The sequence below is a fragment of the Enoplosus armatus genome, chromosome 12 (assembly GCF_043641665.1).
Source record: "Enoplosus armatus isolate fEnoArm2 chromosome 12, fEnoArm2.hap1, whole genome shotgun sequence".
Taxonomy (NCBI): domain Eukaryota; kingdom Metazoa; phylum Chordata; class Actinopteri; order Centrarchiformes; family Enoplosidae; genus Enoplosus; species Enoplosus armatus.
In genome coordinates, this window is record NC_092191.1 from 9092407 (window position 1) to 9219382 (window position 126976).

The 126976-nt window shown below is 41.8% G+C and overlaps 5 protein-coding genes across 7 annotated transcripts; 2 read left to right on the plus strand and 3 right to left on the minus strand.

Moving 5' to 3' along the window:
* Positions 1 to 1055: 1055 nt before the first annotated feature.
* Positions 1056 to 25889, minus strand: LOC139294443 (protein FAM53B-like). Of its 2 annotated transcripts, none has more exons than XM_070916342.1 (5): positions 25751 to 25889; positions 14934 to 15153; positions 12789 to 12843; positions 9465 to 10339; positions 1056 to 2300 (listed from the first exon to the last, which is right to left on the minus strand). In XM_070916342.1, exons 2-5 carry the CDS (start codon positions 14934 to 14936, stop codon positions 1947 to 1949), a joined length of 1287 nt encoding a protein of 428 aa, XP_070772443.1. In that variant the 5' UTR covers positions 14937 to 15153; positions 25751 to 25889; the 3' UTR covers positions 1056 to 1946. The 2 variants fall into 2 exon arrangements, with proteins under 2 accessions (XP_070772443.1, XP_070772442.1); XM_070916341.1 differs by having other exon boundaries at positions 14856 to 15153.
* Positions 25890 to 28585: 2696 nt separating this feature from the next.
* On the minus strand, positions 28586 to 33869 carry eef1akmt2 (EEF1A lysine methyltransferase 2). Its single transcript, XM_070916285.1, has 6 exons — positions 33758 to 33869; positions 33257 to 33322; positions 32924 to 33038; positions 32448 to 32555; positions 30686 to 30902; positions 28586 to 28881 (listed from the first exon to the last, which is right to left on the minus strand). Exons 1-6 carry the CDS (start codon positions 33865 to 33867, stop codon positions 28784 to 28786), a joined length of 714 nt encoding a protein of 237 aa, XP_070772386.1. The 5' UTR covers positions 33868 to 33869; the 3' UTR covers positions 28586 to 28783.
* A 108-nt stretch (positions 33870 to 33977) lies between these two features.
* On the plus strand, positions 33978 to 40537 carry abraxas2 (abraxas 2, BRISC complex subunit). The gene is made up of 9 exons (XM_070916250.1): positions 33978 to 34049; positions 35465 to 35555; positions 36377 to 36413; positions 36799 to 36865; positions 37374 to 37564; positions 38060 to 38182; positions 38961 to 39045; positions 39162 to 39279; positions 39525 to 40537. Exons 1-9 carry the CDS (start codon positions 33978 to 33980, stop codon positions 40094 to 40096), a joined length of 1356 nt encoding a protein of 451 aa, XP_070772351.1. The 3' UTR covers positions 40097 to 40537.
* A 3479-nt stretch (positions 40538 to 44016) lies between these two features.
* zranb1b (zinc finger, RAN-binding domain containing 1b) lies at positions 44017 to 59518 on the plus strand. Its single transcript, XM_070916091.1, has 11 exons — positions 44017 to 44101; positions 45347 to 46158; positions 46192 to 46413; positions 51279 to 51466; positions 53390 to 53543; positions 54455 to 54526; positions 55698 to 55896; positions 56781 to 56901; positions 57304 to 57433; positions 58312 to 58541; positions 58766 to 59518. The coding sequence occupies exons 2-11, from the start codon at positions 45441 to 45443 to the stop codon at positions 58982 to 58984; spliced, it is 2253 nt and encodes a 750-aa protein (XP_070772192.1). The 5' UTR covers positions 44017 to 44101; positions 45347 to 45440; the 3' UTR covers positions 58985 to 59518.
* A 4420-nt stretch (positions 59519 to 63938) lies between these two features.
* Positions 63939 to 104647, minus strand: ctbp2a (C-terminal binding protein 2a). Of its 2 annotated transcripts, none has more exons than XM_070915853.1 (9): positions 104590 to 104647; positions 74429 to 74583; positions 70313 to 70457; positions 69336 to 69542; positions 68008 to 68222; positions 66324 to 66454; positions 65961 to 66088; positions 65756 to 65879; positions 63939 to 64110 (listed from the first exon to the last, which is right to left on the minus strand). In XM_070915853.1, the coding sequence occupies exons 1-9, from the start codon at positions 104645 to 104647 to the stop codon at positions 63939 to 63941; spliced, it is 1335 nt and encodes a 444-aa protein (XP_070771954.1). The 2 variants fall into 2 exon arrangements, with proteins under 2 accessions (XP_070771954.1, XP_070771953.1); XM_070915852.1 differs by lacking the exons at positions 63939 to 64110; positions 104590 to 104647 and adding exons at positions 65389 to 65455; positions 93564 to 95841.
* Positions 104648 to 126976: the final 22329 nt, after the last annotated feature.

Below are 126976 nucleotides of genomic sequence, written 5' to 3' on the forward strand. Positions count from 1 at the left end.
CCTCTGAATTTGAGCCCTCTGTCCTTCTTTTCATCAACTCATCCCTATTCTCACAACATCTAGAGACAGAGAGACAATCTCTCACCCATTGGGAATGAAAAAGGAGGAAAAGAAGTGACAGCTAATACAGTTTTCCAGGCCAGGTAACAGGTTTTCTGCGTAGACAAGCCTCGCACACTCAGTATCCATTTCAGGGCCTTTGAATGAGTGTGTGTGTGTTGTACGTGTTTGGGTGTGTTTGTGTAAGCCAACACCTCAGGGTTGAGATGTCGGAGTTCACCTTTCTTCAAGGCCATGATCGAAGGAAAAGCTGCGTCTGGCTGGAACATCCTGTTTTGGACGTAAACACCGTTCTGCAGCCAGGGCTTTCTTCCCAGTGTTGGAAAAACAATCTGCCCTATCACTTTATTTTAGTAATCAGCCTCCCGGGTGGCCAATAATAATGACAACCCAAGCCTTTAATGCAGTTTAAAGAGAGAGACGCCGATTAGAAGTAAGGCTTATAAAATGTGGCAGGTGCTTTGAGTTTGTTTCAGCTACTTGGACAGACATAAGAGAGACATGATAGGAAATCCCAGGGAAAAATGAACTTGCCGACGTGTCGGTCTGTCTGTCTCGCAGGTCCCAGGACATTTTCTCCTGACATCACCTCCTCCGGTCACTGCTGGGTTACCGGCCAGGGATATTCCAGGTCTGGACTTCCTGCCATTTTGTTTGGGGCTGGTGGGCAACATAAGGGCATTACACACATTTACCTAACTGGCTGTATTCATCAAGAGCTCTAAATGGCTTAGGTAGCCACTGTGAAAAGAAACTAATTTGCTCCATAAAAGGACATCAGAAATGCATCTGAGGTTATTCAAAACAATGAAGTTTGAATAAGATTCAATAAAATGGTTCTGAAATGTGATGCAGGAAGTGAGTGTGGGGGAGCGAGTATAACTGCTAAAAGAGTATCTGGAAACTTTGCAGCATATTCAGACCTTTGATGTGTCAAATCTTTCCACAGCAATCTTGCTTAAAGTACAAAGCTGATTAAACCAGACATACGAGTGCAGGTTGTAAATTTATTTCATGTCCATTCTGTTAGAAGAAAGGCCTTGTTTTCTTTCTCCTTCACGAACAGCTCATAAAAAAACAGTTACTTAGAAAAATATACATTGATGTTAGAACTGAAAACTTGAGATTCAGTGTTGAATTCAAATATACAATTTGCATATTAAGAACCTACAAAAAAGGTCAGAAAAGGTGGCTTCGATTGAGGCTTGTTTCTTGAAGAAAACAGAGAGAGCAAGCATCCAAAAGAAGGCACTGTCATTTTTCCAAACTCCTCATAAAGCTTATTGAGCCTACATTCAGCAAAAAAGAAAATCAGATTTCCATGTGTGCACAAAAGTTGAAGGTCAAAGGTAAGTCTGTGAGAAGATACTTCTTCCTGTTGTTTACCCCTCCCTGTTTCTCCCCATCCTTGACACCCCCACTCTCTCTGAAAAACAAAAACTCAAGCTTAATACAGGAGAGCCCAGCTACTGCTATAGTAGCCTAATCTAAGGTTAGCTGACTTTGGAAAGGTCATCAGGTTGAAAAGACAGTAGGGGCTGTTTTTTTTTTTTTTTTTTTTTTTTTTTTTTTAAGACTAACCCTCACTTTCCTACTCCTGAGTTAAGCTGAATACCAAATAAAAAAAAAACTAAGGTCACTGCTTTTTGATTCAAACAGTAAGAATGTTCAAGGCAAATGTGTCATTAAGAAGCCAGCCGTTAACAACATACTTAATCCTTTATCATCTACATCACTTTCCTTGTCTTTCCCTTTCAAAGTTGACAAAAACATCCACCACTCTTTTCCTCACAGCCATTCCTAATAATCATCCCTTGGTACATCATCAATGTCCAACAACTTTCTACAAACAGTCTACAGACAGTCTTTTAAAATCTATAAAATGTTCAGTTTCTCTCAATCTGGTCAAGATCCAGCTCTCCCCCCAGCTGGAAAATGTCCCTCTGTGTCCCACAATCACCCTTCCAGAGGGTGCATTTACCGTCCACCATGCCTACAGGAGACTCGGGCCGCGAGTCCACGCTACAAGCCGAATCGCTATCCAGCTCCTCATAGGATGAATCCTCTTCCTCGTCATCTCCTGCCACTTCCTTCCGGGATTCAAGTCCCAGCTCGGACACAGCGGTGAAGTCTGAATCTTGTTGGCTGGAGGGTTCAAAGATGGGAGGGGCCAGGCTTGATGGGCAGCCGTCGGTGGCCGAGAATCCGGGGCAGCTCAAGCTCTGAAAAGTCTTAAGTTTCTGTATAGAGGAGACAAAGAGGAAAAATACATGTTGGTTTGTGCACCTTAGCTCGTGTTCACATTCTGGCTTCAGTCTAATGAGCCTATAAAAGTAGAAGCGTCTGTCAGGGGGGAATTCGAGCTCAGGGTTTTCCAGGATGTCAGTTTGAGATTGGGTTTCAGTTAGCTTCACTTTCATCAACGGCATGTGAACATGTAAACACGAGTACACACACGAGCCATCGAAGAACGTACACAAATTCCAAACCTTCTAGGTTGTTTGAGAAAAACACAAAACACTGGGATGAGTTGCAAACCACACAGGTATCTCGTTTCAAACTGTGCTCTAGGCTTATTTATCACCGTGGACGCCACAGTGAAACACATAAGGCATGACTGGGAACCCAAACCTGTACAAAGGAGGACATTTCTTGTTCAAGCCATTGTTATTCACAGTTGTCACGATGTTTTGTAGTTCTGCACTCTAGGGAGAATCCTGAACAACTGCCTGTGTTTTCACTCTAAAACACTTGACCTCGAGAGATTTAATTCACTGAGAATGTGTCTCCTAGTTTGCTTTCATGCTCTCTGTCCACCCTGAATTCCTCTCTGCAACAAAGAAAGGCAGCCGTGCAGCGCAGTGAAGGGGTTAATGATCTCTGGAGTGCCCCAGCAGCAGATGTTGGAGGCATGGAGGTGAATAGAGATGAGGTTTTCTCTATAGAGCCTCAGCTTACATGACGGACACCTCTAATGTTCCCTAGTGTGTCAGGACATTGCTTTTCCTGTTACAATGAGCTGGGAGTCTCCCACCCTTAAGTCTCACTCTAGCAGGCTCACTTTTTTCCGCTGCCTGATTTAGCACGGTCCAAAGGAAAACTATAACGCAGGATTTTGGCTGTCTGAGTTAAAGGTTCGCTCACTTTTGCTGGATTAACCTTACATGTAAGCTGCTCAAAACACAGGATGCTTCATCTGCAAACGCTTGAGGTGAGGAGTGGGAGGCCTTTGCTGTAGTTACCCCACTGGAGTGGAAAAGGGGATTTCTGAGCCCTCGCTCTCTGTTCAAGGCCCGGTAATACCCCACTACTAATTATCACAGCAGAGGAGGAGGAGAAGAAAGGAAGAGAGAAAGGAGGGGGAGAGGCAGCATCTTCACAATATGCTTTCTATAAAATCTACCGAGGCTGGCTGGGATTTGGGTGGGTGTGGCGGTAGGTTGGGGAGAAGGGTTGGATTTCTGCTGTGTACCCAGCTTTGCCTGTGTGTGTGGTTTTTTTCTCTTTCACTTGAGAATACCCCCAACCAGATGGAAAACATCCAAACCATGTTCACTATTACCACACAGACGTGTATGCTCTCTAACATCATGCCGTCATGTCCCACTTAACCCACTGCCATAACCAGGAGATGGGTAGGTTACTCTCTTAATGTGATCATTTACTGACTAAAAAATAGGGGTACTCCAGTGATTTAGTAAAACACCTCCATAAAAGTTGAGGGACTCATAATAAACATTTTAATTGAATTAACATTCTGACACATTTAGTCATTAATACCAGGTATACTAAAAAAACAAAGTGATCCTTTCAGTTCAGTTATACTTGATTTTGCAACACAGCTAAACTGTTTTAATAAACAAGACAGAAGAAGTCATCAATGTCGACCAACATGGTGACACTAAACTCATGACCGAATCTTGTCTTCCACATTACGTGGAACGCACACATGCACCGGCTTTTGTCTCACACTTCGCATCCAGTACACGCATGTATTATGCAACATTTCCAGGGAATCGGGTCTACATAGTTTGCATCTCTTTTAATCTTCGGTGGGAAAGGTGGAATCTGCTAGTAACAATGGAACAAAGACAGAATGCAAATATATTGAGAGGCTGTCACTGAAAAAAATGTAGGCCATAAATAGTATCAAAAATGGGGTATGATACAATCAAAATCTAGATTACAAGTTTATTCCAATCACAAGATATTTTGGATTACTCTGTAACAGCTAGCCTACTTTTTACACTGTTTTCATAAGTGACATTCTGGTAGAGATTATCCATTATACCAAACCATGATCAACATGACATGATAACATTTCGATCGAAAGGCAGCTGCTTTGGGAGCAGCACAAACACAAGCCAAGAGGCTAGGCAAATACCCTCCTGATAATTAGGACAAACAACAAACAACACCCTGCTAAGTACTATGGCAAACGACCTGCTGTGAACTTGACTAGAAACATACACACAAATAAGCACACATATAAAGAGAGGTGTAACCACACACACACAAAAAAACATGCAGGTACTTTACTAAGTACAGATTCTAAATATGAATGTATTTCTTTGGATTCGCTCCATGCTGAAAATTAGGTCAGACAACATCAAACAACACTGCTCTGAGGAAGACGGGCAAACAGACCTCCAACAGCAAACAACCGTAAAACAAAAGACAGGAGGACTTAACTCATTCCTGACAGCCAGACTACATATTTGCACACCTCCGTATTAATTATCTGTGTTGCTGTCTGTGTATGACTGCCTTTGCTTTGGTCTGTGTATTTGTCTGGTATTCACTGTACCGCAGAGGGAACGCATGACAGATAACGTGCAAATGCCTAGAGGTCAGATGACAAAAGATAAATATGTCAAGTTCAAGCAAAGTTTTTATTTACTTATTTTTATTTTATTGGTTATTTTTGCAGGGACAGCGCACAATTAAAAAATGTATTTTCATTAAATTAATAGCACCAGAGTTAGCTAGCAGCTAATTGACATCTGTTGTCCCTGGGCAGTTAAGACAAAGAACAACCACAGAACAGCAAATACATACAAGCCCATCAGTGTGAGATAATAAATAGAATCAGTAAGATAAATACAATAAATACAAGGCAACCATTGGGGGTGACACTTTTGTGCTGACTTTAGCCAAAGCTTGAGGGTGGTTTCAAACACTGCAAAGCTTCTTGAGTCTCTAATGTTTGTGGGTATGGAATTCCACTTCCCCACCACTTAAACCAGGAAAGCAGATTGACCATTGTCTTTCTGGACTGCGGTACCCAGTCACCCCTAATAGATGCTGTAGTCCTACTGGCACTGCCACTGCTGGGATAGGCCAGGCATCCTCTAAGAGGAGGAGGGGCAAAATTATGAATCACTTTATAAATCAGGGATGCATAAGAGTAAAATAAGAAGGTATCAAAATTGAGGACATTACATTTTTTTCATTTTACAGTGACGATGATCCCTTTTCATCTAGTACTTTCAGGATTTGTTTATAGAGTGAGTACACAGGCTTGAGTGTAGTCATACCTGCCTGTGACCAGGTTGTTATGCAGGAAGACAGATTGGGAAAAATCATAGTGCGTAGAAAAAGCTTTGCAGTGGACAGAGACAACTGATGCCTCATGCTCTTAAAATTGTTCAGATTAAACTCAACATTGCTGATGACCCTACAAACTTGTGTTTTGAAAGACAGGTTTGTGTCAGTTATAATGCCTTGATATTTAACATGTGTGACAGATGTGATGCCTTCACCATTAATTAAAATGTCAGGATTAACTGAATTATTGATAAATACATGCAAACTGTTCTGTTTACATTAAGGGTCAAGCAAGAATTGGCTGGCCAATCCAACACCTTGCTCATTACAGCTGTCAGTTTAGATCTTGGGGTAAAAACAGTGTCATCAGCATACATTTGGATGCTAACATCTGGACATACTTGAGATGAACAAGCAGATATGTGTGACTGCACACTGGCTTTCAGTAATGCTCTACAGAGTACCTTTGGGACAAGTCACAACATGTCATTATACGTGGCGAGCATCGCACCTCAAGGTGCCCACCTAGGTGTTCCTATGAGCCTGCAGGGCTTGACGCTCAACTATGATCACCATGTCTGCCATCCCAGGAATGGAGAGGGATTGAGAGAGGAGGGGACGAGCAGCAGAGGAGCTCGAACTTGGGCCAGCGAGAAGATATTAATAGAGAGGAGTGAGGAGTTTGTCTGCCAGCTTCCCTGCAGAAATAATACCCCCTTTCTTCACCCTGCTATTTCCCTCCTGAACACACACACACACACTCACACTCACACTCACACTCACACTCACGCTCAACACGCCCCCTTTTACCACCTCTACTGCTAACACAGCTGGGCCAAAGATAGTCTGTAATTTTTCTTCAAAATGTACAATGACCCAACTGAAGTTGTCAACTGGGGCTACAAAGACGGCACAGACATAAACCGAAGGAAAGCTGGCCAGGCTGGCCTCACACAGGCCATTTCCTCTGAAGCAAAAGTGTGAGCTGCGTCAACAATCATTCAGTCAGTGACCTAGAATCAAGAGATAACATTCCCCGTCTGACAGCTCACTACACCCACTACGCCGAGGAAAAAACAATGAAGGGCCAAATGGAAGGGCAGCCAGGGATAAAAATGAGGCAGTGGACAGAGGAGTGAGCTGATATATACGGCTGACAGGGAGGATATTCAAGGAATTATGGGGGTGGTCGCACATAAATCCCTACGGTAGTCGAGCTATAGATGATTAGCATGACATGCATCCCCATAATTCACACCCGCCCTCATTGACGTGGTTGAGGAATCTAGAGGCCAAATTACACCATGTTCCACTGACAACTTGTTACATGTTGACCCTCACAATCCTTAACCCCCCAAACCTCAAAACAGACTTTAAAACACACTGGATAGTCCAGTCCTGTACTGAGAAGAGATAAATATCAAATGGTAATTACAATTTGTGGTGACAAATATGCACTGACTACTTTTGTTTTTCGTTATCTGGATTCTGGAGCGTATTACTCATCCACACATACCTATAAAATGGAGGAGGTATGGTGGCAAGTGTGTGTAGGTGTGAGAAGTAGTAATAATCTGTAAATCATACCCTAAGGCAGAACCGCGTGGGATGCCCTTTCAGCCTGAGAGTGACCCACCCTCTTCGAGTGGGAGAAAGTGTGTGCACAGCCAGGGAAAAAGGAGGAAGAGCGTCACTTGTATCACACAGACAGTCAGCTGTCAGTTCACACATCAAGTTTGCCCAGAAACAGCTGAAGAAAAATGAACAAATGCCAGAAATGTGATGTTATTCTGATATTTATGGCCGTAGGTAAAAATCCCGTCCACATATCACACAAAGAACCGAATTCTCATGGAAATCTCATCTGTTCCCAAAACTGATGGTGATTCTTATGTTCTGTCCTCAATAGAACAGATGCAGGTTGTAACCAGCCACGTGTTTGCACATTATCACATCTTTTTCCAGACCGTTTGCCAGCCACTAGCTTTCCCTTGGCTCTCACTGAGACGAACCACCTTCTTAACCAATGACAACTACGTGAATCTTCAATGGGTGCTTCTGGCAGTTTTGAGTTATTTAATTTAGCTTGTTTAGGTTCCTGAGCACAACTAGACGCAGCCTTTGACCTGGACTGGTTATTGACAAATAAACTACCATCAAGTTAAGTCTGAGTAGTGTAGGAAGAGAAAGAGGAGTGAGAGAGTAAATGTGTTCTAAAGGATATTGTATGTGCTGTGTTAATGCTTACTTTCCTCACTCCATGCATGCAAGTGAGGGTCAAAGCAAACAGTAATTTGAAGTGACCCATCTAACCTGCCATACCTGACTCCTTTCAACAGTGCTGAGTACATGCAATCATGCAGGTCGGTTCAGAAACGAAAAAATAAAAGATTGAAAATTGAGGGAGAGAAACAATGGCTCTGCCTGTTAACCACTGAGAACAGATAATACGTCTGCAATCATCTGCAGAGGTCTGCTCCTGCATTCAAGCATGGCTGCAACCAAAGGTAACGTAAAACTGTGTTTGTGTATCTCTGCGCATTTGTGCGATCATCGCGCTCGATTTTCCCCTCTTAGCAGCTGGCATGACTAGAGGAAACACGCTCACTAGTCTCCATTACCAAAGCCTTGTTTATCCAACCCTGGCTAGGTCCTGAGGGTGACTGGCTGGGAACACAAATCTTTGGGAAGAGGAAGGGAGGGTAGAGGGATAAATTGATGGTACGTTCTAATATAAGTACAGGAAAAGGACAATATTTCCGTGACGGGAGGTATGATGAAGGAAGATTTAGCGGCATCAGATTAATGATACAAGTGCAGGAAAGCAGTGGCATACAGGACATGGTCTACAATCCGAGTTCGGAGTCATTACATCGTGTCTGAGTGTCAGGTTGGCTTTGGTATCAGTGGCTGTTGCTGGTGCTATAGCCTCTGTGTAGAATTTCAAGAGTATTCAAATGAATAATGAAGCAGGATGAGATGTCAAGAATCAAATCAAGATCTTTCTGGGATCTGTAAAAACATCGGAGCACTGCCAAGCATCAAAACAGCACATGTCATTAAAATACTTCTCCGGTTCTATTTTGGGTTTGGGTTTGTCCAGGGGTCATTTATACACTGGCTGTTCCGCTGCTTCCTCTGACCTTACAAAAGAACAAACAAACTCTTGTCGTGGGGAAAGCAATTTTGAGTTCTGTACATCCAAATATCCCCCCTATTAATCACCCTCGTCGCTCTAACCGCCTGATAGTAGACAGAGGCCAAAAGAAAATGGATGAAGCAGTACAGGGAATGAAATATGGAAATACAAGGCAGAAGTTGCAAAGAGGAAGCAACCTTTGGATGGGCTGTTTACCCAACAGAGTAAATGAAATGATAAACTGGAGCCGGGCCCGCTAGAGCGTGGCACTAGGCAGCGTGACCGAACATGAGGAATGCTTCTTTAGTGAGCACCGCTCCCTGAGCTGGAAGGAGGGAGGCCTGAGATCACTTAGCCCTGAAGCCCCGGACCGTCGACCCAGAAAACTTAATTCAGCTTGATTTTATCCAGTCCCTGATCAGATTCACTGAGAGAGAGGCCCAGTTATCTTTGAGGATCCCTTGAACTTCTACTTGGTCTTTGAACAAAAAGATATTTGTCTGTGGGGTGAGTGCGTTTGGACCAGGATTTAACTAAATGTAATAGAGGCCATTTAGCAGCATTAAAGCACGATTAGAAATAAACTGATGCTGATTTATGTTTAATCAGTGAACGACAGTGATACTAAACTCTGTGAAATGAGTGAATGAATGAATGTATGTGAGTGAGTGTGTGCTTGTCTGTGCCTGTCAACATGTGTTGAACATTTTCAGCTAACCTGAGTCATCTTTGCCAGGTCCAGGGAGGGCCGCTGCTCCTGGGCATCTTCTGGTCTCCTGCGCTTCATACCAATCTTTTTGTCGTTTAGCACGCAGGGCTGGGACCTGCTCCGAGACAGACACCCTGTGCCCCCAGCTCTCTGCACAGCTCGCCTCCCCAATTCTGGGGTGGAGTCTGGAGAGCTAGCCTCTGACGCCTCCTCCCTCTGGAGCTCTGGCAGGCTGATCTGCTCGTGGGAGAGGGAGAGAGGCCTGAGGAAGTGGTGATGGTGGGAGTGGTGATGATGCGAGGAAGGAGAGGTAGGGGAGACTGGAGAGGCAGTGAATTGAGGGTGGAGAGGCAGTCGCTGGTTGAAGAATGGCAGGTCCAGGGCTCCATCTGAAGGGATGCTGGAGCGGGAGGGCAAACTGAAGCTGGAGCTACGCTGCATCGTGGGAAACGGACCGCTGGAGAAACCCCCTCCTCCTCGAACACTTCCGCCACTGTGGCACCTTCGTTTCTCCACCGTTGTCCATACTCGGGAGCCTTGGGGCCTCCAAGATGAGCGGGACCCACTGAATTCATCAGAGAACGACAGGGAGCGACACTGGCGTTTGCTCGGGGGTGCAGTGGGAGCTTGGCTGGTAGCTGTAGTGGTGTAGTGTGCAGTGGTGGACGTGGTGTGGGAGTGTGGGCTGGTCACACTGCCATCACCGAGGCTGAGATCTCTTATCAGACTGGTGATTGCTGTGGCGTTGCCTGGCTCCTTGGCCCAGTGCCAGCTCCCCGGCTCAGGCATCACATCCCACAGGCTCTCAAGACTGGCACCAGACTGGCAGGGAGCTCTCTGCTGGATGGCACAGCTCTGACCCAGGTCCAGCCACCTATCTGCCTCTGCAATGTTCAAAACACACAAACTCTCACCAACCTTGATAGCAGCCCTTTTTATATGTGCAACAAGTAACAAAGAGCAAAACTTGCATTATGTTAATTACTTCATGATTCTAGCTTAAAATGAAGACAATAATATCTGAAAGCTTAAACCTACTGCTCCAACTTCTCTGTTTTTGTTTTGTTTATTTATTGATCTAATTATTGATTTATTCCATTTATTTTTTTATTTTTTTCCTTTTAAATTTTCTCTAATTTCATGCCTTATTGTTATTTAGCAATTTATATGTGTATTCATTACAAAAGAATTGTTAACAAGGACCCAAAAAAAACAAAAACAAAAAGGAACATTTGATCTTTAACCACACAGACACAAAGGCACAAGCAAACAGAAATAAGCTGAAGGCAAGAGGGGTTGCTGTCAGGACAAACTGTTTGGAAGAAAAAAGAGAGATTATTGTCTGGTAACTACAGTAGGAAAGAAACTGAACATACAGTTAAGGTCATTTAGAGCTGCTAAACACCGCTAAGCACAAAAAGTCATGAGCTTTGGTACATTAAAGAAAATAAAAAAAATAAGTCATTTGTTTTAAGATGAATGACAGGCGTAAGCCTACAGGAAATAACACTGCAGCTGCACAGTTCAAAGCAGTGCTGCTCATGTGTAACTGTACTGGAAGCTGAAAAACAAAACTGACAGAAAAATGTAATTTTCTGAAAGCATAGCATTTTAAATTTTCTCAATGCATTTTAAGAAATCAATGTTTTGCAAATCTGCAGAAGTTGGTTGTTTTTTTTTTTTTAGGAAGAATATGGTTGTGCTCACAATGATATAATATATGGTTTAGTGGCTCAACGAGGTCATCATGTGCTATGTCTGATTATTTTTCACATAAACAACATGCAGCGAAACCTCAGCCTTAAGTTGTGAGGGCACCAGGGCGCCCCATTAGCTCACTGGGTAGAGCAAGTACCATTTATGCTGAGTCCTCACCGCAGCGGCCCGGGTTCGATTCTAGCCCGGGCCCTTTGCTGCATGTCATCCCCTGTCTGTCTGTCTGTCTGTCTGTCTCTCTCTCTCTCTCTCTCTCTCTCCTATTTCCTGTCACTCTACAATAAAGGCAAAAATGGCCAAAAAAGTTGTGATGGCACCATACTCTTAGTATTAGAATCTAGTCTCTGTTCTCTATTGTACTTTCATAGTAATGGCCAAAAAACTAAAATTGTCTATGGTAGAAATCCTACAGTAGATCACCGATGAAATCTGACTGTGTGAGACATGTCAGTTCACCAAATGTTATGGATGTTGTTTTTGAGGCTGCAGACAAACAATCAACATCCACATTCCTGAATATTTAAAACCTGGACCTGCAAGAATTCTGATTCCAAACACATGAAAAACTACATATTACGATAAGAATCAGCCAGCGAAACAGTTGGCAAGTCACTCCCAGTAGTCTAACGGTTAGCAAGATATGCTTCGTAAAGCAGTGTGACTTGCCAGCTGTCTCACACTCCACACAAAAGAGTCACACAGCTGTGGGAGATAATACACCTACAGTGAAGTGCCATAGTGGCTCGAGCTACTAAGCCAAGTGGTTAAGTCGTGAATCTATTGAAGCTTTTGGCAATAAGGGCCCCTTGCTGATCCAAATCCCGTCCTTTTGGATGCTTGTCTCTAATTTTGGCATGCTCTCTCTCAGACTGGTGGACGGAAATCATTGTTTTGGGCGGACAAACAATGTACGGGGGCTACAGTGACGACCTGACAGGAATGTTAGGAAAACAACTTGACAAAGGGAGAAAGGGATGAACTTCAAAAGGCCACCCTTTGAAAGCAAGAGACAAAGTGCTGGTTGAACTAACAAGACATGCTAAACAATGTTAATGTCAACATTAACAGTGGAAACAGTAAGCCACGCTCAACCCTGTGACGTCACTGCATCTCCCCACAAACAGACAAGGAGGATAGTGAGTGATAGCCGGTGTATGTATTAACAGTCGCATGTCTTTTATCACAGGGGGTAATTACTGCAACACTGACAGAGCCAAAGGGAAATTGTTGACATAGGCAACAGCATATTCAATTACAGTTCACTCCCATGAGAGAGTGGTGTGCAACGTTGTGTGGAGGCAGGTGCACCCTGATCATGAGAGGGGGATGAGTGACAGACAGAGAAAGGGAGAAGTGAGAGACAGAGTGCGACGGAGGGGATAAACAATGAGGCGGTTATAGTGGAGGTTGTTGACCTTGATGGTTTAACTTATCAAGGGATTAAAAAGGGTCAATTCTATTATGCTATTACATTATTAGAGAAGGATCCCACTCAACCATAGTTACTGTCCAGATCTTGAGTGCAAGCAGAGGGAAGAAAGATGAGAATTTTTATTGCATGAAAGAGGAAGCAAAGCAGGAAAAACAAACCGAAAGACAAAAACGGAGATAACTCACCCACAGTTCCACAGGAGAAGAGGGTGGTCCCTCTGCTCATGGTGTGGAGGTCACGCTGTGGAGGATAGGCACACAGAGGGACAGACAGTCAGAAAGATACAAAATGAACGAATGAATGAAGGGGAACTAAAGTCCAAAATGTTTGCCCTCAAACCACAATCAAATAAGAGGATTGATAACAATTTAATCTCTACGGGTACCCCTGTAGGTTCAGAACATACTTAACCAGTGGTGCAAAGTAACTAAGTACTTGCGTTTTAGTTGAGTATTTCCATTGTATGCTACTTTATAAATCCACTCCACTGTACTTGAAAGGGAAATATAATATATACTTAAAGCTGCACCAATCTATATCTTTATATAAACAATAGATAAATGACTGAACTGTTGGGGTAGTAAGTTCACTAAAAAAAATCTGTTATTGCAGATTTAAGTTAAAATTTTGAGTTTTTTGTTAAAGAGTATTTTCATATTGTGGTATTGCCACTTTTACTGAACGCTTCCTCCACCACTGGGCTAAGCCTGGCTTAGCAAAAGGTTAAACGCAGAAAGGAACTGCTACCCTATGCTAGCTATGTCAAAAATGAAAAAAACAACTGTTTAAACTCCAAACCTGTCTTTCGATGTGTCATACAAAGCACATTTCATAACTAATGCCATATTATTCATATAAGCTTGTAAGTCGAGACTCAAATAAAAGTCATAACACAGTTGGCTCAAAATTAACTTTACTTTTTAAGATGATACTGAGACGATTTTATGCTGTTGAGAGCCATATTAACAAACTTCACACCACGCCTGTTTATTACTCTATACTTTTTTTATAAAGAACAAATGTCATTTAGGGAGTATAAAACAGTTTTGTCCACACACGCCTGTCTTCTAATCAGACACCTATCCTCTCACGGTTCACTTCTTACAACAGGGTGGTGGCTGTCTGCACAAAGGACAAAAAGGAAAATGCCATGATACATTGCTCTGACTCACTCTTGTTGGGGATATCACCACAACAACAAATGTTTTCTAAGATACAAGGCACACAATCCCAAATAAAGGCTGTTAAGTTGTAGAAGACGATTAAATGAAACAATTAGGTAAGGTAATATTAAGCTTGGTATACAAACAACCAAACTGTCCAAAAGCCTTCATATATTGACTGAGAAAAAGACAAAAGATGTAGGGAAAATAAGAGAAACCCATGTGCAAGGCTTGTTGGCCTACATGCTAAAAATGAACAACTAAATGGCTCCTGGACATACTGACATTAATCTGTGTAAAAGATTCTTCTCTGATACATGCCCACTTGAGAGGTTAAAGGATTGCTTCGATTTTATAGACTAAATCATTACAAAATCTTAGCTTTTATAGGGGCCCCTGCCCATAGATAAAAGCAGGACGAGTGAAAGCTTAAATTTAAAATCGGGAGAAAACAAGTTTGCTTGATTTAAAAAAAAAAGAAGAAAAAATGCCTTCCAAATACTCCCACAACTGTCAAATGTGCATGTTAACATACAATATTTACAACATTGTCAATCGTATCATCCCCACGGGACAAGACTTCTGAGGTGTTAACGTTACTAGCAGTTAGCGAAATACTAATGTGTAAGCTAACTCCTTTGTTAAACCACAATATCTTTTTTAATTTTTTGTTTTACAAATGTTAAATACACAACATACAAAAAAAACAAACTGTAATTTTTAAACTTTGGACTGACTAGTAAGGCTAGCTTCTACTCACTGCTTTAAATCTTTGTGTTAAGCTAGGCTAAACACATCCAATAAAAAGAAATGGCTCAGTCTTGGTTTCACTGTGACATTGACGACAGATGAAGATAAAATTACTCACTCCTTTGTGAGCAGGTTAATAGATTGTGGTCTGGCGTGCTTACTCGCATTGTGCAAGTGAGTATATGTGACTAGAGGTGGCATCTGTGGCATGTGGTTACGCACGGATGTAATACAATCACTGACCTACTCATTTTGCTGACGACTGCATAACATGTGAAACACCGTGCAGATCCTTAACTGCAACAATAGTTAACAACCGGTTGACTTAGTTTCTCTCACCAGCCGTCTCTCGGTGTTCTTGCACCTTACATCATTGACACCCTTCTTCTTTTCCAGTGTTTTCAAGAAAATGATCACCATGGTAACACGCAGCTCCGCTCCAGTCTGTTCTGATGCAGAAGAAAGCCACGGGCAGCCATCTTAGATGAGGGTGGAGGGCAGATAGTGCATCTGGGCAAAACAGACGACCGGTTGGTGACCTCCCATCTGCAGTGCTGCCCTCAAGTGCTGATGATGGTGGCGGTGGAGGAGGAGGAGGTAGGAGGTAGGAGGGTGTCTCCCACACTTCAGCCGATCCCTGTGTTGAAGAAAAATATAAATACTCATTTAAATACTGACATGCTGGTATATATTTGGGACACAGTGTTATCTCATCACACAGATATTTTCCACTTTTTGACAAAAAATAAATAAAATCCAGCTGTTGGGTGTGTCTGGCTGGCAGACAAGATGGCCTTAACACAGCCCAAAACAAATTATAGGCAAATAGCGGCCAGTGGGCCAAATACAGCCCCCTGACTCAATTAAAAATATACATTAACTAATGATTAACTTAATAATTTTACATATTTTTTTTCAGAAATCTACTGAAGATAACAGTCTAATATGAATATGACTTTGTATCATCCAATACTGCCCCTCCGTGAAGAGTACATGGTGCTGGAAGGAAGTCTAATAAGACCAGATACATAATGCACATAAATAATATAATCCACCACATTTTAAGTCCCCCCTCTACACAAAACATATGTTTTGCTTATTGGTACTTCACTTGGATGTTTGAGCTTCAATCATACATTCTGGGATTCTTCCCAGCGGGAGACAGAATTTCTGACTAGGCAATTTAGCCCTTTTGTGGAAAAAACACATCAGACACAAATTATTATTCCAAGCAGGTATTTTTTATGTCTTAGATCATGTCTGGAGGGGATCTTTAAATGAAGCTACTTGAATTCAAACACCATTTTAATTTTACAGCTTTAGCCGATTTGCCCCCCCAAAAAGATTTGTTTCTCACAAACACAAATACAGCAGTACTTTCATTTAATCATAAGTGAAGTAGGCCACTGTTTATCGCGTGTGTATGATCAGTTACATCTCTAGTCTTGTAGTGCAATACAGAACGTATTCATGTATGTGAATCTTATTAGCCCACACTTAAACTAATGGGGGAAAAAATGACATCTGCCCTTGGATTCAATCCTAAAACAAACAATTTTATAAATCAATTACATTTTTTATAGAAAACATATAGGTCTGTGGCCCATGGTTGAATCTAATTCCCGACTCCTGGCTTAAAGCAATGGTTTACAATTAAGGTCCACCCTAAGGATCAGTTTTTACCAACAAAAATGAGATGAATAGCATCATTTCACTGCTGATATAGTGGAGAAAAAGGAGTGCTGACTTATGTTTTTCCATTCAACACCCTGACACTTATAGTAACTAAAGCACTCAGTTCTCCATACAGCTAAACGCCTATAAAGCTACTGTCTTTGTAAACACAACATGCGGTCATATGCTAAATTGTTTCCTTGTCCCTGAGACTAATGGAACATTTAACTCCACATAATCCACAGAACATATGGGAACCTAAACATGCTGTAACAGAAAGCAAAGTTTAGCTAATCCGGGAAAAGACATCACTCACGCCACACGACTACAGATGTGGCTAAAAAACATGAATAGAAAAGGAACATATATGGAGCTGTGGTTGCCGCATTGACTGCATGCACCCGCAGATGGTAAAGCACAGACAGTAGCTGCTGCAGTAAACAAACTCTTAAAATGCTTGGAGGGAGTTATATGCATGGCAGATGGTCCATACACCTTTCTTTTTTTTGACAAACATGCCTCCTCATGTCTGCTCTACTCAGCCTTTCTGACACTACTAAATGCACAGGGAAGATCTAACTAAATGATGGGCAGGTTCAGTTACGCTTTCTTTATCCTTAGTACAGGGAAAAAAAGAAAGTAGGAAGAGCTGCAGTGACCTTTGACTTGAGCTTCTCTCCTTCATTAGCCAACCACCAAACACACTAACAGCATCCAATTAGAGAGTACCAGCATGGTTCAGATCCCACAATCAACTGTTGGCTAATGACAGCTTTCTGCTGTGGAGCAACACACGAGGCTAATGGATCTTCCAGGCCTACTATGTTATTCTGCCCGCGTAACATGTGGTTTCATGTTAAGTTGGGGTTGTTGCACTTATACAACATGCTTTAGAGAGAAGCATGCAAGTGTTCACTGGGTATTAAATGTGTTTTGTGGGACAGTAACTTGTGCAGAGAAGAAAAAAGGGACACATAAAAGAAGAGATGGAAAGGTGGTCCACAAAGGGATTTGATAAAGCAATTTTAAACCAGTCTAGTCGGGTCTTGTTGCTTCACTATGTCATCTCTATCTCTTCTTCCCTCTTCTGCAGCCCCATGACTACATGAAGACTATAAATGTTTCATGTAGGCCTGCCCCAAACCAACTGCTAGCATATGACTCCCATTATCTCCATTTATCCCGGAGAGTCAGTGGAGCACAACTGGGCCTCCGCAGGCAAGAGGGGCTGGTGGAGGTGGTGGGACTCTGAGGAGAAGGGAATGTTCTTCTTGATCAGTTTTGCAGATTACTTTACTGATTAGGACTGACACTGAGTAATGGGCGCGGCAATGTAGCAGGGTTTGTGTGTGTGCGTGTGTGTAAGTGGGAGTTGAGGAGCATGACGGTCATGTGTAAATGTTGTTGCAGTGTGCCGTTTGACCGATGCAGTTAGGAAGTGTGACATGTTCCATCGGGGAAGAAACAGCTCCTCGAACAGTGAGAACGAGAGAGTGTATGTGTGTCTGTACATGCATGTCTGTTTGTGCTAACCTGCACTCGTGTGCGTGTGTATGGAGTGAAGTGACTGGCAAGTAGGGTCATGGGAGAGGGCAGACCGAGTGTGAATTCAAACCTGGAGCCATGCTTACTTAATGAACCGACTCCTCATGATGGGGAAACCAGAGCTTAATGGAGAGAGAACTGTAGGGCACTTGTGTTCAGCCTCTACTGATCAGATCAGATTTTCTTAAAGTGAGTCTTGGCTACATCTCACTGTTTGAAAAACCTCCATTGTTTGACTTGCTGTCTCACTATAGAAAATCTAGGAAGAGATCGGTTTAAGACACCTCTCCTACAAGTTTGATGACTGTTTTCATTGTGTTGTGTTAAATATCGTCTCATAAAGCCAGTCAAAATCTCACAAGCTCATTTTTACATCCTTCTCTGAGAATTGATGCTGGCATCTTAAAGCCGAACCAATCAGCAAACAAGGGGGAGTGGCTTAAATGATGACTTGACTCGCCCCCTCTTGATACTCCCCAGTATCGTACACAATAATTTAAACAAGGTACTGTAGATATGATATTAAGCATGACCCTGCAACTGGATGTGCTAATTAGTTTAATTACAAGATATTAGACATTTTCAGGACAGCTGCCATGTTTTTCCAGTTTGAAAAACAGCCCTCCAGCAAGTTGTGAACAGGAGTAAGACAGGCTCATCTACTTATTATACATCCTACTTGCAAGAACGCCTGTCCCGAACAAATGTCTACTGAGCCTTGCCAGTAGGGAAGGAGCGACATCTGGCTTTGCTATTTTATGTCAAATCTAGTCTCTGTAAGTGTGCAGTTGTCATATTGCATTTAATTAGAACTAAACTAAAGGAACTCTTCATCACTAAATGGAAACTATGATATTGTTTGGGCTTGTAAAACATTTAAAACTAAATTTGACCTCCATTGTGGCTTAAAATCTGACAGCAATTCTAGTCAGATTTGTGTACGCTGGGGTGCAGACAGCAGCTCTTGGCTCACAATAACCAATGACTCAGGAGGGCACTAGAAAGGGCAGCTAAGATAATATGGCTCCTTGCCCAGGCTGTGATTTGTACAGGCAGATGAATAGAAGCCTATTTGGGGCCCCCTAAAGTTCTGTGACGGGGTGTTTGGTGTCCATCACCAATTGGCTTTGGTTACTGCATACTTGTGCGGAGCGCGTCTGGTGTCAAGACTTTGATCGGTGGCTGCAGCCGAAAGACACCAACTCATTTCATACTAATGAAACAATGAGGACCAAACAAACAAACAAACAAAACACATAAGAATTTGACATGGACAAGGTTTTTCACCCATGCAAAAAACCTTGTGCATGTCAAATTCTTATTTTTAAAAAAGGTTAAATGTTAGTTTTAGTGTCAGTTTTCTCTAATCAGACTGGCATTGCTAGAACATATTTGGTGCAAGACGCTGGATGTTGACATCTGTTTTACGGCGTCGATATGTTCATGGGAAACAAAATTAAAGCATCAAAAAGAATAGTTTGGCACACAGGTTTTTTGCAGTCTGGGGTGAATAAAAGTAAGAGCGATTCTTTTGTGAAAGTCTGCAGTGTGAATTGTTAATTCAGGGTGAACACGCAGCCACCCCTCTCTCATATAATGAGGCCGAGGTCGTAAAAATGGTCCTAAGGAGGTCAAGACATACCACTGAATGCTCTGGCCATCTCCCTAGTACCCACTGGCACGGGAACGCTGGCCAAAAACAACACGCCATCACACCACCAGATCTTCAGAAGTGCATAAACAATGAAGATCTCATTCAGTCAAACTTTATGCGTACTTTAATCCGTCATTTTGCGGATTCCCCTGAACGTTTCTCTAACGACAGAGACCATCAACCTCTGCATAAATACAGCCAGCACTTAAAGCCCCTATATAATGAGCAAATTAAAAAGATAATTTGCTTTATTTTTACTTTGGAATAGGAGCGGTTACCTATAACAACAGCTCTGCAATGAAAACAGAGGAATCATAAATCAAATCAAAGAACTTCTTGAGAATTGAGAATTTCTCAATACTCAACCTGAAATTCTAGTTAAAGCTGGCGTTCTTCTCACTGCTTATTGGCATGAAGACACACTAGCGTGTTATACATATGCAAGTACACTTCCCTTTGCAGTATGCGGGTTGTGCTTCCCTTGTGGTCACATGCTGCCGCTGAATTGGGTGTGGAACGCACTGACTTCATTACCAAATACATGAAGAGAGACAACCCCAAATGATAGTCACAAAGCATTGTGACACATTAAATGCCTTGTTGACCACTCCTGCTTTCAAAAAAAGAACACAAGAAGAACACAATAAATTAGTGCAACAAACATCACATTCCACCATAATTTATAGTTACCACTATGTTTACTTATATGTGATAGCTTTACGTTAAGCCTAACTTAACATATCTGCTATTGTTATCTTTATTGAGTGCAGATAAGTAATGTGTAACATGTCTCATCTATTGTTACCTTTATTGAGTGCAGATAAGTAATGTGTAACATGTCTCATCATCTTGTTACACCACCAAGAATAGAAATATCTCAAAAAAAAATTGAGATATTTCTAGGGGCCAGTTTCTCTTACTTACTTCATAAAACAGTTGCTAAGTAGTACACTGTTTCTTGGAATTTAATAGGTAGCCATGGAAACCAAAACACAAAACAGTGACAACTGGTGATGTGAAAAAGGCGGACATCACCCAGCCAGTAAAGAATAATATGTGAACAGCTCATCGTTTCTTTATCAGTGTGTGTGTGTGTTTGTTATAGGAAACTGGACTATTGAACAAGCCCAGTTTACCAAGCTGCAGCACGGTGACTTGCAACCTGCAAACGCAACACAGCTTCTCTGCTTAGGCAACCAGAAATATATTTGGGGTCGAGCCCCGCGTCTCAGACTAAAACTTAGTTAACTGAAATCTTAAGAAGCTTGACAGGCGTAGGATCAGGTGTTTCAGTTTGAGTAAAGGAAGGCATGGGGCCTCTTGCCCCCTGAAGTGACCCTCGCATGCCAAGAGTCTCCATACATCAGGTACCCCACTAATTACACTACCCCCCCCCCACCCCCACCCCATCATCAACCCATGCCTTTCCATCTGTGGTTTCTTCCATTATCCACAAGTGCCTGTTCTGTTCTGTGCACACACTAACCAGAGCCCTAATCCATCAGGGATACATTACATGGGAGCCTCCAGCGCTGCTAGCAATCCCCTGCAATTGCTCAGCTCTATATGGGCAACTACTCCTATGTTGTGTAAGCAAGTGATGTTATACAGATTGTCACTACCAATCAACTAATAAAGTGACATTACTGCTGTTACATAATGCCATTCTCACATTGTGGGGGTGTATTATGGGTGAGTTGAGTTGGGTGTGTGTATTGGTGGGAGAATGTCAGAAAGAAAACTATGAGCAGCATTCCATCGGACCATTCATTCATTCATTCATTCATTCATGAGGGGGCTCAGCTCACCATATGGACCCTCTGACTGCTCAGCATAGTGTGGAGTAGGGGTGTAAAACAGATGCATCGAAAGCATCAACTTAAGACTTGAAAGTCAACTGAGGTGTGTCATTTTGGATGTTTTCACTTAAACACCACCTACAGACCACTGTTTACACAGTCCATTCTACAGGGCATAACATCAATTTTAACTTATCCAATACATGTTTTATAAAGCTGTTATATTCGTGGGAATGACTCAACTTAATCAAATCATATCAAATGAAATTGTAGGCAGAATGTGTGATTTGATCTAATCTTTGATGAGACTCTGAAGAAAATGTAATTGTTGTTGGATTGAATTGTTACACCCCTACTGTACAGTGATAAGGTCCAGCTGTGCAACTAGTAGCGACAGCAGAACCTTTTTTGAAATCAATCTTTTACTTAACTGGAATAAAAGTGAAAATGTGCTCACTAACACACAAACAAAAGATTGGCTTGAACTTCTCTATTGCAATGCTTCTGTTAGATCTCCGTCTGCACCATCTTAAATCTACTTCCTGACATTCTGCAGTGAATCACCTGATCTGCTGCCAGTAAGCTAATTGGTTGCAAATCTTGCTGCTTGCTGGTGTTCAGTCTTTGTGCTATTGTTTGGAATGACCTGCAGGTGTATGTAAAACATGCTGACAGACTCAAACCCAACTACTGAGAACCATTAGAATATAGCGTAGAGGCCTACAGCCAGGAGTTATGACACATGTCGCCATGATAATTGACCTTCTTTGTGCAAGCAGGATTGTCACATTGGCTCTGTTCTCAAGCTAGACTTGCACAAAGAGCCACTTTTGGAGGATGTGACACATTAAGTGTCATGCTTGTATGAGAAATAGCTCTAGGAGTTAACTCTAAAAGTCCTATTCCTTGGAAGGGGTGCTTATGTTTTGTCACAACTGTAGAAAACAGGTTCTAAAAATACATCAAATTAGGCTGTCTGTGCCAAACACTAACAGAGGCTTTCATTTCTCTTTTTTCAAGGGATGCAATTGGGGGATTGTTTCACCACACTGGATCTACAGAAAAGCTATCTCACCACCGCATGATTCAGACAGGAGCTATGCGACGGCTGACATTTTGAGAAGAAACCAATACAAAGCAACAGAGGAAAATAAACATGACAATGCCAACAACTGTCATTCATAACAGGGGTGTTATGACACAAGAAAACTCAAAACATTCGCTCATATGGACTCTTGGTTTATAGTCCAGACAACCAGACAAGTTATACACATGCGTACACACACACACCTTTTGCATGAAACACCTTGATACCATCAGACACTGGGAATGCAAACAAACTGACTAACAAATCTCTGCGAGTGAAGTCCTTTCTTTTTTTTCCGATGGAGATACAACTAAGACCCCGAGGGTATAAAGTCACTCATTTGAGAGTCAAAAAGCCAAGAGACAACTTTTTTTTTTTGTTTTACTTATGATTCTTCACTATCACCACATAGAAACACCACAGTGGGATGTGTTGATGGGAGTATTCCTATTGCATCCCAGAATGCTTTTCATCTCTAAGTAGAGTCTGGTGCCTGTCTTTGGGGGTTGGGGGAGTGCTTCTCTGGTGTATGTGAGAATGCCTCTTTTCTTTTCAGCTGCAGGTCTTTGGCTCTGTGGGCGTCGAGACGCCAGACTTACAAATCTATCATGTTAATGAGGAGGGAATATACAAAATGAGGAATAAAGCATTGAAACTAATATACTGACAAAAAGATATACACAAGGTATTTGTTTTTAACTGAAGCCAGTTGAGTTTCACTGTGTCTGAAGCAGCAGCAGTTATGACTGCAGGTCACAGAGAAGAAAGGGAAGCTTCTGAAATGAATAGAGAGTAGCATGGAGGCACAGACAAGCATGGCTAACAATCCTTTTCTGGTAGCTTTGCATAATGCCTCGGGCCATAGAACAAGCGAAAGAAAGAGAGCCACAGTATTAGTCGAACAGAAAGACAAATAACAGCCAAAAAACAGGCAAAAAAGTAAAGTGAGATTGAAATATACAGAAAATTAAAAAGGAGATCGACTGACAGAGGGTGCAAAGTGGCTGAATGTGTGTCAGCGTGTGGACTGAGGGAGAGTTGTACACACAGACGGAGAATGGACCAGTGGCTTGCTCAGCACACAGGCACACAGCTGCCCACTGACAGAATGGGGCTCTAATAGGGCCTTTCGCCTGCAACACAAAGACGCTGCAAATGTGTGCGTCTTAAGCACACACTGGAGTGCAGAGTGATCCCCTTTAAAAACCCACGGCCTTAATTGCTTCCATAAATTATGTCTATAGTATGTCCAAAACAAGTCTACAGACTGACAATGCCAGAGCTGTTGTCGATAACAACTACACTGCATCCAGTTGTGTTTCACTAAAAATGTTAAAAAAGTGATGACAAGTAACTGTGGTGACAATGTGTTACTTGCTTCTTCCTCTTTAGTCAGATATTGGGCCGGGTATTGAACCTATTTTGAGTTGAGCTAATTTCAGAATGTCGTTCTTGTATGGCTGGTTTGGGTTATGACAGTATTAAGCACTAATGCATAATGCATTTGAAGTTTGGTTCATTTTATTCAATAAAAAAAGGTTTTGTAGAAAAAAAACATGTTTGTATATTTGTCTAAGTAAGGTATCAAAATAAACATACTGTTTTAGTACAGGCCCTGAAACGCAGGTATTTGCACTAGTATAGAACATTTGTCAGAATCAACAGGTAAACAACACATTTGCAGGTTCACATGAAAGAATTTGTTGTTAGATAAAAAATGGTTGTTGACACCAAGCTGTAACATTCCAGCAGTGATTTATTTTGGAAATCAGAGCAAGGTATAATTATCATAATCATCCCACAACTGGAAAGGCAGATCAGAAATACTCACAACAGGTTTCATCTGAGCCTAACCAGTATCTGTGAGGCACCCTTATCAACATCCTCTTTGTAATTAGACACTAGAGCGGACATGTGATTAAATCTTAGCTCAGCTCTCTGCTTCACTTCCAACCTGAACTTCAGATACACCTTGAATTTCTGAGAGCATTTTCTGAGCAGGATTCTTGAGACGACTGCTGAAATTTCCTGTTTAACCAAGCTAGCCAGCCATCCCTGCAAGTCATGGACAACCACCGCTATGGTGGACAGTAAGAAACATTTCCAGGTATTCTCAATTAGGGTACCCTGGTACCAAACCAGTTCTTCGTGGTATTGTGTTTATGGTGTCCACAAAGATCAACCAACTGCCGTGCAATATTAGAGAGGGCAAAACATAAGCACCAACAGTAACTTCCTAACACACACAGAGGAAAGGAAACAACACGACATATAAGCAGTTTAGTGCTTTGCTGCCACTGTGTAATTGCCTTTCATTTTGAACTAAGAAGGTGATAAAGTAGTTTCGAAATGAGTGTGAACCCTGTCCTGTGATTAAGACACGTAGCCACCAATACATCCACACATAAATTATTATTATAATTATAATTAATAATTTATAATTAGAAGACTATCGACTTCATTCACTTGACAATAAACATTTTTAGAGACTTGGATGGGCAGACTCTTCTGTATGTTCTTATTACCATGAGCACGCTCAGTTTCACAAATGTGTATAAAATAAATTTAGCATATGACTCTCTGTCATGTAGTCATAACAACAGACTATAACACAGTGTATATTTGGATTGGACTCCAAGGATGCAGCCTTATGTCTTTGCTCTGAAAACAGAAACGAAATTGAGGAAGAAGAAAGTGGCTCATAGTTTCAAACTCTTTAGAAATTAGTAATTTCAGCTCACTATCCAGTGGGGAAACAAAAACTTAAATGTGTGGTGGAGATTGGTGAGAGATATGCAACCAGGCCTTGTGACTCAAAGCACTCATGCTTCTCTCAATCTCTTCTCACAGGTTGTGGTGAGGAGATCTGTGTCAATATGAGCTGCAGAGCAACCACACTGCCTCTCCACCTCTGGGTGCTGTATTTAACAACAGCCTGTGTTTTATTACCACAGTTGATAGATGGAGGGGAGTTTTCTGGCTCAAAGAGCTTGGTTAATGTGTGCACCCCCACTAAAAGCAGGTTATTAAGCAGCCACTTTCAATGCCAGCAACAGGTTGGTCAGGCATGGAAAGCAAACGCAGCAGATTTTCTCATTCAGATGCTGAGACTCACTTGTAAAACCCTTAACAGCTGATATAGACACGTAAACTGGAGTGATATAATATGACATCCACAGAGTGCTTCTCATGCCACAAGCTGTACTTTCTTGTGCCTAATCCGGTTTAAAAGGTAGAGATTGGTTGAAAATTGAAAATGCCATTATTTAGTAATTCAACAAAAAAAAGAGACATTTCTGTTTTCTGATTTGTGCCTGAAAATAACCAAACAAGGTTGTCATCTAACGTTTCAGTCACGAGAGGAAACCCAGCATGAGCAGACAAAGTAAACTCCACAGCAGTGCAAGAAGAAACGTGACGATGCGTGCGGGAACACAGTTATAATGATCATGTAACTGAACAAATGCCCTACTACCTGGCCAGCAGAGGCTCTTTCGAAGTTAGGTCATCTTCAACAAATGGAAAGTAGAAAAATCACACACAAAAAAAGTTGCAGCCGCCAGTTCAGCGTTGCCAGCGCAGGACTGAGCAGGACTGCGAGCAGCTGAGGGCTCGCTGCTGCTTTCAGCCTTCAGCACTGATTGTAACAATATCCGCGTAGGGACAAACCATGTTGACGGGGGGAGAACCGGCTTCTGGCCGACTAGCAAACTTGTTTATCGATACGGGTACAAGGTTACTGCACACTTAAATCTTGGAGATATATATATTGATTGATAACATCAAAAGTCTTTAATGTGTGATCACACACGGATCAAAGTTTTGTTTACAGCAAACGCAGTCCACCCCTTTCAAGTTGGTATGTTCCACTGTGGTCCTCCTTCTGGCAATACTCATGTGCTACTTTGTGTTACTATGCTTTTCATTGATGTTAAAAACGCAAATATGTGTCGGCATCACAATGCTACAAGGAAAGCTACATTTACACTAATTAGCTAAAAAGTTGTTAACATACCTCTTGGTAGTTCACTTGTTTGTTGTACCCGTAATCAGCCTAAAACAATGGCCCGTAGTAAGTTGACAATCGATAAAAATGAACTTTAAGGTCTTAATGGGCTATATCATACTGAAATGAAGCCATTAGTCAAAAGACAGAGTAAGTGTGAAAAGGTTTGAAATGCCGTGAAAGGGAAATCTTTCCCACTTCCACATTGGCTCTCCTGCTGTGGAAAACTTCACTGCTACGAGGTGGAGTAATTCAATCAATCCACGAAAATCCTATTAGGAGACCTTCAAACGTGTTTCCAGGGAGATGGAGTGAAAAAACATAAATATTTGCTGTATCACACTTGAGAGGTTAAAATGAAAGCATGGCATTCATGCTGGTAGGGCAGCCAGTGGGCTATGGCATCAAGTCTGAAAGCTTATAGGTTAACATTATGAGTGGAATAAAAGTGTAGCTTCAAACATGTGCCAACCCAAAAAAGCCATGGAAGTGCTGACGGTGGTAAATAGACTGTACAGCTTAGTTCAACCCAGCAAGATCCTGTTTTATGTTTTATTTTACTTCATGGTGGATGGTAATAAAATTATTTTCAAAGATGGCAGAAAGAAATGGTTCCAACGTCCCTTTTGATTAAAATGGGACCTTTAAACAAGAAAGTGAGTTTCACTTCCTGAATGAATCTACAGTCCACAGTGGGGCATGTCTCAGACACACAGTCAAGACATATCCACAGTTTCAAAATAACACTGTTAACACACTGTCAGGAGCACCTTACTCTCTGCAGGACTCCATCAGTACTTAATGACTTTGTAAGTTTTAGGCAACTTCTCTAAAAGTAAAGATTTTTCTGACTTTAATTACGGTAGCAGTGAAACATGTGACTTTACTACGACAAACAGGATTGTGGTGTAGTCTGTTTCTTAGCAACAGCACCTGTGGAAGGGAAATGAGTGGGCTACAGTATATTCAAGGAGGTAGGTTCAATACATATTAAGCTCTAATGACACTGTTACACACTGAAAAACAGAATGAAGAGGTAATGGAGAGGATTTTCAATTGAGGTGGAGCTCAGTGGAGGAGGTTTCACTTCATGGGAAAATCTCTGAGTTGTGAGTGTGGGCATAATATCCACATCCAGGCAGGATATCCAGAGCCTTGTAAAATTCCAGGCAGTAATTCTTGTAAAGCTTCCATGTGTTTACTCAACAGCGTGCCTCAACATCGACGGCTCCCATTGGACCACTGGACCGGGTTGCAATTAGGATCCAGAGTTTGGCAGTTATTAATGATACCATTGAGAAAGGAAATGGCAGACAGGCTTCTCTTCCACCGAAGCCATGGCCTTGTGTTTATTCATTATGTCAGAAGTTTTTAATCATGGTTCTCGGGACCAAATGCTCTGCTGGTTTCCAGTTTAGCCAATTAGGTACGGGCTATTTTTAACATGACATGAAAGATGGATGCAATTAACTACCTGGTAAGACAGAACAGTGGTTTTCAAACTGTGGGTCAGGACTCTCAACAGGGTCCTTGCAATGTAATTTGAGGGGCAATAAGATGATTTATGGATTAGGGGAAAATGCTCAGTAAAAATGATCATGTAATCGTTTTCTCTTTAAAGGAATACAGAATACATTTAAGCCCCAAGGGCTGTGATAACTACTCAAATAAACAGAATGAATCGTTGTCTGACTGAACTACAGTATTAGTACAAGTAGCCTCAGGAAAGTAATATTAAAGTCAAATGAGTGTCAGTGGGTGCAAGAGGGTGAAGGGTTCACATAGGAAAGGCTCTTGATGCCACAACACACGGGGACCTACATCACATCAAAGGCCAGAGAGAACTCATGTTAATCAGAGCTAAACGGTCTCATGTGAAATATTATCCTAAATCTAATTGTATGTTGCCCGTGTATGAGCCTTTTAAACTACTTCACATTATCCTATTTTAAAACACCTCCAATGTTAGATTAATAATCTTCAGCGAGAGTTTATGGCTTTGTTTGGGAATCCACAGAAAAGACAAGAGTTAACAGATATTCCTGTGTATGCATTGAAACAGTTTTGAAAGCAAAGGTAATTGGATAGAATATTACTTCAATACCATTTATGAAATGCTACACAAGATCCTGCTCAGGACATTCCTACATTTTAAATGTATGAAACAACCTTGAAACAGAAATTAAAGAATCCTGTTAATTATCTGTGTAAATGTATTACAAATATTTCAGAACAATTTCATATAAATATATTCACAGGTGCCTGTAGCACTGTAGATCAATATGAAGCTAATATGACAGCAACAAAACAAAAAATGATTTATTTATTTCAACAGAACTGTACCACTCAATTACACTGTGAAGCCGTTTCATTACACAGTTTTTAAAAAAAACAAATGAATAGTATATAAAAAAGGTTAAAATGGCACAGGTAGTATGATTTCTGAACAGCAGCAGAATTGATGGGACAAAATAAGACAAATATCCTCTGGGAACATGTGAATCAATGTACTCGCTTGAAGATGAGTGCTGTCACACTGTTGCCTTTCTTGCCTCCAAATTGGAAATTGGGTGTAGGCAACTCCTGTACAAACTGAAATCCTGTGAGGCAACACAGAGAGAATGTGCAGGTTAAGAAATAAGCATTATGCAAACTACCAGAACATCAACAAGCTGTTTTAAACACAAATGCAAAGAATCTTTCCCTGCTGACTATGGCTAAAGAGGGGTTAGGAGAAGCACTGTGAGTAAAGAACTATCCATCTACCATCTGTGGTGCTTCCTGGGGCCTAGTAAAGACGGGCTGTCAGTGTGACAGATGAGATCTCAAGGCCCTTTGGCCCCCTGCAGGCTCTCCAGAGTGACTGCACTGAGAGGAGTGACAGCTACTGGAAGCTTGCCGAAATTCTGACTTTACAGGGCTGTTGTTGCCTGCAGCTTAACAACCTGCCAGGTAACTGTCGCAGTTGTGGAACTGTGTCTGTGTTTTGACTGAGGGTCAGACAACAAAACACCCAAATGTAAAGATGTGACATGCCAGAGAGACACTCACACGATCACACTGATCTAAAGGATCAACATGTTTTAACCCATTTACAACAATGCACACATGCATTTCAAAGCGCCCTGTGGAGTTTTCTTGTAAACAAACGTTACTCACCAAAACTCATGGTGTGTATCTTTGAGCTCAAACAAACACGTTGAATGTATTTCCTTCCTTATAAAACATTAGGGAGGCCAATCTTTTCAATATTTTAAATCCAGCTTTGTTTACATCCACGTTTACTATTCAGGAGTCTTCTTCTTCTTCCCTGTCATTGTGGACACATTGCATTATATCTTGGTGTGTCACTACCACCTGTTGATCAGTGGAATAGTGTGACACCATAGGCAGGACTGTGTATCGCACCACCCAAGTGCACGTGTGTGTGTGCATGTACATCCTCTCCCTGCAAAACGGGGACCCACTCATAGAAAAACAGCTCCATAGCACTACTAGAGGAAAAAAAAATTACAAGCAAACAGGTTATATATTTTTAGATTTTTATGTTGTCCCCTCTAGGCAGCTACTCATTTGGTAATAAGAGAAAAATCAAGTTAATCCACCACAGAAATAACTTGAAATTACTTCATTACTACTTGTTACATGGGTTATTTAGTCAAATGCACATATTTAAAATATGTCATTGACACCATGGAAAATATTATATGGATTAGGCTGCCTTTGTTTATATTAAAGGTTTCATCTGGTTAGCTACCAAATAACATGTTAACAGCAGCCATTAGGTTTATATGCATATTTAAGGGCTTTTTAATTCAATGAAATATAAAGCCTGTATCCATTGGCAAACCCTATTTTCTCAGAATTTGCATCATAGACTGATTCTGACCAAAACCTCATCTGTTGCTTTAATTGCTTGCCAAGGTGTGTGGCTCCTTCATCAAATACTAATAGACACTCCAAAACACCCAAATCATGTGCATTTCTTAATATATATTGCTGCTATTGCTACACAATAATAAGTGCATAACTGCTGTAATTTTTATATTGGCCAAGACCAAAGCCCTGACCTTCTGCAATACTTTAAAACAAGATGACAAAACTGCTGCAGGCAGCCAGAAAATAATAAACCAGGAAATGCTTGAGTAATGGCAAGATAGAACCAACACTGTATAAGGAATGACTTGACATAACTTAACTTAGATTTTTAAAATGTCTGATCAAAGGTCTGGTTTACAGGGAATTGACTGTCTGATTGTGTTGGTTTTTAGAGAGTCAATCTGCCTTGTATGACTGTTGGAGAGCTGCATATCCTGACAAGCAGGTCCTAAGCAGCGCTCTCATGAAGAAATGAACAAGCAAAATGAGATAGACATACAATAATTAATTTAAGTTTTTCCTCACCTTCACTGAATCTGTCAAGCAGCTGCTCTTTTGTCCAGTTACAGGAAGTGATAGCGAAGAGTCCCTTGTCTTTAAGAGCATCTTTTAGGGCTTGGACATAGAGTTTTTTGCCTTCCCTGGTGTTGTCTGGGTTTAAACTTATTGCATCGAATGTTCCTTTGTCGATGCAGACATCAAAACCCTTTAGCTCCCCTTGACAGTTTAAGAAATCCATCTCCTAAAATAAAAAAAGTGAGAAGTTAAATTAAAGTGTCTGTTGATCAGCCCTACAACAAATATACAATATGGTGCCTAGTGTTTAGTCTATGCCTCTTTAGATGCAGGATAAACTATAAAGTGATCTGCAGAAGAAATCTTTCAGCACCAACCAAGATGAAATGTGTTATACCTCACCGGTAAAAACTAAATTCCAACTGCTGACATGACAGCAGTTAATTCTGCGGAGGTTGCTGACCTATCATACCACCAGTGAAAGGAGCCCTTTATCTGGACACAGGGCAGAACACCAGATCTCTGAGGAGAGCTCAAGAGCCACAAACCATGGGTCACAAAATGTGTGATTTATGAAAGAGGATCAACAGTGATTCACTGGGGACAGAAAGGTCTATATATTGTTGCAAAAGACCGGAGTTAAATCTGAGTGTGAGCCTGTAAAATGGAAAAAGTGGGATGATTTTGAAGGAATGTGTGAAGGTGACGTGTCAAAGCAGCAGTGGGCAGTGACTAATGTAAAAGGAGACGGGGGCTTGACATAGATTTAGGTCTAAGAATGACCTTTGAGGTAAGACCTGACGAAGAAGCTTTTTCTATCATGTGGCTGAAACTCCTCACACTCCACTCAAAGCTATACATGCACACAAACACAAGCACGTTCATACAAATTATTTTGGCATTCTGCAGTATTGAAAAAAGATGCCAACATACCATTTCACACACACACACACACACACACACGCACGCACGCAGTCCTGCTAAGGTCAATATTGACTTCAGTGGAAAGCTTTCTGCCTAGGCAAAGCACACATCGTCATAGCTGTGTGATGCATACAACACATATGCAACTGTATTATGCACACAGAAGAGGAAACCCACTCATCACATCCCTTATAGAGCGTCCAGCATTTATAACTTGTTTTTCTTGCATATATACGTTAGATGTGTTAAATCCTGCCAATTCATTGGGGTTTGAGGTGGTTTAATCTGAATGGTCGGCAGACTTCCAACACTTTCAATGCCTTCTTCCTATCCAACTCTCCCACATGGTAAACACAGGAGAGTTTCCTCTAATGTACCCAGGTCCAGGATGGCTCACGGTATGCTGAAAGCTATACTGTTTCATTGGCATTTGGGAAAGAAGGGGATTCATTTTGTATCAGTGGGTGATTTGTGCATGGCATAAGAGCCACCAGACACGCTAAAATATGACATTGCAGCAAGTGGAGTGAATTAATGCCATCGTCATCAGTGTCTTGTTGGGCACTTTAACACCTGGGTACATAAATACTGTGCAAAGATATACATTTCAGTCTGCCATAATGTGAATGCTCCAGTGGTACCACCACAGTCTCATTTGCTGCAAAACCTATAAAGTTTTCAAATCCCAATTAGAAAGCATGTCGGGTACCAATTTTTCCAACTACTTATCACAATAAACATGTGAATTTGAACAGAATGTAATCCCTGTGGCTACCAAATGTGATACTACTGTAGGTTAACTGAACAGTAATACTACAGTTTAATGACAAAAAATAACCAAACCCACCTTTACAGTGATATCCGTCAAGTCCTGTGCCTGCAGGACATTTCTGGCCAAGTCTACAGATGCTGGAGAATAATCTATACCAGTCAGATTCCTGTATCCGTGTTTAGCCTTGACACACAGCAAATGAAGAACAAGTTTGTTAGCAAGGTCATCGCAGTAAACCTAAACCATTTACAAACTTATCAATTAAAAGCTCAGACCACCTAAATCACAAATATATTTTCTACTTGACCCCTAGTGGTATTTAGTCTTGCAGATAGTGTTTGGTGAGGTTTAGAGATGGCTGAGACTTCTGCCTTCATCCTAACACAATGGAGGTGAAAGGCAACAATATCCCTGTTACACTGGACAATCCACAGATGTCGCTATATTTGTGATTTGTTGTGATTTTGGTGAACTGACCCAACACTCAAAATGAAATGCCCGTGAAAAATGAATTGTAATAGTGTCAAAATGTATTTTTACTCTGTTCACACCAGTTCAACTAAAAAGGCTCCATTTCCAGTGCCAATGTCAAGAATGGCAGCATTTTCTGGAATCTTTGCTTTGTCCATCCATCGCAGCACACGGCTCATGCTCTCCTCACCAAACCTTACAAGAAGACGGAATCACACAGACTTTTAGTTATGAGACAGATTATTGTCAGAAACCAAAAATACTGCATTAAACACATCTCTTATTAGGAATCATCACATTTTGGCATGACAAATAATCATGACAAAGTGGCCAGGCCACTGTAATAACCAGTGTAAATGTTGGGTTAGTTCTGGCAATGGCCATGCAAGCATGTCAACACTATGTATGATTACCATATCTCACCAACATCCCCAATGTCTTTGAATGTCTCAAGTTCTTTTTGGTATGCATCTTCCCAACTGCAGAAAAAGGAGTCACTCACAATTAGTTGTAGGGATACTATAAGCACAGATGACACGTTGCTATATTAGAAAATGAACTGCTGATAAATTGCTATTCGCGAGCCACACATTCTCCATTTAACTGTCTGACAGCACTCATTTTATAGCTAGCTAACAATTCAACTTTCTTCTTGCTCTCAACACCAGTACATGCTAGACGTGTCAATTGTGAGTTGAGCACTTGTTGTGGTACCACATGGTGGTTTAAATGCCTAATGTTACAAAAGTGGTAGCTCCTAGCGATTTAGAGAAAAAAACCTTAAAACATATGTTGACAGGGTAAACGTTGTGTCAGTTAGCTCTGTTGTTGTTTGATGCAGCTGTGGAGTCTGACGAGAATAACTAACAACCAAGTTAACGTTAGCAACGGAGCTAACGGAGCACAACACTTACTATTCTTTCGTTCCGAGTTGTGAAGGTTCAAAATCGGTATCCGAGCCTCTGTCTTCCTCCGTATCCGAGGTATTTCCAGAGCCATGTGGGCTTTCGGCAGCGACTTCCATGCTGGAGAGGAGACTGTCTAGTCGTCGCCTACAGTTCCCACAAGACGCTGCCTTTGAGGCGCGTGCTTGCAACCGCAGGGGGCATCGGGATTGATAGGGATGTTTCCATCATGGCGGCATCCATTTCAGGTTACACTTTTAGTTCTGTGTGTTATCACAGCGCCAACAGCAACTCAGATCATGTAAGTATTCAAAATTATATTGACAAACTATTATGCAATGGTTGCTAACGTGTGCGTAGCTCGGCGACGTGTATGATCGTTCATCAGCGCCATTAGTTTGTGTTGTTTTCCAGTGTCATCATCCTGTTGCTGGCTAGCTAGTATTGGTTCCGTCTATTTACCGGCTAGTATGGTGTAATCCGACTGTGTAGCTACAGCAACATGAAGACATTACTAGTAATTTTAAGATGATCTCGTGTGTTACTGTTCCACAAGTGTTAAATATCTTGTCATAACATTTGCTACAAAGAGCCATACACATGAATACCTGCTATATCGACATGGGAAATGCTGTCAGGAAAGTTTGAGTTCCAGGAAATACTCAGTTGTTAGCTACTTAGCATGTTAGCTAAGATACCAAGTCAAGTGACTTCCGTGTGTCGGTCCTGCTAATATCTACACTTGTCACTTCAACCTGTTATCTGATAGCAGTTTATTGAGTCATCAAAAATAACAAGCGAACGCTGTATATTTCTAACTAGGGAACATTAACCCTTTTTGTTTTTCTTGTTTCCGCATAGCTAGATTAGCTCCTTACCAACCTAGCTAATGTTGTTACAGTTAAGTCAATACCGTATAAGAGAGTGACTGACATACGTAAAAATATCTTTCTTTTTGGGGGGGGCTTTGGCTTGCGCGTTGTAGAAACGCAATCGTGGAGAAATGCATTGCGATCAGCATATGAGAAAGATACATTTCACTCAAGCATTAGAGCAAGCTAAGCTAACGTCAGCACTGTTTACATGCCTTTTCCTCACGTCAAGACTTCAGAAGTCGGCCTGGGCAGGTGGATAATAGCTATATACAAGTTTGTCTGCATTCCTGACATAAGCAGAAAGAGTAATGTTTACCAGCTGCTGCCACTTCTCATGTTAGTTGCCAGAACTAAATGACTTAATTTACTCCCAGAACAAAAAGTTGATTTGTTATTTCATGTTACATGAAGGGATGTCTTGATTATGATTCAGTGATTCTGATATGTATATTGTTCTGTATGCACTCAATCATGTTCAAAACATTTACACAAAAAGATTATCAATCTGTCTAATTTGTATTCTGTATCTATCCCATATTGCATTACTTCAGGGCTGCGGTAAATTATTTTTTTAATAAGTAAAAAAACTCATTTTTAAAATTTATCAATACATTCTTTAGTCTCCAAAATATCCAAAAATAGAGAAAAATGTCCATGACAATTTCCAAGAGCCCAAGGTGGTGTCTTCAAAGAGCATGTTTTCTGTAACAGTTCAAAGCCCAAAGAAAAATGTTGAAATTGAACAATTTCTGTTGAGTAATTTTCTGTTGATTAATGGACTACTTGTTCCAGGTCTACATTGATGTCCTAACCACACTTTTCTCAACATGTATTTGCACAGGAGGGCTTCCTATTAGGAGACGTAAGGCAAGAAGAGACTGTCAGCATCAGTGATGCACAGATTAGCAGCGCAGAATTGCTCCAGGTAGTAGGTAAGCCCTGAAACTGACAAAATGGCATCTGATTAATATTAATATATTGATGATAGCAACTTCACAGGATCACAATTTCATAGGCCCTTTTCACAGAAGACATTATGTCACAGTAGAAAAAGCACAGATGTAAATAATAAAATCACTGATAGCTGAATTCCATTTGGCTACAGTTGCTACAAAGCATACCTTTCAACATGAGTCAAACAGACTAATGACAACGGGACATTTAAAGAACTGTCAGATTAACTCACTATGACATTTCAATTTATAATGGGTGATCGTCAGTCAGGAGAGCCACATTTTAATCTGCCAAAATATGGAAATATATTAAAGCATTTTAACAATGGGTTGCACGTTTTTTCGGTCATGTATTTCTTGGTTTTACTGCTTCCTAAATGTCTCCTCTGCCCCTTCAGTCCTATTAAGAGAAGCATGCTTTTTTTGCTTCAGAATGTGAAATGTAACTGGGAAAGACATGTTGCCAATAAGCAGCTTTTTGCTGAGCACTTATCTCTCTGCTTCAGTTTACTCTGCCGCAGAAGTGTGCAGAGTTATGCTAATGAGGTCTTTATAAAGTGGTTGGAATAAGAGTCTGCTTGGTACATGATTTTGTATTGTAAATTAAGACAGCTGAAACTAAAAGCCAAACAGTAACAGAAGCATTACTGCTTTGTGAGTTCAGGTTTACTATTTGTGTGGCCTTAGATGCCAAAACAGTAACCTTTTGGTGATATAAATTACAGGTATCTTCATGAATATAATAAATATTTGGATTATGCTATATAACTGAAACATCTGTCACTATTTGTTCCCAACAGAAATCCATAACCATGATCCTTGTACACAGTTGTTTAGGTAAGATATAAGCTTTTTATTCTCAAGTATCTACTACTATTATCAGTTATCAATGCACATGGTGTAATGTGCCAAAATGACTGTAGAACAGACACTGCTTTAGGGAGACAAAATGGTGAGCCAACAAGTTTGGCCATGATCATTTAATTTAGGAAAACCTGACATAAAACTTTGTTGTAACACATGCATAAGTAGGTTGAATTGGCATTTTACAAGAGCTATTGTTGCAACACATTTTAGCACATGCTGAATTAATTTGACATTGGACAGTAGATGGCCCCATCTGACAAGATTGGGTAATAGAAGTAGGCCGACGCAGGGGAGGAGTAGGAACATGATGAATCAGGTTGAACTTGCTTGTGTTTCCCCCCCCCCCCCCCATCAGCTTCTATGACTACGCAGGCAAAATCAATGAAGAAAATCTCAACAGCATTCTTAAAGATAGGCGGAAAGTGAGTGAACTTCTTTTTATTGTCATTTCAACATACATTGCGACTGATGTCCTGTAAAATGTCAGTGTTGCCCTCTTGCTACCATTAAACCAATGCTAAACTAATGCTAAGAAATCAGACGTAAAATTTTATTTTTTAATTTAAGTTTTATTGTAAACTAATGACTGATTGCAAAATAAAATGTGTGTATGTCGAAAAATATAATTTGAGTTTAGCCATGTGGAAATGAACTTCAAAGTCCTGATTTCAACGGTTTTGGTTTAAAATGTAACATTATACAACAAAATGCACCATTGTATTGAAATTAATTATGTTACCGTTCCTCATTTAAGCTTTTCAAGAAGTGACTGTACAGGTTTCATAATGATTTGGACATGTCCAGATACTGTATATTGTGATTTGGTTGCCCATGTACTTGTTATTACTTTGTCTTAAATGGGGTTGGATTAGCGAGACTTTATTGGACTAAAAAATACATTTTAAAAGATTGGTTTCTTCGGTCATGTAGAACGTCATTGGTTGGTACCGGTTCCGGAGGAACACGCAGCAGCAGATGTCGTTCAGGGAACAGATCATCCACAAACAGCTGACTCAGCTGCTTGGTGTGCCCGACCTCGTCTTCCTTCTATTCAGCTTCATCTCCACCGCCAACAGCTCCACACACGCACTGGAGTATGTGCTGTTTAGACCTAACCGCAGGTAGTAACTACATGTTGACCAACATGAGCAAACACACACACACTCACAGTATTTTTTTCTATGTTTGGTCAGGGTTGCTCCGATCTGATAGGTATCTGGGCCAATAATGGCCTTATTAACAGGATTGGGTGAAAGTCATGTCGCGACCAATCCACAATTAGATACAGTTTCTTCGTCAATACATTGTTTCTACCATCAGTTTCAGCCCCTGGCCTCATATTACCTTGCATAAAAAAACTTTCCCATGCATTGAGGTATACAGATTTAAAATTTGGGAAAAATAGAGCACTGGTACTGGATTGGGAATTGGTATTGGATGATAACCTGAAATGAGGTGTCGGGAGACGACAACTTTTGCATAATATTATGTTGATGAAAAACATGAAATAGTTAGTGCATACATTTTTTTAATGTGTAAATTACACATTATCAACTCTTTACACAGTCAGCAATTATGCCCTGTTTTAACAGTGCTAACTGGTCATCTTCATCCAGCAGGTACAACCAGAGAATCACCCTCACAATCCCAAACCTCGGCAACACAAGCCAGCAGGAATACAAAGTATCCTCAGTGCCCAACACCTCACTCAACTACACCCAAGTCATCAAAGAGCATGGGTAAGGTTCTGACTCCAAACTTTTCTTTTGCACTGCACTCATGTCTCTGCTTAACTCCCATCTCTGTCTCAGGGAGGGCTTAGTCAGTCATGCATGTGTCTCCTTTGATATGCGTGGAGTTGCAGCAGCCACCTATTTTCTCCTGACAGCATGCTACAGCTTCACCTTGAGGGCATAACATATACAACATAGCAACTCCCTCCCATCCCCATGCTGGTGCCTCATCTAATCAGGTTGCTTCGCCTTCTCCAACACTTTTCTGCTTGATGGGGTAACCCTCTGTGGTGGTGTGCAACCCCAGCACCCAGGACATCCAACATTTGTGTGTGTGCTAGTTCTAGTTCACACTGTGTATAAGTGGTAACGGCATACATTTGCATGTGACTGACTGCAATGGAAAGCTGGTATGTGGCAGGCTGCACATGCTTCTGCTTGTATTTCTATGTCTTTGTGTCTAAACTGTTTCCGTCGTAGAAGGGTTGAATGCTGTGTCAGTGTCATCTAGACTGCAGGGGGTTTAGCCAGGCCTGTCTATCCAGCTTCTGATAAATCAATCTATTCAGCTCATACTCATTCAGCTTCATTCATTTCTGTGTGACAGCCAGTGGAATATGTTTGATTTAGCTTTGATCTAGAAGACACTATGTACTTTCACTGGTCCAATGCCTTTGTAATGTTAGATGTTGATGAACAAACTGGGTGAACTTGTTCTGTGTGATGTTATTTATTATGTCTTAAATGATGTAATAGATATATCTATTGGTAAATATCTTTCCAGGGCTGAATTCTTTGACAAAGATGGTGTGATGAAGGATATCCGAACAATATTCCAAGTCTACAGCGCACTACAAGATAAAGTGCAGGTGAGTTGGATAACAGATTGTTGTAGATGTGGCTCACTTGATGACTCATAGAAAGTTTTCAACTTTGTTTTTTCCCTTTTTTGTGTGAGTTTTTCACCCGTTTATCTTGTTTTCAGGCTGTATGTGGGGAGGTAGAACAAAGCGAACGCGTGAAGGAGAAAATTCAAGAGGATGTGAACAAACTCAAACAACAAATTGCTCTCAGGAAACGTAAGACGGCAGAAGAGGAGAGAAGTACGTACCTGTTTTGGATGCTATAAACTGGAATTATGTCTTTCAATTTCAAATGTGTGCTGGTTTAAAATTTTGAAACATCAACTGGCTTAAGATCAATAGCAAACGGCAATAACAAGCATTTCAGTTCTTCCCTTTCCCTCAGGCCTTTTTTAAATATTTGATCAGTCAACCAGTCAAACTTGATTTCCTCTGATTTTATGTGCTTTGCCTTTTTTTTTTTCATCTTTCTCTCGGTTCCACAGAGCTCCGTGAGGCCCAAAATGCAGACTCCCATTCCACTCCAGAGGAGAACACAGAACCTTCTGAGGCTTCCCCCCTGTCCAGGATAACTTTCCACACACCATCGGCCCCGGAGCGGCCCAGTACCTCACCTAACCCACCATCTTATGCTGACCTCATGTCCCAGGATGACTCTCTGCTCTCCTCTTCCTCCCCACCTACCAGTGCTGCTCTACTGCCCCGGCCTCAAGCTGTGGGCTCTCCGGGACACCCTACCCCTGGCCCACTGGGGATGGGCCTGGGCCTCGGGCTGGGACTGGGCCTCGGCGCCAGCTCTAATCCTGTTACCAATCCTAGCACCCCATACCTTGGCAATGGTGACGGATCAAGCTCTGACTCGTTAGACAGACAAGCCGCAGGGCAGGAGGATGATGAAGATGACGAGGATGATGACGAAGATGAGGACAGTAGCGAATATGAGAACTTAGTGAGTGAAGCCGCTCATCCGTCAATGGTCTCTGCCAGCGTTTTAGCGCAAGGCCGACCAGCTGCCCTTAGTCCTGACGGGGACGCTCGTGGCTCACAGACCACATAGAGACATGCCACAGGGTGTGTATGGGACACAAATAAGTGACGCACCTTGAGAGCGAGCATCTCAAGCAATCAAAGATAGACAAGTATAGACAAAAGAAGTGCCAGTCCTGAAAGTGAAAGGCATGTGCAGGTGGTGCCCCGCTGTGAGTATTTCTTCTCGTCTTAGTCTGATCTCCATTTTAAGGGGAAACTTTCCTAGGCTTTGCAGGCTTAACAGGTGTGTCTCACTGGTGGGAAAAGATGTCTGTTTTCATTTTTTCTTTTTGGAATGGGGTAGGTCTGGGTATTCAGTGTGGATGTGTCTGGATTCAGGGTTAGAAGTGGACATTACAACGCAATTTATGCGGACAAGCCGGCTCCCTAAAAGAAAGGCCCTACTCCACACTTTCTTTATCTTTTTGTTTCACATTCACCAACTCTGAGCACCCACTCTTGCGTTACCTCTTGCACTATTTTTGCCTCTTTTTTTTTTAAACAAAACATCTAAAAAAAAGTCTTGGGAAAATATTCTGCGGCCTTCAAACAATTTAAAAAAATAAATAGGCAAATGGTTAACTTTTAATTTTTTTTATTTGAAGAAAGAGATATATATGTAACTAGAATTTCTTTAACATGCACATTTCCTCATTTGATTTTGGATTTATTACATTTTTTTTTCCATGTTCCACAGTCTTTAATCAAACAGTTGCCTATTTAAATTATGAAGAAAAGATTTCAAACTAAATTTAATCTGCCACTTCTATAATAGGTGCTTTATATATACATATATTTTGTCAGATTAACAGTTAATCTAATTTGATTGACAAGAATGTCAATGTCTCTTTCCTCTTGGATAACACTGAAATTGTATGCGCTTTGCTGCACTTAACAAAATTTAAGATTTCTTTATTATTGTGCTATACCAATGCTGTCTTGTTGTGCCACTTGAGTAGTCCTCTTTGACCGTCCTGAGCCAAACTCAGCTCAGCTTGTGTGTGTTATACGGGGTTCACAGGGCAAACACAATGTACTGTAGCTTTACTAACCAGATGCTTAAGGTTCCCTTTCTGCTGCTGCAACACAGAGAGCTACCGCAAAAAAAAAAAACTGCATCTGTCTGTTCTTCTTCACATAAAAACCTGGCTGCTACTTCCACTTCACAGTGCTGGTTGTCTCCAATACTACTGACCGTGATCATATAACCACTTCAAGCTCATTTCTCACTGACTTGTTCTCTATTAAAGTCATAATGGAAGGCTGATACCCCCTGTAGTGTGTGAATTGTAACCTTGGGAACAGAGAGCGATCACCTTCCTGTCTTGGCATAGTTGACAGCAGACCTCATGTATTCTGACCTGGTTGGGTCAACGTTACGTGCATGGACCTGGATAATGTGATGAAAACATCATGACCTTGCTTCAGTCTACAGTGCCTTCCACTCAGGGCAGTTTCTATCTGCACACAGAACATATTCACAGATCTCTTTTGAGGGGTAACATGATAACAAATTGTGTTGTGTTTGCAATAATCGACTTCCAGCTTCTTTTTTTTATTCGTCCTGCAGTTATATGCCTCCCTTTCCATGATGTGGTGTTTTGTCCCCCTGAAACAACTTCACTGCTTCCTAAAGCTGTTTTCCCTTTTTACTTTCACTGATGACTTGTAAGTGGACCTGCATCTCATGGTTGCAGCTGTGACTTTGCTTGCTTTATTATTTGAAACTGGAATTCTGACTGTAAAGTCGGAGGGAATCTGCTTAGTAACTGATACTTCCTGCAAGGCAGAGTTGGTATGATGAGCATGACTGACATGCAGATGAATTTTTTTAAACATCTGGCCCATTTGAAGACGACTGAGTAATGAGGTGTGGATTGATTGGGAGCTGGATGTAGGACACCCTCCTTGCACGAACCCTGCAATCCTAGACACTGTTATATTCAGCATGGACAGACATTTGCGCTGCACATGGAGGACATCTAACATAGTGTTCAGCAGGTTGCACTCCATTTGGAAATGAAGACATTTTGTGTGGGGAGAAGCTTTGCCTTGTGAACAAGCTCTGCTTTATTTACACAGCCTGTTTGTATGTCATGTTTTTTGCCTTAGGGTAATTTAATTTGCCCTGATGTGTAATGCCAATGCATCACTTATCGGGAACTGGCACTCAAAATGTTACTTAATAATCACCCAGAGTAACACAATCACACAATGTTAAAAGAAATGACAAAATAAATTTGTTAGGAGTATGGTTTCCTTTGAGTACTGGAATATAATAAGGAAATATATAATGAATGTATAGTAGACAAGGGAGGGGGGGGTTAGCATTTAAACAGCACTTACTGTATAAGCTTGTCTCAGTTGAGTGTTGTGGTGGTATAGAGCAGCAGTTCTCAATGTTGGTCCTCACTCTTAATCCTGGTCCTCAGTCCCTAGATGATTGCTTTTTAAGTCTTTCTTTCTGGCATCCTCAGGTGTAACCCTGACTTGATGACCAGAATGGAAACCAGCTCTGGTGCTGAGGGCCACTGGCATACAACTTGAGAGGACTTAACATTGTTAGGATCCTATACCTTTCAAGTTCCAACATAACACAAATATATTGCACACTCATGTACTCTTACTGTATGGAGTGACCCTTCCCTTCCTTCCCCAAGTGGGCCATTGCAACATCAACACCTCCCTGAAAGCACAAAGTCCAGTGCACAGCTTAGATCTTTTCTGCTTTTACGGATATGTGTACTTGACGAAAGTAGACCAAGGACTTGCTTGGACGAGCACAGAGAATATGGTTCTTTAACTGGGGGATAATAAATGAGACATGCATATGTGATATGATGTGCCTTTGTTTTCTTATTGCGGTGAATGGAGTAGCACCTTAAATGTGCAAGTGGTTTTTTTCATGCTTTAAAATGTATATGGTTACATTCATGCTCTTATTTTTTTTTGTGTGTTATAGGTTCATTAGAGAGCATAAAACCTGTACAATTACTACAAATGTTTAGCTTCTTCCAAAGACTTCACTCACACATTTATGTTGGATGTGCATTTTTATGCACCAAACCTACTGGTGCTTGTGTCAATGACATCACATTGGAGGGGGACGGGCTTTCCTGTAAACAAAAGTTGCATCCATGCATAAATGTTCCTTTGGTGAACAAATTACGTGGTGAAGTATTCATTGTGGTGCAAATTAAAATTCGGCTTCGCAGTGTGCAGATGCCCGTCAACAATAATAACTCGGCGCTGAGAACTGTTGATCAAGCTGTCATGCATTACTGCAGACTGCTTGCTGCAGTATTTTTACGATGACATCATCCTCTTATTCCTTTTGAGGTGATACCACGTGGTTGCATGGTAGGGATGCAACAAATTACGATGCACGAATTAAAAAATAAACATGTTTTTACTGTAAGTAACATGGTCCATCGACTAAAAATGATTCAAACCGAATTGCCGTAGTTATTACTGTGACATTCGATCCTGTTTTGCTTCCACGGAGCCTTTTAACAGTTGGAATGAGAGACGTAGAATCCGATTGGTCAGTGTCAAGGGATACACAAAAACCAACCAATCAGCTTGGTTGGCAGATTCAGGTGGTAAATCCTGAGCCTGCCTCTGACTGTAACACGGCCCAGAGCTCTCTGCTCTCCCTAGTAGTGTATTTTTTAGCCCTGCCTCGGTTGCTTCCCTTCCCCTGTGCCGCCATTGAAGTCCGACTACTCGGTGTGTGGAAATCGGGATAAAAATGATTTAAAGCGTCAAGGCAGACTGCCGAGGGACGGGACTGGGGGGGGGGGTTCTTGCTCCGCGGTATGTATGGACCTTGAACAGCCAACTAAACGGCGCCCCAAAGAAGTAAATATGCGGTTAGTGTCGGTCAAGTGAGAGAAGCCTGAGTTCGGATTGGAGTGGGTTCCTCTGGTCTTGGGGGAGGGGGGGGGGGGGGGGGACTCGGGGAAGCTCCGGGAAGCTCCATTTGTTTTGGCTGCAGTGGGAAACTGAGGAGTGTAAACACAGCAAAGCAAAGGTAAGGGTCTCAACGTTAGCCGACCTTCTTGTAGAGTTAACAAGGGCCTCTCAAACGGCCACAGGCAGAGAGGCAAAACATAATCCCATAATGTTAGCGAGCAGCCAGCTAGCTTGGCTGGCAACCAAACAAACGTAGCCTAGTTGTCATGTAACGTCAAGATAACAAACAGCTCGTTAACTCGCTCAGTGGGTCTCTTAACAAGCGATATAGCGATAGTTATATAGTTTGGAAGTTAAGTAATGCTAGCTGTAAACTACACCAGTCAACTGCTCATTTGAATTAAACTCTAAACTTCGTTTATTTATTTCTGCTGAGTGTATTCATTTTATGCACGAAACACTTTACCAGTAACGAGTAAACCGGTTGAACGTGACTACCTCAGCTGTTACTGTGCGGATATCTGTTTCTGTTGGCTTTGCTCACAAAACATGCAGCTCAGGGGAATCGTATCTCGCAAATGTGTTGAATATCTCACGGTGTGTTGGTAAACTTGGAGGCGTGGTGCAAACACAGTGCAACCAGCTTCTCTGTCTGGGCTGCCCCAGCAAGGTAACGTTAACTCTATCTTATTAACTTTTGCCTCATAAATAATGTTCAGAATGTAACACGGGCACATGTGGTTTGGATCAGTCAGTTTCATGTGTAGGTTAAAAAGGCTTTGGGGCACATTCAATTTCAGTGCATCAGTAAGTGTCACGCGCCTCCCGACTGGGTGTCTGGTTTCATATGTCCTTGTCTCTTGTTACCCAGCTCGGTTGTAGGGCACATTTGCCTGGTGTATGTAACTTACTGTATGTGTTTAAAGCCAGTGTCAGGTTTTAATTGAAGCGCGGAGGTTCAGTGTTGCACTCCAGGCTGCATCTTGATCCTGGCACTTTGCTTTGTGGGTCTCCAAACATTGCTCCCTTTTGATTTTTTTCCCACAAATTAGTGTCAGATCACGAGCAGACAGTACTGTAGATTTGACAGCAAATGTCCCAACGGCTGAAATAAACCATGCTTTGTCTTGGTTTTGTGTAACTGTGCATACTGGAGAGATTTACCACTGAAAACCTGGGAAGTGAAGTACCATATTTTGCCAGTTTGAATGCAGAAACATTCTAGTGTATTGTTAATCCTTTTATCTTTGCCTTCGAGTTATAAAATATTTTTGTTTCTTTTCATCTTGTAGTGTAGTCAAGTTCAATATATTTATTTAGTCAAAGCGTTTTGCTAAAATGCCTTTTTTCCTTTGCATCCTAGTGTACTGCTTGCTGTGTGATCTCCTTAAGAGTGGATCTGCCGAGCTGAGAACGCCTCTGAACGGCAGGAAGCCTCCCTCAGCGGCGGTGCGACGATGACCGAGCTGGTTGCCAAGTGGGCCTGTGAATACTGCACATACGAGAACTGGCCGTCAGCCATCAAGTGCACCATGTGCCGCGCTCAGAGGCCCAGCGGGGGTGCCATCATTACTGAGGAGCCCTTCAAGAGCAGCCCTGCTCTGGACGCCAGTCTGCACCAGTGGGACCCTGCAGGCCTCAGCAACAGCCCCTCTCAGGGGGGCTCCAGTTTACTCATTTGTCCGGACTCCAGTGCCCGACCCCGCGTCCGCATTGCCGATGTACCTGAGACTAGTAGCAAATGGTCGTGCCACATGTGCACATACCTTAACTGGCCTCGAGCCATCCGTTGCACCCAGTGCCTGTGCCAGAGACAACAGGCTCAACAGCAACAGCATGGGCAACATGCAACCCATCAAGGACATCATACCCAGCATCCACGCAGCCCCACAGAATCACCCCAGACCTCAGGCTCTGGATGCCGCCCTGCTCCCCCGGTCACCACTACAGACCCCTGTGAGGAATATAATGACCGTAACAGGCTCAACACTCATGCACAGCACTGGACATGCACTGCCTGCACTTACGAGAACTGGGCCAAGGCACTTAAGTGTGTGGTTTGCGACCACCCCAGGCCGAACAGTCTGCTAGCTGAACCCATCGAACTGGCATCAGAGCCTGAGAGCCAACAACCTTCCTCAAAACTTAATGAACAGGACAGGGACAACAGGAGGGGTGTTGTTGGGCATGTGGTTGGGCAAGGAGTAGGGAGTGTGGTGGGTGGGATGGTGGGTTGTAGCAGCAGCCAAAGGAGGTCACCCCCAATCTCAAAACGGGAGTCAGAGGTGAACATGGAATTTCAGAGGATTGAACTGGCGTCAGGGGCTGGGATTGGGAGCAAAGAGGAGCTAGAGGTGGATTTCAAAAAACTGAAGCAGATTAAGAACAGGATGAGAAGGACTGATTGGCTGTTCCTCAATGCCTGTGTTGGTGAGTCTCAAGAATATATGATTTTATTGAAGTATATTCAACTCGTTCTCCCTGTGTTTTGTTATGTTATGTGTTGTGCAATGAGTCAACTGAATGATGTAAGGCAGGCCAACAGAGAAATGGGTGGCTGTGAAATGGGATTTCCCCGAATTTGTGTCAATGATTAATATGGTTTTACCATCTGCAAGGTAATAAGTTGCAATACAGTTTACATAGACAAGTCCAGATGATTCGGATATGCGTCCTACTGATGCTGACATACTGTATATGCTTAGAAATCCCCTTCAGTTAGTGTAAAACTTCCCTACACAAACAGCAAGTGTCCGGCCACCCACACTGTAGACTGGTGAATGTGGAGTGGGAGGGAGGGAGGGAGGATGGATGAACATTTTAAGAACAACTAGTGATTGCTGTTTTTCCCTCTCTCACAACACTATCTCACTCTTTCTCCTGCCTTCGCCATGGCTACGTAGAGTTTGTTCTGTACACCCACTCAACCTCCAGTCCTTTTTCCCTAGCTTTCTCTTTGACAGACAATTCTTCTGTGTTACACTGACAGCACACATTTGACAGCCACGCATGTATTTTATACTCCAATAAAACCCTTGCAGTGATTTCATAGTTATACAGGTTTTCATGGTGCTGCGTTCCTCAAAGCAAAGGAATCATCGGGTCTGAATGTCAGAGACAAATCACTGTAGTTAGTTTGCTTCTGGTACTACACCGGGTCTCTTACTGCATGTGACATGGTGAATTCCCTCATGTCAGTGTGGCTTGTCCCCTTGGGACTAAGTCTCGTCTGGTGAGACAGTCTGATGTGAGTGGGTGTTATTTCTTTTAGCATATTCAAGTGTTGGCTCTCCTTATCTGACTGGAAAGGTCCCTTAAATTATCCACTGTCCCTTGAAGGAAATGAAATCCTAGCCGTATCTGAAATCACTCCCTATTTGCCACCAAATTTATTACATGTACTTTGGAAAATTTTAGATCTGCCACAAACTATTATTTTCATGAGCAATTAATCATTTGGTCTTGAACAAAAAGGCCCATTTTCCAGAGTGCAAGTAGACATAGCTGCAAATATTCATGTTTGAGGACATTTTTGGCATTTTAGCTTGAACAATTAACAATTAATTATTATTATTATTATTATTAAAATTGATGCATATTGCCTAACGACTTAATTGACTAATTGTTTCAGCTGTAGAAATTTTATTTGAGTGTCTGAATTCTTTGCTGTCAAATATTGCCACAATGGAACAAAATGTAGTGTCCATAGTTGGTGCACACATTTGCCAATAAACCCACAATGCAATGTTTCTTCTTTGCTCCTGAGATGTCTCACCACATCTGTCAGCTGTGACACAAGATGATGATGATATCGCAATTAAATGCTTTTGCAAACTACCTCGTATTAATCATGTAGGGAATAGTGAGTGAGTGAGTGAGTGAGTGACGTGTGACCCAGCTACAGTCTCAAAGGACGTAGAGGGAGTGCATAACCCAGTTGTGATGAGGAGAGGCAAGTGAGTCTGTCTTGTGTTGCTAGGGAAGTTTCCCTGTCATTGATGTATAGACGTCAGAGTATGTAAACAGTGTCCTCAAAGTTGTGATCGATGCTCTAGTTTCCAAAGGGACCTGCTGCACTAAAAATAGCATGACCCATGCAGCAGAAGTAAAAAATAAACAAGTCTTGGGCAACAGCAATAACTTTCGCCCCTGTAATGTGGATGACCCTAAACCAACTCCCTCAACTCAACTGACTGCTTACATGTGTGTTACATGTGTGCTTACACACAGCAGGAAAAGCACTATTAATGCATTATTAATAGCTCTGATTCATTCAGATTTCTCAGCAAGAAATGTCAGTGAGCCAACACACACAATACCAAGGAACATGCATTTAATTGGGAAATCCCTGAAGATTGTTTCTTCAGCTATCTGTCAAATAGGGATTGGGACTGGATTCACTGCGTATAACATCCATCTTCACAGCTAATAATGTGTCAGATTCAGCTTTTTCCTTATATAGTTCTGCCAATTGGGTGAGATGCAGGTGTCCAGGGCAGGTTTCCTTGTTCCAGTACGTCACTATAAATGAGTGTCAGTATCTTGAAACACGAATAAATGAGGTAGATTGCTATAACATTAAATATATTAAAAAAATTATTCTGACAAAACATTTACATTTGTTCATTTGGCAGACGCTTCTGTTGAAAGCATCGCTCAAATGAGGTGCAATCCACAGCACAGTAGAAACAAAACAATTTGTATGTAAAACTGGTGAAATAATCTCACTTTATTTGCACACTATTTTGCTTGTTTTAAGAAGATGAAGGTCAAATGACTTGGTAAAAAAAGCTGACTTTTTCAGTCTGGGGAAAAATAAAGAGGTAGAGGAAGGAGATTTTGTTGTGAGCAAGAAATAGTAATCAGTGTTAAATCCTAACTGTGGTCGACAAGCTTAGTTGGACAAACTTTTTCAGGCTACTACCAGATAATTCACATGGAGCAGCAAAGAAATTAAGTTGTACATCCCAAAATCTGTCCACCTTATTCATTTATTTACACCACCATGTCAGGTTCAACCTGATGATGGTGTATTACCCATTGATGTGGCTAATTGAGTAGGTAAACGTACCAGTGACATATAAATTTTAAAGTACCAACATTTGTCTGATGGCTGGTGTTCATATTCCTATGATAGAGGTGACCACTCTCCACATTTTGGAAAGAAAAGAACATTCACTGTGTGGAGGGAAAAGAACAGCATCACTTAGCCTGATCCATTCGGTCTCATCAGTCTGTCTCAGCGTACGCCTCTTTGCGTATGTGCGCCTTTTGTGTTCTCTAAAGGATCTGTGGGTACAGTACTGACTGCAGGGCTACAGGCACACCCACACTAATGGAGTATTTTGTGGAAAGTGGTTGTGATCCCTCTCTATCACACTGCGCTGCTATTGTGCAGTTTCTCTCCTCATCTCTCACAGTGCTAGCCAGCTCCACATGGCACAGCGAGTTCTTCCACCCACTCCATGTCTCTCTCGCTCTCTGTCTCACTCACACACAGATTATGCAGCTGAGCATTGTGTGTGGTCCTTTGACGTGAGAACAAAAGCTCAGCAGTGTTTAATGCTGTCAAACGTACGAGAGAATACTACATGGGCATTTACTGTATATGCCAGAAATGGAAAGAGAAATGTAGCATTGAAGTTCATTTACACTTTGAGGTTTGATTTGGTTTTATTCTGTCATAATAACCCACTTGTCCAAATGAGTTTGTCTTTATTTCACTGTGTTGTTGGTTTGATCACAGTAACCGAGGCTGGCATTGATGCTGACAACTTTTCTTTCTGATTATACAACCATCCACATGTCATTCTTAGTCGACTTTTATCAGTGTGTGTGCTTTGGCTTAGGAGTTGGACTAAAAATATCCTCATCCTCTAGCCTCTCCGGACAGTTCACTATTGTCCACGCACATCACTTCACTTTTTTTCACTCCTTCCTACATTAAAACACAGAATAGACAGTGGTTCATGTCTGATCATCAGATGTGTATGAGTTAATGGACAGAAAAATTTTGACACCCAGGTAGCCTGTGTGTGTTTTTAAGGGGAAGGTTTTAGTGATGGATCACCATAATGATAACTTAGCATAATAACTTCAAAGCAAAATACTGTAGACTGTAGTATGTTTTCTGATGCGCACAGTCAAGTATGTTTCTATAGTTTGACTGTCTTTGTTTTTTTTCAGCATCTCCCACAAATGCTGATAATGTTGGTTATTATTATTATTAATAACAATAATAATGATGATAATAATAATAATTTAGGTGTAAGGCTCATGTTTTGGGAACACCTCAATAAACTGCACCACTCTGATCTAGATTCATTTTGTTGATAAGCAGTACCTTACGTTTGTGGATAATCCTTCATTGAATGCAATATACACACATTTAATTTAATAAAAGACTATAAAATTGGATTGTTGGCAGCCTTGACACTGTGGGGGTTCTCCTGGTTCTCTGCACATGCGCACATCTAAAAATGGTGGGTCTGCTGGGCTCTCCGTCTCTGCAGGTCGATGATATTGTGGCGAATAGGTCAGTAGTTGGGTTTGTGTGCTGGTGGTTGACATAAATTGCTTCTGTCACTTAGTAATATTTGCACTTTGTGCCAGAAAAGTAAAATAAAAGCAAACACCTGTATCTGATCTGATCAAACACATCCTTCAACCCTCATGCTAAGATCTAAGCCTGAAGATTAAGAAGGGAAAAATAACTGATGACAGATTACAATGTGGCCCCCTATTGTCTTTTCCCCTCAACTTCAAAGTCAGTGAAGCTGAAGCTGTTACAGCTGCGACTGAGATGAAGTGCATTCTGATCCCTAATATTTTAGACAGAATGTCCTCTGCACAAGGTTGTTCTGAAGATAAGTCCATTTTGTATCCTTTGTACACAGTCATGATGTGATTTTAACCACAGTGATGAACACGTTCATCAGTTTCTGATTTGATTTGTCATTTAAGCTGCACTATGCAAACAAAAAGTAAACTGATAAACCTTTGTTTTACTTCTCGGATCCTTTGTTTTATATTAATACCCATGCTTTTACTTCTGTGTTTGAAGGCTCCATGAAAAATAACGCACTTAATGTGAACTTGTGTTGACTTCTAATTAAATGCAAAATGTTCTTTTTGTGCAAACTGTACACTGCCTAATTGGCTCTACTATGGTAAAAGTCTTCTATTTAAAAGTATCAAAAGAAAAAGTCTAGAAAAGTAAAACAATGTCTACATGGGCTATTTATTAGTGTTATTTATTGACGTGATCTTTTCCCTTCTCCCTCTTTGTCTGAAAGGTGTTGTGGAAGGTGACCTGGCAGCTGTGGAGGCCTACAAGTCATCAGGAGGTGATATCGCACGACAGCTAACATCAGACGAGGTGCGCCTATTAAACCGGCCCTCGGCATTTGATGACGGCTTCACGCTGGTCCACCTTGCCATCCGCTTCCAGAGACAGGACATGCTGGCTGTTTTACTCACAGAGGTCAGTAGAGACAACCAATAGATTGTTGCTCTTTCAGGAATCACCTGTCCCAGGTATTGGCTGATGGAGACAAATCCTTTTGAATTCTGTTTACACTGCAACTGCACACTAGAGTCTACCACTTTAAACACATTTTGGTAGATCACAGATCAATGTGGATCATTCTGTGCAACAAATACAAATTTTAGGCCTTTCCTCAGTCACTGGCCATGTTAGATCACTCAAATTTGTTTCTCATGCTCCCACTTGTATTAAAACAGAAAAGGTTAAAAACAAGTTCAGAAGATGAGCACAATCATTTACAAGTATTACTGGAGGAATTAGATGAGACTAAACATGCAGAGAACTTCAAACTAAGCATAATACATTCTTATTTTAGGAACAAACAAATGCCTTTAGCAAAAAATTTGGCTGACCTGCTGATCTCTTGGCAACAGCCTTAAGTCATAGTAGTTATTTATTTAAGAATATGAGCATATCTGAGTGGCCCGGTGTGATTCATACATTAACTGTTAAAAAAAATTAGGAGACCAAAAACTGGTTAATAAAATTTGGAGGGTCTCACCCTTGAATTGTGATATGATTGCAGCTTGTTTTTGCATCAAAGACGATGTAGCTTTTTTCTTGTGAAGTCTCTTAATCTCAACATCCAGTGAGATCAGCCGGGAGGAATCGCAAGGGCAAAAGGTTTGTAGGGATTCAGCTACACACTCCTCTGTCTGTGCTTGCAGGGGGTTAGATTATCCCAGTCTCCAATGTGATAGCCGTTCCTATGTTAGTAATGTCGGTAGTGATTTTTATATCCAGTGCTTTGTTAAAAATGTGGTTTCCCCGGTGTGTCTGTGTAACAGGAAGGCTCACTGAGCTAATGTGTGTGTGTGTCTGCAGTGTGCATTTGCTGAGGTTGATTGCAGCTCGCTTGCCATCAGCACTGTGATCCCAGATTATCTGTACACACACCTCTCCTCCCACACTCCGGCACTGTCCCAGTTTCTTTTCCGAGGGGGTCAGTGAGTAACCGCTGTATCACGCTCCCGAAAACGCTTCAAAGCTGACAACTGCTTTAACATCAAACACAGAAACAAGAAATGTTTCCTCCTCTTGTCCTAGAGGCAACTTAGATAAGATTAGTGAAAGTAAAATTAGCTCAGATCACAGTCACCTGCGTAAACATACAGAAAGTAATGGCTTTTGAAAACTATGCTGGAAAAATAATTTCACTTTAGTGCCACGTTGTTTTTACTGTATATGTGCAAAATTCATATTCAGCAACCACACTGTAATTCCTACAACCAAATCCTTTCCCACAGAAAGCACTCATGGTTGAAAGGGATTCTTTTTTTGATGGCATCTTCAGAAATGTTCTCAACTTCAGAAATGTATTTAAACTGCAAAACATCTGAGATTGTCTCAAGATCCTCATAATTTTACGTCTTTTCTCTCTCTTTCTGTCTCTCTGTCGCCTTTCTTACACCCTGTTCCAGTTTCACTTGTAGAAAACCTCTCTTAAGCTAAATAAATCCTCATGTTGCCCAATACACATTATCCCTACAGAATTACTCTCATTCCAGTGCTCAAGAACAGCTCCCTGACCTCTGGTATTGACTTATTTTCTCACGTTTTTAACATACAGTGATCCAATCTACCTCCACTACTACTAACTTTTTATGTAATATGTTTTAGATGAAGTGATTACTTTACAGATGATCTCTTAGTAACACCTTTGATCAGATCTTCCAGGCAGCTGAAGCTGGTGACTGCTTGGTTCCCTTGAAATCAGTTAACACAGCTATTTTTTATTTTGTGGTTACTTGTGAAATACAACCTTCCGCAATTGTTAGTACTCTTGCTTAAGTCTCAGCCTCTTATACTCTTTATATATTTATATTAAACATCCTTCCCTGTATCCTCTCCTCTCTGCAGGTGTCCCAACAGGCAGCTAAGTGTATTCCCGCCATGGTGTGTCCCGAGCTAACAGAACAGATCCGTCGTGAGGTAGCGGCCTCTCTTCACCAGCGCAAGGGAGACTTCACCTGCTATTTCCTCACTGACTTGGTGACCTTCACCCTGCCAGCAGGTCAGCACCTCATCAGAAAACAAACATGACCACAAACATAGGCTCTTTGGTGGAGGCGACTGAAAACAATTGTGCATTCATGAGTGTCATAACATGAATTCCAGAAGCTGTCAAAGTGGACTTTCTGTGTTTCGTAGAAGGGGAACTTTAAACTGGGTAGCTGAAGAAACCCAGACTAGCCTTCCCCTCTGGCGTTCCAAGTGTGTGATAGAATGCTTGTTTTGTTTATTTGTGCTGATGAAATTGCTTGTTGTTCGGATACTGAGGGGACATAATGCTACGGTTGTCTGTTTCTGCCAGAAGACGGAGGCTACCTCTGGCTCACTGTGTCACTATTGTTCTTGCATTCTGAATATACCAGCCCGCCAACGATATATGTCTCTCGTTCATAACAAAGTTATATTTAGCAGTTTTTGGGCAATGTCTCTCTGTAAAATTGCATTCATACAATGCTATTTCTGTTGAATTTCATTGTGTGGAATAGCTATTATGGTTCAGTTTGTTGCTGGTAGCTAAGCTAAGGATTTTTGTCATGCCATGTTTTCAGGACAATGCAGACCTTGGCTTCTGGCCACTATAGAAAGCCATTCTGTCCAGTTCCACAAAGTCAATGCATTCATTTATTTTAGCTAAAGAATAAGCTACTGTGTTGACAAGAGCGCAGAGCATGCAGTGAAAGCCATTGGCTATTGTGGAAAGAACAAAACAAGCTGGCTTGAGTTGAAATGAGCCACAACAGAAATATTTTCTAGGTGGTAGTCATTTCAGTTAAGTGTTATAGCTAGTTGAAGTAGATAAAAAATGCATTCATCAAATAAAATGTGAAGAAAAATAAGACTTCCCCACACCTTTGTGTCCTCTAATAACCCCCTCTTTTGATTTCCTCTTCTTTTTGTGTTTTTTTGCTTCAGACATCGAGGACTTGCCCCCAGCTGTTCAGGAAAAACTGTTTGATGAGGTGCTGGACCGAGACGTACAAAAAGGTGAAATATTTACTCTACCAACTCCATGACTTGTGTTGCAGTAACACCTATCACGCGCTGTGTTTGCATATAGATGCAATTGCTTTGAGGGAGAAACCAGATCCAAGATGACACCGATGGTCTGGCGGCTTGGCAAACAGAGGGAGCCCCCTCACAGGCTGCATACTATAATGGGAAGGCTGCCGAATACTGGCAGCGTTGTATTACTTGTATTTTCCCTCTTGCCAGCACGGTGTTTTGCCTGCCTGCTTGTCACTCTGCCAGGCGGTCTGTCTTTATCGTGTGTACCAGTTGCATCTGCCCTAATCAGCCTAATTGAGTTTTAGGGATTTCTCTGATCCCCATTGAATGATTGTACTTCCTCTCAGCCCTCACCCACACACACTCAAAACACACATTTAAAAGGCATCGCTTTTCTGCAACACTTTCTTTCTTTAGTGTCCTGCTTATGTGTGTGTCCTGTTTAACTGGGCACTGCACAAAAGGCACAAAGAGAGACAAAAACCCTTATTTCATCTTCAAGATCCTTTCTAGGTGTGTTTGCACTTCAGTAACAAGTTTTGGCAGAAATGTCCAAGTGAACAGAAATCCTTGTCTCCTTTTCGGGGATTAAGACAAGGTCAGTTAACACTGCTTAAAACCTGATTACCTGGTCATGTAAACCCTTTGCCAAATCCGAAATTTGTTTCATGTTGGGCCTGTGATTGGCCAGTTGCATCGCCATAATGCTATACAGGAGAACAAATCAGCTGCAAGCAGCAATGCAGTTCTATGAGACTGAGCTGTGTGACGTTTTTATAATTCACTTTGACATTAGCACTTTGCGTCTTGTTTCTGTCATAAACATAAGCTCGTCCAGTAAGACGTATCTGTATACTGTATATCTTATCTGGTTTCCTGCCGTTACCTGACTTCCTGCAGTCAGCAGGTTTTGTGGTTTACACGCAGGCTTATGCAGACATTGATATGTCAAATCTATTTTAACGGGTGTGAGTAGTCATTAACAATCTCCCAAACAGTCTTTTCACATGCCATCACCTCACTATGGCCTCTAAACAACACTCGACCCCTTGCACTGTTGCATTTCTTAGAACAATGTGTTCTCTTTGCGGTCAGATAGTTGGTACTGCAGAGAAATACAGCATTCAACTTTTGCTTTCCTCTTGATCAGAACTCGAGGAGGAGTCTCCCATCATCAACTGGTCCCTGGAGCTCGGGACCAGGTTGGACAGCCGGCTGTATGCCCTGTGGAACCGCACAGCCGGGGACTGCCTCCTCGACTCCGTGCTGCAGGCTACATGGGGCATCTATGACAAGGACTCAGTGCTCCGCAAGACCCTCCACGACAGCCTGCACGACTGTTCTCACTGGTGAGGCCTGCAGACGGGACTAGGAGTGCAGATTACAGTGTGTTAAAACAGTGTGGCATGCTGATTTGCATCTAGTCTCAGGCATATTCAAACTTGTGTTTAGCAGACTGAATGACATAATGCACCACACATCAATAGTTGAAAAGTACTGACAGGACTTTCAGCGAGTACTGGTGAGTTGGTGAATGGTTTTAATTAGCTGACACCTCAATTTGGGCTAACAAGACAAACATACTGCTTTTTTTATATACATATACTACAGACTGAATAAACAGGTGTGTTTTTATTACACTAAATTCTTGACCATTGCAGCATTAAGTTCCAATAGCAAGACATCCATATCTCATCCATGTTTATCCTTACACTTTAAACATTTAGCCGACTGTTTAGAAAAAGTGAGCAGGTTGAGGTTTTAGTGTCTTGTTCAAGGACACAGAAACAGCTGAAACATTCAACAGTCTCAAGTTACATTTTGTTTTCCTTAAGCATTGCATGACTAAGTTGGAAATGGGGACATGTGGTTTAGAGGTTGGGATGTTCACCCAGAATCCAGAGTTTGGATTGCTGGGAGATCTCAGGCTCTGATCTGGAAAAAGAAAGTCTTTAGTCCAATTTGACAAGACACATATTTTAGAGGGATTGCTGAAACAATTTAAGCCTGGGGCTGATTCTACATGAACATAACAACAGCGTGACTCATGTCTATTTCTAAAAAACTGTGGGTTATTCAGTGAGAAAATTACAATTTAGATATAATGAGTAATTGCAATCCAACGTAAGCCACAACAGAGATGGAGGAATGTAGTTAATTGCAGTCACACGCCTTTCTGCGAGAGGGCAAATCATGTCAGAGACAAACCAGCGTGTGTGTGTATGATCTGCAGGTTTTACACGCGCTGGAAGGAGTGGGAGTCGTGGTATTCCCAGAGCTTCGGCCTGCACTTTTCACTCCGAGAGGAACAGTGGCAGGAAGACTGGGCTTTCATCCTTTCCCTGGCCAGTCAGGTACATGCACATGAAAGCAAACACACACATTAATATGGAGGAACGGAGCTTGATGTGCTTAAAACGTGACACACTAATGATGTATGAATTATGCAAGGAGCTTTAGTGCTCTTAGCGCAGTATACTTAATCTGCAATGCCCTCTGAGAGTGCATCCTGTCTGTCATCAGCACTTCCCTGTTTCTCACTGCTCTGTGTGACCTCATAGACAAAGTATTTGGGCGTGTTGTTATTATATCTGGGTGTGAAAGCAAAATAATTGTGTGTGTTTTTCATGTTTAAACACTTGGAGTATGCTGAGGTAACTTGGCAGAGAGAATGTACAGTATCAAAGGGTCCTTGCTTTGTAGTTTCAGCAACCCCCGCCTTTCTAATTGTTTTCATGTTGTGCTTTCTTTTACAGCCAGGATCCAGCTTGGAGCAGACCCACATCTTCGTCCTTGCACACATACTTCGTAGGCCCATTATCGTCTATGGAGTGAAGTATTACAAAAGTTTCCGTGGCGAAACACTCGGGTACACCCGTTTTCAAGGTGAGCCGCTAGTTGACCGTTTAGACTAATGTTGTTTTGGTCAAATATCGTTAAATGTTGAGTGCAGCTCCAGTCCAGTGGGCGTAGAAGGACTAGACTTCCTTTGTGAAATAGCTCCAGCCCACATGTGTCTGCATAGCTTACATAGCTGACATAACTGCCCCTCTGATCTGTCAGTAATTGCTATTTGCAACATGGATCAGTCCAATGTGTTTTATTTAAGGGATATTTTATTACCGTGTGACTCAAAATAACATAAACAACATAACAAAAACACCCCCGCCCGTCATAGGAGCACATTTAGAAGTGTATTGTGATGTTGGAAAGTGTTCCACACACATCCAGACACATGCCAACATATGTAAACCATCAGAACAGAGTCAAACAATCCTGCGAGTGTGGAGAGCAGGGCGTACGTTTATGGCTCGCAGTAAAAAGGGCCTGGATTCAGTTTGCCTGCTGAGTGATGCTGTACAGGGGATGATGAAAGTGCTCTGTAATGGCTGACTGCTTGTGGTAAAGTCTGCCTGATGGATCAGTGATTTACTCTTGCCAGGAGCCAATGTAAAACAGACAGGAGGAGGTGCGCATATAGGCGCCTATAGGGAGGGGAGCTCAGTTTAAAGTGATGACCAAGTGAACCCAGTAAAAACCCAGTGGTTACTGGGAGAGGAGCTAAACAGAGGCCTCTCAAACTGTGGTGTCAGTTACAGAGGTATTCACGAGGCGTGAGAGCTGCTCTGTGTGTTATGGAACTGAAGAAATATGAGCCATGAATACTGTCTGTATTGTGTTTCAGATTTTCATAAAGAGACGATGTGTTTCTTGTAAAATGATTAAAATTAACCGTTGTGGCCCCCCCCCCCCCCCCCCCACAGGTGTATACTTGCCCCTTTTGTGGGAGCAGAGTTTCTGCTGGAAGAGCCCCATCGCTCTGGGCTACACACGGGGCCACTTCTCAGCACTGGTTGCCATGGAGAACGATGGCTTCGACAATCGCGGCGCAGGCGCCAACCTCAACACGGATGACGACGTGACCGTCACGTTCCTGCCGCTGGTCGACAGCGAGAGGAAGCTGCTTCACATTCACTTCCTCTCAGCGCAGGAAGTAAGGCCCTCCCCCACTGTGTCTGCAGATTTCTTGTTTGTCTTTTTAAATTTAGCTTATGATTGATGTTTTTTGTTATCGGCATGAAACCTGTTTACTTTCAAGCTTCGTGTCATGACTAGTTTAAGAGACTCAGTGCTTCAGCAGGAGGATACAATATCCTGAGGTTAGACCAGTGATACGGCTCCCTCTGATGGCCACATTTGTTTCCCCCTGTCCTTCAGATGGGTAATGAAGAGCAACAGGAGAAGCTGCTGCGGGAGTGGTTGGACTGCTGCGTGACGGAGGGCGGTGTTCTGGTGGCGCTTCAGAAAAGCTCCCGCCGCCGCAACCACCCGCTCGTCACCCAGATGGTGGAGAAGTGGCTGGATGGCTACCGGCAGATCCGCCCCTGCGCCTCTTTGTCTGATGGCGAGGAGGAGGAAGACGACGACGACGAGTGACAAAACTGAAGCGGGGGGAGGGGCAGGACTCCTCCACCCCTCCTCTCTCTTACAGTTTTTCTTATTTGTTTTCCTTTCCTGACACGGACAAACTGTGAAAGCCTTCAGGAGAGGACAGGGAACCACAAGCCCCCCCACCCACCTTCCACCTGTGACAGAAGACACTGCTACTCTTCTAGCACACACACTTAAAACACATTCAACACTTCACCCGGACAAACCTGAGACTTTCTAACTCCACTGCTGCCAAACACAGATTTGGGGAGAGAATAAAAGGTTTACGAATGCAAATGACCTTTTGATTTGTTTTTGATTTTCCAATGTAAAGGAAAAAAGGAATCTTTATCCATAGATGTAAATGCATGTGGTTGTTTAAAAAAAAGAGTATAAGGAAATATACCAGCATTGATTCAAATCAACACTTTATATCTGTTCAGTATGGGCACTGACAAAAGCACACTTCCAAATTGATCTTTTTGATGTTTTTTCCAGTTGTAAAAGAGTTGGCTTCTTTAGCATTTTGTTTTTGAATGGGCAGGGACAAAGCCAATAAATATCATTATCTTTAGACAACCAGAGATTGTGTAATAATAAATGACTTTAATCCTTATTACTAAGCACTGCACATTTATTAAAACATTTCTATATAAATACAGTATCATTGCTTGAATTAAGGTCATATATGAAGCTCTTGAAAGGGGAGACGTTTCCTTTACAAGTCAGATCTACACTCATTAAGGTTTAGCACACATACATTCATGTTGGAGCTTTGGTTTACCTTTTTTCAGACTGATTGAGGCGAGAGGTTGTGTGTGTTTGCGTGTGTGTGTGTGGTTTTTCTTCTCTGAACTTACTCTACATATTTATTGTTTCGAAACATTTGAGCTAATAAGAGCTTTCTGTATATTTTTTTTTCTCCTTTTTTGTGGTTTTGTTAATTATTTGCTCAATCTTGATGAAGACACGTTGCACAGAAACACTGTTGCTGTGAGGAAAGAACCAATCATGACCATCAGTGAAAAGTTTACTTACGTTGTTGCAGGCAATTTAGTACCTCATCTGGATGCCTAAAATCTGGTGCTTTTTTTTTCTAGGCAGGCGAGTGTGGGTGTGAGACACATTGACATAAACCCAGAGTCACTCTTGTCTCATGGTTGTTTCCTACTTCCTCTTTGTCCCTTTTTTTCTTATAGCGTTTGTTGTCAAGGTCACCCTCATGGTACATGTCAGTTCACCTCTGTAACGCCCTTTTTGTTGTCATTACGTGGAACCATCTTTTTTTGATTAAGGTCGTTGTGAGAGACAGCAACATATAAAACCAAAGCTGACAGAAAAAAACAGAAAAGAAAAAAAAACACGAGTTGTCATTACATTATTTTTTGCTGTGAATGTTTGCGTTTAGTTTTTTCCCTGCCATTACTGTACTGTAACCTCTTTCGTGTTTCATTCAAGTCATACACGTTTTGAGCATCACCTGTATGTTGCTTTGTATTTATGCAATAGTTGCAGTTGTGACTATGATGGTTTGTGGATTTAGGCTTGACTTCACTATACAGAGTGTAACGTAAAGAACAGGCAAATAAGGAAAAAAAAATAAAGGAAAACCTTTTTGAATGTCCAACTAAACTGTTTCCTGTCTGATATTCTTAGTCACCAATTCTGCAGTCAGTGCTGATTTTTCAGATTAGAAACACAGTCATCATATCACTAGATTTGTGTCTTTAAATATGACTTCTTACTTTCACAGTAAGTAAATAATTCCTGAAGTTCTTGAAGCTCTCCTGAAGCACGTCTCTGCAGCATCCTCTAGTGGATTTACAATTTGTGACGCTTTTTAGTCAATTGAAGGTCATGAAATAATGAACACTTTTCTTTATAAACTATTTAGTATTTGTGAGCAGTATATAAAAAGTAATACATGGTTTATAATGCACTATAATGTAGTTGTAAGCAGATGGGACATTTTTAATTGCTAATGTATATTTCTCAACAATTAAATGATAAACTTCTCCCATGAAGCATCTGTGACTGGTGTATAAACAGTTAATGAAGGATTGATGTATACAGAGAGAGAGAGAGAGAGAGAGCTGTAATCATATTTTATGATATGATTACACACAAAGAAAACCCTACAGTGTGCTATAAAGCATTTATTAACTGTTTATACACATGAACATTTTTGGCTGCTTGGGAACAAACAAGCTGTAAACAACAATTTGACATCAGATCTTTTAACCCTTGTGTGGCGTTTCCAATGTTCCCTAAAAGAAATTGTATAATGAAATATGCTTTCAACCTGAAACTCAATGGCCTTGGCTGATTTTCTTTTGTGAAGAACAATTAAAAGATCACATTTACATTACATATTTACATATGTGGTGTTTGGGTCCACTGGACAACCTGCATTTCCCTGCACTCTTTATTCTCTGTAGTGTGTGAAACCACACACACACACACACACACACACACACAGGTTTCAACATTGTGACATTTCAAGCAGATGCCAAAGAAAGGCAAAACTGTGATACTCCTGAGTACGCAGCATAGAGATGGGAGAATCTGACCAGAAATCATAATAGATTACAATCTCACAAAAGGAGCCAAACAATTTAGACAAGCTGGTGCCAGCTACAGCTGCAAAAGAAAAACCCTAACCCTGGCCATATAATTGATTATTGATTGATTAATTTAATTTAATTAACTCAAGTTGGATTATTGGAAGTTGGTTATTGTAGTTTGTCCACAGCTCTCGGGGGAAATTAGCTAGGGTACCCTTAGAGTTAGATTGACGCAAATTCCGTAAAAAATTGTACTCCTTCGCCTCTGAACATGCAGACATCTGAACATGCAGACATTAAACACACATTTGTATTTATATTCAGTGTAATTTACACTTTCCGAGGATATCATTATCTCTGATGTCCATCGGATACAAACGTCCATAAATCTGCTTAGAAATCACAGAAAAAAGTCCAGAGCTTGCCTGAGAATCAGCACATTTATTCGTTTTCTTCAGTATCAAAGTAATCCAGTGATAGTTGTCTGTACATTGCAAACAGGAACTGCTAACAGCTAATTCGGCATACTTTTAATGATGCAAACTGGCTAAAATGTAAACAAATATAGGCTTTAAAAAAAAAAAAGATTTTGAATGTAACTCACGGAATACACTTCCTGTTAACAAGCATTATGGGAACTGTTTTTCCAAAAATTAGAGCAGGATTATCTACCAGATAGAAATGAAGACAGAAAGATTAATAGGAGTGGCAAAATCCATTAATATTAATGGATGTTTGTTGCACAATAAATATATTTATTACTGACATCAAGTGTCAGACTTTGAAAACTCCGGTTTAGAGGATTTCTAAGCATCTTTTAAATAACCAATATCCCACAAATGTTCCACAGAGCCAATCATCAATCAGAACAGTACGTTTTATTTATTGTTTCCAGCTGCACTGTATGCTATATGTTCACCTTGTACAAGAAACAAATACAAATACTCACACTAAAAACCAAACAATCTGCTAGCAGCCGTCTCTTGCTAACGTCATGGGGCTAAAAGGGGCTGGACGTGGCTGCTGCACGGTGCCTCCGAGAGCCACAGCTGACTTTCATCAGAGCGGAAAAACAAAGAAACTATAAGGAGGAGAGGGGTGGGGTCGTTCACATAAGACTATGATTATAAGAACATTTAACAAGGCAATACAAATCTAACAAGACTGAAAACCGGGAACATCAACAAACGTACATTTGATATATAAAAATATACCACAATGGAGAAAGAGGTGGAGACATGAAAAGCAATAATCCAGACTTGTTTTCTTTTCTGTTTAGATTTGGACATATTTGAAGGTTAATCATTTTTTTCCTGAGTCAGTAAGAGATTTACTGTTTTTGTTTTTCCTACCTCGCTAGCTGGTGCTGCAATGTACTGCAGGTCCTTTGGATGCGAACAGATCATTTTTGGGACACTAACCAAATATTGTAGGTACCTCAGTTCAGCAGAGTTGGAAAAGTTACAACAGCAATATTTAATTGAGGTGACGCACTCAACGTACAATATCTAACCACGAATGGCAGTCATTTTTAAAAATCTTTTTCTTTCCTTTTTTTGGTTGAAAAGGGTCATTTTTACCACATAAGCCGAAATATTCTTCCTGGAACTGGAAACCACATGTACTACCCCGCATCTTGTGTCTACATTCAGGGGCCACCAGCCACAACAATTAGAAAAGAGCAAAGATGGAGTCCAGATTTCTGAGGGAGACGGCAGATGCTGCTGCTGTTGTCATCAGCGGACTTTTCTTGTCAGCTAAACACACGTAACTGTAAATCCATTCATTTTCACACACCGACAAACAGAAAAACAGATATTCACTTGCAACAGAAACACAGAATATAGGATAAACAGAAGAAAAAAAAATGAAATAACACAAGACATGTTTGTGCTGAAATGGGTGAAACTGACGAGGAAGGAGGGGAAGCGGAGGCGGAGCGTTTATGAAGTCACTGTCCCTTCAAGCTCTTCCTTTAAACCAGGGAGGGTGGGTCAGATTTCCATCCTGCACGTGGTAATGTCAACGTGTCCCAGAAGTCAGGAGGAATCACCCCTAAAATATACTCAAAAATAAAGATTAAAAACAAAAATATCACTTAATCAATGAAGAACAAAAACAGATATGGGGGGAGGAAAGGTTTCGGATCTTCGGCGCATGAGCTTGACAGTCAGTCCCATCTCAGTGTGGCAGCTCTACGTCCACTGTCCTCACGTGGGCTTCGAGGTTTCATACAAAAAGAAAACGTGTGAAACGTTGCCCGGCAGGCAGTCTGCTGGTAGGTTCAGATGGCTGAAGTCAAGCGTACAGTTGGATGGTTGAGTTGGTAGGTCGCTGGGTTTTTTTTTTTGTTTACATCGGCTTTTAGCCCCCTTTGCTCGGCTACAGCAGCAGTCCTACGGCTCAGTCATGTGCTCTCTCATGGGGTCGCCATGTTTGGAGGGTTGGTTGGGGGAGGTGGCCTGTGACGGATGGGTACCAGGGGGCAGGGTGTGGGCGATGGGCACTCCCCCAGGCACCAACCCCTCCATAGGTCCGGGAATCCCGCCCACCACGCCAGGAGGGAATCTGGAGACGGACAGGAGGTGATCAACAGGCGTGATAAAGAGCAAAGGAAGATTGAAAGTAACCTTTTCTATTCTGCAAAATGACCGAATATGGAGAAAGTCTGCAGCTGCTCAGCTGCTGATCATTGATCAACTCCACTTATTTTTTTCTGAAACTAATATCTGTTGCTCCTGATCATCTGAAGTAACTGCTGATTGAAAGTTTAAGAAACAGAATCAACACGTTAAATCTGAAAAATTAAATAATGACATAATTTTAGGAATACAAAAAAACATGAAAGAGAATCAAAACGTCTTTGGTGGACTCACTGAGCATCATCACCTCCATGAAACAACATATTTAGAAATGGTGCAAGGTTAAACATGGCACTGCAGCATGGAGGCAATAAATGAGAATGGTAGGGCTCCTAATCTGGTGTTGGGAGGGACTTTAAAGGGTCATTCACCTAAATTACAAAAAAGAAAACGTTATTTCTCACTTTCCCCCTTAGGATATTTAGCCATACAGATAGTTTTGGTTTTACTTGCTGAGGTTTTAAGACACCCATCTCTAAGATTTCTGCTGCCAACTCAATACAATGGAAGTTTGTTTCCTAGTATTGAGAATACATACATTTAAATGTATTGTAAACAAAATACATTAAAACCATTAAGCAGCAACATCTTTTCCCAGAAATGTCCCCAGTAAGTGAGAGAATTTATTTTTTTTATAATTTGGGTGAACCAATCTTTTATTACAGGGAGCTGGAAGGGTAAAGGTGTGGGGGGAAACTGTAATTGCAAATAAAACGTCTGATAATATCCCAGGTTTGTTGCTAGTTGTTTACAAAAGATTTTCCTTGATAAACTATGATGTATGTATATATGATGAGGCCCTCATCCCCGTCTCCACCAAACGAGTATCTATATCTTTCTTCATACTCCATGACCTTCCTGCTTTCTGTCTTTACCCATCACTTCACTATCACAAAAACACGCAGTCATTGCACTATTTTGACAACTTATTCTCCTCTTGATTTCCAGTGTCATATGTAACTGTAAATATATCAACACTAGAGTGATTCTGTGTGCTGTGTTTCTGTTTCAGGGTGGTGGTGGTGGGGGTTTGGGGAATTGATGAGATGCTGGGTAGAGTGGGTACAGTTGCAGGACATGTGAGTTAGAGTGTGAAGCAGAAAAAGGCTACAGATTTCAATGGGATTTGGTTTCATTAATGATGTTGTTCATTTGCTCTGACCTGTGGGCCAGCAGTGGTAGTATTCATTTACCTGGTTGAGAATTAGGTATATAATTTGTCCTGCATTCCCCCCGTTGCTATGGCCTGTACCATGGTTTGGTTCACTCGGCTGTGTGAGAGAAGCAGTTCATTCTGGTTGAGACAATATAGAGACTGAGAAACGAAGAGCCTAAACTTAACAAGGGACAAATTCATTTGGGCCTATGTATAAATACGCCACAAAAGCTAGGACCCAGCCTAATATTCAGGAAAAGAAAGTGACAAAAGATTGTGACAAAAAATACATATGAACATCTAGACTACCCCTCCCCCACGTGTTAAGCCTCATCTACTGCAAGTGTTGAGATGGCAGAGGTGATCTCCGTGCGATGAGAGTAGCCTGCTGGGTTCACACAAATCCACCTCATACCTGTAGGCGGCACCATTGATCTCAGGGTGAACTTGAGGCTGCTGCTGCTCCATCATTCCCCAGGGTGCCGAGGTAACAAAGAACTCTTTGTTGACGCAGTTTCGGAGGCTGTCAGGGATACGGCCTGTGTCGGGGCAAGATTGAACACTGGTGAGCGGGAGAAACCAAAAAGCGGGAATGCGTGCTATCAAAGATGTCTCCGTACCGGTGATGGCTCTGCGTATTTCCGTGGCGGCGGCCTCTCTCATCTCCAGTGACGCCTGCTCGCTGTACCAGGCGGTGTGGGGTGTGCAGATCAAGTTGGGGGCGTCTTTTAGAGGACCTTGGGAAAAACTGTTCAACAGCAAATGAAAGAAACTAGTGAAACAAAGTGATTCAGGGATGCAAGAGGAAGAAAATATACACACATTTCTTCGAACTGATTAGGGTGTATTAGCAGTTATTATTGTCCTTGTTTAAATATTTGAGAACACTAAAGTCAAACCATGTTTTAACAGTGAACTGAATGAATACAGATTTATGGTTAAAAGCTGTTTCAATACGAAGCTGAAGGTGTGATCGTAAACACCTGAAAGGCTCCGACTCGTGGACGTCCAGGGCGGCTCCCCGTATCCTGCCTTCTTTCAGGGCCTGAGCCAAAGCTTTCTCATCCACCAGACCTCCCCGGGCCGAGTTGACCAGGAAAGCACCTTGACGCATCTACACACACACACACACACACACACACACACACACACACACACACACACACACACACACACACACAGCAAAAAAATATTCTCTCAATAATAATTTCAGCATTCAACATGTGTGGCTTTGAGATTGCACACCCAGAGGTGCTGTCATTGACTCAATGCTGCGTGGGAAGAAAAAAAACATGGGGGGACACAAATGCTTTTCAAATAAAGCACGACTAGATAAAAGGCTTTTCAAAGAAAGGGGACGTTTGAATGACACTAATCCCTTCATGTTCACAGAAGCTCTTTAGGGTATATAAGAAACTAGCATGATAACACTACATGATGCAGATGAACATACATCGTGTTTAACTTGATTTTCTTTCGAAAGCTGGTTCGATCAGTTATCAACCCATTGAATGTAACACAACCTGCAGTTCAATTTATGTCCTCCAAGTGGCAGCAGTGATCAGGAGAAGACTAAAGGGAAGTCAGAGTTTTTTTGTTGTATTTGTCACGTTACGAGGACAAAAATGGCGACTCGCCTCCCATTTGGAGACAAAAAGCTGGTCCTCAAAGTATAAACCATTAAATGTTGGGGTTAAAGCGCATGCTGGGGTTAGCTTAGCTTCTGATTGACCCAGGCTGGTTAACTTGCATGCCTGGCCTGGCCGCCCACTCCGCTGGCAACTGTGACTTGGCTGGTCACTCAGTTGCATTCCCTGGCTTGTCACCACTTTGTTGGCAACTCACAATAGGTGTGGTGTGCTGCTCAGAATGTGCAAGTGCACACACATATTATGGATTTAATAAAATATAGTACGTTGGATTACACTGCATGGGAAATTTATACATTTATACCATCTAACTGCTGAGAAAAGTCAATGTTTACAGGTTTATAATATAAGAATGTTAGTTTACTGGGGTCTCTGTGAGTAAAACTAATAATTTAAAATTTTTACTAAGAGACAGGAGACACAATTCATATTTTTTTTCAACCCACTATGCACACACACTTTGGCAATGTTTGGGTGACACTGACCTGAGAGTTACGAAACAACAAATTCTGAGGAAGAACATGCACATTACAGTGAATCTTCCCACCACATTACAGACAATAGTGCAAAAAGATGCCCCACCACCATCCACCCCCACATGTACATCCCTCTTCTTCTGGATTCTCCAGTGTTTTTCTTTGCATGTACTTGTTCCGAGTATCTTACCACTCATTAAAAGGTTGTTTAAACGGCCTATAATTGGAAGTTGCCAACAAAGGAGCGCTGGCAGCCAAAGAATGCCAGTAGCCAGCCAAGTCAGCTGGGTTAAAGCTGTGCTACCGACAAACCTTCTGGGAATCATTAGCCTAGTGAGGAGAATGTGCAGCCTGCTTTGGAGGGTAGTGAGGAGGAGCTTCTGCCAGTCAAGTTTTATCAGTTTTTGTCAGCTTCTCAGACCATGTCGTGCTTAATGTGAGATAATAAAATCAGTTTCCTTTATCTTCCATCACCTGAAGCTCATATTAGAAAGATAAACAATTCATTTCTGGAGCCTCCTCAGGACTAAGGCCCCCCCCACCTGTTTGATGGTGAAGTCGTTGATGAGGTGGTGGTTGTGTTCGTTCAGGTTGCAGTGCAGGGAGACGCAGTCGCTCTGGTAGAGCAGGTCCTGGAGCGTGTAGACTCGCTGAACACCCAGTGAGCGCTCCAAGCCGTCCTGGAGGTAGGGGTCGTAGAAGATCACGTTGAAGCCAAACGCCTTGGCCCGCATGGCCACCGCCTGGCCTGAGCGACCTGAAGGAGAAAGAAAGCATGGATTAAGAGACAGTGGAGATTCTGCTAATCAGCTGACATTTCTTCTAGCACCACCAACAGGTCAAAGTGTATCCTGTGAGACGTCTCAACATCTACTGGATGGACTGACACAAAGTTTGGTACAAACAGTCATGGTTTCCAGACGATGTATGCTACTGACTTTGGTGATTCCCTGACTTTCCCTCTAGCGCCACCATGAGGTTGACATTTGTGGTTTTGAGTGAAATGTCTCCACAACTATTGAATGGATTGCCATGAAATTTGGTTCAGACATTCATGTCCCCCTCAGGATGAGTTATAATCCCTTTGGTGATCCCTTAACCTTTCATCTAGCACCATCATCAGATAAAACATTTAATATATCCAATACTTTGGTTTATAGCCATATATGCAAAAAACTAATGCCTTTTTTAATCAGCCACAGCTGTATTTTGGGTTTAATGCACCTTAGCATATGTTAGCATGCCAACCCACAATACTAACTTGGTTTGGTGATAAACATTAGCCTGCACCTACTAAACACCACCTTAGCATTGTCATAATGAGCCTGTTAGCATTCTGATGCATTTAGCTCAAAGCATCACTGTGCCTAAATCCAGCCTCACAGAGCCGCTAGCATGGCTGTGGACTTTATGTGGAAGAACTATGAAATTTACAGACAGATTAGTCAATAATGAAAACAATACTTTTGCAGCCCTGATGAGTACCAACAAATTGGTAAAAACAGACAAATAAGATATAATTTAATATATCTAAAGAAGCTGTCTCTTTTTCTAGTGTCTGAGAAAGATCATGCTGGCCATAGCAGAAGTCATATAGTTACTGACTACATACAGTTGCTGTCAACCAAAAGAAACAATCCACTGCTTAAGGACAACTGCCCACTCTCCTTTGAGTATAAACAAAACGTTAAGCGGGTCAAGTTTGGACATCAATTCAGAACGTCTGCCTCAAGCACCAACACTCCCACATAAGTTGCCATATGCTCTCACTAACACTTTATTCTCTGAATACCACCGTGTTGACTTGCTGAAGTTTCAAAACTTAGCATGGCATCACCTCTTGCAGTAAAACCCCAAAGAAGGAGCTCACCAAATCCGATGAGGCCAAGTGTCTCTCCTCGGATCCTGGCTGCCCCCGACGCCACCTCCCGGATCTGCTCCACACTCTGGACCCGCGTGCCCTCCCGGAGAGCCTGGTACAGCCAGGTGTTTCGCCGGTACAGGTTGAGGATGTGACAAATTGTTGAGTCTGCTGTTTCTTCTACAGCCGCTGAGGGAATATTACACACCGCGATGCCTGGAGAAGAGGATGGGAGAGAAAAATGAAAAAACAATGAGCTAAAAAGACGACAATGACATAGACACTTCAAATGACAAGTAACATAATTGCTTCACAAATTTAATAGTTATAACAATTGGTTATAATTACTGTAGCTGTTTTGAAGAGAGATTCATCTGTAGCTTTTTATTTCACAAAATAATTGGCAGGAAATTTATTTTCTTTATGACCCTTTAAAAAATAAAAAATGCACTGTGTATAAAACTGAACTGTGAAGGATAAGAGGATAATTATAACTGCTAATTACGTCCATGAAAAGAACATTTCTCAAAAGAAATCCATGTCATCGTACTGAAATGTATTACCACAAATGACAATAATTAGGATATCACACTAAATCCTCCTCTCATACCAAACATATGCCGGAGGGGCCAAATGGGAATCTGAGGGAGAGTTTCATATCAGTTCGAGCATCTGCTCTGCATTTGCAATCAGTTCCATTACATATTCTGTTTACAGTATGTTATAATTCCTGGTACATATGTTGTTTATGTTAAGTTAATATAGCAAGTAGAGTTTGGTTTGGCTCCCATCCAAAGGTGCACTATCTATAATGCATGATTTCTGTTTTTGGTTGATTTATTCTTTATTTTCTCCTCATGTGCTAGTGAATGAACAGCCATATGGGCAGATACGACCCCTCCTTGTTCATTATTCTCAGCACATGATTGCTGTCTGTGTCTTGTGAACATCCCCTCTTTTTTCTGCATCTGTCCCCGCAGTCTCACCGAGCTCCCCGGCAGCCTTGATGTCAATGTTGTCGTAGCCACTGCCAATGCGGATGATGATGCGAAGCGCCTTGAACTTCTCTAAGTCCTCTCTGGTCAGGGTGATGGTGTGGTACATCATGGCCCCTACTGCCTCATTCAGCACCTGAAGGACATTAGAGAGGAAGAGGCATCATCATCACTGTCTTAGTCTAAGTATTTCCTCAACAATCATTCGCTGTGTCAAAGATGGAAGAAAACTGGAAATTTTAATCTGCATTCATATTATGATCACAATCTCATTATTGTTCTTAATCAATATCATCCCGACATTCATATCCACAACATTATGTATGAGCAACTTCTAGCGGCCAACATGAATAAGTGTGCTTTCACAACATCCCATTTCCCTGGACCTACGTTTATGTCCGTTATTCTTCATCTAAATGCAAATTGATTATTTATGTGTGCTCTAAAATATGAGTGGTTGTCTGTGTGTTTATAATGAGCGCTTGCCAAAGCTGGTTTTTGTCACAATCCATTCAGTCAGACTGTATGCAAAAAAGGTTGAAGTGGATGCAGGCAGGTCCATAAAGTAGACTGACAGCCCCTGAGAAACCCAGAGAGCATAAACAAGTAGCTGCTGCAAGCCACGGCTGCTAAATAACAGGTTTAAATTCACAACCCGCTAACTGAATTAACCTAATCCAGCCGGATTAGCATAGCCATGAATTTCCATACAACATTTTTATTGGAGCTAGCTATAGTGGGAGCTGGATGCTAAATTCAAGGTTAAAGCTCTCCTCATGCATTAATCTCATTACTTGAGCGAAGCAGGCCAGCAGCAGGCTTGGCTGGAGACGATGCTGAAAAATGACACAGAATCACAGCCGACTGTGAAGCAACAGGAATAAAAACTGAAAGCAAGTTTACATGAAGTGGAAAAAGTGAGCAAATGGGTTTTTGTATTGTGTTAATTAGTTAAAGAACGCTTCTGCAGTTTGAGCTAGCATGCCACAGTGCTTGTGCACCTTCACGTTGTTTTGTACAGGGCTATTACCTACAGCAAGGAGCAAAGCACTACACCTATTGTAATGGCACATTCATTTGTGGTTTAAGAGGGAGTTATGTAGCGTGAATATATAACAATAACTATAAAAATAGAGAGCTATATAGGTGTTGGTAGGCATATGTTTGAGCTTTGGAATGAGCCAAGTTTAGTGGTCTCCCCCTGCTCTCAGTCTTCATGCTAAGCTAATCGACTGCCGGCTCTAGCTTCGTATTTGGCGTAAAGAGTGGTATCAACCCTCTCATCTAACTCTTGGTGGAAAAGCCAATTTCCAAAATATCAAACTATTCCATTTGGATTATGCCCACACGCTGGAACCAAGACAAACTGATTCAATACATTATTTGATCAATTTTATTAAAATATAACCACAATGTTAATCACACTCCAGTCATCACTTTGTTCCTCTTCCTCTGTGTATTTTGCACCTCTCAGTACAGGAACACAGGCTAGGGGCATCAAGTAAGTTTGGAGCTCTGGTGTGCCATGAATTTCTGAGACTCATAGTGTAATGAAAACTGAATACACTGGACTACAGCAGGGGTTCTCAAATGTCTATGAGAGGAAAACATTGCAGACATGAAATATAAGATGCGGTAAGTCCAGAACCATCATTTTATATTACTCATACATTTAAAGATTATTCAAAACACAGAGCATCCCAGTGTGGTTAAGGCACATACTACATAACTGCAACGTCTCTAATTTAATTCCAGCTGAGGACCTTTGTTGAATATGATGCCCCCGTCTCTCTCTACCACAATGTTTTCACTACCCTGTTTTGTCCTGATTGATGTTGTGTTTTCTGCATGAGCGAGATACACGCAATTTTCTCAATTACATTCTCAACTTTGGTTGAGACTTTTAGTGCAATTTTACTAAAACAGCAGCACTTCATAAAAACAGTGGTTACCGATCCAGCAATACCAGAGACACTTGAAAAACACCAGCACTTTTTTTTATCTTTCCGCAATTCAAAAAGTCTGTGTGTCTTCCCAAGGACAGCACTGCGTTAGCTAATGGACTATGAGTGCTTTCTAATACATTTCTCGTAACGTGTCTTTTGCAGGTCACCACTAGCTTGCAGTTGCACTTTGAGAGAACAAGTACTACAGTTTACACCGATTCTTTAAGTGACAGATCCCTTAATCGCTGCATCTGCTCACTTCCAGGCAGCGCATGCAAAAAGACAGCAGTGTGCTTTCGCTTGCTTGCTTGGTGTGTGAGTTTGTTTATATACTTGTGTGTGAACAGTACTTCACTACTGAAACTTGCAGTGAGGTTTTTTGCAAGTGTGCGCATGTGTGTGTGTGTGTGTGTGTGTGTGTGTGTGTGTGTGTGTGTGTGTGTGTGTGTGTATATATAGAGTGCCCCATCTGTACCCTCTGCTGTGCAGTTATAGTTGTGGGAACGCTGCCAACATCTATTCTCCCAGATGGGTCCTCAGTATGTGTAATGGCTAAGCATCTTACTGGACAGAGATTGCTTGTGTTTGTGTGTGTGTATGTGTGTGTGTGAGCTAGGATTCCAAGGAAAAAACTGGAGTAATATGAAGAAAAATACCAAAAATATAAGTATTTACATTCATCAGTTTGGCATTAAAGTAAAACTGACTATTTTTCAGCTGCAAATTAGAAACAACAAAGGTTTCGAGGATTTAGAACAAGGCAGTATTAACACTGAAACTGATATAACAATTAATATAAGTGGAAACCGTCGCCTTCTCTTTTTGAGTGTAAGGACAAAAACCCCTCCAGCTTGGATAGTAAAATTGACTGGCTCCAGTGTATAGGCAGTAAAATAAGACAAATGTTTCACCCACTCTGGCTCGCAACAATTATACTGCATTTCTATTACCAGCCTCCTCCTCCTCCTTATTTAACAAAGCAGCACTTCAGCACCCAATGGGATTAGAGTCAGTGATGAAACCATTATAGTTGAACTGGGAGAGTGGAACAAGCCAGTGGGCTGAAATATTATTAAAACATTACAGAGGAGGAGACACAGAAGGAGGAGAGAGATGATTCTTCTGTACTCGACTGAAGGCAAATTATTCAAGAATCACATTCAAAGTTCACACTGTGTGTGTGTGTGTGTGCCTGTTTTTGCTTATGACTTCCTGCCACTAATACAACAACTATTCGTGTTAAAACATGCAGCACAGTGTGAAGATGTTGCCAACTGTACGTGGTCTGACCTCTTCTGACACTTTTTTCTGTACTGTATGCTAAACTTACAAACTATGCCTCACTTCCTGTTTGCACATCTGTCTGTCACATTTAAACACATCAGCAATTTAATGTAAAAGTATGCAAAAGCTACATATAAACTATGTGGAGGTCAACTCTGAGGGAGAAACAGTAAAAAGTAAAGTTGCAAATAATTCAAATTGGCAAATAAAATTATTTTGTTATTAGTTTTTTATTCTCTGTCTCTAATCGCATTTATACTTATATTAAAAAAATGATTCTATTTCTTATTTCATTCCACTCAATCTATGCATCTTCTTGATTTTATGTGATTTGGAAACCTTCTTTGTTGTGTGACTTTTAAATGTGCTATTTAAATAATAATTATTATGGGATCTTTGTAGGCTAATAGCTCCAGAAACAAGCTAGTAAATAAATCTTGAGTTTAGAATATTCTATGTGAGGTCAAGAATGAATCCATGTTAAATAATTATAATTATTAAAACTACAATATTAAGACAGAAATGAAATGTATATGACTGCAGGAATCTTAGGAAACATGATATGATTCAAATATATTGTCCAATATGTGAAGTTGCTGCTCCACCACCTGACACAAAGTTTTAATTCTTCATTTTTTTTCTTGGCTAAGTAGTGAGGCAGATTTGAAACATATCCTCTCTAGACTTAATGCCTATAAGCTCCAGATTGAAGCAACAAAAAAGGAAAACATAAAATTGACAGCAAATCAACAAGAACTAATTAAAGTTAATTGCACACATAAACAAAGACTGCTAAAAGAAGCTCATAAATAAGGATCCTTCGTGGCAAACACTCAAGATTTTGGACAAGAAGGGGAAGGCTGAAAAGGTATTTTACCTTTTCATGTATCTCCTGTGTGGACTGGGCATCGCAGAAAGCCACGGTGGCCAGATCTTTGAGGATGGGCATCTCCACGGTGCAGTCGCGTCCATCCAGCAGCGCCACCAGGGGGCGTGGGTGCATAGGCCCATTCATAATCTGGGGCCGAATACCTGCAGAGAGACAGAGAGAAGAGAGGGGGTTAATTATTTATGTCTGGCACAGACAGTCAAGTGAGCTGCAGAAGACGCAGTAAAATGTAGAAAATGCACCCAGCAGCAGGAAGTGTTTACACAGGCTGGGACTGTGTGTTTTTGTCTGTGTGAGAGGCTAAATCAGTGACACACACACGCACTCGAGTGTGTGTAGTTCTGTACTTTAAACCACCACCATCTCCTTTACCTGGCAACACTGATCGATATCACACACACACACACACACACACACTCACAGAAAACACTACGCTGGTGATATGAATGCCCCCCTCTCTCGCTGTTATCCACACTGTTACCAGGCAACAGGTCCTTTCACCCCATGAGGTCATCACCTCCATTATCCTATCACCGTACAGAAGCCGGCAGGCCTTCAGTGTGTGTTACTGTGTGTGTGTGTGTGTGTGTGTGTGTGTGCGCATCTTCTGTACAGTTTACACCCTTAACAGAACCAGGTCTCGTTCCAACACTGAAGAAAAGCAGCAGGTATTCAAAAGCCAAATTCTAAATTGTGGTCGTCTCCATGGAGTCTTTCGGCTTTCTATCTTTGTCCTCGTCTTGTTACTGAATTGCGATACAGTTACCCTTCAGGGAGAAAAGTGGCAAAAGCTGCTGCAAACTAGCATGTTTCTGTCAGTATTAATGAATTCTTGACTGATTCAGCTGACTCTGTCAGAGTGTGCCAATTAACTTAATTTCTCTAATGTGACATGTTATTTAGGTGATGAGAAAATAGTGTAATGTAGAGGAACAAATCTGACAGTGTGTACCCAAATTCCACTAAAAAGAGGAAAAAAAAGAGGGAAAAGAAAAGGGAGAAGGGGGGGGTCCACACACCACCACTCTCTGGCTCCCTGCTGCCTGTTGTCATGGTGATTAGAGGATTTGGGCAGGATTATGAAATATTTTATTTAGTGACATCTGCGCTGCTGGAGAGGACATCCAAGCCTGCCCGCTCTATGTCTGTCTCTATAACTCCTCCAATTTTGGGAAGCAAGGACGCTGTTTGTGACCTACACAGCTACAACATGCTAACATATGTACTTTAAACAGATCAGATGCGTATAATGGAAACAAAATGGTGCTTTTGTTTTTATTTTTAGATGTGAAGCCTCTCTGTGAGCTGTAGGTGAAACTCACTCACTCACAGGATCACGATTAGCTAGGCGTTCTCCAACATGCTGTTTGCAGTCACGTGATAAAGATCGCTCGAAATTCAGAATGAGGCAGGAAGTGAAAGGCAGAATGGAGACGAGATGGAGGAAGGCCTGTACTGTGCTAGTTATCGTTTACTCATTGTATCGTCCCACTCAACATGTGTGTGAAATCTGGAATCGCCCAATTCATTCTTAAATCATGGCTAAAAACCTATTTTAAAAAGGTCACAATGACCTTTGACCTTTAAGTCAAAAGTGTCACCTATTCAGTGTCCAACCAACTGTGAAATATGGTCACAATCCTGAGTCTTCTGTTCCTGAGTTATGGTGTTGAATAATGTATACCATTAAACATCTGTGTGACATTTTGTCATAATTACTGCATCAATTCTTGAGTTATGGCTAGTTAAGGATAGATAGTGTAGTATCACATGATACCTTATACAAGTAACATACACCTCTCTGGTACCACATCCTCTGAAGATATGCAGTACTAAGTGTAAATTATGCACGCACACGCACACACACACACACACACACACACACACACACACACAAAACAAGGAACAGACTACCTGCGCTAGATCTATCAGAGAGAAATGGAAACAGGGGGATTAATTCAAGAGCTTAGCAGTGTGTCATTAATATGACAGCTTTGACCAACTGACATACAACCTGTATTGTTTTTGTGTTAATTCATCTAATAACTGATGCCATTTTCTCTCTGACTTTTTCTATCAAACCACATTGACATCTCAGAGGGGAGAAATTGAGATGCGCAGCAAAAAATGTCTACAAGCAGAGGCGACGTGTGGGAGAAGAGTTCACTCATGGCATTATATGATGCCATTAGATGAAGGACTAGGAAAGGAGGGGAGTGTGTTTGTATCATCGTATCTCTTAAGCTTGCCTACTTGTAGGATTGATTGTAAGACAAAAAAATGCAGAGGCAGGGATGGTCTAATGAATGAAGCTATTGCATTATGGGAACTGTAGTACAGAGTGATAATAGCGCAAGACACTAAAAATCAGGATATCTTGGCCGGTGTTGCTTCAATTTTGATTATTCTTTTTTTAATCTCTCTCGTGAGTTTCCCAACTTCATGAAAGTGCATTACTATGTCGCCGGAGTACCACCTTTAACCCACACACACCCTCAGATCAATGTTGGAGCTTAAAGACAACAAATGATCCAGCTCTTTGATTTTGGAAAAGCCTCCTTTGAGCAGTATGATTATGATCAGTCAAATCACCACTTGAAACTTATTTTGATGAAATGATGTTCTGTTAGTTATTACTGACCTTTTCTTCTAGTTTTCATTATTACTTTGCTTTTATGTGCTTTGTTTTGCTCACTTCATCTCCAGTGTTTTGTTTTGTTTTTAAGTTTTGAGCGTTTTATACCTGCTTTGTGAGCCACTTTATAACTGTGTTTTATAAAATGCTATAGAGATAAAGACATTCTTTTTTTATTGTATTTCATTATATTACAGCCATTAATAATATTATTATTGTGCAGCGCTCCTAATAAAAGCAGTGCTTCACAAAAGCTTAAATAGCATATCAAAAGAGAAGAATGATGAGAAAAGAAGAAAGGCACATAAAAAGAAAAGGTTAAAAGAAAAAAGTGACCTCGATCTTCCTGTTCCATTTTTCAGAGTATAAACTGAAAGCATTATTCTCACCGGAGGGACTCATCATGTGTGTGTGTGGTTAGTGTGTGTTTGTGGGGGGGGGGGGGGGGGGTCTGCTTGCCAAACACACCTGTGGCTCCACAGCTCACCCTGTGCCTCCTCTTCACACTCCTGCAGAGTTCATTATCACAGCTCAGACTGGCTGAGGAAGAATACTTCTATCATCTAACAGTCACACACACAACACAAGGAAACGTTACTGCTGCTGCAACACACACAAAACACACGCAAACACACACATAAACAAGAAGCAGCTGGTGAAAAAAAAAGCAGTGTCACTTGTAGGAAGTAGGTCAAAATGCTGTTGATAAATTATTTCCTGGTGGCTAATAGCCTTTCTCCAGCCTAATAAGGCAGAACGTGGCAACGCATTTAACACATGATGAGTCCGCAGATAATTAACGCCTAACAAGGCCGTTAATGAGGGTCTTAATGAGTCGGATACCTGGACAGTGATTTGAACAGAAAGAGCTGAATCGGCCAAAGAAACAAATGAAAATGACAGCATGTTTATCATACAAGAGCAACTGTGTGTTTTGTGTACTTAATCTTAATGGAGTGAAAGTTCCGACAATAAAAAAATCCACCTGTGTATTCTCAAAGAAGTAAACACACACACTCTGTTGGAAAGGTGTTGTTGACTGAGACTCTGAAATGACCTCTTGTCAGCATCCCTCCGGGGATTGTCAGCCACATCAAAGTTAATGAGTTTCGGGGCTTTAGTGTCTAGCCTCACACTGTCAGAAGTACACTACACAACATTTCCTCCTGCCAGTGCAGGTCGAGCAGAATCCATCATCATTTTGAAGTTCTTAAAACAATCAAAGTGACAACAGTGTCAGGAGGGAAATGTTATTTAGAAATAAGACTAGGGTAGTAGGATGACACTATGAAGCAGGTGCACTCGCCACTCCTTGATTCAATTTCAAAACAGGAGCAAACATTTCTTAATAAATGTAAGCGTGCTAATGCCTCATTGATCGGCAGGTACTGGCTGTGACACATTTACAGGGGATGCTTTTCAAACACTTTCAAAATGCACGTTTAACCACAACTTAACGTAATGTTCTGTCTTTAGCCCCACCTACTCACTTTAAATGGCTTGAGAAGATAATGTCTCACCTTAGATGTAAGAAAATTCACTACGCTGTACGTGGATCTGAAAATAAATTACGAAAAAAGGTCTGGGGGTCTTTTTGTATTTGGTGTTGACCTTTTACACTTAACTCTGCTGCAAGACTCCAAACATTTTTATTCCAAAGTTTTTTTCTTTGTTTTTTGTAGAAAAGAAAAAGGAACAGGGCTAAGTCATATGGTTGAAATCAACATCTCCATCTCAATTATTAAGAATATTTTTCTTAACATCAGAGTGTAAAACAAAACCTTCACTGACTCATTTTGTTATTTTTAAATTACAAATCGCTTGGAATAATTCATTTGGACAGCAGAATGATCTCATTACAGTATCAATGAAAGTCAATAAACACCAATATTGAATCCTAAAACATAGCTAGAGATAGAGATAACCATTCAGTAAAAAGGCAAAATCGCCTCTTTTATATGTTAAGTCATCAAGGTCACTATGTTGTAAACTAACCACAGACACACATAGTAATATTATAGAAATAGCCTCACTATATGTCCTATTTGGTCACTGCAGGCTTCTGTAAACTAAATGTTGATTACCACAGAGACATTATTGGTCCTTGAGGAATATTACAGCAACATTACGAGACTCAGAATGAGCTTGCAGCTGCAGACGGCTGTAATTACATCATCTGTTGATGTTGAATGTAAGCAGTAACATAACTGGCAGTGGTTATCTTATGTCTGTTGATATTACATGACTGACTTAAGAGAATCAAGCACATTTGTATTTAATAATTATGAGAAGACAATCATGAAATAATTACTCCCTAATCACAAGAAAACAAACCATTGCACTCTACGGCCTTCTTCGCATTCAGATGGGAAATTATGGATTTTTAAAGTGGCAAAAAATCCCAAAAGGGAGAGAATGAGTGAGCCTTATCCCGATAATTCATATTTGTTGGGTCACCCTAGGGTGGCTCCTACCACCCCCACTTATCACACACAGCAATACTTGTGGGCCAAAGGTCCAGCTACTAAAGAATAAAAAACCTGATCGCATCTGGTTCTTTTTCTTGACTCGACTTAACTCGTGTCTTGCCACTTTCTCTCTGTTAATATCCATCTCCCTCTCCCTCCCCAGCCTGGGGAGTTCTGGCAGCAGCAAGACAGCCACCCCACCCAGCAGCCAGACCCAGAACCCGGACTCAAAAGCAAAAGCCAGAAAGCTCCCTGTCCAAACACAGTCCCACCCAACACCAGACAGAACACCAGACTCACTTTTAAGCGGTACAGAAGTGCACCAAGGAGCCATTTCTCAAGTGCCTCTTTGCTGTTACGTAAACGTCTGCGAGCAGCAGAAACAACATGACTAAAGATGGTTTACATTAGGCGGTAGGATATTTTGGCTGGTAGTCTTTTGGATAAAAATGCAAATTGCTTGTGTCAATTTCCTGTTATTGTACCCAAAGTATTTATCATAGCACAGCAGCCAGCATTGTCTGTGAGCCAGCACGTCATAAAGAAACCAAGCCAACAGCTCAACTAACTAAATCTAAACCGTGTTCAGTGTGACAGCAGATCACACAACAGCCTTATCCAGTGGAGGTCATGTGTTGTTACATCCCTTGAGGGAAGCTTGAATGGACTTGATATCATCCTTTAGCCAACGCTAATCACAAACTGGATGATTCTACAGGAAGTATGAAAACTTTTGGCAAGCTGGCAAGAGCGTACTTTCAACCACAAATGGATTACAGATGTTCCAAACTCAAAAGCCTTTTTGGATTCTGACAACAGAAATAGAAGTCATCTTTTCAAACGTTAAAAGGGGAGAAAAAAAAAGAAGAACTCATAGAAATATGTCTCTCCTTAGTGAATACGATCTGGTGTCTAATTCTCTCGTTTGGAAGGGGTGATCTTGGAAAAGCAGCTCAGAAAGCTCCGCTGCCAGACGCTGTGAGTCAGAGTTTTCAGAGGGAGAAGGATCATTTCCTAAATAGAGCGAAAACAATCAATGAAAGAAAATAAACCGAAGTTCAAAACTGTGTTTCTCCCCTTGGGTTTGGAAACCAATCTTTAAATTGGTATTTAATAACATCGCACAACATCAGTTATCTTTATTTCCCAAGCTCTATTATCTGACAGATTGTGCGCTCTAGTTTTGTGGTTTCATGGATCTCCAACTTGCCTCGGTTGGTTTACAAAGACTATTTCATTTGGAAGTTAATGCACTCCCCTCAGATTTACTTGTGGCTTGTTTGTGAGGTTGGTTACATACTTTGAAAGGTAAAATGGTCCACTTTGGGACTAAAGGGTCGCATTAACTTACCTGCACTATTGTGACTTCCTGAATAATTACACGGTGTACTCTGCCATCTCGAATCTCTGTTAATAGCCTTCTGAGACAGTTTAGTATCCTCACCTCACAAAGGAGTGACACTTTTTTCTCCTCTTTTATATCGTGGTGTCATTTTCAACTGACTCTAAATTATAGGTGACTTCTTCTCGCCACCCACCAGCTCTTTTCACTCTTGCGCTTTCCCACCCCATTTTCCCTCGCCTTCCCCTCGTAGTAGAAAGGTGGTGAAATGCTCCTAAATTACCCAACCCAGTGTCACACATGCCGTGGACGCTCCCACACTGGTCACTGCATCCGTGGAACAATAAAACTGCAAAAACAAAAGGAAGTGAGGAAGATTTTCCATGGCACAATGATGTCAGGGCCACAGCGGCGGTCGCTGAGTTCACAGCGAGCTTTCAGAGAAAACTACTCTGCAGTTGACGCAGAGCCAAAACGGGCTCAACGGGCTTAGGACCAACAGCTGGTTCTGGTTACCTAGCAACTCCCAAGCTGGGGGCCTCAGTGATGGGATAGTCCGAGAGTGAGAGGAGGGGGGGACCAAGCCGATAACCCAGCGGGCTCTTCTTTGTGGCAAGTGCAGAAGTGAGAAAGGAAAAACTTGATTTCATCAAATCGTGCCCGCAAAAGGCAACGCACCACAGGCCGCCCAACCTGGCAACCCCAACATGGAGCGCAAGTTTTGAGGAACAGCAAGTGGCAAGAGCTGTTTCTCTGCAGAACACAAACATGCCCAACACGGCTCAGTACTGCACACACACACACAGTTTGGCTGCACTTAGCTTCACACACACCCACAGATGATAACCATTAATGATCAGTGATCATTAGTGATTATTAGGATTTCACAGACTTTGTTAAATAAAATGTTCAAGGGAATTCACAGCTCTCAATGCCAATTTTCCCTTCCACTCTACTTCTATTTCTTAGTGCTGGTTGCGTGTCCACCTGCACGCTACTTAAAACAGCAACATTACCCTCTATAACTGCGCATACATGTTAACAAGAATCCGGCGCCTGTATTCTTGGGAGTGTCTACTTTCTAGAGTGTGTTTACGATCCCCTGGCATCTGTAGAAAAAGAAGGGAGGTGTAATCTTTTTTTTTTTGGCAGACTTGCCTCCTCCAGGCCCCCACTGGACCCTATCAGCGCCCGGCTACACCGCCGCCACCCCAGCTTGTCTCTTGTTCCACTATGTGGACACACAAAGACCTTGTTTGTCCTCCCTCTGCCTGCCCTCCTCCAAACTTATCATCACCCAAACGCCCAGCCAAGAGGGGTGAGGGAGGGAAGAGATAAAAGGGTGAGAGAGAAAGGCAGCGCGAAATTACATGCAAAAGCGTAAGACGGAGAGGAAGAAAGCGGCAAACACACGCTGACATAAAGATATCACAGGTGGTGTCAGTGTAACACAAAGTGAGAGAGAAGAGCATCCATCACCATCTCCTCTTTAAATGTTGTCTTTTGTGCTTTGCTAGCAAGGCCTAAAAGCAATTGGGGTCCTGAGACAAAAGCAGCTGTCAGCGCTGATGAACAGCACAGCTTTCCATCACATGCACACACACACACACACACACACACACACACACACACACACACACACACACACACACACACACACACACACACACACACACACACGCGACGTCAGGAACATGTATACACACAAACACACACAAACATGGCAGGAGAGAGAGATAAGGAATCTCAGCTCTGCTACATCCAGACAGGGAAGCACTGACAGCTACAAAGCGTGGACACAAAATCAAGAAGCATGAAACACACGTCAAACTTCACAGGAAAATATATGGAATTTTTTAACGACGGCAGATTGGTTTAACCAAGTTTCCACAAGATTTTTAGTCCTCATGCACCTAAAAGGTTATGTTTACTGCAGCAAGAAGACACAACACTAATCACAGTTAGTTTACAGTAAACAAGGTATTTTTGCGATGTTGACAGCACTGCGAAAAATAGGAAGAAAGTGCAAATTAGCTGCTGATTATGCTCATGAGCCAGGGTCCCACTACGCTATAATTACAGTGTTTTGTGCTCCAAATTATATTTTCAATGCAGTTTTCACCAGGATATTACTGATGTTATCATTTTCATTTGTTTTTAAGCATCAGCAATGAGCACTGTAATCTACAGATTTAAAAAACAAAAAAGTAGTAAAGTACATCTGCAGCACATGTCTGAATACACACCCTGTGACAGACAGCATTCACACACAGGAACAACCATTAACACTCTCACATAGAGCCACTCGTATGCCCATTCTTCAGTAACCTTTGACCCTCCAAATAACAGCCCATCTAATCTCACCCTCCTCTCGCTGCTGTGCGAGTTCTGTGGTTTCAGACCAAGGAAACACTGACACACTTGCATGGGTGCTTGCCCTCATGTGCGCGCACACACACACACACACACACACTCACACACACACACACGCTGTTTTCATGACACACTTCATTGCAAAAACATAAGAGGCTCATTAGCCTTAAAGCCAACTCCCCTCTCCTCACCACCTCTCGCCATTACACACACACCACAGCTTTTTTACACAGCTTTATTACCCTTAATGAGTACATGCACGCATACACACACACACACACAAGTCAATGTGAAACATGCTCCTTGCCTGGGAAATGCTGTCTCCACATTCTTCAAATCAGGAGCTGCACATGGCAGAAGAAATTTAGTGGAGCGGGATAAAAAAAAAAAAGCCGAAGAAGAAGTGGGTTGGGGGGGGGGGTTCTCACACAGTATGCCCTGGGGTTATCCTATCCTCTCTACCTCCTCCTCCAGCCTCCCTCCTGTCTTCTCTTGCGCTCCCACTGCTTGTTTCCAAATCTGTCCTCCTTCGTCACCTCACCCCCAGAACCTCCATTTCTCTTTTTCAGACGACTGGTACTCTTGAGTGGAGGGGGGAAAAAAATGGAAGGTGGCACAGGAGGGCAGTGGGTGAGGGGGAGGACGGACGGACGGAGAACGAGAACTACGATCGTCACTCCCCCCCGTCCCCGTGCAGTTAAAGCAGTGCCTTCAACTCCTTTAATCTCCAAAGAGGGGGAGGAAGAAAGAAAAATTGGATCTCTACTCGTCTTCAGCCAGCAATCAGCACTTCTGTGCGCTCTCCTCTTTCCGCCTCTTCAGCCAGATCACTTGTATCTTTCCTCCTCAGCCTCCTCTTCCCTGCTCCGTCACCCTCTTTTCTCCCTTCACGGCAGGTTTGGGCTATTCATTCAGATGTCAGGCTCACTCCGTCAGCCTTTTGTTGCGAGTCACAGAAAGACACAGTGAGAGAGAGAGAGAGAGAGAGAGAGAGAGAGAGGGAGGGGTGGGGGGAGAAAAATGTAAAAAGACGAAAAAAGACAGGGAAAACAAGCCGGTGTTACAGCTATGCAGGAGACAAGAAAAGAGGGGAGGTAAATAAAAGAGACGAGAGAGAGAGAGAGAGAGAGGGGAGAAAAATCCTTGAAGAGCACCAGTCACAGCGAGAGGTGCAGCGCTCCTGGCACACGTATGACTCCCTCTTCCATTCTCTCCGACCTTCCCTCAACATATTTTCCTTCGCTCTTTTTTTTTTCTTCCCTCCCTCCCCTCCCCTCCCTCCCTCCCTCCCTGCCTGCCTTTCTGTTTTATTATTTGTGATCTGGCCCTTACGGTCCTTTAAGAGTGCCAGCCCCTTTTCTCAGCCTCACTCCCTCTTGCTCTAAAACTCTCCTTCACGATCTCAGTCTGCGATTCTGATCCCGCTCACTGCTCGCTCTTTAACATGAGCACACAAGTTGATTGGTGTTGCCGTTCAACAAGCTATTAAGTGCCTCATTTCTAGGCTTCAACACGGGCATGTTGCTTAATATTTGCCACACTTGCACAAAATGACTAAGACGTACATGCAAACCCAGAGACACAGATGATGATGTTTCATACAAGGACAAAGGTAGAAGACATACAAGGGCTGGTTAATCTTTTAGTGTAGCACAAACATCTGTGAACACTCATGTTAGTAGAAAATTCCCATATGTAAAAAAAATATATCTCCAGACACACACACAACTGCTACTGAGCTCTCTGGGTATCAGAACAAACAAGAAGTATGTTTCTCTTTCATCAACGTGTGAACTTATGGCCACGCTTAGGAAAATCCTTTCAGCGGTCTAATTGATCCTGAGATTTAGAGCTGAGCACAGGAGTAACAGATTAACATATTTACTGCTATGCTAGTCTGAGAGGGCAGCCCAACACCGAGCCACTTTGACTCTGACAGACGCCTTAAAAAGGATTTCGATAATGGAGGTTAAGAAGTCTGCCCGGGCTGTCGGGTCATCCCACGTAGACACAACACTGCTTTTGTAGAGGGATCATGTGTTCTGGAAATGTGCCATCCGCTGCGGTTCAGTTTGTTTATTTTTTAGAGCTTCAGTCGATTGACAGAACATTTCCGTGTCTCGCATCATAGTAAACTGAAAATCTTCAGGTTTGGACTGTTGGTTGAACAAAAAAAATGGAATTTGAAGATGCCACCTTTTCTGATTTTACTTTAATAAATTAATCGATAATGATTTTTACCCACTGATAAAGGCTTATGACAGATATTTACTGGCACTGTGGATAAATGTTTTATAGACATGTTTTAAGACTTTTTCACACAAAAAAAAATCCATTACCTATTTAAAAATTCACTTTCACAAATTCACAAATTTCACTTATTACACAAAAATGTTAAATATGTAAAAATGAACACAGGTTGGCTACCATTTGATTAAGAAAAATATTATAAATACACATTTTAAACTCAGTTCCAGTATCAGCCTCGGTCAGGCTATAGTGAAGACATCAATGGACAAACAACCGGATGAATTAATTAGTGCTGAAATGTGTAGCAGATTAATTGATTAATGAATGTAATGCAGAAATGAATCTACAACAAGATAATCTGTTAATCTGTTAAAAGTAATTTATAAACACAAATGCTAGTTCGAGCTTGTCAGATGTGTTGATGAGCTGCTTTTCTCTCTTTATCTTTGAGTTTAGGCCTGCTGGTCAAACAAAGCAATCAATCTGAAGACGTCATGTTGGATTCTGGAAAGCTGTGGTCGGCATTTTCACTGTTTTCTGACATTTTATAGTCAACAATGAAAATAATTGTTAGTTGCAGCCATCTAATGACTGAATGAATGGGTAGACAAGTAAGTTTTGTTCTTTTAAACTGATTTTAAACTGTAAGAAAAGTGACAGTACAGCAAACACTGAAGCAGTTTTAAAGTTTTTACCTAATAAAGTACAAACCAGCACACTGCATGTCTTGTAGTTCACTGCTGTATAGTACGTGTTGTGTGTTTATCGTAGTGTACTGCATGTGTTTACTGTAAGCTCAATAGGAGTGTGGGGATTTTAAAGGGCTCCGTTGTGGAGGTTTGGTTACAACATGTAACCAGAGCCCACAAACCCGGCCTGGAGTAAAAAAGCCTCATTCATGAAAAGAGAGCACTGGAGGGAGAACGGCCTACGGTATAATTTGACCTCTAAAATTCACCATCCCATCTGCCTCCTGTGATCTACATGACGTGCTGTTGCCAAATGATTGAAGCACGAATGAGATCGTGGGGAGAAGGGTGAGAGGAGAAGAGGGGCAGTGGGGAAAAAAAAAAACGAGGGAGCAAAAGAGATGGCACAGCTGCAGGTGGACAACAGATGTTGAGTTTGCTTTTGGGTTTTTTTAGGGAGGCGATCTCAGCACATAAATTCTTGTTCTCCCATTCATACCCCGTCTGTGCATCGCTCCACCTCTCCAACACCATCACTCGCCTCCTCCTCCACCTTTTTCTTTCTCTGTGACTTGAGCCAACTGGCCTGATTAGAGAGAAAAAGAGATGTAAAAGAGGACGTGAGCGAGCAAGTGTGTGTGTGTGTGTATTTGAGAAAGAGGATGGGGATGAATGGGGGAAGGCGTTGCTTATTACACCCCTCATGTATGCTGTAGGCTTAGACAAATAAAAGCGTGAAGGGGCATCCATGAAAAATGAAACAGTGAACAAATATGCACACACACTCTCTCGCTCGCTCGCTCTCTCTCTCACACACACACACACACACACACACACACACACACACAGACATGAACATACACAAAGTGAGTTACTGACGCATCCAGTAACTGGCTACTTTAAGTTTAGCTTGCTCCAAAAAGTGTGTTTTGGTCAAATATCTAAAGAAAACATAATGTACATTTAGGATCAAATGTCCAATGATGGTTACTCACACACATACAGAGACACACACACACACACACACACACACACACACACACACACACACACACACACAAATCCTCCTCCCTGTGTGAGACTAAAAACACTGTGAAACACAATCCCATTTACAGCACCGTGTGATCCTGAACACGACTGACATGCCTACTGAGAAATGTATAATATTTTCCTCGGGTGCAAATGAGATTCATCTGCACCTCTAAACATATCTCCCCCGCGCTTTTGTTAAAACACAGCCAAGCAAAGTGTCAAGTTCTGCAGCGCCTGGTCACACACACACACACACACACACACACACACACACACACACGTATTGCATACTGAGAACATGGTCAGCCCTGCCTCTTCCTCACTCTGGTTTAACACCCGTGAAGATTTCATTTTCTCAAAATGAATAATTCAGGGTGACTCCCTGGTTGGCAATAGGAGGAGAGGAGAGGAGAGAAAAGGAAAGGAAGGGGAGTAGAGGAAAGGAAAGAAGAGGAGAGGAGGGAAAAGGAAAGGAAAAGAACGGAACGCAGGGGAGAGGAGCGAAAAGGAAAGGAAAGGAAAGAGAAAGGAAAGCAAAGAAGATATAAGGAGAGGAATGGAAAGAAGGTAACAGGACTTTTGATGAGAAGAGTAGGAGTCAGGGTCTTTCAGTTTCTCATTTGATTGCTTTTTTTTCTTCTCCTCCTTTTCTTTTCTTTTTTTTTTTGAGCTGCAAATGTTTGAGCGTGTGACCTCTTCTGTCTGTCCTTCCTTCGCCTCCGCTCTCACAACCAGCAGTTAATCACTTCAAGTCTCTCTGAAAGGATGCAGCAAACTGGCCAGAAAGAGCTTTTTTTTTTTTTTCTTCCTTCAATGCCCAGTTTCTTTTGAATGGCACCTGTACAGTATCTTTCATATTTCTAATCATGTTTCTCAAAAAAGAAAAAATAATAATTGCAGGACAGAACTGCAAGATGGGAGTTATACATTCAGACACTCAGCTAGCCTAGTTATGAAACTATTTGTCAATTAATCGCTGTTGACCAACAGAAAAATAATTAACAACCAATTTCAATAATTTCTTGATCATTGAAGTCATTTAAAATGTCAAACATCTGCTGGTTCAAGCTTATTAAACGGGAGATGATTGCTGAGAGTTTACCATCATCCATTTAACATTTTATAGACCAAACAATAAATAGATTAAATCTGACAAATAAATACAAATAATTAGCAGTTGCAGCCTTAACCAGACAAATAAATGACCATAACACTGATGGTTGAGGTTTATAAAGTTTCTTTTTCTCATAATAAAAACAAAACAAACAAAAAATTGGACTGTTATCCTCCCCTCCTTCACTTGCTCCAAAATGGCATGACAGAGTTTCCATTTACGTAATCTCCCGTTTTCACTCCTCCACCCATTTCTAAGACTCTATCACGGCCTCTGAAGCCGCCATCCTCTCTCTATCTAATCTAAAGCAGCCCTGTGTGCATTTAACTCCATTCCTTGGTCTTTCTTGCTCAATCTCCTCTGTTCTGCTGTCTTTGGTCGGTTCAATCACCTCCCATCTTTCCTCATTTTCCTCCAGACGGGCTCTGTAACCCACAACCCACAGCCATGAATGAATGTGCTGAGCTGGGTATGACGTTTGTTTAGAAACATATTTCTCCCATTACCCCCTGACACCCCCCACCCCCCACTCTCTACTCTCTTTAGTGTCATAGCTAAATCATTTCCTACCAAGATTAATCTTCTGGGGGGGGGGGCAAAGAGAAACTGGGACCAATCTATACAAAGAAACAGAGGAAGATGAAGAGAAAATGAGGACTCAAGATTTGTATAGATTTAATCCTGGCAGTGTGAGAGAGACCAGACTTTATTCACTCACGAGGGAAAAGGAAATCACTGCCTGTTATTAAGAGGAACATCTGGTGGGGAGACGAACTCTGCACTGTGACACAACAGACGCCACCGCTGCCAACAGCAGCTCGCACATGCATACACACACACACAAACAACACACACACACACACACACACACACACACACACACACATCATCCTACATACAGGCTGCATAGAGTTGTGATGTGGGAGGACTTCTGGTAATGACATCCGGGATAATTAAACTATAGGTATATGTTATTTCAACTTCATGCTTCTACTGCCAATTTGGTTTGGCCAATAGCTCTCCATACTACGATACCCACGAGCCTGGGCCGCCATAGCTACAGCGTAAGAGCTAGTCAGAGGCAACAATCAGAGCTGTAGCAAATAAAAAATTGTGAACACAATCTCACAGCATAGTTGCTCAATTCATCCAAAATTGACACAGAATTTCGAAAAATTAGATGATTTAAACTGCTGAATTCATTACCGGGGTTTCTAAAAACCATAATTCTTTAGCTCAGTGATTGGATGTTTCTTAACAAAATACTCCCTGGGCATCATAGTTAACATCTCTCCTTACATTTTAATGTACACACTTGCTCATCTTTTGTACAAATTATTCAACGAAACACGTTTTAAATCCATCCAAGCCTTGGAAGTAGTCCAACTGTCAGTCACTTATTACTGTCTATGCACAAAATCACTTTTACTTCCAGGAAAGAAGGACTGTCACAGATTGAGACAGCAGAGGCTTTAAATGTTCAAAGGCACAATTAAGATAATGTCTATGACTATATCCCTTGATGCTCTGAAAACATCCCAATTTAATCGAATAGCTGCACTTCTCAAGGTTGTGGCACTAGTAAGCCACCCTTTCAGGTCAGAAGGGAAAAAATACATATCACTGTGAGTGGAGTGTCCAGCAGCATAACAAAAACAACCTTTGACTGTCGGCCCAGATTAAGGCCAAAGTTTGACCCTCAAAGTCTAGTGTGCAACACTGACAGCTAGCCTCATCTCCACGGGCAGTCCAAGGTTGACTGACAGCTGTCAACGCCCAGTTCCCCCCTCCCCCACCCTGCAAGCAGCAATCATCACCCATCAGTAGCAGGACTATGTCTCTTTCCGTCCCTCTCTCTCTTCCTTAATCCCTCACTCAGTGTACCAACTGCCTGTAGCTTTGACCTGGACCCCGTTAATACATAATCTGCTATCTCCAAAACTAATATGCCATAACCCCTCCCCCATCATCACGCTAGGCCAAAGCAAGGAAGAAAATTGCGGCTAGTATGTCACGCAGAGCAGAAAACTGACCTGAGCTGGCATCAGGTCGCCTGACCGGAGTCAACAGACGGAAGTCAACACACTCCGCAGGGTGGAGAAACAAGAGTCCCACAGTATCATATACAGTGATTATGCTGGTGTGGGGGATGGGGAGTGAGCCCTAGTTACTCATATTAAGGCGCGGTCTTGCTCAAGGGTATTCCACGAAGCAGCATATACTGAGGTGGGCGGGGGCATGCCATCTGCATACACATGGGCTATTAGTTCAGATTGTAGGTGCAACTCACTGCTGTAACTAATGAATTGTCTAAGGTTGTCAGAATATCAGGAGGTATCATAAGCTCATCACTAATTGGATTTTAAGGAATGCAAAATGTGTTATTGCTGCTATTACAATATAATTTTGTCTACCTGACAAAATTTTAACTGACAGGTTGATTCATATAGTCATATAATGTCTTCCTTTCAACATAGGCAAGACAAGCCTCCTAATCTGTACTTATCCCACATGAAAATATGTGAATATGATTAATTAATACCTTCCTCCAGATGCATTAGATTAGCCAGCCATTTTGTTAAAAAAAAAAAGGAGTAACGTGTAAATTTGCAGCGTTCTCTGACAATGAACCGACCCTTTAACCACAAGCAAATCTGCCTACGATTACCACCAAAACCCATGTTGCCTAGCAACATACAATTTAGGAATATGCTTTCAGAGCGGCTTTGCGGCTGTGTCCATTAACAGATGAAATTACCAAAGCAACAAATGTCAGCCACATGCAAATGAGGTCTACTCTGCTGATTGTGTGTACTAACAATGCAATGTATGTGTATGTGGCAGACTTTAAGAAATCCTCTCCAAAGCATGTGTCCGTCTGTGCTAAGAGCAGCAGTCTGTTTTGACAGCCAAGCAATGGGGATCTTTTAATATCTGCTCTCTTGGGCCTAAAAATCACAGAGACGACAACAAAACTGCCTCAGTTAAATCATTTGTTCCCAGTCTGCCTTGGCCCCCATTAAAGTCCATTTCTACCTACTGGCTATGTACAGTAGTTCACAGAGTCTCACAGAAAGCCAGGAGGCTGGTCTGAACAGAATGAGAATATCTGTGGATTAGTGCAGCAGTGGAAATGGAGGATCTGAAGGATTAAACCCCCCTCTCTCTTCTCATTACAACCTGCACAGAGAAAATGACACAATCACACATCGGCCATCAGCCCTGTAATTCGATTTTATCTGTCCAGTGATGCTGCTAGTCAGCCTCTGGTGAGCTGGTGTTGATGGAGAAATCAGCCCTTATTTCCCAAAATGTCTGAAATATACTTTAATCAGGTCATGGGTGTGAAAAGAAGATCATTTTATGTAGCAGCGTTTATTATGTTGAATCAAAGCTTTAATCTGATATGGGTAAATTATTCGGGTGATTATACAATAAGGATGCATTGACTGAATGCATTTAACTTTAAACTGGAATTGAAACAATTTCAGACACAAATCAAAAATTCAATAAATTCAGCTGAAAACCATAAAATAAAAAGTTTGGCAGTCACTGAAACTCTTAACCTCTTTTATGCCACTTAAAATGTAAAGACTGATCTCTGTGAGAAAATCTGTTCATGAGGAAATAGACGAACCTAATTGCTATTTCATGAAGGTCAGTGGTACACCTTGACAGCAGCAGGACTGAAGGAAGGCTGTGCAGCCAGAGTGGATGTAAAGCCTTTTCCAGACTACTTTGATGCACCCTTATTATCATAATGCAATAAGACATCCATGTTTACAACAACAGGGGCTTGGGGGCTGTGGGAGATGGTGTGTGGCAGAGCAGAAAGGACTTCATCAAAAACAGCTGCAGTTACAACGATACCGCAGCTAAAGAGCTACATACAACTAAAGCTGTATAGTTGAGGCAGATTATGATTTTAAAAAGTTGCCTTCCCTTTTGCTCCAATTACTTACAAGGGCATTACAAACAGCCAAAAAGATTTATATGAGAATATCTTCATAAGGAGACTGTGGCAAACACAATCAAACATATTGTACACAGATGCACACTATTGCAAACTAACACACATGCACGCCTGGACACCTCATGTTCCCAGACTGTTAACACTACTGGACACAATATCTGACTTTTGGTCAGAGAAGTCTTAATGTGTAACTGTTCACACATGAAAGCAGCGACCGACAGACTGTAACATGAAGACAGTGCACAGTTGTTAAAATTTTAAAAAGGTATCAGAAAGGGTGCTGACAGCTGTTCCTCCCAAATCCTCTATATTGTGCCTCATCAATGCCATTTTGTGTTGTATTTAATGGGGCAAATATGTCATTCTGACAAAAGAACTGCATGGGATTACTGAAATAATAAAGGACTTCACACAAAGTATAAGGAATTCTGACAAATCTGGCTCTCGCAGAGATAAGCAGACAAGAAAGCGTGATGCAAGTGTAATTTTAGGAACATGGCAAATGCAGAAACCAAAAGTAGGACAGGATGGAAAGTTATCCTTTTATGGTTTTAATCATAATCCTGACAGCAGTTTTGGAAACGAGATAGGCAGCAACATTTATATTTCACTCCACTGGCCTAGATTAGAAGAAAAGACACATCATTTATCTATTGTTGATGTAATGAGAACAAACACGGGAAAGCAAACAAATGACTGCACTGACCAGAGAGTCAAAAATCAGAAAAATGCTCTATTAACATTCTCATTGTGTTTGGACTTCTTTAAGGTCAAACATCATGCATCACACACCACTAGCCACATTCAGCTAAATAGATCTCACATACCCTTCAGCTGAATGATGGTAGCACAAACCAGAATACAACAAAACCCCACTTCTTTTAGCGAGATGGAACGCACATACCAACGATTCATCAAAATGAAGGAAGAAAATAGATTTAAAGTGGCTTTTTTCCCCCAAAGAAAGGACTGTAACCTTATTCTCAAGATGTTGCTTTCAATATAGTGAATGGCTCTTCAAAATGTCAACCAAATTGTGAAAACATGATAACAATGTAGCAACACCAAAGCAATGAGAGGAATGGGATATAGTATCTTACATAAACCATGCAAAAAATGAAGCGCTCTGGCACAAATCAATTTTCTTATCTATTAAAAACATGTGAAAAAGCCAAGAGAAAGCACGGCCAAAAGTATCAAGAAAAAAAGCAGATGATAAGGACTGAAGTAGAAAAAAAAACATTTACTTGTATCTGGAGATGCCATAGAGGACACGATGACTGGTGGACCTGTGCGTCGACTTAGCTTCTGATTAGCAACCAGGGCACCTTGGCCTTGGCCTGGCGCTCCCATAGGGACAAGGGCATTGTCTGGTGCAGGTCCCCCACCCTTACGAATCAGCTGAGGACTGGGGTGAGGGCTGTGCATGGGTGACAATGGCATTAAGTTCCTGTCCCTCTTCATCAGCTCCATGGGCACTGTGTAATTGGTAGAGTATGCTTTCGGTACCTGTTGTGGTGGCTGTGGTAAAGCTGGCAGGGACATGGGCATCTGCTGTGGCATACCTGGCATGGAGTGAATAGACCCTGGTATGGCAGGCATTGACCCAGTCATCTGCTGTGGCATTATCTGCATACCCTGCATGGGCATCCCTGGCATTGTCATCCCAGAAGAGTAGGCGGACATGGGTCTTGATTGAACAGGCATAAGGGCTCCAGCGTACGGCCCCAGGGAGCGAGGTGGTTGGCCTGGGTAGCCTCCAGAGGCTTCCAGGAGGTGCTGAGAAGGGGCACTGCTGGGCCTCCTTCCTATTACTTCTCCCATCCTTGGGGAGATGGTTTGCATGGCCCCAGGAGTCTGTGGGGGCATCAGTTGGGGGTCCACAGTCAAAGCCTGTGTGGGATGCAGTGGGTGGTGGTGCTGCTGGTGGTGGTAGATGTCTGAGCGATGGCTAAAGCTATTAGAGCGACCTCGCATGGGTGTCTGAGGTTGGGAGGGGGCTGGCGTAGCCTCAATGGGCCGCTTGCAGTTGTGGACCAAGCGAGACAGTACACGAGCCTGGCCAAGGTTGGGGGCGACGGTGCGCACATCATTCTCCTCCATAACAGCCAGCATGCTAGTGGAGTCAAATCCCTGCTGGATAACTGAGGAGATGGTGCTCTCTGAGAGGCCCTCATTTCGCAGCAAGGCAAGGAACTCAGGGTCAACTGTCCTCTTGGGGTCCACAGGCAAAGGCGTCCCTGGGGCAGTGGGGGGAGGAGCAGGAAGTGGAGTGGCTGGGGGAGGAGGGACTGAAGATGGGGCCACCTGCACAAGAGCAGGTGCAGCAGGGACAACTGCTGCAGTCTGCACTGGGGCAGGTGGAGCGGGAAGTGGTGCCGCCATAGAAAGGTTAGGGTCAGAGATGGGCATAGTAGGTGGAGGTGGCAGGGACTGTTGCTGTTGCAGATGCTGCTGCAACTGTTCTTGCTGAAGTTGCTGTTGCTGTAACTGCTGCTGTTGAAGCTGTTGCTGTTGCAATTGTTGCTGTTGAAGTTGTTGCTGCTGTATTTGTTGTTGCTGAAGTTGCTGTTGCTGTAACTGCTGCTGTTGTATTTGTTGCTGTTGTAGTTGTTGCTGTTGTTGTTGTATTTGTTGTTGCTGTTGTAACTGCTGCTGTTGTTGGATGGCGTAGGGTGAGGCTGTCTCTTGCCTCATAATCATACCTTGATTGGCAGGATCTACTACTAGACAGGTAGCAGCCTGCTGCTGCGGATCCAATGGGCGGCCATTAACATCAGTATAGACCGACTGACCGGTCAGAGGTGGAGGCTCACTGGCATACCGAGGAGATGCATGCTCTATACCATAGTGAGCAGGAGATGGGTCTCGGGAGGGTATGCGCTGTTGGCCATCTGGCGTCATTTTGGCAGCAGTTACAGCAGCAGGTTCCCTATAAGCTCGACTCAACTCATGAGCGGTTGGAGGAGGAGGAGGAGGAGGAGGTAGAGGTGATGAAGGAGCTTGAGGTCCTGCTCTCCCTCCTTGACCTTGATCCCACACAGCACGAGCCCCAGGTGCCATCCCAAAATGAGAACCCGACCTACTGAGTGGATGTGGAGGCTGGTGGTCTGGCCGGTAAAAGCCCTCAGGTGGCCGAGGAGTCATGGCCGGGTCATGGGAATAGTAATCCTGATGTGGAATGGATCCTCGGTGAGCCATGGGTGCACGTTCGTAGTGGTTTAGATCAGGCACAGAGCCCTTCCTCAGCCCCCGTGGGTCGTGTCGCTCTGCGTAAACCTGTGCGTAGAGAGAATCTTGGTAGGAATACAGGTCGCGTTTTAAATCCAGGTCAGGGGGATGCACTCCTGGTGGAGGCTCGTACCACCCTCCTCCCTCTCCGTATGACAGAGAGCTCCGCCGGCCTGCTACTCTTGCCTGCTGCTCGTAGACACTCTCAGCCCTGTCCCACTGACCCTCATTCCCTCCTAATGTGTCCCAGCTGTGGGAGCGACCAAGACTCAACTGTTTGTTAGGGACAAGCATTGGCAAAAAAGGAAAAAGCCGAGAAAGTAACAGAGGAAAAAAAAACAAAAACAGAAAAAATGTCCCGCTTGTAGCTGTGTTTTTGAAAGTTCTCTTTCAAGTCTTCATGTACTGTAGCTGTGGAATGGAGAGAGGGAGGAGGAGAACAAGCAGAAAAGAAGATGAAGCAGGGTCTACCGTTTCACCTGATATCAGGTTGTAATATTGTGAGTCCGCACTATCAGGTGACTTCCCCCTTGGCTGTTGGTCCTTGAATAATTAATCTCTGGTCATGCTGGCTTGTTGTGCGCGAAGAAAGAGGACACCACACACAAACACATCACACCAAACCACACAAACACTGCAGAGGTAGCACAGCTACTCCATAGAAGCCACGGTAACAGGGTGCGTGCTTGAGATGGCCACCAAACGTTGATAAAAAACACAAAAAATGAAAGGAGCGGATAGGTTGGGTTATAGGTTGGGATGGGCAGGGACTTGTACTAATCCAATAGGGTTTATCTCTCCCTTCTCTGGGACATTTTACTCGCTCTGCCGATTGCTATGAGGGATTACATCTAAATAAAGCCTGTTTAATTCCACTTCCCACTATGACGTCATGTGAGCCGGATACAAGCATATCTGGTGATGATGATGATGATGATGATGATGATGATGATGATGGTGATGACGATACCAATGATTTAGAGTCCACCCCCCAACCCCTCACCCTCTCCTGAAGAGTCACCTACCTGAAGGTGTCGATGATGTGCTGTCGCCAACAGGTTTCAGTTTTTAGTTTGCCAGATTCATAGCGCGGGGAGGGGAGGCCAGGCAAGTCACACAGCTTCATAGAATACAAATGAAATACAGTTCTCTCAGCTAAGTCCCGTGTGCTGTCAGCAAACATCAAATCCACTCTGATTGGACACTAATCCTCCAGGCCCCATGCTTGCAGCAGAGCCACCACGCAACTGCTGCCCAGCTCACTCTGAAATGTCCTTGATGCCTTCGTGGCGCTCACTGTCACTGCCCCACTCTCCTCGGTTTGAGATCACTCAGACCCGCCGTCTGTGTGTTAACTGGACGACATTGAAAATTACAACCCATGGATTGCATGGAGATTGCAGAATGCATAACGAAATCCACCTGCAATGTTTGTCCTATTTGCCCTCCCCACTGATTGTCATTTCAAACAATGATCCACTGAATTATCAATATTGCTGTCTGTCTTGTAGAGTAAAAACTACCAAGTGTTAAATGCAACACTTGTACAGTACAGAAAGTTTGAATGTTGTTTTTATTTGGCCATTTATATTACTACATGACTTCTATCCATATACATGTTACTGTCAGTAAAACAGCACCTTCCCCCTCTTTTATAAAGCTCCTCTGATCTCCTTCACTTAGAGGAGCTCTGTAATCTGGATTTGCCCCTTTGCCGAGAAAAGTAAAACACTGGGGGAGTGTGGTGTGTGTGTACATCTGTGTTTGTGTGTGGAAGGGGGAGGGTTGTAACAGCGGTTAATCCAAAGCACCTACAACCTTTGCCTTACAAAAACATGCTTGTTGAGCTGTAACACACAACAGGAGCTCATTCCGCTTCATTCACACATGCCACAGTGAAAAAAGCTATTTGCTATAATGCTGCAGTATTTCTCTGTTATACTTTGCCATTAATGATATGCATTTATTTTTTTGTTTAACCAAGGTTATGTTCAACATATGACTCTGAGGGTGTACCTGCCTACCTAGCTGCCCGCATGTCTCACTTCATGTCACTGTGGCTGAAACCTGATCACCTCTGCAGAGGATCCCTGTTTATTAATGCATGAAAACAGATGTAAGGTGAGGAAGTGTCCATTTCCATCCAAATGTAATCTCAGAGCCAACCACAGCGAGGACCAGCAATACATATTTTAGACCGTGAGGAAAGCCTCGTTAATATCACAATGTTGAAAAAAGTTCCTGAATAACTTACAGACGGCCTGTGGAAACTGTGCAGGCATGTCTGTCGTCGGCACTAATATCTTGTTTAATCACACTTGTGTAATTAGAGTAGGAAGAGATCAGAGAGGGAGCGGAGTATTCTGCTGTTTTCACAAGATGACAGGAAAAAGCTGATGACAGAGTCTCCAAAACCAATTGCGCAGATGATTGAGAACTTTTTTCTTTCTCTTGGTAAGGTCAGAGGAACATTAGTCAGCTTGATGTAAAAAGGAAATTAAAATGGGAAGGAGAGGAGGCAAGAGCGCACACAGAGCTCACAGTTCTAAAACTGACTGTAAAGATGAATTATTAAATCAAAGCTGAGTGTTTTTGAAGCCCATTTTGATTTTATCAGTCAAGGTTTTGCTGTTATAAAGTCAATCAAGTTTTACAGTCATTTCAAGTATGGGTGTCATTCATTCATTCATTCATCACCTAAAGGCACATTGTCTTTCCTGTTTTGTATTTTTAGCTAATGTCAGGATATGAAAACATCATTTATTTGTAAAAGTCAGACCTTCCTAATTTAAAAGCTTGTCTACAAATATAATTGAATGGTTAACAGCCCCTTCTTGAGACTTGAAAGTAGCTGCTTAGATTTAGGAGAAAATGTTCAGAGCCAGTATATGCACACACACACACACACACACACACACACACACACACACACACACACACACACACACACACACACACACACACACACACGTTGAGGGCAACAGCCTATAGAGTTCAAGTGATCCCCTCGGTTCTTTCCCCAACCTCATCCACTCCTCTCATTACCTCTTCTAGCCCAGCTCTCAAGAGACTCTGACTCTCAGTGCAGCAGATCACTCATCCCCATAAAGTCAACCTCAAACAGAGAGATGGGGGCAGAGGTGTGTACTCAGGGTTTGCCGATATAATCCTGACAGGAAAGTAAATCGCAGAGTTCTGTTTGTCTCAAACTAAACAATGTTTGATTTGCAAATTCTAATGTTCCCCCATTTGCCATACTTGCCAGACTGTGCACACAACGCCAGATTCACTGTAACAGAGGGATTTAGGAATTAAGCCGGGGATTTTAGAACAAATATAATACCACCCCAGCAGAAGCTTATAAAGACCTTACATTGAATAAGACTTGACTGGTGAAAAATTCAAAATGAGTAAAACATATAGAAACCTCGAGTGAGGATGCAATTATGTAGTTCAGGGTTCTTTTAACTGCTAATAGATTTCAAAAAACACAACTCTACTATAGCCTGGTATGGCGTATTACTTTCTTTTACACATCTCTCAGTATTAGAGGACAAACATGATGTACAACAGTCAGCTCTGTGGCTAATCTGTCACACAAGAAGCTTGCCATTGTTTAATAAACACTCTACATCTCCCTGTCACTCAGCCCTCTCAATCCCTGCCTCCACATTAATATTACAGCTAAGCCTGCAGGAGAACCAGAGGTGGGTTGCTTCATGTATATGTGTGTGAGCGTGCACGTGTGCACTCGTTGGTGCTCGTTTCAACCATGTTAAAATGTTTGCACGCTTTACCAAATGTTGGAATCAGAGGGTTCACATGCAACAAGCCCATTTAGAAATGTGCAGCCGCTCACCCTCGCCCCATGTATCCACACACACGCACACACACACACACTCTAAAGCACAAACATATTCGGCTTGCACGATCCTGGATCCCCACTCAGCCTTTTGACCCTGTTCTGCTCGTCTTCTAACATGCAGCAGAGACAGCAGCGGCCAACAGTGCTTCGTTAATGTCCCTTTTCATTCACGCCCGCAAACTGCCGCGAAAGCCTTAGCCTTGGTCTGACGTGCATACATGAATAAAAATCACACGCTAACTCAAAGTGAATACTGCGCTGCAACAGAAATAAAAACAACTGTCTCCTACAGTGTGACACGTCACGTACTCAAGGCATGATTTGAATGTTAAACACTCATTGACTTATGCATGAGCGTGGGGCAGGAGGCACTAACTGGGAATGGGATTACAATGCCACTACCGCTGCAAAGAATAATGCTGTCAGATGAATTGTAATGCACACTTAACAGACATTATGTACATGGCTGCCTTGTATGTGATTCCAGTGGGATTATTTGTCTCTGAAAGCATCTCCATAGGGACTAAATGGACTGTAAAATGGAGGTCGATGGCAATGAAGGTAGCACTTATCTAAATGACAATCATATACTCGGTTAGTGTAACATTCTGAGTTGACACACAGTTTTTGTTTATTTTGCTAGTGCGGATGCACTACATGAACACAGCAGCAAAAGACCACAAATTCTCCAGAATTTCCTCTTTGTCAGCTATGTTACTACCCATAATCCATCTCCTTTGGTTGCACCTCTCCGACTCATCCTTCATCCAATCTCCAGCCCAGTCCGGAGAAGCCACATGTTATTATAATACTTAGTGTCATAGATGAGGAGTTCATTTTGAAATTAGATTTTTCCAGGAACTCATTTCCAACTTTCAACAACCGCTGAGCTACATGCCAGCTCAAACAAATGCAAATACAGACACTAAGAAGGAAAATCGTACCACAAAATTTCATTCAAGGTGTACACAAGAGACAGGCACACTCTTATGATAATAACACGATCACACATGCCGCTTTGCTACAAATGGTTTTCCTTCCAAAAACAACACTACCATTTTTCTATCTGCTCCTTTCCCTTCTCCTTCCCCCAGTTCTCTGTGCCCCTCCCTGCCTCTCCACAAAGCCTATAAAGGGGTCGTGGGTTTTGGTGAGGAGCCTGGAACAAGCCCGAGGGGGGGTCAGACCCAGAGACCGCTCCGATGACTTCATACCAGAGCTGGATGCCAGAGCGTGGGGAGGCGAGTGGGAGGGAGGGATGAAAGCAGAGAGGTGAATGCAGCAGAGCCCGGAGTCTCTGAAGAGCTCAGGATACGAAGCCCCCCCTGCAGGGCAGGATGACATCAGGACACCCCTTTCCTTTTCCTCCTCAGCCTCCCTGGTTGTCCTCTCTATTTAATATGAAGCGTTTTGTTAAAAAAAAAAGCAGGTCTGTTAAATGTGAGAATATGAATAATTAACAGGCTAAGTTTGATTGTGTTTTAGCTTGACTGGCCACATTATTTACTGTTCACTCCTCCTGTTGTACACATGACAAAACAAGATGCATTATCAAGCATTAACATATTTATTTAACTGCCAACTAAAACACTTGGAATCGCCATGGCAAATTACACTACCCCACCTTGTGGTGTTTGCATCCAAGCACAGATTTACAACTTGTAAATCAACATTCAGGAACATGCTGTTACTGCGACCTAGTTCACGTCGCAGCGCTGCTCACATCCCATCTCTGCCCAGATCAGTCAGTTAGCTCTGGCTAAACGGCAATGGCAACGACTTGCACTGCTGCCCAAGCCAATGCATGCTGGGTACACAGATGGAGAGGACAGAAGGAGAGACAGAGAGAGAGAGAGAGACAGAGACAGAGAGAGAGAGAGAGGAAAAGGGGGAATGAGAGAGTATGGGAACTGATGCTCACAACAGATGTTTGCCACAGTTCCCTTATTGCAGTTACACTCTTCTTGGCACTTTATCAAACCCACAACAAAAGGAGCAGTTGTAAATATACATTTTGAAAGCTGATATCTAAACTAAACAATGCTGTTAGGCTTAAAAGAGAAATAAGTGTACTAAATTGTATAACCAATTAAAGCTGACTTTATTGATGGATTTGAAAAATCTAACAAAAAATGCTGAAAAAATTAGTTGATTAATCAATTAGTAATTATCAAACTATGGTTTCCTATAGTATTCTTTAGCGGGGGTGAACCACCTCTGCCAACATCAACTGCAACTAACGCTTATTTTCCTTATTGATTGATCTGACAATTAAATCAATTGTTTTTTTATGGTAAATAGTTGGAATTATTTCCCAGAGTGGTGATGCATTCAAAATGCTGATTTTATTCAGTGTCAGCCAACAGTCCAAACCCTGCAAATGTTGAAAAATGACCGCAACAATTAATTGATTATTGAAATGGTTGCTGATTAATTTTGTTTTTGTTTTAGATTTACATTTCAGATTTACATTTTTATAAAAGTAAAAAATTGCAAAAGTGCAATTTCACACAGCAAATTCCATATATATATAAGAGAAGCTATTGTTAAGGCCATTGTTTGGTCACAAGACTTGATGTGTCCAGATCTGGGTGGTTTACCAGCTCGGCTAAAACAATTTTCTGGGGAAAACCCTAATATAATTACAATTTAATTATCGATTAACTGTCAAAAGTAATTTATCAAGCGAAAAAAGCCAAATATTCCCATGTAATTGGGATATCTTTGTGCTTTTAACTGTTGGTTGGACAAAACAAGGAACGTCAGGATGTCACCTTGAGCTCTGGGAGCGAAGTGTCACCATTTTCTGACATGTTACAGAGCAAATGATTAATAGATGAACTGAAAAAATAACTGATAGACATGAGTTTTGACCGTGTGTGCCCTAGTTTTGACCGTGTGTGTCCAATTAGAAAACCACAAATATCCAACATGAAAGCAAAGGACAGTGAATCACATCAGATATCCTCAATGTAAAACATCCATCGTTCCGGTGAAATCCACATTCCAGCACCGTGACTACTCTTGATGGGAATAAACAGCCACACTTGATCAGCCATTTCGAATTCAATTTAGGGCACAGGCACGGCTCAGTTAGCCACTCATCACAATGAGTAAAGATGTAATCAATGCACTCCGCTGTGAAACAAGTATTGGATTGACACAGTTATCCTCAGAAGATAAATGGAGATTAGGGAAGCCTCTATCGCTGTCTCGCCAAGTGCAACCCACGATGGCGGCAACGCAATCACTCCATAGCGTCCTTGTTTTTGTCAATACACAAGATGCGAACTTTGATTTCTATTTCACGCCTCAGTCCAAACACTCTGTTTATAGATAATAGTGGGTGGCTTTGACATTATGGTGCAGAACACCCCATGCCTCTGGTTTTGAAATACCCTTTTTATATGGTTGAGCAGATTTAATGCTACCGTGAAAACAACGTGATTCACCACCCTCTGATCTTTTAACTTCCTCGATGTGAATCACCCTCTTCTACACATTTTTAAGAGCAGCTGTGGTGACTATCTGCACTAGAAAAAAAAAATCCCCCTTCATCTTTGGCAAAATGACTTCATTGTTGATGAGCAGAGGAGGCACGGACACTGCTGAAGATGTCTGTGTCAGATCAGAATATATTGTTACATGATGTTTAACATAATGCCTCCTTAGACAGCACACAGTCATTCTTCTTGTTTAAAATTAAAAAACAATTTTAAAAAAAAGAGGGGAAAAAGTGTTTCCAAGCGAGCAGGGTTGGTGGTTTGGAGAGGTTTGAGATGCCACATGTGGCTCTCATTCTGAGGGTGGAAACAGACAGCCTCACTGCTTCATTTAGGAATTTATTATATTGTGTTTCTCAATCTCAATGGGATTTTCCTTAGACATGAACAAAGAGGAATGTTGATACTTGATACTCTGAAGACTTTTAATGTGAAGTAACTCCATATTACTAAGAAACTCCAATGGTTTCGTTTATATAGAGCTGAAGTGAAACTGGAACATTTATGTTCTTTTATATGAGCCCTAATTCAAAATCACCTTGACATTTTCAAATATTTAATAATGTGAGGATTTGCTGCTTTTCTCTGTTTTATATCATTGTAATTTGAATATCTTTGTGTTTTTGACTGTTGGTTGGACAAAACAAGGAAGGCCAGGATGTCACCCTGGCCTCTGGGAAACTGGGGTGAGCAAGTTTAACTATATTCTGACATTTGCATTATTTCAAATGTCAATGTGATTTTGAATGCAGATTTTAATCCTACATTCTGTCTCACCAAACGCTTGGCAAACTGCTATGAAGTGGGGCATGAATGTGAAATACAGATAGTAAACCCAGGAACATGTTTCACTTTTTCACAAAGACAGATGAAAGCTGGTGGAACAGCAGCTAGCAGCTAGCAGCTACAATATACCCACAGAATACAAGAGAATAATCTTGCACTATATTACTGGTGCATGAGAGAAGGGTGAGTATGAGTTTGGGCATGCATGCACATACACTAACTAAACATTCAGACATTCAGTGGCTCCTGTTAGTGGTTAAATGAAAAAATGTGTGAGGAATAACGAAAGGAAAATCTCTTGCTTTGTCTTTCCCTAAAACAAACACATACACACACGCACACAAATCAATCCCACTATCTGCTACAATCAATCCCAGGGCTCTGAGGAGTGCTTCACTTTATTACAAACTCCCTACTTCATCTCTCCAGCAATCTGGAAACATCGAACTCAAGTTCCATTCAGCCACCAACCCAGCCTCCTCTACAACACACACACACACACACACACAAACACACACTCTTTCTCCCTCCTAGACAGCCTTCAAAGTTTGGAGCCTCGGCTGGTCCCAAGGCTCCCTTTTGACACACACAAACACACTTATGCAAATGATCCCACTGGCTTTTCACTGAATTTGCAGCAGCAGGCTGAAAGGCTTAAATACTGGTGGAAACTCAATTTCCATATAACAGTGGAGGGAATCTTTTATGGCTACAACATAAACCTGTGGCACTAATACGCACACTCCAGGTTACATGTGCACACACAAAGACACAAGCATCCCACAACCTAAATAATCAATTTCAAGTGAGATGCAAATGTGAAGCCAGCATCTCAAATCCACGTGTACATAGAAAGCAGAAAGAGAGGAGTAATGGAGTCTTCCTCACCCTCACAGATCCTGTCCAGCCGCTGGCGTTTCACTTTATGTTTGTCCACCAGAGCCATCCCGTCACAGCTTGAAATGTTCTCTCCTCTCTTGCTTTCTCTTGATATCCACCTCTCCTCCTTAAAGTCTCAAATGCTCCAGTCCTCCAGAAGTTAGCTAGCTGATGTTTTATACCTGAAATTCAAGAAAACAGAGACAAAGATTATTCTCGACAGTCTGGCAGTGACGTATATTTGCTGCAACTTTGATTTTTACTGCTAGAATTTTTATTTCTTTAGGTTACTTATTTACCTATTTATCATTTTGTAAGTGACCATGTGCTGTACAACATTTAACATAAACAAAAGGACATGGCACAATAATTATTATGCACAGGTATGCACAATGCAAAAAACAATAAAATGCAGAGTCAATGGTTCCAGAGTTGGGTAACTTTTAGCTAAATCTTTAATTTGGCTTTAAAGCTACTGATGGAACTGCAACTGTTTCTGTTGAGTTGTGGCAGAAATGAACAGAAATGCCTTTTTACTTAATACTAAGTAAGAAGATGAGAAAGTTTGATAACTTTCAGTCACTGCTGCACGACTTAACACACACTAATCATGATTTCCTGGTTTCCTGAAAGTGCATCACAAGAAATTCAAGAATTGTCATCTGACAGCAATCATGCACAGTTGTTTCCGTCTCAAAAACTCAGCAGAATCCCTCACTTGCCCTGCAAAGACAGACATTTTACCTTGCAAAGACTCGCCACTAGAGGGAGCCTCATATCATTGAGCACCATTTATTTAATTTAATGAAGAAATGTCACTTCAGCAACCAGAGCCCCCCCAAACAGAGAACAGGAACAGCAGACAAACACAGAGTGAGTGAGTAAATGAGGCATTTTACCAATCCTTTATGTTCAGTGACTGATGCTCCTCTAAAAGAGCAATCTTCTAATTGGTTCCTGCTGAAGCCTGAGGGACCCGGCACAGTTTGTTTCTTTTTTGTTGGGTGGGGGGTGGGTGGGGGGGGGGGGGGGGGGGGGGGCAGGCAGATAGAGATAGACAGAGGAAGGCAAAGACTGCACACACACACACAGTCAACTAGGTACACACACACAAGGACACACAAGATGACAAGCAGAAATGTAGGCTTGCGCGCACACACACACACACACACACACACACACACTCTAAGGGCAGCGAGTCACACAGAGGAATGTGGGTCAGTTAGTCAGCAGACGGGAGGAGGTTGTATCAGCAGAATAAAGACATAAAAAGGGGGTTGGTGGGAGGGAGAGGAAAGTACTAGAAAAACATCGTCTGACAGGATGAGTACAGTGTGACACCATCTTCCTCCTACATTTTAACTGTATCTCTTTCAGCACTTTCACATTCATAACCCTACCTCTCTTTCTTTTCCATATTCGCCTCTGGGCCCACTCCTAGAGTGCTGCACTTTGAGAATGGCTCTCGCTTGACTATTTATATGATGATATATTGATATTTGCGCTGTGACTGCAATTATAACTGTTGTGTTTTGGGTGGGGTGGAGGGCAGGCGAAGCAGTGTGGCTGAATGATGAATTGATGTTGCGTTTTTATTTGGCCAGCTGTTGGGGCATTTTCCCAGATAGGGGCAGGAGGGGGAGGTGGTGCACTGCAGCTAAGTTAATTTAAACACTACAGCAGGTGCTACATTTCTCCTTGCATTCAACACGCTGTGAGTTCCTGCCTTTCTCCAACACTGACAAACACACTTGTGTCTTTCTTTCACCACACACACATTTCTGCTTGCTTCACCAGTCAGCTGTGCTTCAGCTTCCCTCCTCCACAAGGTAAGCCTCCCTGCCAAAGAGCCGAAGACCCACATGTGGGAGTCAGAGGAGAAGTAATTGAGCAAGAGGGAGAGCAGGAAACAGTCAGTCAGAGGCGGGGGAGTCACACCGCCTTGGCTATGAATAGACTGGAGGAGACATGCATGGGCATCTCCTACTCTGTGCTGCATGAGCGTCAACGCTATAGGTCACGAGTGCATCTGGCCATTTAGTCATTATAAACCCTCCTGATATAGACTTCACTTCACTGACAGCTGCCTCAGCGGACAAACAGTAATATAGCCTGCTCGAGCGCACAGGTGCCTGCAAAACAATGCCTCGAAATCATAATGTACAGTAACATGTGGTGGTTATACAAGATCAGGATGGAAGTAAAAAGATACTACCACAATACAACACTGTACAACTAGCTTTCTGAAGTCATCAATCTTTGTAAAAACTGCATTTTTAAAAGTGGTTTTCAATTTGATCATTTATTTTTGTTTTGACATATTATATATGGTGTTGTTAATATATTAGGATGATGATTTTGACCTTATCGTCATATATAATTTAGGTCTACATGTTTAGTATCCACTGATTAAGCTACTGAATACCTGAAAAAAATATATGATGCTTTTTAATAAATAGACTAAGACTATGCAGCCCAAACCTCTACATTCACTCACAATCAGAACTGTACTCATTTACATCTGGAATCATTTCAAACAAACATTTCATCACTTCTGTTCTTATTGGTGGTCTCGACTGATGGGATGGCAAAACCCGCCAACTTAGAAGAATGGCCCGCTCAGCAGTTTGGGAGCTACATATGACCAAAAACCCCAAATCTGTGGTGTACACGACTTCATTTCCATAAATTAATTCCAGAGATTTGTGTCATGCAAGAAGGAGATCCACTCCATTTCCAGAGAGAAAAAAGTCCACTAAGCGGGTTGAAAAGTCAACAACTTTGAGAAGAGCTCTCAGCCAGAGGAGTGTCGGAGAGGAAATACAGTTATCCTGCAGCCCTTAGCACCATCGCTGCTGGATTGTTACTTGACTAAGTGCCGTTATGTAACTTAACAATAAGGGGATTGACCTGAGAGAAAATATACGTGCTCAGTACTGAAGGACAGGAAGAGAAACTGAGGAGAAAGTCACACACACTCAAACACAAAAGACAGAAATACACAACTCCAGGGATTGTCTGGCTCTGTGTAGAGAGGGCGGGCACTCTGCTCAACACACACACACACACACACACACACACACACACACACACACACACACACACACACACACACACACACACACACACACACACACACACACACACACACACACACACACACACACACACAGCACGGTGTTACTTGTGGCTGGGTAGTCGTGTTCACAGGTTCCCTGACAAGTCTGTGAATGTTACCAAGTCAGATCGATCGTGACCAAAGTAGCTTTTGTGTGATCTGGCGAGTGATGCAAACCTCACAATATTCTTGGTAATAGAAGTTTTTTTTTGGCTTTGATGTATCAGGATTTTTACTTTGTGGGCTGAGAAAAACATGTATTATGTGTTTTATGAGCTACAGGATGATTTATGACGAAAGAATGTTATTTTGTAATTACATCTTGCCTTTTTACTTGGATGCATTTCATGCACTGTTGGACTCTCCGCAGTGACTGCAACCTGCAGCACGCCATAATGCCTGAATGAGACGATTTCCAAGGTATATATATACAGTGTATCTACAGTATCTACAGGCACAACATAACAGTCAAGTTCTTAATGTCGGTATCTGTATCACGGCTTTTGCATCGCCACAAATTTCGGCATGTTCTTTTTGAGAATAAAAATTTTAAATTTGCATTAAGTGGATGAAACGAAAAAGATTATGCCCATATCAACTTCTGATGTATAGAGCTGAAATGATTAGACGGTTAATCGATTGGCAGAAAATTTATCAGCAGTCATTTTTCAAGCACAAAAAATACTACTACTACAATAGATACTGGTTACTAGTTTCAGCTTCTCCAGTGTGATGATGTGCAGCTTTTCTTTGTTTTATATCACTTTAAAATGAATATCTTTAGGTTTTGTACTGCTGGTCAAAACAAGACTTTTAATGGACTTAAAGATTATTGGATCAATTGAGAAAATAATCTGCAGATTACATTAAAATAAGTTAGTTGCGGCGCCACTGATGTCATATATAGTCAATGGAAATTTGTGGCTTCAAAAATCTCTTCACCAGCAAGAGTAAGAGAGAACACTTAACTCCCCAGGCTGAAGCTGCTACCAAAACATTTTCCCCACCACATACATACACAACATGCCACTAAAAAGACATCAATCAGTGTGACAGTTATGTTATATTGCAACATTTCTAGGTAATAAAGCTCTTCAAACTGTGTGTGAAGTCGCCCTCTAAAGCTTTGACTTGGGTGTTCATTTTAACAAATAACTTACATGCCACTCACATGATGGACTTAAAAAAACTAAAGCTCTTTACACTTTAACAGTGGATCCATTATTGGCACAGAGTTGAGTGATGGTCAAAGTTAAGAGCTTTGTAACGCTTGTGAAATGTGGCAGAACACCACAGCTTCTCTACTGAGTCTCAAAATGACACAAACAGAAGTAACATTTTCATCAAAATGCCAAAAAAAAGTGCCAGTCGTTACATTGCGTTGTTGCAGCTGTTGCATCACTCCAAGAGGTTATGAATTCATACAGTGCTTCTCCATCTGACACCCTGTACATCAAAAAATTTCACAAGCAGAACAAGCTAGTTTTACACTTTAGAAACACATCTCTCTTTCAACTCTTTATGTTACATCTCTTTCACTCACGCTCATTCTTTTCTACTCCTTTTGTGATGAAAAGCACATAACAAGGCAGGCAGCCCAGGAGATCTTGTTTAGGTTGATAATAGCCCAGAAGACACAGAGGAAGAGAATAGAAAGTGAAAGAGAGAGAGGTTTTTCTGACTGAGGCCATCTCTCAGAGGAGACGTCTCACCAGATTAAGAAACCTGTGGGTTTGGCTAAGGTTGAAAAGGCACAGAATGAAGCTAGCTTTGACTTTATCGTAGCACGTGTTCGACTGAAATATCTGTGGAGTGGAGTTTACTACAAGGGGGAGTTTTCATCTTGAAAAAAAGGCACGTCTTGCTCTTTTTTTAGATCATCAACCGAGCTTCCAGCCCTTGACCTCAGTGAACTAGTTTAACTATGTGAACTTGATGACCACCAGCCCATACACACACAAAAAGGACTGAGCTACGCAAGTATGGGTTTGTAGTCAAAGAATTAAGCTAAAAGGAAACCTGGTGCCCTTCAGATAAACTGGAAATAAGTTTTTTACTTGTGAAGTTCATGAAAAAAAAATCCAATTTCTTCCCTCTGGCAGTAATCTAAAAATCTCTCAGTTTGCTTTCTTTTCCGTCTTTTACTGTTTGAATATCTTTGTTTTAAGCGCAGCCTTGTCTCTACATGTGACAGCCATGCACTTCACACATCATCCCTTCGAGGGAACAGCTCGACATTTTGGGAAATACACTCATTAAATTTCATGCTGAGGGTTAGATAAGAAGATTGATTCCACACTCATGTCTGTACAGTCACTATGAAGATACAGCCAGCAGCTGGTTAGCTTAGCTTAGCTTAGCATAAATTCTGGAAACGGGGGGGGGGGGGGGGGGGGGGCACTGATTGGCAGATGCTTTTACTTTTGAGAGTTACATGAGAATGGTGTCAACATACTCATCTAACTCTTGGCAAGAAAGCAAATAAGTGTATTTCCCATAACGTTGACTCGTTCTTTTAACAACTGGAATGAACGTGGTTCAGCGGACACTAGCTGCAGTAAAATCTCATTAATGCAACACGTCATAGGACAGGGATACCTTACAGTCAACAACTTGAGGAGAAGAATTGTGTAGCTGCTACCTAAAGTGACTGCTTAAGAGTCTATGATTTATGTCCCTGAAAGTGCAAGACAGCAGAAAAAGAAGAGGCAGAGAGGGGAAGGTGGTTAAGGTTTCTCTTCTCTCATTAATCTGATAGTTGGGGCTCCGAGGGGCACGTAAAGCTGTCGCTCAGACCGCTGATTTACACCTTCCTCCCCCCCTGCCAGCCTCTTTCTTCCTACAACCCTCCCTGTCTAAATACACCAGTTACTGACAATTACAGCTCTCCTCTTTCTACCTCTCAATCATCATCACTAACCCCCCCTCAAGTCTGTCAGTCCATCTGTGCCTCTCCATGTATCCTTTTACCTCCTTTTGCATGTCCTGTCAGCCTCTGGCAGACAGCGTCCTTTTCATTCCCCATTTCTCCTTTACATCACCTTTTTCTCTGAACCATTTTCCCATCCTCCCCCATTCCCTCTCCCTCCCTGCTCCTTTCACATTCTCGCCATCTTTCTCTCAACTCTAAACGAAATGAGACTGCAGCAGTGCTAACTGCTGACTTGGGCTAATGCACAATTTCGTAATAATGCCTATTCGTTTAAGTCACCCAGGAAACGCATAATGGTGACATTATTGCGCATGGCAGCCTGTTAGCCTAACCCATTGAGGCTTTCGGCGTGGCCTGCATTCCTCCTCTCTCCAGCTCCTTACATCTAATGAACTAAAACAAAGTCTGGCATAAAATCTCCACTGGGATAATTGGCAATTTATTTTATTTTTTTACACACAGACCACTGAAGACTTATTAACAATACAGAGTCCACGTTTGAATTAAATAAAAAGCATTGCAAACATGTCTCTAAATAGTATGCTGGTATTTTTTCTCCTTTACCTGACAGACAAACACTGAACACATTCTTACTCATCTCAACTTGCAGAACACACACACACACAAGCAATCACACCAAAACATGTGGTACTTAAGCTGACAGGTAAAAGGTTGTGTCCAAGATGCTTTTATGTGGTAATAAATCATTTTTCCACTTTCCTGTTGACTTTCAACAGGATGAGAATGACCTCAGACCTTTTTCTCTGAGGGACAAAGACGAGTACTGAGGGCTAAAGTACAAACATTTAGTATGTTTACATTACATACAAGATTAATTGGACCAATTTCTCTTCAAGGTCACCCTGGGACTGGTGGATGAAACCAAACTCCTTGGTGATAAGTCCTAGACATGAGAATGAAAGTAAATTAAGGACCTTATGATGCTCACTGCTAAGTAGGATGTACACTAGGTTGGTTAACTGATGTGTTGTCATGGATGCTGCATGGCAGCGAAGAAAGAGCAAGCATGAGGCGATATTCAATTGTCTCTTCCCCCAAAACTAATCCTTAAAACTGACATTTATTTTTTATGAGATAAAATAAACCAAGGCTAATGTACGTTTATCATGTTCTAGAAACTGCTGTATTGGTTTGGTTCGTTTGGATTGGTGTGAAAGCTGCCAGTCAAGCTCTGGTGCGGACTAAAGAACTGGACCGAAACTGCCTGAAAAGAGCGGTCTCATTCTGCTCTCAGGTGAACTTGTTTGAATGGTTATAGACATAAGTAGATATATGAATTTAGTAGGAATTCAAAAGCTAAACCACTAATTAGACCTGAAAGAATTAGCTGATTAATCGATTAATCAAAATGAATGAACTGCAATTATTTTGGTAAGTAATCATTTTAGTCATGTTTTAAGCAAAAATGCCAAATATTCTCTGGTTCCTGCTTCTCTTTTTACTGTTTTGTATCACCATGTATCATAAACTGAACAAGTTTGAGCTTTGGACTGTTGGTCGGACAAAACAAGACATTTGAAGACGACTGTTGAGACAGCAATCTTATAAGCTATGTGTATGAGTATATTATATATATATATATATATATATATATGCAAATCATTTGGTAACCATGGTAACATGTATGAATGTACACCACCATGTGAGTGCAAGGATCTTCCCTGATCAATCGGACCAGGATGAAAAATAATTGTAACAGCAGTGTGTTGTGCTCATGTCCTACACTGTGTATTTTGGCTGTTTAAAGTAGCAACCACACAGTAATATTAAGGCTCTGTTCGTCAAGTTTCTACCTTGTTTCTTCTTGTTTGTCAATATTCATAAACTGAGGTTGAGCTGCAGTCTGGACCAATAATCCTCATTTCTTCGTAAGCTCTTTGTGACACCAGATAAGATAAATAAACACATAAGGCTACATGACTTTACCAGTGTGAGCACAAAACGGACCAGAATTAACAAGGCAACAATAGATCATTATCTTCCTTGATCAAGATCAAATGAACAGAAATACAGATGTGAAAGTGACCTCAGACACACATAACATGAACTTTTCCCTGGTCTCTCTAAGCCTAAAATGACTTGAAATATGCAGGTACAACTGAGTGAAAATTTTAGGTAACACCAGGTAGTGGAGCCTCTAAGGTTGGTGCTACAACTTCATCAAAAGGGTAAACAATGTCTCAGCCAGCATGAGCCAATTTTTGCTAGAGATCATGTGTGTACCGACTAGTTCATAAATCAAAGTCTCGCCAGTGATACGTTGTAGTCTACAGCCTGTGAGAAACTGTAATCAGCTGGTATCTCCGTCATCTCACCTTGTCTGTCTCAGCACTTTAGCACCTCTCCATTCCTCAGCTAACAGCTCATTAACACGAGGCTAGAGCGAAAAACAAAGCTTGTCATTTAGCACAAGTCTAAACGATTAAGTTCCATTTACTCAAAATATCTAACCTTATGCTCACTGATTTCTTACACCTCTCCAGAGTGAAATGTTTAAAACCATTTAGCTGTAACATGATAGAAACCCCAAGGAAAGAAAGACAAGTGACAAAAATGCAGTTATATTTTAGGGCTATGGAATAATTATGCATCTGGGAGATGGAACTTCAAATTCTCTCTCCAAAAAAAAAAAAAAATGAAATGGAAAAAAAAATGAATGTGTTGGAACAGGGCCAATCTCTTAAAAACTCCCTCAACCAATGGCTGATTGAAGAATGAAGATGCCACAGTCCCATTTCAAGAGTAAATTTAGGATTTTCAAAGAAGCACTGAGCATGACTAATGAAGAGAGACTATAAAAACGGCTGCTTCTGGGTCTAAAGAGCAAAGTGAGGGTTCGGAAAGGCAAAAACGTAAGAAGAAGGAAGACAGATAACCACAAATACCTTCTTTTCCATGTCACTGTCAACGGTTTACGCAAAATCAATTTCAATATTGCTCATCAGGTACAACATTACTGAGAAACTTTAATCTCCACGTAATACATAATTGTAAATCATATTCCCTCTGAGTAGTTTCAGCCTAATTAGATACACTTGTGCATTTTTGTGTGTTGAGGTTGGCAAGTGCCAGTTTTAATTGTTGAACTTGATGATCTGTCTCTTCCTACCAATTAACTACTGAGCACCTGATACATATGCAACAACTATAAAAGCAATTAAACTGCAAATTAACTGAGAGATGAGTTCACGATGTGAGTGCAAACGCTCATATTTTGAATGAGTTTTGGTTCACAATTTCACATTTCCAGATGATGATACAGAAATGTAATCCTCAATATAAGAAAGCTTCTTGAACCCTCATTCATTTAAGTACCTCTAATTTATCAGGCTACCGTAAAATCTGATCTTTGTCATGTAAACTCATTTCAAATTATAAATGAGTATGCAGCACAATAGGTTTTACTGTAGATCGATCTACTAATCATGTAAACCAAGTTCAGTGATGTAGCTTATATTTGTGTAATGGAATAATGGATTTTTAAATTGTTCACTTTTTCATTACATTTCAGTACTGATACCAACGTCAATACCTTAGTTTGAGGAATATAAACTTGTTTTTATAGAAATCTTTCATGCAAACTTTTAATTAATTGACAGCTTTCAACACTCGAGATTTTGGGGTTTGATACCCAGCAGTGCTAGTAGTGTGTATGTGGTTAATGACATCATTAGCCAAACTGTGCTAGTCAGATTAGCTCAAATTAATAATATATGGCGATTACAAGAACAAAATTAAACCTTTTCAATTACTGAACTGTGAGCTGAACATCTGTGCTCTGATTGCAAAAGGCCAGCTGAACCAGGTACAGTAGTAATCTGCCCAACACTACAGAGTAAATATCTTGTCAGGTTCTTTTACAGAAAACTGTGTATGAGGTAGGTAGACTGTAAGTTAGTTGAGTAAATGGGGTTAAGGAAAGGCCAAACTTGCCCCAGAGGCCAACTCCCCGTGAGCTGAATGCCACTGACCTAGATTAATACCAACCACAGCAGCGCCAGGACTATTAAACACACCCCGGTTTCCTGTATCCTGCCTTTCTGTCTGTGTGTGAAATGATTCCATCTGTCAGTCTCAGCTGGGCTGTGAGAACACCGCTGAACGCTGCTGCCCACACACACAGACACATATATACAGACGGACACCAAAAAACACAGACGTGTCGGCTGGGAACTGGGGCCAAGGTGGGTGTCTGGCTGCATCCAACCTCCAGGGAGGAGGGGGTCTGAAAAACTCTGCCCAGCATGAAAGGCTTGAGGATGGGGAGCGAGACATGAGATAGCGACTGTGGTCGTGCAGCAAACCATCATACAAAGCAGTGTTCCTTTACGAGGCTTTATAATTTCAGCAATGAAAAGTAACTGCAAAGAACATTTTGTGTCAGTGCAACCTGAAAAGACCTCTTTTCAATGACGGCAAGTTTTGTCTCTCTACTCCACCTCTGACAAGTACTGTGCTTGTGGTAGTCTCCTTTCAGCCCCCTTGTTGAATTAATAGCTTGTTTACAATAAGACCAGTGCATGTGTGTGTGTTTCTATATCTGTGTGCAGGTATGTGTGTGTTTGCTTTTATGTATATGTACGCGTGTAGCAAGCAGGTTTATTACACTGGCATGCTTCCTTGACCAAGGACAGCAGCTGGTATTCAATAGATACCGAACAGAAGAAACACAAACAGCCAGCAAGGAAGAGCCAGCACACCCCTCAGCCACCTGTGAGCAAGAGCACACAGAGATGAAACTGAGGGAGGGGAGGAAAAGAGACAAGATAAGGGCACAGACGGATTAGGAGGCACAACTGATATTCAGAGGAAAATAAGGGAAAGAGAGCTTAGCAGCAGAAAAAAAAGAGGAGAGAAGAGAAAGGTCAGGGATGAGGTTTAACCAAGGGAGAAAAGACATGGACAAGTGGGTGAAAAGTGGAACAAAAAGCTATGTTCTTTGAGTTATTTGAAAATATTTCAGTAGTTCAAACTTCCCCTCAGGCTGAAAAGACCGGCAAACATATAACCTCTGTTCAAGTTTATCATTTCAGCTGGCTGTGTACAGTGGAATGAAAAGGCTTTTCTCATGGCAAATTCTACACAAGATTAAAACAAAAAAAACAAACCCCACAAGGAGAGGGGGGAAATGGTTTAAAAAAACTAATAAAAATGTGGAGTATTAACAAAACCAGCATAAAGTGAATGGTGCATGGAATTCATACGGTATTTCCCTCGGCACATCAATTTTATGGCAAAAAAAAAGGTCTCTCCAGCAGTGCTGCATTGACTGCATGTCTGAACGAGATAATAGGACTTCTCACTTTCTTCATATTCAAATTTGGCTATGCTGCTTTTTTTAAACAGCGAGTTCAGTATGGCTGTAGGTAAAATATAGACCTCATGCATCAGCAAAATCCCTGACAAGGCAATACCAATGAACTGTAGCTCTGTTATCGTACTAATGCACTCCCATATCTCCTGATGGCACAAAACTTCATTATTGGAAAAATGTTCACCTTAGGTCAAAAGATGTTGGAAGCTAAAAGTAAAAAGCAGCATGCACTTCTGGGAACAAAATCCTGTTCAGTAAATGTTATGTATTTATCATAAAGAGTTATGTCTCTACATGATATGTCAGATATGTAGTTTAAAGAATGAAAAGAAAAAAAATGCACCATACACGTGTATCTTGCCTTAAAATAGCATTTACTAAAGCTGTCTGAAAACCCCAGGGACACCTATTTCTAACCTCACACAGAGTCCCGAGGGCAGTATTCACAGAGGACTGAGTAGGAGGGACTCAGAGTCTGTGGCTTCTCTCTGGCTCAGTGAAACATTAACCCACAGTAAATCCTTTTTGTTAAGGATCAGGAATCAAACATCTCCATACGGCTGAAAATCAAACATGTCTTTGTGCGAACAAGCTGACGAGTTAAAAAGCCAACCATCCCACTGAGCTTCTCAGCAGCCGAGAATCAAAGAATTAGCCTCGGGCTCGCCAAACATTGGTAATATCCATATTCATAATGGAGATAACTGAGGTGATAAGACTCCATCGCTCTGTTCCGCCACTCACTTTGTCAACACTTCCAGAACTGCTAGCAACGACTAGATAAAATGCCACTTTTCACCACAGATGAGTGATGAGAAGCAGGATGACAGCTCACCCTGTTTAGCTCTCTATACAGCAAGCATGTGTGTATGAGCACTGATACTCTGTAGCAGCGACCATGCTGATGTCCACTGATCATTCAAATCAATGGGAAGTGTAGCCTCTCACTTAACAGTGCGGTTTAGGAGTCAAATGGTTTCATGGACATCTGCCAGATTTCCCTGTTTGGATTCCTGCCAGCATTTATGCAGGATAAGAGGCTGTTGCATGCATGAATGTGTGGTATATAGACAGTTTTAACCTGGACTGCAAGGATAAACTTGCGGCATTAAAAAAATAAAGGTTATCCTATTGCCCTAAGGGTCACACTAGCATTAAAAACATCCACATGTCACGGTGAAATCAATTCACTCCAATTTAAATGCAGCAATCAGTGGATTTGCTCGTGGGGGCAAAATAAATCGCCCAAAAATGTCACGTTAAGTTCAACTTTGGTAAACTTTGACATGCAAATTCACAATCCGTCTCAAGCCGTCTCAACAGTGCTAGACTTTTGTGGGAACAGAAAGCTGAAGAGTCCAAAACGGAGGAAGCTATCGTAGCTTTTTCGCTGTATTTTATTCAGTCTCCTCCGTCAAAGTATAAACTGGTCAGAGAGCTTTTATTCACCTTAAATAACTCATTATTGAATGAAATTATGTACAATACTGAGTACAAAGGAGGAGTAAATGGCCCAGGGAAAAAAAGCTATTGTGACTGACAAACGCTGGCATGTTAGTGGTTAGTGGTTAGCTTGCCACATACAGTAGTTTACAAGCCCTGTGAGTTGTCACTACATCACCAAATTTGTCAAAACAAATATTTTTGGTTGAATTTTGCAGTGCCACTTTCTGATGTGACCAGGCCTTAATGGTCTAAGATTCATATCATGCAATGCTGATTTAGAAATCAACCAGGACCTTTGACTCGTGTCATCCCATTTCCCTAAACCCATATTTCCTGTAGCTCTCCACTATCATATAAAACAGTCACTGTGTAACTATCAAATAAGGGCTGAAATGGCACAACATGACAATAATGACCGTGATACGTTTCATACAGGGCTTTCCACATCTATGTTTTAGGTGAAATGTGGGATGAAGGCTCAAATTCAATACAAATTCCTATCTAATGACATCATCAATTGTCACGTGTCCCCACAATGTAAAGTGAGAGCAAGCAGGACTACGAGACCAAATACTCCACAAGCAGGTCAAAGTCCAGGGAGCTCCATGGCACTTGTGGCTGGCTACTGCTAACAAAACAGCTCATAATAAGCCAAGGACCCAACGCCTGACTACAGGGCTGCCCAGCCAAAACCCCAGGGGCGTCGTCTAAGACTAGCAGCTCTACTCTGCCACACAGCATCAGCAAGCTTGTAAAACAAGCTGTTAAACTTTATCTGCATCATAACCATTGCGATAATACACCACAGATGCCAGAATTTCAAAAACAGATTTCCCTGAGGGTTTTTTTCTGGATATCAGCTTATTCGTTGTGCTTATGTGTTGAGATAATCTCCATGCTGCTATAAAAAAAGAAAGTGATCATTTATAAGAAAAAAACTTCAGACTCCACATAATCAGTTAATAAAATGAGCCGATGCACCTTCCACAGCTATTAGAAGTAGCACTCAGACAGTGTGCCTGCATACTGAAAGTGTACATACTGCACTACTCCAGATTGAAACATCCTATTAGCCTGCACATTCACAGAGCCATTAGCATTTAAATATGCAGGAGCTGTGCTCCTTTCAAAATGCCATTTTTACTCTGCTGCAAGGAGAGTTCTCCAGTTGTCATAAACAACTTTTTTTTTTCTTTATTCAAGGACCTTTTCAAATGTCAGGGCCAATCAAACACAACACGACAGGTCTCTGGGTGGAAAAAAAAATGCAGCTCAGAGGGCAGAGAGCGGACTTATCATGCATATTCATGTGGTTGGAAGGTTCAATGACTGCTGTCTCAGAGAATTGTGAGCAGTGGCAAAACAGTTTGTGTGGTAGGAGACAGCTGAAAAAAAGAGTAAGCTTTTAACTCTTTTCTCCCCCACACCATGTCCAAATGTCAATGTCACAGACCCACAATGGGCAAAGCTCTGTGTGCCCACGAGTGACTCCCAAAACCCCAACTCCAAACCCCTCCCCCCTTTCTCTCCGTCAGCAAATTTGGACAGAAAAGTTTTCTCTGCGAAGTGGTGCTCAGCAGAATGGCAAACAAACAGAGCCATCTCTCCACTGGCCAGGGCCCACTTCAGCATTTTAGACATCTCTTTCAGTTTACAGCTTGCCTAACATCAGCAGGATGGATCCTCCTGACACAAGTCTATGTCAGCTGGACTGGAATAGGGGCTCTGCCGAGACACAATGGAACCCTTCCTCCTCCTCATGCCACCTCCCTCCTGAGACGCTGAGGCAGGAGAGAGAGCGAGCAGGAAGGAAGGAACAAAAAAAAAGAAGAGGAAATAAAACACAATACATATGCCTGTACTTTCAGTCTTAGTGTGTGTGTGTGTGTGTGTGTGTGTGTGTGTGTGTGTGTGTGTGTGTGTGTGTGTGTGTGTGTGCGCGTAATCCTCTTCAGGAAACTTCACTAACTTGGACAGAGAGAGCTGCACGCCCCACTGGTGTATCTTCCTCTCTTATCTGTTTCTGTCTTTCTCGCTTCTTCACTTCCTGCCTCTCTTCATTAGTCTCTGTCTCTTCTCTCTGGCTCCAGCAAGGCACAGTCATCCAGGAGGACATTATTAGCTGTCAGCATTAACAACCAGCGTAGCAGCAGCGGCAACAGCAGCAGAGTTGGTTTCATAACAATGCTCACAGAAAGCCTCTTCTCCGCCCCAGCGAGAGGAGCAGGCAGTCAGGACAGCCTGCTGCGTGCAGATGGTGCTTTGTCTCTGCTAGTTCCTGCAAAAGTGACACACAGACACAAATGCGAGCACACATGTACATGCACACATAGTTGGAAGACGGTGCCACTATTCATTCCTAATCCTCTGTGGTTTGCATGAAAGTTAATGGCAGCTCTGGCTATGCCAAGCGAAGGAGGGGAGGTGAGTGGGAGAAGATCAACTCCTTTTTTTTTTCCTTCTGGCAAACACACACACACTTTTACATGTTAGAAAGACAGTGTATTACATCCCTATTAGATCTGCAAACTACGCCCCTTCATCCATCCTCATCCTCGCCCCCCTCCTCACTCCATCTATCTCTGGCATAATGTCCATGCATGCAGTTGAGAGCAATTAGGACTTCTTTGGAGGAAAATGGCCAGTCATTAAGGAGGAGCAGGGACTCCAAGTGTGATGGTTTACGCCAGGTGGGAGGCTATTAGACAGCCAAGTGGTGTGAGCAAACTCCCATGGTCATAAATACAAGGAACAGTAAACATCCTCCACTGTTCCCCCACTGCTGCTAAGCACTTTCCTCCAATAATATAATGAGTTAATAATTTAGAGAAATGCTCAAGTATGCATCCTCACCATACTGTACCCCCACACACTATACTGTAGACTATAGTCATTGAAATGACTGGCTTTGTTCACAGCAGATCTTTTAGCACAGGTGTTACTAATAACATAAACAATGGTTCTGTTCTATTCAAGCGGCCCAGTAAGTCATGACAGTGTGACAGCATGCACGACACCAGGATGCTGAAACTGAAGCAGCTAAATGGAACTCAGCCATCATTTTATTTACAGCTGTGCTTTTCCTACCGTGACATGTCAAAATGTCTTCAGTGAAAAAATCTACAGTATTCTCATTAGTTATGGACAAATAACACAACTTGTACTGTACTTTCTGTTCTTCCATCTGAACAATGACATTATATAGCAGACACATTTAGCCGTTTGATTGATTAGTTGTTCAACAAAAAAATGAATTTTTGATAATCAAACTTTGAAATGTTTGCTGCTTTACTCTAGTTTATATCGTTGTAAATTGAATGTCTTTGAATTGACAAAACAAGCAGTTTGAAGACATAAATCCTGGGCTCTTGGAACTTTAGATTTTCCATTTTCCACTCATTTCTGCCAAAAGACTACCGAAAGAAGAAAATACTGCATCATGCCACAAAAAGATCAAAGATCTTGAAGAATTTAAGATCAAAGCTTGATCTTCATTTTCTACACATGCTGCATGACTATATCAACGAGACTCCCAGCCATTAAACATTTTTCAGGGACTCAGTGACTCAGGGACACGATAAGCAGGGAAATTATGCAAGCAACAGTGCAACCTATTCAGTCAATCACTTTTGATATTGTATTTAAGATTTGGCAACGATGTGTGGATATGATTCTGCAGTTTTATGTTTGATTGTCTCCATTAAAAACCCTGGACTATAATTTGCTTGTTTTCTGGCCCCTGCGCCAGCTGAACTGGGAATGACTATTCAATACATTATTTTGGATTGGCAAAGCTCACAAACAAGCTTGTAGGATGCCAATGTGTCAGGAGCAAGCTACAGAGGCAGAGAGAGTATGAAAAATGACTTCAGCTGCCCTTAAGAGCAAACAATTGAGGATGTATCTATTTCTCCATACTGTATCATATCAGTGGCAGACAAGAGTGCACACACACACACACACACACACACAAAAGCCCACAGAGAGATTCAGAGCGTCCTGTATCTTTTAAGCACACTGTGCAAACAGGCCTTATCAGTGAAGAGAATCAGACACCTGCTGCTGTCTGGTGCAGTCCACATCCACTCTCCCAAAACTATCCTTCACAACCACAAACAAAAACGACTGACTCAGAAGCAACTGAGACACAACAGAGCATGTTAGAGCAAGCAAGAAACAGGTGCTCCCATTACACTAAACACACAGTCCATTTTAAAATGTCTGTTCATTGAGACAAAACTATTACCAGTAGAACAGTTGCTCAAAGAAAGTACAACAGTACCCTCATCATAGTAATGCCTCTGAAGCACACAGTTCTCAGTGCAACTGCTTCACAGCACAATCTTTGTTTTCAACATCAAAGCCTTAATACAATCTGAGAATTAAGTTTTAAGAAAGATCTGTGTGGCAAAAATTCAGCAGGACTTTTATGAAACAAAGAACAATGTTTTACATTCAAATCACAAAACTATGAAAGAAGAAGCTAATTGGCTATAGTTCTTCTTTTTTTACTCTCAAATGAAGAAAAGCAAAAACTAGGAATAACTCAATAAAAGATGATTTGCAGCCATGTTAAAAGACCTGTGGTATAAATCCTAAACCCTCCTTTCGCAAAGCAGTATGTCTGAGTGACATCAGGCTGTGCGTTTTCAGGCCTCTTGCAGATGGCACTGTGTAATTTCACACCCATTACCTCCTCGCCACAATGCATAGCACAATCACATGACAGTAAAATCCTCTCAAACCAACTCCTATGGGAACTTTTAGAAGCCGTTAGTGGCCCGGCCATTATGGGAATTCTCAGAAGAGTTCACAAGAGCTATTTCAGCAGCGTCCAAATTACTGTGTTAAATGGAGTATTAGGCTCTGAGAATATGATTAACCAATTGTAATTGCTTTGCTTCTGTGACTTCAAAAACAGACAGCCAATGCACGATTCAGATTTTTATTCTGTTGCTGTGTTTCTAGCTCCATCCTCTTTATAAAGTCCACAAAAATAAAAAGAGGGACAAGGCAGCGTCGCAAAAGAGTAGTCTCACAAAAAAAAACATAACAAGCACTCTCTGTCCAAGGAGGACCACATCAAATGAGTGAGCTGTGAGCAAAGTGAGAGGCAGCACCTGTGCTTTCAAAAGCCGCCATCTCTTCCTGCATCGGTGCACTCGCTCCCCCAGCTTGCCTCTCTCCGCTATCCAGCGTGTTATAATACAGCAGAAACACGCAAATGAGTCCCTACACAAGCATGTAGTACAGCAGATCAGCCATGTACAACAGTGCTCTCTACAAGCACAAATCATGTTGGTAATCACAGTACACCGACTCCAGCAGTCACCAGGGAATATCTGTTGAGGCAAATGAGACTCCTGATTTCCAATACAAACACATGCGCACACACACACACACACACACACACACACACACACACACAGGCAACAACACTGATAGCTACCATGTGCATGATATCATAAATATTAAAAGCGTTGGTTTTGCATTTTCTTGGCGTTTTCCTCCTCAGCGATAAATCAAAAAGGCCTGATAGGAGCTGCCATGTACATTGTGATGCTGCCTGTGATGTGTGTTGCCTTGGGAGGCCAGCTTTCATATCTGAGCACATGCAGGACACAAAGACGTGAGAGGAAGTTCAAGCCCCAGCGGAGTTGAAGGCAGCGGATGAGTGGATGGATGGGGAGAGGGCAAACAGGGGAGGGTGGTGGTGCTGCAGGTGGGACTGGAGGAGCTGGGGGAAAAGGAAATCCCAGTAAGTATGACAAACTACTAAGTACTGTATCTGTTGCATCATCAGCAACTGATATATTTTAGGGGGTGAAGACACTTGAGACCTCTTGAGATAATCACATGATCTAATAAACGTGGCGTTTCAAATGCAAACATTCACCTCTGGAAGGGTGCGGGCCACGGGCTGCATATCATTCACAAAGGCCTTTTCTCTGCGGGCAAGCTCCACTCTAAGTTCCCCTGCCTGTTGTGACAATGCCCACGGGGGGAGAGAGCAGATGTCCGTTGCCAGCAGCACATCTGCATACAGCCTCAATCCCCACCCCTTCACTGGCCAGACAATGGAGCCGCCCTCCTCCTCCTCCTCCACTTAAAGCTTTCCTCCACTGGAGCCTCCAAATGCAGTAAAAAAAAAAAAATAATAAAAAGAAGAAGAGGGAGAGTGGAGAGAGTTGCCTTTTGAGGAGAACCAATGCCCACTCTGCCTGTGTCAAAACTGTGAAATGGAAGGATTATCCTCCTCTTTCCTAATGTGCAGGTGCTCATATGGATCCCTGATTGGGTCACCAATTAAGCACTCATTAATTAGTAGGCTACAGATGACAGGAAGTTCAAACTGCATTTGTTTGGTTACACATATGCTAGAAAATTGCAACTGCACAAAAACACACTTGTACCAAACTTTTGGTCCAACTCTTCAAGTACATGTCAATATTCTTTAAGATTTCAAATGCATCAATATTTACAGAAAATCACTCATAATTGATCTTAATTGGATGTTTAATATGTCCACCATTAGCGTATAACTGCCCCGCTCATTAGGAACTTAATAAAGCCAATTCCTACATCACTATGAAGTGGAGTATCGGATAATGTCTACTCCCACCCTCCCTTGTCCCTCCTTGTGATGGCGCAGGGACACATGGACAGCGACGCGAGTATAGCTTTCAAAACTATACCCGGTGGAGCACACACTGAAATATTTTACACCACCTTTTTGCAATAATCTTGAATCCTACCTCGACTGGATGTTTACTGAGAGTTCAAACGTCGGCTTTGGGGGCTCCAGAAATAGCATCGCAGGCTACGCATTTCAAATTCGCTTGTTATCTCGGATTTAGATAATGATCCACCTTTAGATGACATAAAAACTTAATCCTGAACGCAACGGGACAATCTCCGGCGCTGGGAAACGGTGCCTGGTGTCGGTTTTTACGGGGGGAAGTAGCCTCGGCTCTCGGCGTGCCTGGTTATCCTGCTGTTTACTTATACGGTTCATAAACACTCCTATTCTTTTCCTCCTGCCAGAATTGAGAGGTGTGTATCAGTTTGCTTTTCCTTTTTTTTCTCTCGCTTTTTGAGTGAGGCGGAGCCTTTGCCCACTTCTCCCTCTCACGCACACACATATACACACGCGCGCGCACACACATACACGCGCGGGCCCGCGCGCGCACACACAGCACCGATGAGAGACACTTCTTGCAGTTGAGGGAGATGGGACAGTGGGAATTTTCGAGAAAGGCGATTTGTGATTGTGATAATCTGTCCTTTCAGGCGCGATTGTTTTGTTTTTATCCACTGTACTTTGAAGTCTTAACCAATACGATGCAATTGGATTTGTCAAAATATTATTACAGCAAAAAGTTTAAAGGAAAGATTAAGATTTTAAGTATATCTTAAAGCACCTTCTGACATACCCACGTTTAGTTACACTGAATGTTATTGTTTCCAGAGCTGCGTCTATCATGTATTTTAATTTTTTTTATTTGGTGGTTTTAAGGACCAGCTATTCCTAAATCAATCTTTGTGTAGACTTTTAAAATCTCTAGTGATTTATCGTTTGCACCATTAAAACCTAAGCAATGTATTTCACTAGTTAAGACTTTACTAACAGCTGAAGCGCCTTCCAATCAAAATGCAAGGCTAGTTAAGCTAACGCTAAACAGAAGGTCACTCCAGCATCAGATGCTGTCACATACCTTTCTAATTTTGTTTTGGGGGCCAAACAATATATTAAACTTAACTGTCAAAGCTTTGAAAATTACTATTTATTTATACACTGAATTACGCTAGCTAAGTTAACCTTAAAACACGCTATTTTGGTCATTTGGCCACACAACAACATACTCAACATACCACTGGGAAAAGACATGTTCAAGCCTGGATGCTTAGATATTAGCATTTATTTAACAGCGTAAACAAAATAATAAATAAGATGTGAAAAATACTACAATTAGATCATTTTATAGACTTTTTTTTTATTGGTGTCTGGTCCAAATTTTCTTAGGGGAGTATGGTTGTGTTGGGGGGCACTTGAGAGTCAACCTCGGTATGTCTAAATTCCTGCCTACGGCCCTGGCTCTAATCGTTTCTGTTGCATTGATAGATAGATAGATAGATAGATAGATAGACAGATAGATAGAGAGCTCAACTGCATGTTTACTCAGTTTGTTCCTTCTCTTCATGCCACAGGTGCAGAAAGCAGCAACTGCAGCTGTGCCTTGATGTCATGCTTAAAACATGCAATCTATATTCTCCCTTTTTTTAGTTCCAGTCTCAGCAGAGGAATAATTGTGGACCCTCCATTCATTCACACGGCAGGGCCGGCCACATAACAAGGCACAGATGGCAGAGAGCATCTTTGGATCTCCCAGTCTTTTCAGTCTCAGCATACTTTTCTAGCACTTCCAGCTAATCGTAGTCTTTGAATGGAGCTTTCCACAAAGACAAAACCACCATTAGCAATAGATGAATCATTTACATACCTTCTCTTCTGTATCTTGCTATCACTTCTGCACCATGTACCCTGTGTGTGTGGTCCCAGGCCTGGGGGCTCTTGGCCCTGTCCTGAGTGCATCTTTCCCTGTGGTCATTTTGTCCTCAGCACAATGTAACTACTGGGCATGAACCCAAACACTCCAAAGACCAGCACAAGCCAACAGGGGACACCAACTGAAGCATATGTTTTGCAATTGCAGCAGAGGGGATGGATGACAGGAGGAGGAAGAGACAGAGGAAACGGTTTGAATCACTGCTGTGAGGTTGTATTGAAATTTGATTTAGATGAAGGCATCCCTTTTTCCCTAAATAAAGCAAATAAATAAAATAATAGCAAACACAGATGCACTTAAACTATTACCAAACCAATATGTCAAAATCTAATAATGAACGACCAAGGCAGTATATTATTTAGTGATGTGACTATGTATGTAACATGTGTTGGTATCCTAAATCCATCAGCCATATGTGGCGTCTTGTTGTCAATTTGAATATACGAGTTGTTTCAAAATCTGCTTTATTGTTACGGATTTCATCCTACAAAAGGCTGTGTTTGCTAATTATAAGCTTATCCTTTGTTTTTTATTTGCCTCTGCACATTTTAAATAGCAATCATGTTAAATGACTTACACTGTGTTCCCCCTTTTTTTTTTATTATACTCCAGCCACTGGCATAAGAATGCAGTTGTACTAAATCAATAAAAACACATAAGGGTTTGATATTATGATTTGCTTTTGTTTATACACTAGTTGTTAGAGAATGACAGTCAACACACACACACCTCTAATCTGTTCACTGTACAGTGGGTATTTGAGAGGATCAGTAGTGTGCGACTGCATATTTCTGCAGAGAGACATTATTTCTTCCCTCAATTCCTCCTGGCAGAGATCTGAGTGTTTGACCTTTTTAAAATGCAAAGCGATTCTTCTACTCCAGAGAGTGAACGGGAGGCTCATGATTGTGGCACTAAATTTGAGGGACTTAATGCAGTAACTCACAGAGAGGGAGAGCTGTTCTGCACCTGCTGAAGTCGAGACTTGGTTACGGGGA

What these genes read in the sequence shown, in the direction of transcription:
- LOC139294443 (XM_070916341.1), bottom strand. Translation starts at nt 14,936, where the DNA reads ATGGTGATCATTTTCTTGAAAACACTGGAAAAGAAGAAGGGTGTCAAT. An exon ending in AGAACACCGAGAGACGGCTG is followed by an intron (nt 12,844 to 14,855) that starts GTGAGAGAAACT and finishes TATCCTCCACAG; the next exon opens with CGTGACCTCCACACCATGAG. An exon ending in CTTCTCCTGTGGAACTGTGG is followed by an intron (nt 10,340 to 12,788) that starts GTGAGTTATCTC and finishes TGAACATTGCAG; the next exon opens with AGGCAGATAGGTGGCTGGAC.
- eef1akmt2 (XM_070916285.1), bottom strand. Translation starts at nt 33,867, where the DNA reads ATGGAAGTCGCTGCCGAAAGCCCACATGGCTCTGGAAATACCTCGGAT. An exon ending in GGGGATGTTGGTGAGATATG is followed by an intron (nt 33,039 to 33,256) that starts GTAATCATACAT and finishes TCTTCTTGTAAG; the next exon opens with GTTTGGTGAGGAGAGCATGA. An exon ending in TGACGGATATCACTGTAAAG is followed by an intron (nt 30,903 to 32,447) that starts GTGGGTTTGGTT and finishes TTTTTATTTTAG; the next exon opens with GAGATGGATTTCTTAAACTG.
- abraxas2 (XM_070916250.1), top strand. Translation starts at nt 33,978, where the DNA reads ATGGCGGCATCCATTTCAGGTTACACTTTTAGTTCTGTGTGTTATCAC. An exon ending in AGAATTGCTCCAGGTAGTAG is followed by an intron (nt 35,556 to 36,376) that starts GTAAGCCCTGAA and finishes TGTTCCCAACAG; the next exon opens with AAATCCATAACCATGATCCT. An exon ending in CTGTTTAGACCTAACCGCAG is followed by an intron (nt 37,565 to 38,059) that starts GTAGTAACTACA and finishes ATCTTCATCCAG; the next exon opens with CAGGTACAACCAGAGAATCA.
- zranb1b (XM_070916091.1), top strand. Translation starts at nt 45,441, where the DNA reads ATGACCGAGCTGGTTGCCAAGTGGGCCTGTGAATACTGCACATACGAG. An exon ending in TGGCTGTTTTACTCACAGAG is followed by an intron (nt 51,467 to 53,389) that starts GTCAGTAGAGAC and finishes TCCTCTCTGCAG; the next exon opens with GTGTCCCAACAGGCAGCTAA. An exon ending in GGACCGAGACGTACAAAAAG is followed by an intron (nt 54,527 to 55,697) that starts GTGAAATATTTA and finishes CCTCTTGATCAG; the next exon opens with AACTCGAGGAGGAGTCTCCC.
- ctbp2a (XM_070915852.1), bottom strand. Translation starts at nt 95,841, where the DNA reads ATGCTTGTCCCTAACAAACAGTTGAGTCTTGGTCGCTCCCACAGCTGG. An exon ending in CAAGGCTGCCGGGGAGCTCG is followed by an intron (nt 69,543 to 70,312) that starts GTGAGACTGCGG and finishes CCTCTTCTCCAG; the next exon opens with GCATCGCGGTGTGTAATATT. An exon ending in ACTTGGCCTCATCGGATTTG is followed by an intron (nt 68,223 to 69,335) that starts GTGAGCTCCTTC and finishes TTTCTCCTTCAG; the next exon opens with GTCGCTCAGGCCAGGCGGTG.